At 45.6% G+C, this 133,524-nt stretch overlaps 2 protein-coding genes and 2 long non-coding RNA genes across 5 annotated transcripts; 2 read left to right on the top strand and 2 right to left on the bottom strand.

Moving 5' to 3' along the window:
• Positions 1-37,033: 37,033 nt before the first annotated feature.
• Positions 37,034-63,659, top strand: LOC123445266 (MADS-box transcription factor 51-like). The gene is made up of 5 exons (XM_045122231.1): positions 37,034-37,308; positions 61,091-61,172; positions 61,505-61,554; positions 61,638-61,734; positions 62,983-63,659. The coding sequence occupies exons 1-5, from the start codon at positions 37,124-37,126 to the stop codon at positions 63,070-63,072; spliced, it is 504 nt and encodes a 167-aa protein (XP_044978166.1). The 5' UTR covers positions 37,034-37,123; the 3' UTR covers positions 63,073-63,659.
• On the bottom strand, positions 60,466-66,450 carry LOC123445267. 2 transcript variants are annotated; one of them, XR_006631068.1, is made up of 4 exons: positions 66,219-66,450; positions 63,818-63,956; positions 62,613-62,754; positions 60,466-60,815 (listed from the first exon to the last, which is right to left on the bottom strand). It is a non-coding gene; the product is annotated as an uncharacterized LOC123445267 (long non-coding RNA). The 2 variants fall into 2 exon arrangements; XR_006631067.1 differs by having other exon boundaries at positions 63,813-63,956; positions 66,219-66,441.
• A 14,849-nt stretch (positions 66,451-81,299) lies between these two features.
• Positions 81,300-125,150, bottom strand: LOC123445264 (MADS-box transcription factor 51-like). Its single transcript, XM_045122229.1, has 5 exons — positions 124,596-125,150; positions 83,254-83,335; positions 82,827-82,876; positions 82,647-82,743; positions 81,300-81,758 (listed from the first exon to the last, which is right to left on the bottom strand). Exons 1-5 carry the CDS (start codon positions 124,778-124,780, stop codon positions 81,669-81,671), a joined length of 504 nt encoding a protein of 167 aa, XP_044978164.1. The 5' UTR covers positions 124,781-125,150; the 3' UTR covers positions 81,300-81,668.
• Positions 81,697-82,322, top strand: LOC123445265. The gene is made up of 2 exons (XR_006631066.1): positions 81,697-81,788; positions 82,001-82,322. It is a non-coding gene; the product is annotated as an uncharacterized LOC123445265 (long non-coding RNA).
• Positions 125,151-133,524: the final 8,374 nt, after the last annotated feature.

The following is a 133,524-nucleotide window of genomic DNA, read 5'->3' as shown; positions in this document are numbered from 1 at the left end:
CCATGGCGGCAAAATGGAAACGATGCCACGGCAACGTTCCTATTCGGGTAATCTCGTCGAGATATCGTGTCAACGTATACGATGCGTGTGCCGAAACGTTAAATAAAGGTGGGGTGATCCCGATTACCGGGTTCCCATGTGTCGGGGGCACGACGAAAAGAAGACAACGTGCAACGGGCATACAAACGGTGCAAACACACGATACAACTCATACAACACATGCATGCGGTTCTCGGCCACATCTCATCGTTATACCTTCGACGCGTGTGAATCAGAGGGGATCGGGTCGTAGCGGACCAACGGTCGTCGTGGAAGTCGTGGTCGTCGTGGAAGTAGTCGTACACGCGCCGGTAGTTGAAGTAGTGGTACACGGTCTCGTCGACGGTAGTCGTACTCTTGGTGTCGGTAGGAGGGTCTTCGGTGACGGTAATCGTACACGTTACCGAAGATGTCCGGGTCGTCGAGGACGTCGGGGTACTCGTGAACTTGTCGATTCCACGGCGGTGGTGAAGGTCTAAGCGGCGACGGCAAGCGGCAGCACAAGCAAGCAACATCTGCTAGCATGCAAGCTTAGCAGGAACAGCAGCCAACAGCTACAGCAACTAGCACGCAGCAAGCTTCCTAGCAGCAACTAGCACTAGCATGCATCGGCAGCTACTAGCTGGCAGCAAGCAACTATCAGCAATAGCATCAGTGCAAGCATGCAACTAGCAATAGCAACCTAGCAGCAGCATCAGCGGCTAGCGGCAAACAACGACAGCAGCAACATGACAACAGCATCAGGCAACGGCAGCAGCAAGGCACATCAGCAACAACTAACTAGCAACATCACTACGCAACGGCCGGCAACAGAAATCGACAGCAGCAGCATGCAGGCAAACAACAAGCATGGCACGGCAGCGGCTAGCGCAAGCAGCGGCGACAGGAGGCACAACACCCGGCAGCATCAGGCAAGCAGCAGCTATCGGCAACAGGCTGGCGACCATGACGGAGGAAGAGGGAGGCCAGGGCAACGCGGGGTCGCTGTCGGCGGGCATGGCGGCGAGCACAACGGGGCGAGGGAGAACGACGAGGTGGCCGGCGGGGCGCAGCGCGGGGAGCTGCTGCGGCTCAGGGCTGGCGGCGACCTGGGAACGGCGAGGACGAGGTCACAGCGGCGCGGCGGCGCCGGCGAGCAGCGAGGCGAGGCCAGGGGCTGGCGCGCGGGGAAGAGGGCGGCAACCCACGACGGCAGGCGCGCGGGAGACCAGGGGTGATGGTTGCGCGGGGAGAGGGGCTCCGGCAGGCTAGCGGCATGGCGAGGCTGCTGAGCGCGAGCGAGGCAGCGAGGCCAGGGCGCGGCGGCATGTGGAGGAAGGAGGCGCACGGGGAGAGGAGAGGGATCGGGCTGGAGGCGACCATGGGAGCGCACATGGGAGGAACGGGGGAGGCACGGGACGAGGGGAGAACGCAGAGGGGAAGACGGCGCTGCGGGAGGAAAGGGAGCTGCGGGTTGGGCTAGGTCACGGAGGCTTGGGCCTGGGCCTCTCTCTTTTCTCTCTCTCTTAACCTTGTAATTTTATTTCTGTTACAACAACTTGCAAAGAAATAAAACAATGGTTGCAGTTCGAATTCCAACAAGAGATATATTTTCCCGGAGCCAGAAAAATAGGGAGGATTTAATAAAATTGGTTTGGGGATTTTTACAGAATATAATTCGGACGAGTTTGAATATATTTCAAGCTTGCCTAAGTTATAAACCATAACCAAACCAACCCCAAAAGGACTGAGATTTTTTATGGTGACCCTATACAATAGATATTATTTATGGGCTCAACCGAATCATTTATTTGACCACTTAAATCTGCAACTCCAATAAATGAAAGCAGAGGGAAAAGGAAAGGATCAAGGAGTGGCTAGGAGAAGAGGGAAAAACAAATGAACACAACAAGGGAAGCAATCACACCACAGATGATGGAGATGATGCATGATGCGTGATGAATGCAACAAACAAAATAAAACACACTACAACAACGAATTAAAAGGGGAATCTTCTGTAGCGTCGACATCGGGCTGTCACAGTCTCCATCCACAAGGGATCCATGAAGAAGCAACCTTGTCTATTTCATCATGGTTTACATCCGGTCGACTAGACGTTAGCACAATCCTTTACACTATTCTCCTCATATTTTTCCCACAAGGTTTTTGGATGAGACTTTAAAGATCATACAAGGTTTTCTCAAGATGAAGATGGTGAACATTTCTCAAAGGCAAATAAATACAAAGAGTATTATCTATCCAGATGATGCATATTCACAAAGACGGACATTGATTAGCGGGTATTAGGATTATTATTATTTTGAAACACGGTCCCTTAGGGCCCGATTCAATAAAAAAGTTGAAAAGAGTTGTTTGGTTTATTAACGAAAACCCGGGCAAAAACCGTTACAACATGCCAAAAGAGAAGGCACAGACCGACCTAACACCCACAAGACCCGAGTAAATTGCCAAAAACTACCACATTTCGCGCAACTGTGTCCACTAGCTACCACTTTATGATTTTGTGTGGAAAACTATCAAAATTTTCCTAATATGTGGCAAAAAACTACCAAACATTTTAACTTCCCGATTTAGCTCTTTTAACCGTTTTTCTCGCAATGCTGGCCCACATGTCAGGTGCCAGGCTGGTCAGCGTTGCCGCCCCCGCACAGACGGCTGTTAACGGCGCCCGCTCGCCGTCTCCGTCCTCACCCTTCACTCTCTCCCTCCAGATCTGATCCAGTACCCTGTCGCTCCACTCTCTCCCTCCTCTCTCTGTCTCTGACCTAGGTGGCGGCCGCCATGGCGTCGGTGATTCCGGATGTGGGCGGCGGCGACATTGTTGGCGGCGACGGCAGCAGCGACGGTGTATGGTCTTTCCATGAAGTGGATAACTGGTTGGGGAGCAGCAGCTACGCGACGCAGGATGGCTCGCAACAGCCGGAGGCACCGCTGATCAAGTCATCGCCGCCGCCTGGATGCTCTATGGGTTGTAGGTATGGCAAATTAGTAGAGTAGATGTGTTTGTAGGAGTTTTTTTCTGCAATCTTAAATGTGTAGTTGTAGTTGTAGTTCAGCTATTAGAGTTCCACCTCTCTTAGGTATTTCATCTTATTTATGCAGTTTGGCTAATGAGAATTACATGAACACTCAAGAGAGTTGCATTGTGAAGGATTCTGAGGTTCAGATAAAGATAAATTATAGAAAGGCTCAGCTTGAGAGGAGCAGGATTCAAAGAGAGTCAGATTTGAACCATTTTGAAGGAGACACTCAAGTGTCTGAATTATGTTGTGATAATTCAGTTCATTCTGATGGGAGTGCTGATGAAGCTGTTCAAATGGAAATAGATTCTGCCTCTGAAGAGGATAGACCATTGGAATTAACCGCTTTAGTGAAATATGTGAAGAATCCTGGTCCAACTAGCACATGTCACAATGATGTAGAGCATAAAGAAAAACCAGATTGGTTTCCTGAACCAGATGAGTTTTGTTTTGGTGGTGATTTAGGCATAAGTGTTGAGGAAGAAGAAGATAAAGTTGACCTACCATACCTCCTGAAGAAGGCAAAGAGTAATAAGAAAAAGATGAAGGATAGGGTATGGTTTGACCCCTCAATTCCCAATTCACATTTATTGTTGTGCAAGAGCTTGTGTTTTGAAAGTGTTTACCAGTTTAGAGAAGCATTAAGGGATTTTCATAAAAGGACTTTGAGGTCTTTTCACTACCACATGAACTCCCCAACAAGAATTATTGTTTGGTGCTCACAGAGAGAGCATGGGTGTGAATTTTACATGTGTGCCTCCAGGATAGCTCATGAAAGAAATTTTTGCATTAAGAAGTGTAACATGGAGCACACTTGTCCATCATCAGAAGATAACACAAAGCTTACTACTAAGTGGCTTGCCAAAGCAGTTGAGCCTTCTCTTAGAGCAGATCCAAGAGCACCTATGGATGCACTTATTAAAAACAGCAAAGTCAATTTTTCAGTTGATGTATCAAGGAGTGTGGCATATAGGGCAAGGAGGAAGGCTATTAAGGTTGTGCAAGGTGACCAGAAGGAGCAATATTATAGACTGAGGGACTACCTACAAGCAGTTATTGATACAAACCTTGGTAGCAGGTGTATAGTTACAACATTTGAGGACCCAGAAAACCCTGCACCAAGTCCTAGATTTAAGTACATGTTCTACTGCTTGCATGCATCAAAGCAAGGATTTCTTAATGGATGCAGGCCCTTTATAGGTATATTTACAACTGTATTTTCTTGAAAATATCTTTTTAGAGAAAAATCATGGTATCTAATTTGGTTATGGATGCAGGGCTTGATGGTTGCTTCATCAAGCTAACCACTGGACAACAAATTCTTGCAGTCACAGGAAGAGATGGCAACAACAACATCTACCCCATAGCCTTTGGTGTTGTTGATAAGGAAGATGGTGCTAGTTGGACATGGTTCCTAACCCAGCTAAGATGCTGCATTGGAAGTGGAAGCAAATTTGGAACCTACACCATTATTTATGACAGGCAAAAGGTATGCACCTATCTCTTGTAGTAGTTCAGAAAATATTGCTAGTAGTGGTTGACAAGGAAGATTCTGATAGTTACTAATTTATTAATAGGGTCTTCTTAAGGCTATAAATGAAGTGTTCCCTGATTCCCCTCAGAGATACTGCCTTAGGCACATATATGCAAATTTTCAGTCTGCTGGCTTCAGAGCAGCAGAACTAAAGAAGCTAGTAGATAAGGCTAGCTACTCATTCACCAAACATGGCCATGAATTAGGAATGACATGGCTGAAAGCAGAGTGTGAGGGTGCTTGGAAGTGGCTTGAGAAAAATCCAAAGGAGACTTGGTGTAGGTATGCAATGGATTACAATTGTAAAATTGATCTTGTTGTGAACAACCTTAGTGAGGTTTTCAACAAAATGATCCTTGATGTTAGGTCCAAACCAATTAGGACAATGTTTGAAGGAATTAGGACTAAGCAGATGATCAAAAGGCAAAAGACTAGGAAAAAGACAGAGTATAGCAGGTGGATGATCACACCCAACTATTCAAAGAAACTGGAGGAGAATAAGAAGTATGCCAAATATTGTGAGGCACATAAGGCTGGTCCTGACATTTGGCAAGTGTCTAGTGGTGAGAAACAGTACTCTGTGAACCTTGCTACTAAATCATGTGACTGCAGGAGGTGGGACATGACAGGTGTGACATGCAGTCATGCAATAGCAGCAATGAGCAAGGTTCATATGCATCCAGAGGACTTTGTGCATGAGTTTTTTTTTCAAAAAACCACTTTATATTGAAGCATAGAAAGACATTGTGTACCCTATCCCTTGTCCTGAATTCTGGCCTAACACCCAAACCCAGGATATTGAGCCCCTAGTGTTCAAAGAAAAATTAGGCAGGAAACAGACAGCTAGGAGGAAGGGACAGTTTGAGGTGCGTGCACCAAAGGACACAAGTAGGATGGGACCAATTACATGCAGCAATTGTGGTCTACAAGGCCATAGATTTACAAACTCTGGGAAAGCTCTGAAACCAAGTCTGCAGATGAGAAAGAACTTACACCAGGTCATTTAACATTTTGCATTATATGTTTCCTGAATTTAGGTTAGGTGTGGTCTAATCAATAACTGTTTTTATTTTGCCATGCATGAGAATAGAGCAATTTTCAATGGTTCCTCTAGTGCTACACAAGTACCTCCAGAAAGAGCACATCAAGACCAAAGTTCACACATCCCAGCCTCATCTGATCCACCACTTGGTCCTAACACAATGAGAAAGAAAAAAACAGCAGCTCCAAGAGCATCAACATCAACAGTTTCAACAGCAGCTCCAACAGCACCAGCATCAACAGTTTCAACAGCAGCTCCAAGAGCATCTTCAAGGGCATCAAGAAGGGGATTCAATGCACCTAGAACATCTACTGGACAAGCTGTGATATTATCAGGCAAGAGGAAGAGGAAACTAATACGTCCATTTTGCATCATGCTTTCATGTTGATATTTATCGCTTTATGGGCTGTTATATTACCTTGTGGTACCATACTTATGCCTTTTCTCTCTTATTTTGCAAGGTTTATTTGAAGAGGGAGAATACCGGCAGCTGGAATTCTGGACTCGAAAAGGAGCAAGTCTGAGTCCTCTATTCTGCGCAACTCCAAATGCCTTGAAAATTAACGTGGAATTTTTTGGGAATATATAAAAAATACTGGGCGAAAGAAGTACCAGAGGGGAGCTACCACGACCCCACAATCCTGGTAGTCGCCGCCCCCTGGTGGCGGTTACAGGGCTTGTGGGCACCCTGATGGCCCACTGGCCCCCCTATTTTGCTATATGAAGGGTTTCGTCTAGCAAAAAAATCAGGGTGGAGCTTTCTCGTGGATTCTCCACCCCCACGAGGCGGAACTTGAGCAGAACCAATCTAGAGCTCTGGCAAAACGATCCTGTCGGAGAAACTTCCCTCCCGGAGGGGGAAATCGTCGCCATCGTCATCACCAACACTCCTCTCGTCGGAGGGGAGTCATCTCCATCAACATCTTCATCAGCACCATCTCCTCTCCAAACGCTAGTTCATCTCTTGTAACCAATCTCCGTCTCGCGACTCCGATTGGTACTTGTAAGGTTGCTAGTAGTGTTGATTACTCTTTGTAGTTGATGCTAGTTGGATTACTTGGTGGAAGAGTTTATGTTCAGATCCTTGATGCTACTCATCACACCTCTGATCATGATTATGATTATGCTTTGTGAGTAGTTACTTTTGTTCCTGAGGACATGGGATAAGTCATGCTGATAATAGTCATATGAATTTGGTTTTCGTTCGGTATTTTGATATGTTGTATGTTGTCTTTTTCTCTAGTGGTGTTATGTGAACGTCGACTACATAACACTTCACCATCTTCGGGCCTAGAGGACGGCATTGGGGAGTAGTCATTAGATGATGGGTTGCTAGAGTGACAGAAGCTTAAACCCCAGTCTATGCGTTGCTTCGTAAGGGGTTGATTTGGATCCACTAGTTTAATGCTATGGTTAGACGTTGTCTTAATTCTTCTTTCGTAGTTGCGAATGCTTGCGAGAGGGGTTAATCATAAGTGGGATGCTTGTCCAAGTAAGGGCAGTACCCAAGCGCCGGTCCACCCACATATCAAACTATCAGAGTAACGAACGCGAATCACATGAATATGATGAAACTAGCATGACAGAAATTCCTGTGTGTCCTCGGGAGCGCTTTTCCTCCTATAAGACTTTGTTCAGGCTTGTCCCTTGCTACAAAAGGGATTGGGCCACTTTGATGCACCGTTGCTACTACTTGTTACTTGTTACTTTTCACTTGCTACATTTCACCTCACTACACCATCACTTGTTACCGCTACTTTCAGTGCTTGCAGTTATTACCTTGCTGAAAACTGTTTATCAGAGCCTTCTGCTCCTCGTTGGGTTCGACACTCTTACTTATCGAAAGGACTACGATTGATCCCCTATACTTGTGGGTCATCAAGACTCTTTTCTGGCGCCGTTGCCGGGGAGTGAAGCGCCTTTGGTAAGTGGAATTTGGTAAGGAAACATTTATATACTGTGCTGAAATTTATTGTCACTTGTCACTATGGAAACTGTTCCTTTGAGGAGTTTGTTCGGGGTATCTTCACCATGAACGGAAGCACGAGGAGTTTCTCCTCAACTTGAGGTACCTACTGAAAATATCTTTTATGAAATTCCTTCGAGTGTGCTTGAGAAATTGTTGGCTAATCCTTTTACAGGAGATGGATCTTCACATCCAGACTTGCATCTAATCTATGTAGATGAAGTTTGTGGTTTGTTTAAGCTTGCAGGTTTGCCCGACGATGAGGTAAAGAAGAAAGTCTTTCCTTTATCTTTGAAGGATAAGGTGTTGACATGGTATAGGCTATGTGATGATACTGGATCATGGGACTACAATCGGTTGAAATTGGAATTTCATCAAAAGTTTTATCCTATGCATTTAGTACATCGTGATCGGAATTTTATTTATAACTTTTGGCCTCGTAACAGAGATAGCATAGCTCAAGCTTGGGGGAGGCTTAAATCAATGCTATATTCATGCCCCAATCATGAGCTCTCGAGAGAAATTATCACTCAAAACTTTTATGCTCGGCTTTCTCTTGAAGATCGTACCATGCTTGACACTTCTTGTACCGGTTCTTTTATGAAGAAGGATATTGACCACAAGTGGAATTTATTGGAAAGAATCAAACGTAACTCTAAAGATTGGGAGCTTGAAGAAGGTAAGGAGTCAGGTATGAATTTCCAGTTTGATTGCGTTAAATCTTTTGTTGAAACAAACACTTCTAGAGATTTTAGCGCTAAGTATGGACTTGACTCTGAGATGGTAGCTTCTCTATGTGAATCTTTTGCTGCTCATGTTGATCTTCCCAAATAAAAGTGGTTTAAGTATCATCCTCCTGTAGAAGTCAACATAGTTAAACCCAATCTAGTTGAAGAGAAAGTCATTGCCTTTAGTGATCCTATTGTTCCTTGCGCCTATGCTGAGAAACCACCTTACCCTGCTAGGAAAAAGGATTATTCTAAAGCTCCCACTATGATACGTAGGGGTTATATTAGACCACTTACACCCCCTGAGGAAATTAGAGTTGAACCTAGTGTTCCTATTATCAAAGATCTCTTAGCCGAAGTCATAGACGGGCATGTTATCAAATTCTGTGAGGACTCCGCTAGAATTGCTAAACCTCACGCGAAAGACAAATACGGACTTGTAGTTGGCCTGCCCATTGTTTCTGTCAAGATAGGAGATCACTGTTATCATGGTCTATGTGATATGGGTGCTAGTGTTAGTGCAATACCCCGGTCCCTCTATGATGAAACCAAAGATGAGATTGCACCTGCTGAGTTAGAACCCATTGATGTCACTATTACACTAGCTAATAGAGACACTATCTGCCCTCTGGGAATTGTGAGAGATGTAGAAGTCCTGTGTGGTAAGACGAAGTATCCTACTGATTTCCTCGTCCTTGCTACTGCACAAGATATCTTTTGTCCCATCATATTTGGTAGACCCTTTATCAGCACTGTCAATGCTCATATTGATTGCATTAAACAGACCGTCACTGTTAGTTTCGAGGGTGTGTCTCATGAATTCAACTTCTCCAAGTTTGGAAGACAACCCCATGAAAAGGAGTCGTCTGGTAGAGATGAAATCATCGCTCTTGCCTCTATTGTCGTACCTCCTACGGATCCTTTAGAGCAATATCTGCTTGAGCATGAAAATGATATGCATATGGATGAAAGAGATGAGATAGATAAAATTATCTTAGAACAATATCCTATTATCAAGAATAATCTTCCTGTTGAACTGCTTGGGGATCCTCCCCCACCAAAGGGTGATCCTGTATTCGAGCTAAAACAGTTACCAGATACTCTTAAGTATGCCTACCTTGATGAGAAGGAGATATATCATGTTATTATTAGTGCTCACCTCTCGAATCACGAAGAGAAGAAGTTATTAAAAACTTTGAGGAAGCACCGTGAGGCTATTGGATATACTCTTGATGATCTTAAGGGTATTAGTCCCACTCTATGCCAGCACAAGATCAAAACTGATCCTGAATTCAAACGAGTTGGTGATCATCAAAGGAGATTAAATCCTAAGATGAAAGAGGTTGTGAGAAAAGAAATATTAAAGCTTCTGGAAGCAGGAATCATTTATCCTGGTGCTCATAGTGATTTGCAAGTCCAGTACATTGCGTACCTAAGAAGGGAGGTATCACCGTTGTCCCTAATGATAAGGATGAACTAATCCCATAGAGGATTATTACTGGCTATAGGATGGTGATAGACTTCCGGAAACTGAACATGGCAACCAGGAAAGACCATTATCCTTTGTCGTTTATCGACAAAATCCTAGAAAGGCTATCTAAACACACACGCTTCTGCTTTCTAGAAGGTTATTCAAGTTTCTCGCAAATACCTGTTGCACAATCTGATCAGGAGAAAACCACTTTCACCCGCCCCTTCGGTACCTTTGCTTATAGACGTATGCCTTTTGGCTTATGCAACGCACCTGCCACCTTTCAAAGATGCATGATGGCTATATTCTCTAACTTTTGTGAAAAGATTGTTGAGGTTTTAATGGATGATTTCTCCGTTTACGGTTCTTCCTTTGACGATTGCCTCAACAATCTTGATCGAGTCTTACAGAGATGTAAAGACACCAACCTTGTCTTCAACTGGGAGAAGTGCCACTTCATGGTTAATGAAGGCATCGTCTTAGGACACAAAATCTCTGAGAAAGGCATTGAAGTTGACAAGGCCAAGGTTGATGCAATTGAGAAAATGCCTTGCCCCACAGATATCAGAGGTATACGAAGTTTCCTAGGTCATGCTGGTTTCTATAGAAGGTTCATTAAAGACTTCTCTAAGATTTCTAGGCCTCTTACCAACCTCTTGCGGAAGGATGTTCCTTTTGTTTTTGATGAGGATTGTGAGGAAGCTTTCGAAATTCTTAAGAAGGCCTTGATAACCGCACCTATTGTTCAACCACCTGATTGGAACTTGCCCTTTGAAATCATGTGCGATGCTAGTGATTATGTTGTTGGTGCTGTTCTAGGACAAAGAGTTGACAAGAAGTTGAATGTCATTCACTACACTAGTAAAACTCTAGACAGTGCCCAAAGAAACTATGCCACTACGGAGAAGGAGTTTTTAGCAGTCGTGTTCGCATGTGAAAAGTTCAGATCTTATATAGTTGACTCCAAAGTCACTATTCACTCTGATCATGCTGCTATTAAGTACCTTATGGAGAAGAAGGACGCTAAGCCTAGGCTAATCAGATTGGTTCTCCTGCTACAGGAATTTGATTTGCACGTTGTTGACCGAAAGGGTGCTGATAACCCTGTAGCAGATAACTTGTCCAGGCTAGAGAATGTCCTTGATGACCCACGACCTATTGATGATAGCTTTCCTGATGAGCAATTAAATGTCATTTGCACTTCACATAGTGCACCGTGGTATGCTGATTACGCAAACTATATCGTAGCCAAATACATACCACCCAGTTTCACCTACCAGCAAAAGAAGAAATTCTTCTTTGATTTGAGACACTACTTTTGGGATGATCCTCACCTTTATAAGGAAGGAGTAGATGGTGTTATTAGACGTTGTGTGCCTGAACATGAACAGGGGCAGATCGTGCAGAAGTGTCATTCTAAAGCTTACGCGGGACACCATGCTGGAGATAGAACTGCTCATAAGGTATTGCAATCAGGTTTCTATTGGCCCACTCTCTTCAAGGATGCCCATAAGTTTGTCTTGTCTTATGACGAATGCCAAAGAATAGGGAATATCAGTAAACGTCGGGAAATGCCTATGAACTATTCACTTGTCATTGAACCATTTGATGTCTGGGGCTTTGATTATATGGGACCCTTCCCGAGTTCCAATGGGTACACTCACATCTTAGTCGCTGTTGATTATGTCACTAAGTGGGTAGAAGCTATCCCCACTAGAAATGTTGATCATCACACCTCTATTAAGATGCTTAGAGAAGTCATTTTCCCAAGATTTGGAGTCCCTAGATATCTGATGACTGATGGCGGTTCACACTTCATTCATGGTGTTTTTCGCAAGATGCTTGATGAGTATGATGTCAACCATAGTGTTGCATCTCCTTATCATCCTCAGTTTAGTGGTCAAGTGGAGTTGAGTAATAGGGAGATCAAATTGATCTTACAAAAGACTGTTAATAGATCTTGAAAGAATTTGTCTAGTAAACTTGACGATGCACTATGGGCTTATAGGACTGCTTATAAGAATCCCATGGGCATGTCGCTGTATAAAATGGTTTACGGTAAGGCCTGTCATTTACCTCTTGAGCTAGAACACAAGGCTTATTGGGCAATCAAAGAGCTTAACTTCGATTTCAAACTTGCCGGTGAGAAGCGGTTGTTTGATATGAGGTCATTAGATGAATGGAGGGGCCAGGCATATGAGAATGGCAAGTTGTTCAAGGAAAAGGTTAAGAGATGGCACGATAAAAGAATACAAAAACGAGAGTTCAATGTAGGAGATTATGTCCTGCTATACAATTCTCGCTTAAGATTCTTCGCAGGCAAGCTTCTCTCTAAATGGGAAGGTCCTTACGTTGTCGAGGAAGTATATCGTTCCGGTGCCATCAAAATCAATAACACGGAAGGTAATTTTCCTAGAGTCGTAAATGGGAAAAGAATCAAGCATTATATCTCTGGTACTCCCATAAATGGTGAGACCAATATCATCAATATCATAACTCCAGAGGAGTACATAAGGAATGTTTATCAGCCTGTTTCAGACCCTGCAAACGAAGAGGTATGTGTTTCGGTAAGTAATTGGACTCCGAAACTTTTCCAATAGGAAATTTCCTCCGTTTTGGAATTTTTGGAAAATTAGAAAAATAAAAAGCAATCCGGAGAGTGCACGAGGCGGCCACAAGCTTGGTAGCCGCCACCTACCCCCTGGCGGCAGCTACAGGGCTTGTGGGCACCTCGTGTGCCTCCCGGACTCCATTTTCTTGCGGAGCACTCCTTCTGGCCCAGAAAAAAATCATTATATATACGCCCGAGGGTTTTGATCTCCGTATCGTGCAGTTTTCCCTGTTTTCGTTTCGAGCCTGTTTCTGTCGTAGATCTAGATCGTCATGACTTCCCCAAAAGCTCCTAAGGACAAGATCTTCGAGAAGGTCATTAATACCTACCTCACGGAAGTGCTGAAACACCCTCAACCTATCAAGATGAGTGAGGGGATGATGCACATCCGTGATGTTGAGGGGCCTAAGAAGACTGGAAGCGTAGAGACGAGGCTCGAAGCAATGGAGCAACAAGTCTTCAAGTGCCAAGGGATGGTGGAGCGTGGACTCAACGCCAACCACATGATGATCACGAAGTTCACCAGCAAACACAAGATGGATGCCATTGACATTGGGAAGCATCTCTCCAGGCTCTATGACAGGGTTGATCAACTTTAGGGCCAGATCTATGACCTGCAGAACCAAAACTGTGAGTATGAGTATAGATTTAAATCAATACGGTTGGCTGTAGATTTGAGGATTCCGGCGACTCGTTCATCCTGCCATGATGGGACATCTATGCCTTGGAAGACGGAAGATCAGACTACTTCAACAACTCCACCACCATCGACACCAAAGGAAGACAACTAAGCATTGGTACGGGCAATCCCCTTGGCTTTTACCAAGCTTGGGGGAGTTGCCCTGGTATCGTATCACCTTTATATCTTTTGCTTTTACCTTTTTTTTAGTTCTTTCCTTTTCAGTTTTTATTTCTTCTCTTAGTGGAATAAGTCTTTAATGTTTAGTTTGAGTCTTTTGCTTTGTGTCTCCCCCGATGTATTCGAGCTTGCGAGCTATATAATAAAGAGTATCTTAGTCAAGGGCTTTGTTTTGTGTCGTGATCAAAAGTTTTAAAAGAGCGATAGCATGAAAGATCATGAGATAATCTTATGGAGAGTGATAGCTTCACATATGACAAGTATGATGATTGAAACTTGTTGAGAATAGAACAACATAGACCCCAGTCATTGTTGCAATTAATAAGAAGTAATAAGGAAAGAGAGGTTCACATATAAATATATCATCTTAGACACTTTTTACAATTGTGAGTACTCACCAAACTATTACATGCTTAGAAGTAGATGTTGGACAAGGAAGACAACATATGAATTGTGTTTGCTTAGTTCCAAACAATGTTATATGCCTAGAGATCCCTTAGCATGTGACAATTGCTTCCACCTCATATTAGCCAAAACTCCCGCACCAAGTAGAGATACTACCTGTGCATCCATAAACCTTCAACCCAGTTTTGCCATGAGTGTCCATCATACCTACCTATGGATTGAATAAGATCCCTCAAGTAAGTTGTCATCGGTGCAAGCAATAAAAATTGCTCTCTAATATGTATGATCTATTAGTGTGTGGAAAATAAGCTTTGTACGAACCTGTGATGAGGAAGACATAAAAGCGACAGACTGCATAGTAAAGTTCTTTATCACAGGAGGCAATATAAAGTGATGTTCCTCCGCACTAAGAGGACACACATCCTAACCTCAAAAGCGCATGACAACCTCTGCTTCCCTCTGCGAAGGGCCTATCTTGTACCTTTATTTTTTTGCCCTTGAAAGAGTCATGGTGATCTTCACCAATTCCTTATTTTGCCTTTGTCTTGGCTACCGTCACAAGCTAGGGAAAGATCTATATTCATATATCAACTTGGAGATGAGTACTTATGCTTTATTATTGTTGACTTTACCCTTGAGGTAAATAGTTGGGAGGCAAAACTATAAGCCCCTATCTTTCTCTGTGTCGAGCTGAAACTTTGATACCATGAGTACCACGTGAGTTGTAACAATTGTGGAAAACAAAAGAGATGATTGAGTATGTGGGTTTGCTTTACAAGCTCTTATTCGACTCTTTCTGATGTTATAATAAATTGCAATTGCTTCAATGACTTTGGACTGTTGTTGGCTACTTCTTGGTAAGGTTTTTGTTTCATACTTTGCTTTGTGAAGGAATTGTTACTCTCCCATAAGAATCTTTCTGATGTATTGTTGTTCTATGTGTGATCATGATGCCCTCATGTCCGTATTTTGTTTTATCGACACCTTCATCCCTAAACATGTGGACATGTTTATGGAACTTGGTTTTCACTTAAGGACAAGCGAGGTCTAAGCTTGGGGGAGTTGATACGTCCATTTTGCATCATGCTTTCATGTTGATATTTATCGCTTTATGGGCTGTTATATTACATTGTGATACCATACTTATGCCTTTTCTCTCTTATTTTGCAAGGTTTATTTGAAGAGGGAGAATACCGGCAGCTGGAATTCTGGACTGGAAAAGGAGCAAGTATGAGCCCTCTATTCTGCGCAACTCCAAATGCCCTGAAAATCAACGTGGAATTTTTTGGGAATATATAAAAAATACTGGGCGAAAGAAGTACCAGAGGGGAGCTACCAGGGCCCCACAAGCCTGGTAGCCGCCGCCCCCTGGTGGCGGCTACAGGGCTTGTGGGCACCCTGATAGCCCACTAGCCCCCCTCTTTTGCTATATGAAGGGTTTCGTCCAGGAAAAAATCAGGGTGGAGCTTTTTCGTGGATTCTCCGCCGGCACGAGGCGGAACTTGAGCAGAACCAATCTAGAGCTCCGGAAGGACGATCCTGTCGGGGAAACTTCCCTCCAGGAGGGGGAAATCGTCACCATCGTCATCACCAACACTCCTCTCGTCGGAGGGGAGTCATCTCCATCAACATCTTCATCAGCACCATCTCCTCTCCAAATGCTAGTTCATGTCTTGTAACCAATCTCCGTCTCGCGACTCCGATTGGTACTTGTAAGGTTGCTAGTAGTGTTGATTACTCTTTGTAGTTGATGCTAGTTGGATTACTTGGTGGAAGATTTTATGTTCAGATCCTTGATGCTACTCATCACACCTCTGATCATGATTATGATTATTCTTTGTGAGTAGTTACTTTTGTTCCTGAGGACATGGGATAAGTCATGCTGACAATAGTCACGTGAATTTGGTTTTCGTTCGATATTTTGATATGTTGTATGTTGTCTTTTCCTCTAGTGGTGTTGTGTGAACGTCGACTACATAACACTTCACCATCTTTGGGCCTAGAGGAAGGCATTGGGGTGTAGTAAGCAGATGATGGTTTGCTAGAGTGACAGAAGCTTAAACCCCAGTCTATGCGTTGCTTCGTAAGGGGCTGATTTGGATCCACTAGTTCAATGTTATGGTTAGACGTTGTCTTAATTCTTCTTTCGTAGTTGCGGATGCTGGCAAGAGGGGTTAATCATAAGTGGGATGCTTGTCCAAGTAAGGGCAGTACCCAAGCGTCGGTCCACCCACATATCAAATTATCAAAGTAACGAACGCGAATCACATGAACATGATGAAACTAGCATGACAGAAATTCCCGTGTGTCCTCGGGAGCGCTTTTCCTCCTATAAGACTTTGTTCAGGCTTGTCCCTTGCTACAAAAGGGATTGGGCCACTTTGATGCACCGTTGCTACTACTTGTTACTTGTTACTTTTCACTTGCTACATTTCACCTCACTACACCATCACTTGTTACCGCTACTTTCAGTGCTTGCAGTTATTACCTTGCTGAAAACTGTTTATCAGAGCCTTCTGCTCCTCGTTGGGTTCGACACTCTTACTTATTGAAAGGACTACGATTGATCCCCTATACTTGTGGGTCATCAGAATCCTACTAGCAGGTTTGAAGCATATTTCAATGCAAGTGGAAACCATTGAAACTATGTTTTGTTGTGAATTGTACTAAGATTGTGTGTTGCTACTAAGATTGTGTGTTTGTACTCAGATTGTGTGTTTGATGTAGGCTAAATTATATTTGATGCTACTAAGATTGTGTGTTTGTACTCAGACTGTGTGTTTAGTGGTAGCGTGTGTGCGTGTGGCCGTGCTGTTTGCCAGCGGTGGCCGTGTCGGTTTCCGAGGCTGGCTGGTGTAAATGATGACATGACCACACACCCACCCACCGTCTCTTCGCACTACTCCCCCATCTCCTCCTACACAAAAACCGCCGCCCACCATCTCTTCGCTCTCCCAAAGTCCTCACACACGATGCAACCGTCGGCGCCATGGAGAATAGCATTGGCTGGCAGAAGGCCGTGCAAGATCTCGTCGGCGACAACGCAGAGATCCGCGAGCAGCTTCGTGAAATCACGGGCTGGTTCCCAAGCATCGAGATGATGCGCAACCACGCCCTTGGCCTGATCAAGGTCATGCGAGAGGATGAGAAGCTCTGTGCCTTCCCCCCGGCTACTGCGTCCCACCTTCCGTCGTCATCCTTTGGGCGATGAGGGAGGTGCAGCGTACCACCGACCCGACGCAACGCCCAAGGTGGTGGATGTACCGCTCATCGAGGATGACGACGCCGCAACCGGATCCTACCCATCTTGCCTCGAGGACGGAGAGGGTGACCGATGTTGTTCTCGCGCTGCCGGCGGTCGTCCTCGACCGTGAAGTGCAGATCATTCCGCCAATCTTCACTCGCAACAACAACAACAAGAAGAGGGAGCCAAAGAAGTCGGTGCTGGGTGTGGTGCGCCGCTCAGAGCGCCTCAAGAACCTGAAGAACAACTGAAGTACTGCGAGAGGCTGTTAGGTATGCTAATAGATTACAACATATAAGTTAGAAGTAATTTAATCTGTAATCTGGTTAGGTATGCTGCTATATTTCAGCATATAAGTTAGAAGTACTTTTGGTATGAACTGTTGCTGGTTGGATGGGAAGTACTCTATATTGCAGTGTGATATGTTGCTATATTTCTAATCTGTTGCAGTGTGCATGTTGTATGATGGTACTCACTGTTGCTATATTTCTCTCTGTTTTAGTTGTTGTGTGTTTTAGGTCTCAAATTCAGTTAACAGTGTCTGAATTTTAGTTAATATGTATTGTCAGTTAATATCTATTGTCATTTAATATCTACTGTCAGTTACATAGGAAAGTAAAAGCTAATGTCAGTTTCCTACACAGAATTTAGGAAACTATAAGCTACTATATTTCCTAAACATTCTTACTTACTTAACTTACCATATAGTAGGTCTTAACATAAAAGTCATCACATCATAGATAAAACCAACAAGTTCTTAAACCATAACAGTAGCTAGCTCATACCATCTTGATTCAGGTTCTGAAACCACATGACACTTACCCAAAATATACACCTAACATGTAGGACATTCCAAGGCCAGCTATATATATAGACCTATTACTTAACTGACCATAGTAGGTCTTCACTCATCCACTATTACCTTGATCCTCTCCAGCTTCTCTTTGGTGCAATGCCCAGCTTTTAGCAGATCAGCAATAAGATACTCCATCTTCTTCTTATCTTCCTTAAGTAGGTCCCTGTCCACCTTCACTTCCTTCATGGCCTTCCGCATGTTCTGAATGATATCTGCTTGGCTTTGAAGAATGCACCTCTGCTCCTTGGCAAACTTCAGCTTTTCCATACTTATCTCAATCCTTGCCTGATCCTAAAGTTCTTTCTTCTTTTTATTTATTGCCTGACTGGTATAGTCCATGTCATGAGACATCTTGCCATCTTGATAGTCAAAAATCTTGGATACATCTTCCACCAACTGGCTGTAGCTGTTTGACAGGAAGTCAATTTCCTTCTTTAGCTTCACCACCTCTTTGTCATGAGCTTGTTGATCCTTCACCCTACCAAAGTTCTGCTCCTGGTACATTTCCCAAAGCCTTCCTAGGCACCTTTGTAAAATCTCTGGCCAAGGAGCATCCACCCACTCCACCACCCCACAGTTCACACCTTCATCCTACAGAACAGAACAAAATTCAGTTAACAGCTACATTCTGAATTTAGCTGCAGTTAACTGATCCACCAGCAAGATGTAATACCTGCTGCACAGTTAACTGTTAACTTGTCTGAATTCAGTTCACTGTTAAATTTAGCTGACAGAATCTAAAATTGTGCAATAAGGACCTAATCTAGCAGCAGAGATAAATTCAGTTAACAGTTAAACACAGTTAACTGGATATATTAGCTTGTTAGCTAACTCATTCTCTCTCAAAACTAAGAAAATAACAACTTATTTAGCAGTTAACATCTCCCACCAGCAAGATTTAATACGTGCTGCACATGACAACCTAGGAATCGTCTCCCAGTCAAAGAACCTTCGAAAGCTACCATCTTCTTCGGCCTGTGATGATGCATCATGCATGTAGGCTAAGATTCAGGGAAAGAACCACAGAAAGATGGATCCACCACAGTGTCAGGGGTTTCCTGCAAATGAAGCTTGGAATCAAACCAAAATAAACTTCGAATCCACATTTTGGATGACCTAACCCTAAACCTAACTCTGTTCCACCGTGATGTACTTACAAAGAGCTGTTAATCCATGGGAACCATGCAGATGTCCTCGTCCGAGCTCTCCTCCTCTTTCCAGGACGGCATCCTCAACTTCAAGCGGCAACAATGGCGCTAGCGGCGATGGTGAGAGGGTAAGAGCAGGAGGAAGAGGGAGAGGGAGAGGATATGTGAGTGAGGAGGGAGTAGAGGTGACCTATTTGACCGCCAGCTTCGACGGAGACGACGAGCGGGCGCCGTTAACAGCCGTCTGCGCGGGGGCGGCAACGCTGGCCAACCTGGCACCTGACATGTGGGCCAGCATTACCAGAAAAACGATTAAAAGAGCTAAATCGGGCAGTTAAGAAGTTTGGTAGTTTTTTGCCACAGATTAGGAAAATTTTGGTAGTTTTCCGCACAAAATCGTAAAGTGGTAGCTACTGGACACGGTTGCGCGAAATGTGGTAGTTTTTGTCAATTTACACTCCACAAGACCCACACACCTCCAAGGAAAAGACACCGTCAAGGTTGCGTGCAAAGTCATCGTCATCACCTCTCCCCGAGCAAGTGACTCCGACTTATCGCTGGCGACCCATCAAGACCCCTCCGACAAATAGTACACGGGAACCCTGCCGTCCATGGTCAAACAATCGACCCCACGCATCGAGGACGAGGCAATTCCGACTTTGATGATAAGTCTCGCACGAGAAAAGGAGCATGCCTTGCACCAACATAGTCCGATTGCCCATCGCCTGGTATCATTGTTGCAGTATTGCACCGCAACGCCATAACTCCGACTTCAAGCTGAAGAACATGCCACACGGTCGACGACGGAGGCCAATCATGACCCACCTCATCTTTCAACCATCATCGTTGCCACACAAGTCAGAAAGCCACCTTCGCACTGCCAGTCGGTCACCTGCCGACCACGATGTTGTACACGTCCATCCTTAAGGAAGAGAGGATGGATCACAGTCTGCAAGATGGCACCCTAAAGGGGAGAGCGACGTTGGAGACGACGTCGCCATCCCATTCTACAAAAGGATCTTGGATTTCACCCGAAGAGCTCGATCTGGAAGAAGAGGATGCACGGGCCTCCTCGACGACACCTCTAAGAAGGATGAAGCCGCCCACATGCATCTTTTCCGCCAACCGACAAGCACTAGTCAAACTTTTGCCCGGAGCAGCACACCCTACTCCAATGCGGTTGGTTGATATCTACATGCACCTCCATCACCCTAACCTCCACTGATCTGCCCACCCCTCCATAGTGAACGCACCATCGCCAAACAGGGACCACCACCACACCTCGCTACCGTCGAAGCTGACCAGCAGCACCGGCGATGAGTCGGTTATGGCCGCCTGACAGACCCAACAACCCTCCTCCGCGGGGAAGCCACAAGAGGCGCAAACCCCTGGTCAACGACCTGCACACAAGCAGCGCCACGCGTGTGAGCAGTGGTGGGAGGGCCGCCACCCCAACCCAACCATGTTGGTCGTATCTGAGACACAAAGCAAAGCGCCACCTCAAACGCAGGGAGCTAGATGCGTCATCCTGCGAGCCGCAATTGGAGTTCGAGGACCATGAGAAGAGCCACCCTCTCGATCCACGGTGCTAGCCACCAGTGCACCGCAAATCGTCGGACCGCTAACCAGGACGAGGGAGCGAAACGCCCCGCCACCACCGTCCATGGTGCGGGATTTGCCCGGCCGCATCCTCCAACAATGGCAGAGGGGGAGAAGGAGGATCGCGCTGGCCGAGGACAGGGGTTTCCCTAGACGCATGGGAGGCGACGCGAGGGTCGAGCTCTGTGAAAGATGGAATTTGGTGTTAGGATTTAATTAATTAATCCAGTTAAGGATTAATCCTCGCATTCCGTGTTTCTATATATGGGCAACCACTCCTTGTAACCGCATGTTCTTACTGTCTTTCTACCACATGTTCTTACCGTCTTTCTACCAGGTATATATACCCCTGTGTTGGGGAACGTCGCATGGGAAACAAAAATTTTCCTACGCGCACGAAGACCTATCATGGTGATGTCCATCTACGAGAGGGGATGAGTGATCTACGTACCCTTGTAGATCGTACAGCAGAAGCGATTAGAGATCGCGGTTGATGTAGTGGAACGTCCTCACGTCCCTCGATCCGCCTCGCGAACAATCCCGCGATCAGTCCCACGATCTAGTACCGAACGGACGGCACCTCCACGTTCAGCACACGTACAGCTCGACGATGATCTCGGCCTTCTTGATCCAGCAAGAGAGACGGAGAGGTAGAAGAGTTCTCCGGCAGCGTGACGGCGCTCCGGAGGTTGGTGATGATCTTGTCTCAGCAGGGCTCCGCCCGAGCTCCGCAGAAACACGATCTAGAGGAAAAACTATGGAGGTATGTGGTCGGGCAGCCGTGAGAAAGTCGTCTCAAATCTGCCCTAAAAGCCCCATATATATAGGAGGAGGGAGGGGGACCTTGCCTTGGGGTCCAAGGGAACCCCAAGGGGTCGGCCGAGCCAGGGGGGAGGACTCTCCCCCCCCAAACCGAGTCCTACTTGGTTTGGTGGGAGGGAGTCCTTCCCCCTTCCCACTTCCCCTTTTTTTTTTCTTTCCTTTTGATTTTTTCTTCCTTGGCGCATAGGGGTTTGGTGGGCTGTCCCACCAGCCCACTAAGGGCTGGTGTGACCCCACAAATACCTATGGGCTTCCCCGGAGTGGGTTGCCCCCCTCCGGTGAACCCCCGGAACCCATTCGTCATTCCCGGTACATTCCCGGTAACTCCGAAAAACCTTCCGGTAATCAAATGAGGTCATCCTATATATCAATCTTCGTTTCCGGACCATTCCGGAAACCCTCGTGACGTCCGTGATCTCATCCGGGACTCCGAACAACATTCGGTAACCAACCATATAACTCAAATACGCATAAAACAACGTCGAACCTTAAGTGTGCAGACCCTGCGGGTTCGAGAACTATGTAGACATGACCCGAGAGACTCCTCGGTCAATATCCAATAGCGGGACCTGGATGCCCATATTGGATCCTACATATTCTACGAAGATCTTATCGTTTGAACCTCAGTGCCAAGGATTCGTATAATCCCGTATGTCATTCCCTTTGTCCTTCGGTATGTTACTTACCCGAGATTCGATCGTCAGTATCCGCATACCTATTTCAATCTCGTTTACCGGCAAGTCTCTTTACTCGTTCCGTAATACAAGATCCCGCAACTTACACTAAGTTACATTGCTTGCAAGGCTTGTGTGTGATGTTGTATTACCGAGTGGGCCCTGAGATACCTCTCCGTCACACGGAGTGACAAATCCCAGTCTTGATCCATACTAACTCAACTACCACCTTCGGAGATACCTGTAGAGCATCTTTATAGTCACCCAGTTACGTTGCGACGTTTGATACACACAAAGCATTCCTCCGGTGTCAGTGAGTCATATGATCTCATGGTCATAGGAATAAATACTTGACACGCAGAAAACAGTAGCAACAAAATGACACGATCAACATGCTACGTCTATTAGTTTGGGTCTAGTCCATCACGTGATTCTCCCAATGACGTGATCCAGTTATCAAGCAACAACACTTTGTTCATAATCAGAAGACACTGACTATCATCGATCAACTGGCTAGCCAACTAGAGGCATGCTAGGGACGGTGTTTTGTCTATGTATCCACACATGTAAATGAGTCTTCATTCAATACAATTATAGCATGGATAATAAACTATTATCTTGATACAGGAATTATAATAATAACTATACATTTATTATTGCCTCTAGGGCATAATTCCAACAGTCTCCCACTTGCACTAGAGTCAATAATCTAGCCCTCACATCACCATGTGAATTACATTGTAATAAATCTAACACCCATACAGTTCTGGTGTCGATCATGTTTTGGCCGTGGAAGAGGTTTAGTCAGCGGGTCTGCTACATTCAGATCCGTGTGCACTTTGCATATATTTACGTCCTCCTCCTCGACGTAGTCGCGGATGAGGTTGAAGCGTCGTTTGATGTGTCTGGTCTTCTTGTGAAACCTTGGTTCCTTTGCCAGGGCAATGGCACCAGTGTTGTCACAGAACAAGGTTATTGGATCCAGTGCACTTGGCACCACTCCAAGATCCGTCATGAACTGCTTCATCCAGACACCCTCCTTAGCCGCCTCCGAGGCAGCCATGTACTCTGCTTCACATGTAGAATCTGCTACGACGCTTTGCTTGGAACTGCACCAGCTTACTGCACCCCCATTAAGAATAAATACGTATCCGGTTTGCGACTTAGAGTCGTCCGGATCTGTGTCAAAGCTTGCATCGACGTAACCTTTTACGGCGAGCTCTTCGTCACCTCCATACACGAGAAACATCTCCTTAGTCCTTTTCAGGTACTTCAGGATATTCTTGACCGCCGTCCAGTGATCCACTCCTGGATTACTCTGGAACCTACCTGCCATACTTATAGCCAGACTAACATCCGGTCTAGTGCACAGCATCACATACATGATAGAACCTATGGCTGAAGCATAGGGGACGGAGCGCATATGCTCTCTATCTTCATCAGTTGCTGGGCACTGAGTCTTACTCAATCTCGTACCTTGTAACACTGGCAAGAACCCTTTCTTGGACTGTTCCATTTTGAACCTCTTCAAAACTTTATCAAGGTATGTGCTTTGTGAAAGTCCTATCAGGCGTTTTGATCTATCCCTATAGATCTTAATGCCTAGAATGTAAGCAGCTTCTCCTAGGTCCTTCATAGAGAAACTTTTATTCAAGTAACCTTTTATGCTCTCCAAAAGCTCTACGTTGTTTCCAATCAGTAATATGTCATCCACATATAATATTAGAAACGCCACAGAGCTCCCACTCACTTTCTTGTAAATACAAGATTCTCCAACCACTTGTATAAACCCAAATGCTTTGATCACCTCATCAAAGCGTTTGTTCCAACTCCGAGATGCTTGCACCAGTCCATAAATGGATCGCTGGAGCTTACATACTTTGTCAGCATTTTTAGGATCGACAAAACCTTCGGGTTGCATCATATACAACTCTTCCTTAAGGAAACCGTTAAGGAACGCCGTTTTGACATCCATCTGCCAGATTTCATAATCAAAAAATGCAGCTATTGCTAACATGATTCTGACGGACTTAAGCATCGCTACGGGAGAGAAAGTCTCATCGTAGTCAATTCCTGGAACTTGTGAAAAACCCTTTGCCACAAGTCGAGCTTTATAAACGGTCACATTACCGTCAGCGTCCGTCTTCTTCTTAAAGATCCATTTGTTCTGAATAGCCTTGCGGCCCTCAGGCAGTATCTCCAAAGTCCACACTTTGTTCTCATACATGGATCCTATCTCGGATTTCATGGCTTCTAGCCATTTGTTGGAATCTGGGCCCACCATTGCTTCTTCATAATTTGCAGGTTCATTGTTGTCTAACAACATGATTGATAAGACGGGATTACCGTACCACTCTGGAGCAGCGCGTGATCTCGTCGACCTGCGTGGTTCAACAGAAACTTGAACTGGAGTTTCATGATCATCATCATTAACTTCCTCCTCAACCGGCGTCGCAATGACAGAGGTTTCCCCTTGCCCTGCGCCACCATCCAGAGGGATGAGAGGTTCGACAACCTCGTCAAGTTCTATCTTCCTCCCACTCAATTCTCTCGAGAGAAACTCCTTCTCGAGAAAAGTTCCGTTCTTAGCAACAAACACTTTGCCCTCGGATTTGAGATAGAAGGTGTACCCAACTGTCTCTTTTGGGTAACCTATGAAGACGCATTTTTCCGCTTTGGGTTCCAGCTTTTCAGGCTGAAGCTTTTTGACATAAGCATCACATCCCCAAACTTTAAGAAACGACAACTTTGGCCTTTTGCCACACCACAGTTCGTATGGTGTCGTCTCAACGGATTTCGATGGTGCCCTATTTAAAGTGAATGCAGCTGTTTCTAATGCATAACCCCAAAACGATAACGGCAAATCAGTAAGAGACATCATAGATCGCACCATTTCTAATAAAGTACGATTACGACGTTCGGACACACCATTACGCTATGGTGTTCCAGGCGGTGTTAACTGCGAAACAATTCCACATTGTCTTAAGTGAGTACCAAACTCGAAACTCAGATACTCACCCCCACGATCAGACCGTAGGAACTTGATCTTCTTGTTACGATGATTTTCCACTTCACTCTGAAATTGCTTGAACTTTTCAAATGTTTCAGACTTGTTCTTCATCAAGTAGACATAACCATATCTACTTAGATCGTCAGTGAAGGTGAGAAAATAACGATATCCGCCGCGTGCCTCCACGCTCATTGGACCACACACATCGGTATGTATGATTTCCAACAAGTCACTTGCACGCTCCATTTTTCCGGAGAACGGAGTCTTAGTCATCTTGCCCATGAGGCATGGTTCGCACGTGTCAAGTGAATCAAAGTCAAGTGACTCCAAAAGTCCATCAGCAAGGAGTTTCTTCATGCGCTTTACACCAATATGACCCAAGCGGCAGTGCCACAAAAATATGGTGCTATCATTGTTTACTCTAACTCTTTTGGTCTCAATGTTATGTATATGCGTATCTCTATCAAGATTCAATATGAACAATCCTCTCACATTCGGTGCATGACCATAAAAGATGTTACTCATAGAAATAGAACAACCATTATTCTCAGACTTAAAAGAGTAACCGTCTCGCAATAAACAAGATCCAGATATAATGTTCATGCTCAACGCAGGCACTAAATAACAATGATTTAAGTTCATCACTAATCCCGATGGTAGTTGAAGTGACACGGTGCCGACGGCGATTGCATCAACCTTGGAACCGTTTCCTACGCGCATCGTCACTTCGTCTTTTGCCAGCCTTCGTCTATTCCGCAGTTCCTGTTTCGAGTTGCAAATGTGAGCAACAGAACCGGTATCGAATACCCAGGCACTACTACGAGAGCCGGTTAAGTACACATCAATAACATGTATATCAAATATACCTGATTTTTCTTTGCCCGCCTTCTTATCTGCCAGATACTTGGGGCAATTGCGCTTCAAGTGACCCATACCCTTGCAATAGAAGCACTCTGTTTCAGGCTTAGGTCCAGCCTTGGGTTTCTTCGGCGGATTGGCAACAGGCTTGCCGCTCTTCTTCGAATTGCCCTTCTTGCCTTTGCCGTTTCTCTTGAAACTAGTGGTCTTGCTCACCATCAACACTTGATGCTCTTTACGGAGTTCAGACTCTGCGACTTTCAGCATCGCAAACAACTCGCCGGGAGACTTGTTCATCCCTTGCATGTTGTAGTTCAACACAAAGCCTTTATAGCTTGGCGGCAGTGATTGGAGGATTCTGTCAGTGATAGCTTCTTGCGGGAGTTCAATCCCTAGTTCAGCTAGACGGTTTGAGTACCCAGACATCTTGAGCACATGTTCACTGACAGACGAGCTTTCCTCCATCTTGCAAGCATAGAATTTATCGGAGGTCTCATACCTCTCGATCCGGGCGTTCTTCTGAAAGATAAACTTCAACTCCTGGAACATCTCAAATGCTCCATGACGCTCAAAGCGACGTTGAAGTCCCAGCTCTAAGCCATACAAGACTGCACATTGAACTATTGAGTAGTCCTCCTTACGTGCTAGCCAAGCGTTCTTAACATCCTGATCAGCCGTAGCGGGTGGTTCATCTCCTAGCGCAGCATTAAGGACATAATCCTTCTTTCCAGCTTGTAAGATTAGCTTAAGATTACGAGCCCAGTCTACAAAGTTGCTTCCATCATCTTTCAAATTAGCTTTCTCTAGGAACGTATTAAAATTGAGGATGACACTTGCGTGAGCCATGATCTACAACAAAAATATATATAAAGTGGACTTAGACTATGTTCAAGATAATTAGAGTTCAACTTAATCAAATTATATGCTAAACTCCCACTCAAAAAGTACATCTCTCTAGTCATTTGAGTGGTTCATGATCCACTTACACTATCCCAAGTCCGATCATCACGTGAGTCGAGAGTAGTTTCAGTGGTAAGCATCCCTATGCTAATCATATCAACTATATGATTCATGATCGACCTTTCGGTCTCATGTGTTCCGAGGCCATGTCTGCACATGCTAGGCTCGTCAAGCTTAACCCGAGTGTTCCGCGTGCGCAACTGTTTTGCACCCGTTGTATGTGAACGTTGAGTCTATCACACCCGATCATCACGTGGTGTCTCGAAACGACGAACTGTAGCAACGGTGCACAGTCGGGGAGAACACAATTTCGTCTTGAAATTTTAGTGAGAGATCACCTCATAATGCTACCGTCGTTCTAAGCAAAATAAGGTGCATAAAAGGATTAACATCACATGCAATTCATAAGTGACATGATATGGCCATCATCACGTGCTTCTTGATCTCCATCACCAAAGCACCGGCACGATCTTCTTGTCACCGGCGCCACACCATGATCTCCATCATCATGATCTCCATCAACGTGTCGCCATCGGGGCTGTCGTGCTACTTATGCTATCACTACTAAAGCTACATCCTAGCAAAATAGTAAACGCATCTGCAAGCACATATGTTAGTTTAAAGACAACCCTATGGCTCCTGCCGGTTGTCGTACCATCGACGTGCAAGTCGATATTTCTATTACAACATGATCATCTCATACATCCAATATATCACATCACATCATTGGCCATATCACATCACAATCATACCCTGCAAAAACAAGTTAGACGTCCTCTAATTTTGTTGTTGCGTGTTTTACGTGGTGACCAAGGGTATCTAGTAGGATCGCATCTTACTTACGCAAACACCACAACGGAGATATATGAGTTGCTATTTAACCTCATCCAACGACCTCCTCGGTCAAATCCGATTCAACTAAGTTTGGAGAAACCGTCACTTGCTAGTCATCTTTGAGCAAAGGGGGTTACTCGTAACGATGAAACCAGTCTCTCGTAAGCGTACGAGTAATGTCGGTCCAAGCCGCTTCAATCCAACAATACCGCGGAATCAAGAAAAGACTAAGGAGGGCAGCAAAACGCACATCACCGCCCACAAAACCTTTTGTGTTCTACTCGAGAAGACATCTACGCATGAACCTAGCTCATGATGCCACTGATGGGAACGTCGCATGGGAAACAAAAATTTTCCTACGCGCACGAAGACCTATCATGGTGATGTCCATCTACGAGAGGGGATGAGTGATCTACGTACCCTTGTAGATCGTACAGCAGAAGCGATTAGAGATCGCGGTTGATGTAGTGGAACGTCCTCACGTCCCTCGATCCGCCCCGCGAACAATCCCGCGATCAGTCCCACGATCTAGTACCGAACGGACGGCACCTCCGCGTTCAGCACACGTACAGCTCGACGATGATCTCGGCCTTCTTGATCCAGCAAGAGAGACGGAGAGGTAGAAGAGTTCTCCGGCAGCGTGACGGCGCTCCGGAGGTTGGTGATGATCTTGTCTCAGCAGGGCTCCGCCCGAGCTCCGCAGAAACACGATCTAGAGGAAAAACTATGGAGGTATGTGGTCGGGCAGCCGTGAGAAAGTCGTCTCAAATCTGCCCTAAAAGCCCCATATATATAGGAGGAGGGAGGGGGACCTTGCCTTGGGGTCCAAGGGAACCCCAAGGGGTCGGCCGAGCCAGGGGGGAGGACTGTCCCCCCCCAAACCGAGTCCTACTTGGTTTGGTGGGAGGGAGTCCTTCCCCCTTCCCACTTCCCTTTTTTTTTATTTCCTTTTGATTTTTTCTTCCTTGGCGCATAGGGGTTTGGTGGGCTGTCCCACCAGCCCACTAAGGGCTGGTGTGACCCCCCAAATACCTATGGGCTTCCCCGGAGTGGGTTGCCCCCCTCCGGTGAACCCCCGGAACCCATTCGTCATTCCCGGTACATTCCCGGTAACTCCGAAAAACCTTCCGGTAATCAAATGAGGTCATCCTATATATCAATCTTCGTTTCCGGACCATTCCGGAAACCCTCGTGACATTCGTGATCTCATCCGGGACTCCGAACAACATTCGGTAACCAACCATATAACTCAAATACGCATAAAACAACGTCGAACCTTAAGTGTGCAGACCCTGCGGGTTCGAGAACTATGTAGACATGACCCGAGAGACTCCTCGGTCAATATCCAATAGCGGGACCTGGATGCCCATATTGGATCCTACATATTCTACGAAGATCTTATCGTTTGAACCTCAGTGCCAAGGATTCGTATAATCCCGTATGTCATTCCCTTTGTCCTTCGGTATGTTACTTACCCGAGATTCGATCGTCAGTATCCGCATACCTATTTCAATCTCGTTTACCGGCAAGTCTCTTTACTCGTTCCGTAATACAAGATCCCGCAACTTACACTAAGTTACATTGCTTGCAAGGCTTGTGTGTGATGTTGTATTACCGAGTGGGCCCTGAGATACCTCTCCGTCACACGGAGTGACAAATCCCAGTCTTGATCCATACTAACTCAACTACCACCTTCGGAGATACCTGTAGAGCATCTTTATAGTCACCCAGTTACGTTGCGACGTTTGATACACACAAAGCATTCCTCCGGTGTCAGTGAGTCATATGATCTCATGGTCATAGGAATAAATACTTGACACGCAGAAAACAGTAGCAACAAAATAACACGATCAACATGCTACGTCTATTAGTTTGGGTCTAGTCCATCACGTGATTCTCCCAATGACGTGATCCAGTTATCAAGCAACAACACTTTGTTCATAATCAGAAGACACTGACTATCATCGATCAACTGGCTAGCCAACTAGAGGCATGCTAGGGACGGTGTTTTGTCTATGTATCCACACATGTAAATGAGTCTTCATTCAATACAATTATAGCATGGATAATAAACTATTATCTTGATACAGGAATTATAATAATAACTATACATTTATTATTGCCTCTAGGGCATAATTCCAACACCCTGATCTTCAATCAATGCGAAAACTTTTATCCCATCATTGGCTTCTTTCTCACTTGTTTTCCCTCTTTACATTATCAACACCGCACAAGAAAAGCAAATTCTTCGTTGTTGAGTAACGTGATTGTTTAGGAAAGTATAGATAGACTAGGATTTGTTTCTGCCTTGACTTGTACTCCAAGATGATCATGTACTCCTATATATATGCTCATGAGGCTCAAGCAATACAACAACTATTCCACCAATCCCTATTCTCCCGTTCAACATGGTATCTGCCGCAAGTTTCTAGACCTAGCCGCCGCCCGCTGCTTCCGCACCGCGCGCCGCCCCCGGGGCGGTTGGCCTCCATGAACGCTGTCGGGGGCCGCGCCGCCCATACCTAGGGTTCGTCCGCCGGTCGTGTTGACCGGCTGCCCTAGTGAGTCTTTTCCTGATCTATTGATCCAGGGTTTTCTCTCTTCCGCCGATCACTTTGATCGGTGTTTTTCTTTTTGGTTTTCCGATCTTAGATCGGTTTGCGTCGCCCGCCGCCGCCATCGATCACTGCGCCTCTACTCCTACATCGGCGCGACCCAACTTCTCCTTCGACCCAGTGGCCTCGCACAAACCCGGCAGCCCATCCTCGCTGCTGTTCGCACGCCGGCACGCCCGTCGATCTCTGCTGGCCGTCATCGCCCTGCTACGATCGGGACTCTTGCATCGCCCCGACCCGACGGCCTCGCGCCATGCGGCGGCCCATCACAGCCGCCGTTCGCGTGCCGCATATCCGTTGATCTCCACCGTCGCCTCGTCCGGTTGCGCACCGCCTGCCTCAGGCCAGTTGCGTAGTGCCGGCTCCGGCTCCGTCCTTGTCGGCTGCCTCGTGCCGGCGCCTCGGGCCGACTGTTGCGCCGCCTACGTCACGCCGGCTGCATCGGGCCGCCTGCATCGCGCCAGCTACCGGAACTGGCCGCCACCCTACCTCCATCGAGCGACGTCGATGACCTCGCGTACGATCAGATTGATCACCCTCACGCCCGCGATCCGCCTCATCTATGTCGTGCGACCGACCTGGCCCGTTGGTTGCGCGCGCCTCCGCACGCCCCGTGGAGACTGTCCTGAGTACAACACGCCCCTCCATCGATCGAGCATCAGGCTGCCGCTGGGTCGCCCCATGGGGCCGCAGCGCCACCGCCGAGTGGTTCTCCCCGCGGTTGCCCCAATCCGCGCGCTACCGCTCCATCACTCCTTTGGGCCGCAGTGTCGCAGCCCGCGGTCTACTGCCGCCTCGAGGCCGTCCTCTGCAGGTTGTCCCCGTGCCCGCACTGACCCTCGCGCTGCCGCTGCATCGCCTCATCGTGCCATAGCGAGCGTGGCACGCGGTCTGTGCCGCCGCCCGAGGTCGTCCCCATGGCTGCACCGACCTGCGCACCGCCGCTCCGTCGCCCCTTCAGGCCGTAGTGTTGCGGCACGCGGTCTACGCCGCCACCCCAAGGTCTTCCGTCGTCGCCTCCGCCGTCCCCGCGCGTCGACTTCCTGTGGTATGTGCTGCGCCGTCTCCTTCGATGCCGGAATGCCATCGTCCGCGCCGGTCTTCGTCATGCTGTCGGGCTCTTCCTCGCCTACTTCGAGCATTGTCGCCGCGCTCCTAACCAGCCGCCGTCGCCACCATCAGGCCGCCGCCGCCGCTCTTCTTTGGCGCTGCTGCAGCTCGCTCACCTGAGTCACACCGCCTGTCCACCTCCTTCATCTTCGTCCAGCACCAGCTCATCGCTAGCGTCGTCGTCGTCTCCCCCAACCGCTTCATGTACTCCGATCACCGCGGGCAACATCGGCCCCCGCCGATTTGCGCCGCAACCGTCATCGAGTCCTTCTCTGCTAGCCTCCTCGACATGGCGTACAGGTTGTGTGCAGGTCCACGTCTCCGCATGCCCGGTGCTGGCAACACCGACGTGTGCCTTCGTCCTGGTGTGTTCCTAGGCCTGGCAAACCTGGAGCAACGCATCGTCAACATCGATTTCGTCCGTCTACGCATGCACGATGCTGGCAACACCGATGCGTGCCTTCGTCCATGATGTGTCCCCGGGCTTGGCAAACTCGACGCGACGCGTCTCAACTACGTCTTCTTCCTGGCGCACCACTACTTCAACACCACTGCACCCATGACTAACTCAGCGCCTCCTTGCGCCCGCGTCTCCACGGCGACTTCCTCGACACCGGCTACCCTGACTCGACATCGAGCACTGCGTTCTTTGCACGGCTACCTCGACCACGGCTACCCCACCCTACGCTCTCGGCTACCTCGACCAACGCACAAAGGGCTACCGACTTGCTTGAGCAACCTCGTCGGTTCCACTCCAGCCACAACTTCCACGATGCATCGACCGCTCCGACTGTGGGGTGATGACCGTCGGCTTACCTTCGGATTCTTCTCTAGTCTCACCGTCTGCGTCGTTACCGTTGTAACTGCGGGGGATGTTGAGTAACGTGATTGTTTAGAGCATCTCTAGTGGATGGTGTAAATTTGGACGTGTATATCTCCATATACACGTTGCTAAATTATACACGTCCCAGTTTTTTAGTGGAACATGTAAATTAGGACGTGTATATTCCAACGGCTATATTTTCAAACGGCTATATTTCCAACGGCTATATTTTCAAATGGCTATATTTCCAACGGCCATATTTCTGATCTATATAAACCACCCCTATCACCTTTCTTCCAACACACTTCTACCTGTGACTTCTTTTCTCACATAGATTTCTTTACCGTCTCTCACGCAACACAATGAACACATCCACTTGGGACATGAGTTCTTCGTCATCTTCATCTGGCGACGATGAACTCATACTTGCAGCATTCGTCGAGCGCGAGGAGGAAGAGAGGAAGAACGCTCGACGCCATGGCAGTTCCAAGCATGGACGTCAGTCAATCGATCGAGGAAGAGATGTCGGATTTCTTCTTCTATGGAACGACTACTTCAAAGAAGTTCCTCGCTTTCCCGAACATTTGTTTCGACGAAGGTTCGTAATTAGTACACTTCTCTGCTTTGGTCCTTTTTTTCATTTCCCTGTCTCATTTACTTTTTATGCATAGATTTAGGATGTCGTGTACTTTGTTCAACCGCATAGCTGATGGTATACTTGAGCATGACTATGCTGGTTATTTTACGCAAAAAGAAGTGCTTCTGGAGCTCTTGGGTTACATCCTCTACAAAAGATGACCGCGGCAATGCGGATCCTCACATATGGAATAGCAGCTGATGGTGTTGATGAATACGCCCGGTCCGCTAAGGCTACTAATTTAGAGTCTTGCAAGAAATTTGTGATCAAAGTTTGTGAAGTTTTTGGGGAAAAGTACCTGAGATCTCCAAATGAAGAAGACATTGCTAGGTTACTTGCAATAGGGAAGGAAAGAGGATTTCCCGGTACGTTAGGGAGCATAAATTGCATGCACTGGGGGTGGAAAAATTGCCCCAAAAAATGGCATGACATGTTTAGAGGCCATGTGAACAAGCCCACTATGATCTTGGAAGCAGTTGCTTCATAAGATCTTTGGATTTGGCATGCTTATTTTTGTTTACCAGGGTCTCTGAATGATATAAATGTTCTTCAACGTTCACTTGTTTTTACAAAGCTAGCCGAAGTCCACACTCCTCCAGTGAATTATAGCATAAATGGTCATGAGTACACAATGGGGTATTACCTTGCAGATGGTATCTATCCACGGTGGACAACATTTGTGAAGAGCATACCAGCTCCAACTAGCAGAAAGCATAAAACTTTTGCCAAGAAGCAAGAGGGGGCTAGGAAAGATGTGGAACGAGCCTTTGGAGTTCTGCAATCCCGTTTTTCCATTGTTCGTGGACCTGCTAAAGGATGGAAACGTAAAGAAATCAGTGATGTAATGAAAGCTTGTGTCATAATGCACAATATGATAGTTGAAGAGGAGCGACAAACTGGTCGACAAAGATGCACTTTTGACGCAATGGGAGAAAGAGTCACAGTCTCTCGTACTCATGCAGAAGAACTGAGCTCGTTTATTCAGATGACTCAACGGATTAGAAATTTCGATGATCATGATCAGCTTAAACTTGATCTAATTGACCATGTGTGGCAAAAGTTTGGAAACGAGTGATGTCCTAATTATAAGTTTGTAATCCATGTCTTTGTAATGCAGCTATCAATAAAAATGAGTGATGTAATCCGTGTCCTCAACTAGCAGAAAGCATCAAATTGTTCTTACAACAACTAGCAGAAAGCATCAAATTGTTCTTACAACAACTAGCAGAAAGCAGTAAATTGTTCTTACAACAACAACATATAGCTCACATTACTCTAGGCCGCGAGCAAGGATCTCCTTCTTCTTAGCTTGGTAGAACTGCTTTTGCACATCAGTCATACCACTAGTGTCGATGAGCATGACCCTCTCATCTAATTCAAACTGTCTCCGTGCATCCTCCCTCTCGTTTCGTGCATCCTCCTTCTTTTTTACTGCAATCTCCTCTTTTCGCAATTCAAGTTGCTGCGCGTAGCGAGCATTTCTTGCCGCCTCTTTGATCTCATCCTTCTCTTGCTTTGCTGCCCACACAGTTTCTAATGAAAGCTTGCAAGCAATGTCATCAGCCTTACCTCTCTTGTCCTTCTTCACACCATGAGGTCTTTTCTCATGTTCAAGAGCATCAGTGCGTATCGAGGTAGCATCAGTACGTACCGAGGATGCATCAGCCGGATCATTGCTGGCTGTGCCCGGACTTGCATCAATGGTCTTCTTTTGTTTCTTCACAGAAGTTTCAAGTTCTCTTGTCTGCCACTTTGGATACTTCAAAAACTCTATGTAGCAATGCATAAATTTGAAAGGCTTCTTTTTTTAGGATCCATTTTCTTGAACAAAATGCGTGCATCGTTTGTCTGCACATATAAATATATGGTTAAAATATGCACAACACATATAGAATATTGCACATCACATATTGGCGCATACCTTTTCTTCTATAGTCCTTTCACTTTCTTGCCTATTTTAAATCCGCTGAAGGCAACCACAAAATTTAGAGGTCTCTCTGTTAATCAATGTGTAACGGCAATTGATTGCATTATCATTTCGCTCCGGCCATGATGATTCCTTGTGTTTGTTGTAGTACTCTGAAATTCTAGCCCAATAAGCATCTCGGTTTTGATTTGTTCCAACAATATCCAAACTTGTATTTGTCCATGCTGCTATGAGAACCTTGTCCTCATCACTAGACCAATTTTTTCCTTTGTTGGATTTTCCTTTCTCTGTTATTGCAGAAAGATGCTGAGTTGATGGAGTTGTGTGCTCTCCAATTGGACTATTTGGTTGTGTTTGTGTGTAACCAAAATCAATGGTGTCTAAGAAGGCTTGATCATCATCCATCTGCAAGCAATCCATCCATACACAACTATTTTAGACCACAATCTGAATCAAGTTGACAGCAATAGACAGCTATGTTAGTTTCAGTCCCCTGCTTCCTACCCCTCCCGTCGCTGCATCTGCTCCCCTCCCGTCGCTGCATCTCCCCCTCCTCCCGTCGTTGCATCCCCTCCCCTTCCCGTCCCTGCATCCCCTCCCCCTCCCGTCGCTGCCCCTCCCCTCCCCCTCCCGTCGTTGCTCCTCTCCCTCCCCTCCCTACCTCTGCCCAGGCAGCCACCCTTCCTCTCCCTCTCCCGTCGCTGCCCCTTCCCCTCCCCCTCCTGTCGCCAGATCTGGTGCAGGGCCCCTTCCTCTCCCCCTCCCGTCGCTGCCCAAGGAGCTCGGACGGAGAGGATCTTACCTTGGGCGGTGGCCCAAGAACAAACGCGATGGCGATCTGGGGCAAGCTCCTCCGACCCTTCCTCCGGCGGGCACGGGACGAAGCAGCCTCTGCTTTTCACGAGCCTGGCTTCGTCGTGTTTACTTCCACGCCTGGTACCGTCGTGGACTGGGCGTGGATATTTTACACGCCCTTTTACACGAGTCACTCGAGGTAAAAAACTGCTGGCATGGTATATATTTGGCATACACGTCCATATACACCTTCCACTAGAGATGCTCTTAAGAAAGCATAGATAAACTAGGATTTGTTCATGCCTTGACTTGTACTCCCAGATGATCATGTACTCCTATATACTCCATCCGTTCCTAAATATAAGTCTTTGTAGATATTTCACTAGTGGACTACATACGGATGTATATAGACATACTTTAGAGTGTACATTCAATTATTTTGCTCCGTATGTAGACACATAGTGAAATCGCTTAAAAGACTTATATTTAGAAACGGAGGGAGTATATATGTTCATGAGGTTCAAGCAATACAACAACTATTTCATCCATCCATATTCTCCCGTTCAACATTCGTGCTTTCATGTGTCACTATGAGAGCTGCACCCAGCAACGGCTCCGGGCAGTTTCGAATCGCATCTCCAACCTTTTTCTAAGCGAAACAAAAGGACATCAGCTGCTGCCGAGGACCACGCGATGCACAGCGACCCTTGCCTTCCACGGTATCCTTATCCTCGCAAAATTTAACTACTTCCGGCTAAGTAGCCGCAGATATTTTGGCAGCCCAGCGCGCAGATATTTCGGGCCAGCCAGTCCTAGCTGGAGCCCTCCGCGTCCACACATTCCAACCTGGCTTCACCTGTTCTTTTTCTTTTACAGCGTGTAGCCGTGTGGATAAGGATTGGCAAGAGGCTAGTGGCCAGGTTCATCCCCGCATTCCTAATGTGGAATTTACTAAGAGTGCGGTCCCGCTTTCCATTTCTTTTTTAGATTCGCTTTCCATTTGTTTATTTAAAGCAAAGCTGGGTCTCTTCGATTCCTCTGTTGGACACCATCACACCAACATGAGTGGAGCGTTTGCGTGGATTAAGGAATAACAGTATATCTTGCCAATTTTTAAAGTGAGAAAATCTACATAAATTACGGTCAGCCAAAAAATATGCATATCCGTCAGTCATGTCATTGCCGAAAAATAAGCAGCCACTTGGCTGTGTGCGCGCAGTAGAAAGCCCCACGGAAGTACTACCAACGTTGTCGATTCCATTTGGAGGGCAGGCAGCTGCTTGGGGGCCCAAAACAAGGGGCCACGAGAGCGCCCCGTCTGAGGTGTACAAGAATCGTCAACAACATGGACCCCACGACCCGTCCCTCTCACCCCTCCCCTTCCCCACGGTGCCCCCGAGTCGGAGTTCCCCTCCCGCCTCTCCCCGCCCCGCCCCGGCCACACTCCCCGACCCCTACCAACCAGGAAGCGAGAAAAGAGAGAGACGAGCGACGGCCGGAGGAGGAGGAGGAGGAGGCTAGGTTTCCCGGTGGGCGATGGCGCGGCGCGGGCGTGTGGAGCTGCGGCGGATCGAGGACCGGACGAGCCGGCAGGTGCGTTTCTCCAAGCGCCGCTCGGGGCTCTTCAAGAAGGCCTTCGAGCTCTCGCTCCTCTGCGACGCCGAGGTCGCGCTGCTCGTCTTCTCCCCCGCCGGAAAGCTCTACGAGTACTCCTCCTCCAGGTGCACGCTCGCCGCTCGCCGCCACGCACTCTTTTTTTACTCTGCTCCAGTTACTTTATTCCTATGCAATGCAAGCTGCTGCTACTGCTGCTGTGAAATGAATTCGCCTGATAGAATCCGCGTCGCGTGCTCGGTCGATTTGTGACGATTTGAATCCGTTTCCCCCCTTGGCTTCGCGTAACGGTACCAGACGGCCGCTCTGCGCGCGCACGCCATATGCTCGAGACAATCTCACGCAGGCTCTCCACCTTGCACGAACCTGCTTACCGTCTTGGTTTCTTTTGTCCGTGCGCTGCTAGTATTTGTACCACCACCTTGCATGAGCACCTGCATGGCCGGGGACAGGTGCTCTGCTTTCGAGATGGCGTTTTGCTTCCTTGGAAAGAAAAGTGTGGTCTTCTAATGCGCCGGGGCGCTCTCGTGGCCCCTTTTGCTGCCTTTTGTTGGCTCCTGCATGGTCAACCAAACGCATGCTGCCCGCATGGTGATTACGATTTTTGTTTGTGCGTCCTTCTTAACAGGAGACGAATTTCCCGGTCGCGAGATGCCGACAGTGAAAGCACCGGCAGTTAACGTCAGGCCTATACTGTCGAGTTTAACGTGAAAATCATCTTTTTTAGCAAAGTACAATCGAAGTCGTTTACATACACGAGCGTATGCTCATTCCTATGAATACACGTACGCACACCCTATTTATATAAGAAACATCATCTTGAGATTGACGAAGTCGACGCCTTCGTTGTCGACGGGAACATCTCCTCCCACTGAAAGCACATCGACGGAAGACCTGAAATAAATCCAGAAAAATACAAGCACCAACGTCAAGTCTAGTCCTTGAACTCTGGTGGGTAGGGGATACCACAGTCCTCCTAACCATCCAACCACGGGTTGGTCTGCTAACATGTAAATCATTGCTGGAAGGATACACGCAACTTTTTTATTCTTTATTTAGAAACACCGAGGATAAGTGGATAACATAGAAGCAAAGAGAGACTTGTCTCGGTGGTTGAGCATGCGGTTGTGCAGCCTAATGAGCCAAGTTCAATTCTTAGAATTAATAGGTGATGCATTATTGATAGCCGCATACAACGATATATATTAGAGGTTACAAGCCAACTAGACCTATTACAATACGACTAGGACTAGATAATTTGATAACCAAGCAATAGTCTAATACTTGATACTCGTTTAAAAAACTTTTGAGGACCATGTTTATCTTGGTACTCATACCAAAATGACCGTATGCATCCCTATTTGGTGCAGAGGCTGAAAAGTGAAAATCTCTCCCATTTTTCAAAGATAAAGAAGCGTCCCCCTGACCCCCGCGTTGCCTCCCAGACGGCTCGGGGGAACCCTAACCAGCCACGCCGCCACCCCCTCCCCCCGGCTCCACCTGTCGCGCCGCCGTCGGAGGAAATCGTCGGGTGAAGCCCGCGCGGCGAACAACGGCGGCGGGGCTTCACATCTCGCGCGTGCGGCGTCAATCTCGACGACGCGGGCTCCAGGCGGGGGAGGCTCGACCTCCGTCGCGGTGCTCTTGGCGGTACTCTGCTCCATCCCGCGCTCTCTGCCGCCAGCCCCTGCAGTGCCTCTTTGGCTGGCGGCTTCTTCGGCCATTCGCCCGATATGGCGATGTCGGCGAGTCTCCCTTGCTCGGCGCGTTGGGATGGGGTGGCAACCCCCCTCCTGCTCCTGGTGGGGTGTATGGCGCAACTTGGAGCCTGGCCGGCCGCGGCTGCGTCGTCGGCGTGTTGGTTGGGCGCCCAATCTGGCCCGTCGGCTTGTGTTGGCGGCGAGGTAGGTGGCGCCGCCATCACGTTGGAGGTGTTTGGGCGATCGGGTTTGCAGGTCGACGACGTTGCTGTTGGATTGCATGGGGTGCGGAGTCTGGGTTGCTCCGGGCGAAAGCCTGATGACGCGGCGTCCGTGGACGTCGCTTACCCTCTTGTGGTCGTCGTGGAGCTCTCCTCTCTCCGCTGTCTCGGATGTCATCTTCGGGTGACCTTGGCCCTACGGTGCATGGTCGGACACCGGTGTCGATCCACGTCGCTTCCCCTCCTGAGGGCGTCGTCTTAAAGATGGTGATTCTCTGCTTGCTTTTCCAGGGATGGACAAACACAACATCGTCTTTCAGATCGAATGATGGCGGGGAAGCCCTAAGATCTGGTGGGCACTGCTTCGGGGGAAGCCCTAAGATCTGGTCTTTCAGATCGAATGATGGCGGTACTGTGGTGTCGTTTCTCTCTTGGGAGCATCGTTTGTGGAGCAGCGCTGGATGACAGAGGCAGGAGGTGGAGCGGCTTCGTCTTGCACGGAGCTTTGGTGGAGCTGTCAAGTCATGCCTGGCCGACAGGTGCTACGTTGAGTCATGCCTGGTTGGTAGGTGCTACGCACGATAGTTTTTACAACATCTTTGCGTCTGGATGGATGAGCGTAGGGCGGTGGCGCTGTCAGACGTCGTGGTGGCGTCGACGGATGTTCGGACTGGCAAGGATGATGCGGATCTCTCTCCTGGAGATTGGTCAGTGGGTCGATGATGATGGCGACTTCTAATGTGTGCATGTGGTGTGCGCTTTAGGTCTGCTGCATCGGCTGTTGGTCCTGATACGTTATGTGGATGGATTGGCGACAACACCGTTTTTAGATATGGGAGTGAGAGCACTCCACATTATCGAGTTTGTATGTGTGTGTGGTGGCTTTGGGTGGTTTGATGTATGTTTTTGTTAGACCTTTGTGGAATAGTTAATAAAGATGGTTGCATGCATCGATTGATGCAGAGGCCGAGGGATTAACCTCCTTTTCCAAAAAAAGTGGATAACATAGATTTTTTAAATGAAAGGGGTTTCCCCCTTCTCCACTTTATTAATGAAGCAACGAACACCTAGGTTCAACACGCCAACATCAAATTAAGCATCTAACACCCTGCCACTAACCAGAACACCACGGGAAAAAGTCTAAGCCGTCTTGCTACATTTTATTACATCGACCAACATATCTAGGAACAAAGCTACGAGGGAAAACATCCTCAATCTTCAGTTAACAGGGCATCCCTCCAGGCGATGCAGAGCAGTTCCCCACGATGTCAGTCCAGCAAAAGGATGAACTGACGAAGAAGCCCCGCCTGTGCATCGTCGCAGAGCGCCACCCATTGTAGGAGAAAACCACACAGTTTCATGAGAACGTAATTCAAACTTTTCCAACTTCGACCCTAGAAACAAAATTCATTCTTTAGTCGCCAAATACTCCATAAGGAGGCAAAGATCACCATATTAAGCACATGTTTTTTCTTATGAAATTGCCATAAGGCACAAACGTCCTCGAAGCAAGAAATCTGGTTAGCTTTAAAACCCTTAGCAACCAAATTCCACACGGTCTTCGCAACCACACAATCAAAGAAGAGGTGTTGAATAGACTCCATCTTGTTGCAGAAAAGGCAAGTAGGGTCATCTACAATTCTACGTTTAACTAAATTATCCCTAGTCAATGCTTTGTTATAAGCACACAACCAGAGAAGTACATGAATGTTACGAGGACACATCACTTTCCAAAGATTCTCACCTGTGGCAGAAACCACACCGCCAAAATTTATCACTTTATAAAAGGATTTAAATGAATAAACCCCCACCAACCTCCAACATCCATATGGGGGAATCAGGAAGGTCAGATAAGGGGAACTGTTTGATGGTTTCAATTAAATGGAACCACCTATCCATCCCTAACCTATCCACACATCTTCTAAAAGATAGTTTCAAAGTCTCACCATCCCAAACCTGAGCCACCGAGCAATCTGTTTGATTGCAAATATCAAATAGATCCCAGAACTGTGTTTTGAGGGAACATTCCCCTGCCCAAATATCATCCACACATGTTCTAAAAGATAGTTTCAAAGTCTCACCATCCCAAACCTGAGCCACAGAGTAATCTGTTTGATTGCAAATATCAAACAGATCCCAAAACTGTGTTTTGAGGGAACATTCTCCTGCCCAAATATCATGCGAGAATTTGATATTCATCCCATTCCCAATTTTCCAATGATAAAAGGTTCTAGAAGCGTTCATAGCCCAGGTAACTCCCTTCCAAAAGGGAGAACCATCATCAGCTCTAGCCCATAGAATATTTGGTGAGCTAGTATTATACTTGAAATCAATAATCTTCTTCCAATCTTTATCAGTTTGATCAAAGTATCTTTTACCCCAAGAAGCTAGTAAAGCCATATTAAATTCCCTAAGATTGGGAACACCTAAACCTCAAAAACATTTCTTCTGGGAGACAAGCCCCCAATTAGCCAGATGGTACTTATGTTGATCATCCATAACCCCCCCCCCCCCCCCAGAGAAAATGAGCCATCTTGGAATTTATGGCATTGATAGCCCATTTAGGAAATTTGATAACAACCATCAAATAAGCAGGAATACTAACAATACAAGCACACAACATAATTAATTTCCCTCTATAAGATGAGGTCTCCCTAGCCACCCAAAAAATCTTTAATTATTCTGTCTATAATAGGTTGAAGATCCTCTCATTTTAAGTTCTCATAATGAAGGGGAACCACTAAATATTTAATTGGGAAGGAACCAAGTTCACATCAAAAGATTTGAGCAAATGTTTTAGCCACTTCCTCATCAACATTGATGGACAATAGATCACTTTTGTGAAAATTAATACGCATGCCCCATAAATTTTTAAAGCATGAAAGAATGCACTTAAAGTTTCTAGCTTTCTCATAGGAATTCTCAAGGAACAAGAGGGTGTCATCCGCATATTGTAAGCTACTGACCCCTCCTGGAATTATATGAGACAGAAGCCCCGAAATCAATCCCTGTCGAGACGCTTTAATGAGCATTTTAGAAAAAACATCCGCAATCGAATTAAACAAGGGGGAGCTTGGATCCCCTTGCTTAAGGCCTTTTCCACGCAGGAAATATGGCCCAATAGTATCATTGATCTTCACACTAAAGGTACTCTCTTCAAGAATATTCGTAATCCAAGATATCCACTTGTTTCCAAAACCCCTGGATGCTAACATTTCAAATAGGAATTCCCAACTAACTCTATCATAAGTTTTTTCGTAATCCATCTTAAGAATAAGCCCCTGGGTATTGGACTTCTTAATTTCATGGACAATGTCATGGGCTAGAACCACACTCTCAAGGATAAATCTACCTTTAATAAAAGCTATCTGGTTAGGAGAAATCATTCTGTTCCCAATAGGGGACACCCTTTTAGTCATAGCTTTAAACATGATCTTAACTGCACAATTACTGAGAGTAATCGGCCTGAATTTTTCCATATCTTTAGCATCGACCTCCTTAGGAATCAGAACAATTAGCGCAAAGTTAAGTCTATGGATGTCTAATTTACCTACTTCAAAATCCCTCACCATAGCCATAAAATCCTTTTTAATCAATTCCCAAAATACTTGATAAAATAGGAAGGAAAGACCATCCGGTCTAGGTGCCCCATAAGCATATGATCCAAAAATGGCTTCCTTAGTTTCCTCTCCCTAGAAATTTTTCTGGAGCATCTCGTTCTCCTCTGGTGTGACCATCTCGTCCGAACTCCAAAAGGAGGGTCCTAGCTGAATATTATGTCTGGGCTCATAACTAAAAAGACTCTTATAAACGATATTGGCTATCTCTAGCATCTCTTTTGTAGTGTGAACAGGACCATTATCCCCATTAAGCACAAACAAATGATTCTTCCTATGTCTATAACTAGCTAATGCATGGAAGTATGCATTATTTTTATCTCCATCGTTAATTCTGCGATCTCTAGATCTTTGCCACAAGGCAATTTCCTTCTTATGCCAAATAGCATCAAGCTCACATTTAATCTCATTCATACGAGATCTACCATTACAATCAATGCGGTTAGTTTCAGAAAAAACATCCAAGATATCAAACTCCTGCATAAGATCTATTTTCTTCCTCTTAAGCTCAGCCTCTCTATTAATGCTCCAACCCTTAATTTTTTATGCAAGTTCCTAATTTTAGCAAGCCATGTATTAATGCTAGACCCCGCAGATGGAATGGCATTCCAAGCCTCACAAACCATCTCTCTAAATCCTGGTTGATCAAGCCACCATTTTTCAAAGCAAAAAGATTTCACGGAGGTAACCCACCTAGCTTTTGTGTCCAAGATCAGGGGAGTATGATCACTACCCACCCTTGGGAGGGCCGACAAAATAGATAAAGGAAAGTGTAAATCCCATGATGTGGACACAAACACCCGATCAATGGTTGTAAAAATGGGATTGTCTTGATTACTACTCTTGGTGTAACACCTATTAGCTATCTTAATCTCCATCATGCCCCACTTATTAATCCAATCATTAAATAGAAAAGCAAAATGGCTATTAATCACCCCATTGTTCTTATCATTAACAGATTTTACTAGATTAAAATCACCTCCCAAAATGACAGGATAAGATAGGGAACTCATAACTTCATGTAATTTAACAATTAATTCAGTTTTTAACTCATTATAAGTAGTCCCATAGACAGCCAGAAGGTGCAATAAAAAACTTTCATCTTTATTCTTAAAAGTAACCACCACATATAATTTTTTGTTGCTGAATCCAACAACCTCAAATAGATCATTCTTAAGACCCACCAGGATACCACCACCAGTATTAATAGGAGGCAAAAATGCCAACAAAAATCATTACCATCAGCAATAGTATTAAGCATATTTATACCAAAACTGTCTCTCTTGGTTTCAAAGAAACCAACAAAGTCTACATGATTATTATTGAGGAAATCCCCAAGGCACTATAATTTAAAATGTTGACCCATCCTCTAATGTTCCAAAAGGCTCCTATCATTTAACTTGAATGGATGGGATAGGCCACAAGGCACATTTTTAGTATGAAAGAACTAGGTTATCTTCCCCAGAGCGAGCAGTGCCCCTGGCCTGGGAGGAGAAGCGTTGTTCACACAGGAAGGACTAGGATGAATATCCACATCCAAATTGTCAGGAAGGACAGTCTCAGGGTTATTATCAGCAAATTGTAAACATCTTCAATGCTCAGACTTAATCATATCCAGAAGGATATCATTCTTCTCTTTCTCATTACTTCCAATGCAGATATCAATTTTATCAGATTGAGAAACCAAATCAGGAATATCTAAACAAGCAAAAGATTTACCTTTGAAAGATTTAGGAATCTCCAAGTTCTTATTTTGCAGATATGCCTTAGCTTTATCCATAATGTTAATGTTCCCATGCTTCTTGTTGTAGGTCTGCTTGACAAGGTAGACCCAGTCAACTACTGACTTTTTGACTAAGTCCATGGGCCCACTTGTCATACACTATGGCTATTCTTTCTTATTTTCTTAGAGGTAGATCCCACATGTAAGTGACATATGAAAACAAGGGCAAAAATGTCCAGCAAACGTCCATCTGGCGGTCAAAGGCATTTGACCGCACGGAAACGACACGGGAGGGTACTACCATAAGGGCATCACACAAAAGAGGGGCAAAGTTGAGCATTGTTTTTTATTACGGGTAAAGATGAGGTCGTGCCAAAGTTAAGGGGGAAATGGAAATGTCCCAACAAAGAAACATGACCCTTCATCCACTCATGGAAAGCTAAGAAGTGGGAGTGTACCACTGCCATGAGGTTGATCACTTCACTCCTGATCCAGCACACGCGGGAGCTCGAGTGCGTCCCGTAGACTCCCTCATGGATATTCGTTTGTGTGTGGGGGGGTGGGGGGTCTCGCTTCAAGTATGTCCCGTCTGCAGGCCATAACTCCACCGACCTAGGGACAAGTTAAACAATCGAACATGGTGCCGGTAGTCATCATCCTTTCATCGATCCAAAGGGCGCTCCGACGGTTTAGACTCCTCCAGGATGGGCCTATGGCCATGGTGGCAAATTCAGGGATGCGTGGCCTGGACGGAAGAGCTTCGGGATGCCCCATGGTCGAATGGTTTTCACGTCTACTTTGTGGAGCAATTCAGTGGAACTACCAACCTTAGAAGAATTTCTCAAGACTTACACCATGACCATCGAAGCTGCTAGTGGAAATAATATGGCGATGGCCAAATACCTTGCTTCGATCCACAAGGGGATGCATCTGCCATGTTCATCAATCCACTCCCGGGGCAAACTATGTCACATGTTCGTCTCCAACTTTCAAGGGAATAGGCTTGACCTGACATCAAACAAGACATGCAGTGCATCCAACATGGAGATGAGGAGACATTGTGGGACATCATTCAACGATATTTCCAACCCATAATACTATCATGTTGACTCTTGATTACTCGGTCATCCATGCGTTCAATGGAGGGTTAGCTTCCACCTCCTCCAATGCCAACCTAACCAAGGCTTGGTCAGGGTCGATGAAACCTCCTCAAATAGGCATGGAAGGTTGTAGATGACGAAGAGGCCACGAAGGACATCCTCAACAAGCACTCGGGCTCATCAAGGTCAAGATCGCACCACAATGACCACTTGATCGACAAAAAGAAGTTCCTGGGAACCACCTCTCTGTACAAGGGGAAGTGTAGGCCAAGAACCCCTATTGTAGTATTCCAACTCCCACCATGGGGCAAGGCCAACTTTGACAAGTGTTGCCTCGTGCATCAAACACACAAGCATAATCTCAAGAATTTCTAATTTCTACACCTACATCGAGGTATTTAGAATTGAGTGGAAGTGTTAGCAAAAAGAGGCCATCTGGTGGTGATCGCTAATGTGAACACATAGTTAGACGACAACACCGACCCTTTTTTGGATCATATATTCAGGGACTCGGCGTCCTACATGTCTAGGAAGCAATACTAGGTCGTTCAAAGGCAGTTTTTGGTCATCATTGACTTCCCAAAAGCAGCTACCAAATGATCGATCATGTCATAACCTTCGATCAAGAGGACAACCCCAAAAACTTTTCCATTCCGGTTGTTTCCCTTTAGTGCTCACCCATGTGCTCATTGATGGAAGAAGTTCACTTAGCGTCACTTTCACTTACACATTGGATGTCTATAAATGCCAAGGTCGTCAATCAAGCTGGGTAGGCTGTTCTTCCAATGAAGTGTGTGGATCTTCTGTCGAACCTATTAGACATGTTACCTTGTTTGTTTCTTTCACCATCGTGCACTATTTCCTCATCGAGAAGGCCCTCTTCAATGTCGTTGACTTCAAGACAACATTCAACCACATACTTGGACAACTGACACTCTCAAATTCATGGTTATGCCCAACTATTCATAATCCTGCCTCAAGATACCTGTGCCGAATGGGGTCATCATGGTTCGAGGATGCATGAAGGTCGTCGTCGGCTGTGATAAGAAGAGCCTCGATGTGGAAGCCAAGGATGTTGATAGACTCGAAGATTGAGTGATGCGGCTCTAGGTCGACTCAGGTGGACCTAGGAGAATCAAACCTAGTCGTGAGTGAACATGAATGAAAAAGAAGACTTGAAGGCCTTGGGACAAAGTTAACAAAATCAAGCACGCCCTTAGCATAACTAAGGCACCACCTTCATACACACGTTGACCCAAGCCTATTTTTCCTATCGAACTCTAGCACACACTTTATTGTGTGTTGAATAATAGTGAAGCTTGCTTGAACAATGGCTGATGAACAATATAAACACTTTAACTTTTGTCCCTTCAGGAAAAAATACAGGTGGGGAGTTGGATATGATTGTTGAATGTTTTGCCAAATTCTAAAATATGCTAGTGGAGTTGGGAGTTGGGAACTTAGAGGAGTGGAGGGTTGCGAAACATGTTCTTAATTGGGAGGGCATCAATTTTACTTAGTATTATTGATGGGCATTCTACTTCTACCATATAACATGCATATGAATACAGTAGTAGGAATAAATCCACCACACATGATTGTGATATAGTATAATGCACTTATAGTAGTTTTCATCGCAATGGTTCCTTTTCTCCATGATGATCTCCATCTGCATGCTCCATGTACAATGTGCCTCCAAGTACTAATACGAGTTGTCGTCCTAACAATTAGTAATATATTACATGGCAAAAATGGATTTATCACAATTTGACACGTAGGTTGATAATACAATTAATGATAGCTCATTGGCTCCAACTGGGTGATGTACTCATGACCCGCAGGTCAATGAAAATACACACACGTATCACATACATAATGGATCATACCATACACATTAATCCTGCAAAAACAAATTATGCATTGAATCACCTTATACCGTATTATGTGAATCCACAACTCTTCACGGTGTTCTATGATCTAAAGGAGCTCCAAAAGTGGTACAAAGGGGGCATCAACCCTTGCGAGGGTCAAAAGGCTAGCGCCCTCCCTTGTGGTGTTCGGACGGTCGATCCCGGTTCACAAGGTTTAACAAGGCAAAGCACCTCATGGATTTGGACAACAGTCGAAACCTTGACGAAAAATGCATATCCAATTTATTGATAAATCATGGATATAGAAATATAATCATCTCTATGATTATCTATATGGCATAATTCTAGCATACTGTCCACATAACCTTGGGTTGCCACGAAAATATGTCATGTATGTTAAGCTTCAGGCACTAGCCAACGCAACCCAAAATGTGAACTGATGGAAAGGGCTAGACATTCCACATCTACACTTCAACAACCCCTCTCACGTGTGATGCAGGAAGTCAACACATGAATAGACTCAAAGGTATAGCTCAATATGCCTATACATGGACACGGAGGGGTAACAACAATTTTTGGATAAATTGTGTAAGTCGGGACTTCAACTCAAGACATTAGGCTCTGATACCATGTTAAGCTTCATACACTAGTCAACGCAACCAAAAGTTGAACTTATGAAAAGGGTTAGGCAATCCACATATACAGTTCAACAATGTAATGCTACAAATTATACAAAAAATCATAATAAAAATGTCATGCATGTGAGGTTAGTAGATACAAGTTCTAACATCAATACCACAAAGTCAACACCCATTGTTGTTTGATACAATCATGCCAACTAGCATACCCTTATACATACAACATTTGCAACAAACAACATGTAGTATGAATTGGTTAACATCATTAATCAAGCACTTCATGTAATTAATTAGTGCCTGTTCGTGTACCCCATCTTGTTAAAAATACAACAATCTATTATATGATTTCCCAAGAAGCTAACCCATTATGTAGGTTAATTTTGTTAGGAAATATGCAACTTGTATTCCGATGAGGCCATAGGCCGGTATATATACATGTACAAGTGTAGGGTATGCAGGAAACCCTAATACAATAGGGTAAATATGAAAAGGTTACATTATAACACCCCGGACACACCCGCCGGCGGTCGTTACTCCTGGCAGGATCTAGACTGGCCCCACATATCAATACTAGTCTTTTCTGCGCACTTTGTCCTCGCTCATGCGCACCCGGGATCAACTTCCCGGTCGGTCACCCATCCTAGAACTACTCCAAGCTGAGCACGCTTAACCTGGAAGTTCTGTTCGAATGGGCCCCTGGAAAAGAAGGAATTCCTTATTGATATGAGTAGCCTATCATCCCTAATAAGCCAGACCATCACACTAACACCCCCCTCAAACTCATGGTGGATGAACAACACCGAGTTTGGAGAGATAGAAGCCATGTTAAGCTCAAGTCTGGGCCTTCATCAGAAAATCTGCTAACTGTAACTCGAAAGGCACATACTGAAGAGCAATAACCTAATCCTGCACACCAGCGCGCACATAAAAAGCATCAACACCAATATGCTTACTGAGCTCATGCTTCACAGGATCAAGCGCAATGCTAATAGCACATATACTATCAGATAATAGCAGAGTAGGTGTAGTGATAGAAACACCAAAAACCTGAAGTAACCACCATAACCAAGTCACCTCAGCCGTCAAAAGAGCCATAGCTCGCAACTCAGCCTCTACACTCGAACGGGAAACTGTAGTCTGTTTCTTCGTCTTCCGGCAATGAGAGAACCACCAAGAAAAACACAGTAAGCAGAAAGTGAACGACGATCCGAGGGATCACTAGCCCACGTAGCATTCGAATAAGCCTGAAGCTGTAAAGAACTAGAGCGACGAAAGAATAGACGGTGAGAGATCGTGCCCCGAAGATATCGTAGAACACGAAGAAGGTGACTATAGTGGACCGAAGTGGGAGTGGAGACAAACTGACTAAGAATATGAACCATATAAGAGATATCCGAACGAGTGACAACTAGGTAGACAAGACTACCAACAAGATGATGATAACGCGTCAGATCAGGCAAGGGATCACCAAGCATACGCATGGGCGAGACGGAATCAGGGTAGGAAAACCCCTCAAACGCCACGGATGGACAAGCCAAAGTCATCATTTTTTATATTTTTTAACAATCACCACGCAAACAACAGTATAGGCTCCCGATGTTAACCGTAGTCAGCCGTCGCAACAAGCGGATCGGACGAGAGGCAGCTGCAGCAGCAGAACAGACAACGGGGCGACCCGATCTTGTGGCTCGGGACGACATATCCTCGCAACTGGCGGCAAGGAGCGCGGGATCCGGCGGCCGACGGCGAGGAGCGCGGGATCCGGCGGCCGGCGGCGAGTGCAGGATCCGGCGACGAGCGTGGGATCCGGCGCGGGGCTGGAGAGGGCGGTGACCTGCAACAACGAGGGGTAGCGGGAGACCGGCGGCCGGCAGCGTCAATCCTGGGCAGGATCGATGGAGACCGGTGGCTTCGATTCCCGATGGATTCGATGGAGACCGACGGCTTCGATCGAGAAGTAGCAGGGAGGACGTGGAGAACCAGCGGCTACGAGAGAGAAAAGCGGCGACGGTGGCCATGGAGGATCAATCGCACGAGTTGCAACGTGCAAAAAATTGACCTAGCTCTAATACCATGTTAGAAAATATGCAACTTGTATTCACATGAGGCCATAGGCCGGCATATATACATGTACATGTGTAGGATATGCAGGAAATCCCTTATACAATAGGGTAAATATGAAAAGGTTACATGGCTATATATATGTACTCTAACAATTTTGAACTTGTTTGAAGAACTCAACTATTCCTCAAGAATGTTACACATATGCATTAAGATATGACATGATAATATGGCCACTTTTCTGGAGACTCCAACCAATAGAGTTACATCCACCATCTAAAAACATAGGCATATCCTCTTGGCTTAAAATACTCCATGCGCCAATTCCATATGTTGATAATAATAAAATACAATATATCTACCGAACACAATTATAACAATTACTCATGGTAATAAAATCCAGCAAATAAATTATCTAAAATCACCCATCATCCATGAAAAGACCCCATAGTGAACATTCATGTGGAATATTTATCATTGGAAAAGTCTTGGGCTAGCGAGTGTCAAAAATAAGGCCTTTCCTGATGCTCCGCCTTTGGGGCCATGGCTTAGCCTTCCACATCATTTTTTTTGTCTACATGGGCATAACCAGTGAGGACACAGGATGATGTTTCACCTTTGGCGTCTTTTCTTATCCTCCATATCGAAGTTGTCTATGTAAAGAGTAACTAAAAAGGAGAGGGTGATATCGCATATCATCTTAGATATTGTCTAGACATCCAAAATGTCCTACATAGATCATTACTATCATCCATTTAGATTCTTGTAAGCTCAATAAAAGGGTGTTTACCCATAAGATATCTAGATGATGTTTGTACTTGATTAATTTTGCCTAAATATGACTTTAGTTATTCTTTATACACTAATATATATTGCAAAATGTTTTGGTGCATGTCTAATGTACATGAATATTTTTAAAATAAAATTATACATCCAAATACATATACGTGTAGAATAGATCTGTTAGAAATTTGGAAGTAAGAGTTGTACATTTAGTACATAGTTTGTATCAAGTAAACGTTACATTATGAATTGAAAACAAGCAAATGCATCAAAAATCATTTGACCTTGATACTACTTCTATTATAGAATGGATGTCCCTTTGTAGTCGCTTTCAAAACCTTTTATGTATTTTTTCAAAAGGAAAATTTTGCACGAAGATGTATTATAATAGCATGTTATGATCCGATTGCCAGTTGGTGATTTCTATGGTACTTGTGATTTCTCAAGTTTGATGGTTCATTTGCATTTCTCATTCTGACTTGGTTTTAAAAGGTTCCATAGGAAATTCCATGCGATAAATATTCTCTCAAGTGGGAATTGCTACAACAGCCGGATTTACAGGAACTTTGCTTCGTATGGTGGTGATGGTGCCTACAATGATACTCCCTTTGTTCTTAAATATAAGTCTTTTTAGGAATTTCACTAGGAAACTAAATACAGAGCAAAATGAGTGAATCTACACTCTAAAGTATGTCTATATGCATCCGTATGCATTCTTTTAGTGAAACCTCTAAAAAGAGGTATATTTAGGAATGGAGGGAGTATAAAATTATCATGTTTTACCAATATTCTGTGTTCACACAATTCTTTCATAGACTAGTTGAATTTGTTCAACCATTGTTCTTTTGTAAACTAGCATTTCACTTGAATATTGCTATTTTTAGTACTTCACTACGAACTCCTTTCGTATTAGAAGTTCAATTCATAAGATTTTGTTTTTACTTGGTTGAAATACCTTTAGTGACACATACGAAAATTTCATATATTCTACACCCTGTCTAAACAAATATACGACCTTTTAGATGACTAAACTAAAAGGTCTTATATTTGTTTATAGAGGGTGTATTCTTATAAAGAGTCACCACAGTGTATATATGCTTTTCAATGTTGTCCATAAAGTATTTTTAATAATATATGAAACAATAGTGGTCATATATAAGTTAATATATTGCATTGCGCTAATTTTCACTCCCTTGACCAAATCTCGTTTTAATATAATTAACTGTTAATTTTCATGTATTCATATGCATTCGTAAAAATACTAGAATCTATTGATTAGGAAAGATAAAACTTGTATTGGATTTTGTTTTTTCGCCAAGCTTGCATATTTAATGCTAAACTTTAGTTTTATATATGGAGAAATTTCATTGTTAGGATATATTGTTTTGGTGAAATGCTATGGTTTTCCTTAGAAGTTCTAGTCTATATATTCCTATAATCTAATGTAGACTTCCATCCAAAGTTCATTCGGCAATTTGATGAGACATTGTGATGTTTAAATAGGTGTACTTTTGGTCATTTAACTCATGTTTTGATTTAGGTTGTTAGTTTGACTTGTATCTTGTGGCTAACTTCATTCTTACACCAAGCCCCTCCACCAAATGATTCTATGTCGTGGTAGACCCCTTCGTCACATCTCATATTTTGTGTTCTTACTCCTTTCCTCTTGAATACTCCCATGTCTTTGACACTACAACCTTTTTGTTGATGATTGTGGCATACAAAGTATATATGTTGAAATCAAAGCCCTTGAGTTGTAGTCACCCATGTCATCATGGTGCCCCTCTTCATCTCTAGTCATCTAGTTTTGCCATAATACTTGTTTTGTCCTAGTTCTTATGCTTTGATGTCCTCTCCTTCAATTCTCAAAGGATTCTAGTGCATACATTCACCGCACACCTCCAAGTGACAATCAAAGGAGATAATGGGCAACCTGAGTCCATAGGTTATAAGTGCCTTGGGGAGTGAGATGTTTTTTGGGTGTAATACTACTTCATTTATATGTTTTTCAGGAACTTGGCATATTCTCGTGGAAATAGCCTAGTTTATGAGGCTAAACCCAAGTCAAGTCCTAATGGGTATGGATTGGCACAATGCTTGCTTTCCAAAACAAATTTTACCTGTTAGCCTTCATTCTTACAATGAAACAAATGCTTGGAGGTATATAAAAAGGAATATAATTTCGGCAAGATCTAGACACTACTACCTTGGCTCATAAGGGGATGTTCAGGGCTATCTTACAAGATGTTCCCGCTTGCCACTATTTGTGTGTATCAACCTCCACGCCCATTGGCGATTTCTTTAGGCGTGTTTGTTCTTAGTTCCCATAGTTCTATTATGCCATCATGTACAAAACTCGATGGAGGAAGTTTTGCTTGTCATATTGGTAGATGAACATTTTCTCAACTTGAACCTAGTTCTACTCACGCGACACGAGCTATAACATTTGGGGTGTATGTTGGGTCGTTTATGTATGGAAGAAAGTAATGCGAAAGCGAAACTTGCAATAGGTAAAGGGGCAAGAGACATGGCTTCCAAACACAAAGATGTATCCTGAGGTTTGGACAGTTGGTGCAACCATAAGTCCTTGTTAATGGAGGATCAAATCGTAAGATCACAAGGATATCGACTTTCAAACCACCAAGGTCCAATCTCACATATTGCCATGACCATGGACACCCAATCCAAGCCTAATTTGGGGTAGATCTCCGCATGGAGTAGGTGATCTTTGGCCTTGTACAAACTCTTGGTTCCTCCACAACTTGAAGGCTTCGAATTGACCTAACCGTATCCAAGAGTAACAAGCAAAGCACTATATCACTGGATGAACTCGTCAACAATACTAACAAGCTAATTTCAACAACACATAGGACCTCTTTAGTCTTTGTGAATGATCAAACGAGTAGATTTGGGGAAAGAGCGGTTAAGCACAATACCTCTTAAGAAGGGGTTTGGCCTTTATTATTTTCATCATCCAACTCTAGGGCCACGGGGTTATATTTAGCGAAACTCCATAAATTTGACCGTTGAACCCAAAAAGCAATTGGCCTCGAAGTTCTTAACATCACACCGAAAGTACCAAATAAGTGCAAAATATGAACACTCAGGTGGGAAAAAAATACCCCAAAAGTGTGCATAGCGCTCGTAGGTACGAGGTGGTCCAAAATCACCTTTGGCAGCAAACTAGCGGAAGGTATGAGATGAAGGTCACTCACAGGTACCACTGGTTCAAAACAACATGGTCTTGCCATAAAGGAGGAGGCACTCGGAAATACCGAACAATTGTTGCTCAACGGTATTAGGTCTAACAAAGCACCCTCTGACAACATCTTGGTGGAAGGCTGAATCCCAACTTGGAGGTTCCAAAACACATCGCTCAAATGTGCCAAAGCTATATCGTGGTTAGATCAAACTTACTAGCTCTGAAGTACCAGACATGGAAAATCTCATCCGAGGAGGGGGGGGGATAGCCTAGTAGTTATGGATAAGACCAAGTAGTTCCGAAAAGAAATTTCGAGAACAACTAATTTGGTCAACAACTCTCACAAATCACTAGGATAGGTGGGTTTGACCAAATAGTCTGAAGGTAGCAGGAAAGTGTAAAATGTTTGCAATGAGATATTAAGTGTGGAAACCATGACGAATTACTTGAAGATTTCGAAGTGTTCATTCTATTTCTAGTGTGCGTACCTCTCTTGGTTGTATGGTAGTCCTTAGATTCAATGTGGAATATAAGATCCACTAAAATCCTAGAAAATTACAAACTATGTGAGCTCTTGGCAAACTTCATTTTGAGGGGTCACCAATTTTTGTTTCCACTTAGCATAGTTACCTAATATGAAATAATTAGTACCCTTGGTTGCCTCACCATTAATCACCAAAACTCCTTAGCTAGCTTGGATGATATTTTAGTGTATTTTCTCATCTACTAGAATTTATCTTTTAGGATAAAGTTTCTTCGTCCTTTTTCTCTTGCATGTGTCCAATTATAGACAAGCATGTGCCAGATCCCTGATGGGGCCATGAATGAAGAGCGACAAGGATTGGTATGCCGCCAATAAGGAGGCCTTGCTATAGAAATTCATGGAGAAAAGATGATTCTTTATCGCACAATTAGTTATAGGAATTGCATTTATCTAGTTGGCCCCTAAGGTGAAGCACTAAGTTTGTGCGACACCTGAATCCGACACAGCATTAGCGTCTTCCTCTACCTAAGTGACATGAGGTACCGACCCAAGTATGACATCACATGTCTAAATACATACCATTTTCCATTAGTAGCCTTGATATTTGCAATGCACAGCCATGTCACTCCTTGATAAATGTCACTAAAGGACGGTTTTAAATTTTGTATTGTGAGGTGTTTCTGAGCCGAAAGGCTCTAAAAGACGCGCCAAGAGGCTAAAAAGGCACTTATATTGAGCCGCTCACGCCTAGTATGGATAAGGAGCATGAAAATTGCACCATTCCATTCAGGGGGTTCACATTAAGCATCCCTTCAATTTATCACACATCACACTCTTTTATGGATGGATATGTAGGAGACCAACACGAATGGTGGCCATTTGAAAAATAGTGGACCACCACGTTGCTTGCTACATGGGATCCCTTGATAGGACAAGGTCAATTGATACATCACCGCATTTGCGGAAGCACTCCTCACAACCATGCCTTAAAAAAGGTTCCACAGTGGCATGTCTTGTTTCCATATAGCAAGTAATCAAATGGTCCTATTGTTTTATCGGAGGTTTTAAAGGCACCGTAGATCTTGTCCATTGATTCATGGTATGACCGTACGGGAATCGAGGCTTATCGGATCACATAACCATTTTGCATTGGAGAGCTATGTAAGGCATGGATTCATTTTTCTAGCATGGTTTGTTATTGTTCTTCTACCATCCTTAAGATACTGTACTGATCTAGGCAGAAGAGGAAGTGATGGTGGTATGTGTACCAAAATGTCAAAGGGAAGAGCAATAGATCGATCTTAGTGCATACGTGCAAAGGTTGTTCCCATGCTTCCTTTGTATGTTAATAACCCAAGGATGAATGTTTATACTTGATCCAAATGCTTTAATAAGGCGAATCTTTTAGCTCATTTTGATAGCTTTTCCAACTCGGATACAAATAGGAGGTTACCCTCCATTTTAGGTTCATATCGATTTCAAACATAGAGAAACATTTACGACATACTCATAAACTTTGGGGGCAAACCCTACTTGGTTGCTTCCCATTTATTACAAAAGTCAAAATCTTTAAATAACATGAATAGTGTATAGGACGGTCCTTTGATAGGTATTCCCTTGGAGGATATTCAACTTTATGACAAGTGGAGAAATATATGACATGGCTTCTTACCTCCCTCCAATCTTAGAAGTGCTTTGAATGAAACGTTTTTTTCAATCAACTCTTGATGATGACTTGGCCTGAAACATACTCCAATGAATTGTTCTACAGTTCACCTACCTTCTTCCAGTATGATTAAGCTAGCCTGCATGCATAGGAACTATGTGTAACTTGATGGACTCTTCAAGATTCATTTAGTGTCACAAGTGACCTCTTAAGTGTGGAATACGCCACATAGCTTGTCCCCTTGTAGCTCTTTTGGGGTGTTCTCAAAGACTCTCCCTTGATAAAATGCTTCACGGGCCATGATGGCGCCAATACTTCCCTTGCGGGGCGATACACTCACGAGCCCTTCCTCAAGTGGTTAAAGTGTCTCTGCATTGGTTTCTTTATTTTGGCTCATATTCATCCAGGATTTGAACAAATTACTGATATAGAGGAATATCACGAGCCAACCAGATCCAATCCAATGCAGTGCTATGCAACAATTTTCTTGTGTTGTGTTGTACACATCTGAGGACGAGCTCTTGCATCAACACTTTTACACATTTGCAGCAGTTTTGCTCCGGTTTCTGGAGTGGAAAGTGATTCCTCTTAAGGCGAGGCTCAAAACCTAGAGAAGATTCCATATTCATTGTGAACACAAGTTATGCACGCATCTAAAAAGTTGAATCATTTCACCTCATTTTGAGAGCTTGTCCAACCCATGAGGTACTGGTAAGGGATAGAAAGGGGAGACTACCCAACATCAATCTCATGACAAAGAAACTCTTGTGGCATGCTTATAAATTTTTGAGTAAACCCAATTTGGTTGCTTCCCATTTAATGAAATTTCTCTATAACTATTCAATGGAAGAGGAGCCTTGGGGCAGCGGTAAAGCTATTGCCTTATGACCATGAGGTCATGGTTCGAGTCCATGATACAACCTCTTGCATAAATGTAGTGAAAGGTTGTGTACAAAAGACCCAAAGTGGTCAAAGCCTTCCCTAGACCCTGCTCAAGCAGGAGCTACGTGCATTGGGCCTCCATTTTTTCTCTATATCTTTCAAGTGCATCAATAGTTTAGGGGATGATCCTTGAGGCTCCCCCTTGGAGGATCTTCAACTTTATGACGGGTGCCGAGGTAGTTCCCATGGCTTGTTCCCTCACACAAATCTTTGAAAATATCTCAAATGAAATGTTTCTTTCAGTTAGCTCTTGATGGTTGTTTGATGTAAAACATATTCTAATGCAATTGTTCCCACAAGTTCACCTACCCTCTTCAATATGATTAAGTTAGTCTTGCATGTATAGGAACTGATGTAACTTGATAGTCGCTTCAAGATTCATATAGTGTCACTAGTGACCTCTCAAGTGTGGAATCACCACTTCCATAGCATGTCCCTTTACAACTCCTTTTGGTGTGTTCTCGAAGACTCCCTTGATAGGATGCTTCATGGGCCATCACGACGACGATGCTCCCTTTCGGGGCAGTACACTCATGAGTCCTTTGTCAAGTGGTTAAAGTGTCTTAACATGGATTTGGTTTTCTTCTCGATCACATTCATCTAGGATTTGCACAAATGATGATGCAGGTCATTCTCATGAGCTAACCACATCTCACATTACGCTACCCAATAGTTTGCTTTCGTGGTGCACGAACACATCCAAGAACAAGCTCTTGCATCAACCCTTTTACACCTTTGAAGCACTCTTGTTTAGGCTTTAGGAGTGCAAAGTGATTTCCATTAAGGCGAGGCTCGAGACCTAGGGAATCTTCCATGTTCATTGTCAACACAAAACATGTGCACATTTGAAAGCACGACAACGAGGCATTCAATTTGCTAGGAAGGTGTACAATGCACAACCGTCGTGTTATAGCTCGTATTCTTCTATACAAGAAAGTACGAGTAACCCCTCTTGATCCAAATATGTTATGGTCAAAGAGATATAGCTCCTTACACATAGACCATTGCTTAGACATGGTTCTTTAAACATGTGATGGGGTTGGCATCTATATACATAAGTTATGTTGTACCCATTTATCTTCTTGATGATAAAGTGCCGCCCCTCCCGTTTGGACTTGGGATTTCCACTTTGCTTGAACTAAGGGCGTGATTTGGGATCCACCAGGGCATGTGATATTTTCCTAAGGAAAGGTAAAATTATACCAACATGTCTTGGTGGTATTTGTGAATGATCTTTATAGAATCTCTGGTACATGCGTATCTACAAGGATGCCAACGTGCTCCGTAGCGCAAGACCAACCTAAGATGTCAAGCTTACTTGTCCTAATTTTGTGATATCATTTTCCAACCTAAGATTAAGATAAGAACATGTCTTGGAGTGGAAGACTCTCATTGGATATTTCATCGTCGTATCCATGGATAATAGCCATGTTTATGATGTGATGCACCTTGAGTTGTACCAGCCATTTAGACATACAATGGTCATCATGTAGGCTTATTTGTCGAGTTATGTAGAGTCTTTCCTAGAGGTCTAAGCTATTTTTGGATCCTGATCCACCCCGCAGTATAGAGACCCCTCCTACTACAAAGATAGATGTCTCCCTTCAGCTCGAATCGCCTATCACCATCTATGAGCTCATCACATTGAACCAACGATGAATTGGGTTGGTAGATCGATAACCTATATTTGCTCTTTTTCATGGCACAAACATATGTGTCACAACTTTGTTAAAGTGGCTCTCCAGATAGTGAACACACCGAATGCCCTATATTACGGATTATCTTAGGCAAAGTGGCCTTATTCTTGGTCTACACGAAATTATTGGTCTCTTCTTTCAAGAATGGAAATAAGGGCATCTTTACCTTCTTAGCTCTCCAGAACAACTATCTCTTAGGTGGCTAAGAGGTCGGTCTTGTTGAGGGTCCTGGGTTTTTTCTACTTGTTCTAGCCATTTTGGAAGAATGATGCAAATGTTATGGAACGAAAGAAAAATATCGAGTGAGGCTTGTGAAGATGAAACACTTAGAAGTCTAAAAGGAAGATGTAATATTGTTCGAAAGGAATGTATAGTGGTTCATAGCTACAAACTCAATGAAAATTTTAGCTAATGGGAGCAAGTAGTGCCATATTGGCTAGGTATTGTACCCTACGTCAAACACCTTGTGACATCTTGGTTTAATAGCAATGGTAGACTACTCATATCAACAAGGTGCACCTCCTTTTCCAGAATCTCATCTCCAAAAAACCTTTAGACTAAGCGATCTAGATTGACTAGCCAGGAAGTTCTTCTTGGGTGAGCACAAGTGAGGACAAAGTACACAGGGAAGACCAACGTTGGTCTATGGGGCCAATCTAGGTCCCACCTGGTGTAATGGCCGGGACTGGTGACTGTTGCCGGGGTGTTACAAATGGTATCAGAGCCGACACTTGCGGTTACACGGGCATGTGTGATGCAGTAGCACAGGCATGTGGCCACATGTGGCGCATGGCATGTGTGTACGGTAATGGCACACAATATGGTACATGTGCCGACAGGAAACACATGGACTGTGCCAAGACGGAACGTCCCTGCTAGGCCAATGAGGACGTCCATTCATTTGAGTGGGGGTGTATGTCACATCCGGGCTTAATAGGAATGATAGATTACACACACCAATAGTGTGCACCTTCTTTTTTCGAAAGCTCGTCTCCGAAGAACTCCACATTAAGCGTGCTTTTCCTAGGGTAATATGAGGATAGATGACTGACCGGGATGTTCTCCCAGGTGTGCACGAGTGAAGACAAAGTTCGCGGGAAAGATTAGTGTTGGTTTATGGGACCAGTCTAGATCCAACCAGGCATAACGACCAAGAACCAGTGGTTGTGGCCGGAGCGTTACACACCTTCCCCAAAGTCCCAAATTCTTGAGATAAGACTTTGGAGAACCCCGAGGAGGCACCGTCTTGGGCTAGGCAAAGAGCCCTCCGGCCCAAGAAGAGGTGATTCTGTCATAGGAGTGAATTCTCCACCAGTGTCTAAACCCTACTACTACAACATTTCGTACCACTTAAAAAAAAACTTAAGAGAATTGTCATGTCAAAATATTGAATTGGCTAATTCCTCAAATATAAACCGCAGGAAATAGTTATTTTTTTAGTTACATAATCAATTTTTTATATTTGGGAAAGAACAAAAAATCTAATAGAACTACATTTCTTTTCATATGACTCAAAAACATATAATAAAAACTCTTATATATGTAATAATCTAGACAAATACCCTAAAACTGAATGTTCATTCGCAAATATTCATGATCCCTTTACACAGTATACTTTGAGTCGTCTAGAAAAACACTAACATTACTTTGAGTCGTCTGAAACGTGACTAACTAAACATTTAGTTATTCCTCACAAATAAAGATGAAGGTTGTTTAGCATTCAGTCCTTTCTACTATGTCACTTCAATGAATTTAACATGCCTAACCACCACAAACATGCCCAAAATCATCAAAATCCATCATCTCAATGGTACATATAATTGTGGCTTTACTCGTCTCTAGAATTGGTGTCTTCATTCCGACAGCATTGCACTTGAAACTGTTGCAATATGTGAAACTCGGGAGTTTCCTGAAAAAAGCACAAGTGTCCAAAAGCTGCTGGTTTTATAAGAAGAGAAACGTAACACAAAATTTTCTGAATTTTAACTATGTAGCTATTGTTTGCACAGGTAAAGATATGGTGAATCTACATGCAGGTCTTCACAAAATTATAAAAGAGAAAGAGATTAATTATATTTTACTGTTTCTCCTCAACTTAGAATTTTTGTTTGCAATTGCCAGTCAAGAGTCTTTCAATTTATTACAGCGACTTTCCAAACGTTAATGTGCTACATTTGTTTTCAGCATAGAAGGTACATATGATCGCTATCAGAGATTTGCCGGAGCCGGAACTAGCGTGAATGGAGGCAATTTAAGTAGCAACAATGTAAAATGATCTATAGTTTTTCTTATTGCATTTGTTAGAGCTTGTTTAGGTTAGAATATATAACTGCCAAGCATCATACTGTGGATTCAATCAGTCTGTATTCCTGAAGTTTAAATGGAAATATGCTGAGCATGATGAAGTGTTCAAGGATTATATCGCCTATGCACAGGACCAGCAAAATGAATAGAAATATGGATTATTTTTGGTTGCTACTAGTTTATCCAAATAAGCCATCTATGTTCTATAACCTAAGACTAGGTTGTACTTACACCATTTTGTCCATTGTTTATATACCTACGTATCTCTGACATGATATTTTGGTTCTGAACCAGGATGGTGATCCTTCAAACATACAGTCAAGGCTTGAAGAGATCGCTTCCTGGTAGCCCTCGATACCTTTCATAATCTCTCCTGGCATGTAATTTACTGTGTTTTTTCCTAATCTGGTTATGTGCAATTCTGCAGGTCTCTTCAAAACAATGCTGATGACTCTGATGCCAATAAGCTAGAGAAACTGGAGAAACTCCTGACAGATGCTTTGAGGAATACAAAATCCAAGAAGGTACACTTCAGTGGCTCTGTAGGCACCTGTAATCAACTTTTGTGTTATGCATCAGAAAAATGGCTCTGCTTTAAGCTATTTTTACTAAGGGTCCTTTTTCACTAATTCAGCAGCTTACTGCTTTATCATTATCTTGGTTTCCAGAGCCTTGCTCTTGATGCCCTAACTAGACATAATTAATTAATCTCGGTTTCTTAAAAGGAATATTTTTATCCTACTGAGTATATATTGTTACTATCTACTGATGTAGGGTAAGTACTTCCCATTGTGATAATCAATTCTATTATAGAAAAGTTCAATCAAGTACTTGCATCTTTAGATAATGGGCTAAATGTGTGTTATATTAGTTCCGATGTGTTGGTAAATGATAGGTAGAGCAAAAAGAGCTCACTGGATACTTTACTATGCATGTGACTGCCTATGATAGTTTCATCATAACTAAGTGCTACTCCCTCCGATTTGAACTAAAACCACGACACTTATATGGATCGGTGTGAGTAGTTGATTTTCTAAATTCAGCAGAAGGACCTGTTTGGAATGGATGTATGTGTGGGCATCGGTATTGTTAGGATCCCAAATTATGCAGGTCTGAATCAAAGAGCCAGGTTACAGAAAGTTCAGTCTGGAAACAGGGGAGAAGACGTAAAGTCTAGGAGAAGACGTATTCTTTGACTTCCCAAAGAATTATGTTAATCGGACAGCTAGGAACGTTTAGATCCAACGGCCAGAAGCCATCTGGTGCCCACACAAAAGTTATATCCATTCCAAACAGGGCATAAAGGTTTGAGTTCTACTGTGCTACAGCCCTTGATTGTGCAGAACTGTACTTGTGGATATGATCCAAGCAACGGACACACGTATGCATAGAGAAATCTGACCTTGTGCCAACGATAATGAAATCCTTGTGAGGAATTTTGTTTTAGTAGGCCAGTGGCAAGTGGGTTCCTTTTCCATTTTTCTGAGAACTGTCCAACTTATTCCGTAGCATTAGTATGCCGGTTTGTATTGCAAGCTAGCTGCCTGAAATGACAGATAAAATGAAGACGTCAGTATAGATCGCCTGTCAGTTACCTGCAAACAGGAAATTAAGTGTTGAAGCAGAATCTGGTTGGAGGGTTAGATCAATACAAAGGCTATTTACAAAGCAATTTAGTCTCTAAATTAAAACGAGACAAAATGTAGGCATCTAAATAGATCCTCTGAATCCATGTGCAAAGATTATTTACAAACTCTGCTTTGTTTCTGCAGATGTTGGCGCAACAAAATAGCGGTGCAAGCACGGGTGCGAGCGGCGAGCACTCCAATGGCCTTAGGGGTCAGGAGGGAGGAAGGACTTGAGCATTCATGTGTTGTGCCTGCATCCTGTACAAGGGAAGAAGCTCTGCTGCAGATTCAACACTTAATGGAAGAGTTGTCAGGGCTGCTGCTTGTATGGTGTAATGCAGGAGGGTGCAAATTCAATAAAAGGGTGGTGGGTTAATACTGAGAGGTTCTTTTTTTACCTTGTGCCTTTCGGATTGTGTGTGATATTCATATGCAACTGAATGTTCGCTCTCTCGAAACAAAACAAAAAACATGCAACTGAATGGGCAATCAGTTTACGTGGACGCACTTTACATAATACAGTACAAATCAGTTTGGGAGGGTCATATTCATCGTATCTGCATTAATCAAAGTGTCAGGCTGGTTCGTGATTCCAAACTGCCTATGTGAGAAGAAATAAGTAGTTTGTGGTGTGAAACAAACTGTTTATTTGGCCCTCATTTGCTGTTACAGAATTTGCAGTGTTTCCCCTTGGGTGTAGCAGATGTGGACTTTGGTCTGGGCCTTGTTAGTGTTTGTGGAACCAATGTATATGTTGTGGAGAAACCATGTAATAATGTACAGTTGTCCGCAGAAAAAAACATGTTTCGTTTAGTGCGTTATATACTTATATGCATATATTCCTAAAGAAAACTACAGTACTGGTATTAGTGATTAAAGCTGTCAAGTGTTTATTTCATTTTCCTTTGGAAAGAAGGTTTTAATTGTGCCGGTTTTAACATGATGGAATGGAAGAAAAGGAGGGAGCAACGGACCTGACCTGCGTGCATCGCAGATGAAGGTTCAGGCGCCCACGTACGCCCCATCCTGCCGGCCTCTAACTAGTGTCGGTCACCGCCGGCGCCGGCAGCGGGGTGCGCTCGCGGCCATGCCTTGCCGGCCTTGCACGCACGTCGGCTCTACATTGGAATAGATAATACATTAATCAGTGTTATACGGAGTATAAATGAATCAGCCAAAAGCGGCAAGGTCTTGAGCGCACGCATTGAGCCATGCAGCCTAGGACGCGCGCCGTGAAACCTCTGCCGCACATCTCGTCCAAAACAGGGGCGAGAAACTCCAAAAGAAGCAACCGCAATGGAATGGCGGGAGAGAGAGAGAGGAAGGAAGCACTAGCAGAGCAGCGGCCGAAGAGAAAGAACCTACCTGCATGCTGCTTCTGCATGGCCGCGGACGAACAGGACCAAGCCACGCACGGCACCGGCAACCGGCGCGAGAGGGCGAGTGCTTCGGGCAGCAGACACCCGCGCTCTCCTCTCCTCTTGGGTGGTTCCTTCGCCGGGCGCGTAAATAAGCAGGCAGCTTCGGGGCTCGCGCCGTCTGCTGCCCACGCGCGCCGGGTCTACGCGATCGAAACGTCAGGCGCTGCGCTGGTAGGGGTCCCGTGATGCGAGAGGCATACGTTTCGAGCGGGCAGAGGGTCACGCGGCGCCGCGTGCGGGAGGCAGCTGCGTCATGTCATGCCTCGCGTCCAAGGTCTACCCAGATTCGGCATGTCCTCGGGTCAATCAACCACAGGCCTTTCACCAAAGAGGCAAACCACCTCTGTCTGCTTGCTTTTTTGCTTTTGGGCCAAGGCGGCGGCTGCCCCTTGGGCTGTGCCGGGGGTCAAGCAGCTGGCTCGTTCGTCTCGACTGACTGGACAGGCATTGAATGCACGGACAGAAGCAAAGGGTGAACCGCGGCAATATCAGAGCATCTCCAACCCGCACTAAACTAGCGCCGCGCCGTAAATAAGGCCGTTTTAGCGTTCGCCCAACCCGGCGGGTGGCTCAAGCGGTCACGCAAAAACGACGCACGCGGCATATGCATTTCAACGCGCTGGCCGAAACGTAACCGCGCGCCGCTTATTTGCTGCGCTCGCTCCCGCACGCTGGACTCTCGCGCGCTCGTTCTCGCACTTCCACCCCCATCCGGCCGCGCCGCCCACGCCCTCCGGCGACCGTTCAGGCGCTTCCCCGGCCTATCCCCGCGCTTCCGCACCACCCCCTCCTAGTCCCGCCGGCCCTCGCACGCCTCCGTCGTCCGAGGAACAGCGCTCGTTTACCGGACGACAAAGAACATGATTTCTGCATTCGACATTGTATTGTTCATGAACTATTGATTGTGCTTATTGCATTATTTGTTGTAATGAACGATAAATTATTTGTTTGAGTTGTAATGACTATTTATTGTTGATTTATTTTGTTTGTTTGATCATTTTTTTTCTTTTTTGAAATGTATATATGGTTTGTGCGTGCTGCGCGTGCTGTATTTTTGCGCGTTGCTAAAGCGGCGCGCGTGCGCTGCATTATAGCGCGGCCGTTGAAGCCAGCGATGGTAATCGCGCTAAACCAACCGAAACGCGCGCGACAAATATATTTTTTACGCGCGGCGCGAAGCGCGGCTGTTAGAAATGCTCTTAGCATGTACTTTGCCAAAAACAATAGTACTAGCAGTACTCCAAATATTTAGCAGTGCGCGAGCGAGAAGGCGACGGCCGGCAACACACCTGATCAGATCTGCCTGCTGCATACGTTGCGTCCCCCGACCTGCGTAGCGCGGACGAACGGAATGCCGGCGCCCATGGCGCGGACGTGCTCTGCATCCTAGGCAGCGTCCCAGCGACGCGGTCGCACTGGATCGCCGGCACTACTTCAAAGCTTGCTTCGCCGTCTAGCGGGCACCGACGATGGCGGCGGCCACAACGCACTGCGCCTCTCTCCCCTCCCTCCCGGCGGCGCCTCCCCAGTCACCCACGGACGCGCACGCGCCGTCCTCTCTCGGTCCCTCCTCTTACCGCGCACGTCGAACCAACCTCAACCAGCGGCTCGGCATTGAATCCCGATCGGATCGAGCCCATCGCCCTCCACGAACGCGCGCGCACACACATGCTCTACGTTATGAGATCTGCCCCAACTTTTTTGTTTTGTGTTTTTGCAATTGATTGTAATCCCGGTCTGCATCTAGATAGATAGACCAGCAAGTTCACGAAGAAATGGGGGCAAACGATGTTACAAGACCACGTTCTCGATGGATCTCCGAGAAATCAACGCACAGACCGAGGCAAAACGAAAGTAGGCAAGAGCAAACGGAAATGGGAGGAAGAAGGTGGCATAAAGCAAGGCGGCAAGAAAACCATCAACAACAGGATTACAGGAAGGAGAAGATATTCTGCTTACCACTGGGCTGGCGACGTCTGGAGGCATGCGGTGTGCGCGCAGGTAGGACGAACGGAGTGGCCGGCGCGCGTCGCCATTTGGCTGGCTCCCGGCCGCTGCCTCTGACTGGAGAGAGGGAGGCCTCGCCTCGGCGTTTCGCCGCATTTTAGGAGTACCTCGGAGGGCAACGCGCGCCGTCGTGTCGACGCACCATTGGCCAGCGGGCTCCCTAAAGTCCAAGCATGAGGAGTCATCATGGCGCCGTGTGCAGGTTCGCGAGGTGTCCAAGTATGAGGAGTCACCATGGCGCCGTGTGCAGGCTCGCCGGGGCGCATACGTGGGGCGCTCCGTGCAATGCATCCAGACGTGTACTAGTACCCCCGAAGCTAACTACCTACACGCAGCGAGCCGATTGATTGTAGCCGAAAGATACACACACGCAAAAGCAATTGGATGGCCATGGGAGCGTGTCGCTCCCGTTTTAATTTGTATTGACTTCACAAATCTGGGCTTTACAAGGGCAGGTACACACATATTTATTTATATGCTAAAGATTGCTAATACCTAACCGACTAGGAGAACTGTTAAACCTACTCGGTTTACAATACTAACCTTGATCTGCTAGGTGGCTGTACACGCACATGCCCAAGTGTTTAACTTCAACAATCACCTCCTAAACACGACGTCACGTCACCGCTCAGACGTCAAACCTTCTTTGCATCTTCAAGAACTTCTTTCGATCCGAAGTCTTCGTCAGAATGTCCGCGAGCTGATCATCGGTTCAATCGTAGTTAATCTTTATCTTCCCTTCTTCCATACAGTCTTTTATGTAGTGATATATCGTATCAATGTGTTTGCACCTATCATGTCACATTGAATTCTCACGTAGAAAATTTGTAGACTCATTGTTAATATTGAGCATCACTCGTTTCGGATCTCGATTCTCGTCTATGCCAATCCCACCATCTCGGTATAACCAACATTTCTATCGATGCCATCGAGATTGGATGACCAACATTCGATAATTTCAAGTTTCGGAATTTCTGAGTTTGAAGTCGGTCTCACCGAGTTTGGGAACCAGCCTAGGTCATCGTATCGGTACCACCTAGATTCCTATATCAGTCTCATCGAGAATTCAAAGTTGCCACATTTAGTGCAACTCGATACCACCGCAGCTTCCCCGACCCCAATCCGCCGTCGCCGGTCAACTTCGTCGTTCACGCCCGCAAGTTGTTCGACAGTTTGCCTCAAGGTACAGATGGGCTGCACCGACGAGTTTTTTTTTCATAATGTTCTGTGTGACTTCGACGATTCCTCATCCGACGATGAGGAGATGCTGCTTGCCGTGTTGGTCCATGACCACCTTAATAGGCAGCGACCGTTGTTTCGGGGCTCGATTCGGGGACATGTTCCGGCGTTGAATCGCAACCGAGAGAGTGGCAATTTCCTTCTATTGAAGGACTACTTTGACACAAGCAATCTGTTGTTCAAACATCAGAAATTCTGGCGTCATTTCCGTATGGCTAGGCATGTTTTCAACCGGATTCGAGAGGGGGTGGTCGGATACGATGACTACTTCAAGTGCAAAGAGGATGCCATTGGAAAGATTGGCTTCTTATCTTAGTAGAAATGCACTGCAGCTATCCGGATGCTTGCTTACAGAGTACCCGATGATCTTATCGATGAGTACGTTCGTATGAGTGAGTCTACGTGCCAGAGTCGTTGTACAGATTCTACAAGGTTGTGGTTGCAGTGTTTGGTCCTAAGTACTTGAGAGAGCCGACTGCTGCAGAGACAACCCGCTTGTTGGCGATCATTGTCAGCCGGGGCTTCTCAGGGATGCTTGGCAACATAGACTGCATGCACTGGAAATGGAAGAATTGCCCTTCTGCTTGGCAAGGCCAATACAAGGTGTTGGGGAACGTAGCAAAAATTTAAAATTTTCCTACGCCATACATAGATCTTCATATGGAGAAACCAGCAACGAGAGAGGGGTGAGAGCATCTTCATACCTTTGAAGATCGCTAAGCAGAAGCGTTGCTAGAAAGCGGTTGATGGAGTCGTACTCGTTGCGATTCAGATTGTGGTGTGATTCCGATCTAGTGTCGAACCACGACACCTCCGCGTTCAACACACGTGCAGCCCGGTGACGTCTCCCACACCTTGATCCACCAAGGAGGAGGGAGAGGTTGGGGAAGAGCTCCGGCAGCACGACGGCGTGGTGGCGATAGAGCTACGAGGTCTCCCAGCAGGGCTTCGTCAAGCACCGTGGGAGAGGAGGGAGAGAAGAAGCAGGGTTGCGCCGAGAGAGAGATAATTGTGTGTCTCCAATGGCCAAAACCTCCACTATATATAGGGGGAAGGGGAGGGGCGCACCCTTTAGGGTTCCCACCCCGAAAGGGTGCGACAGCCCTAAATGGGAGGTGCAGGGCGGCGGTGAGGGGAGGAGAGGGAGTGGCACACCCCTAGGTGGGCCTTAGGCCCACCAACGCCTAGGGTTTTCCCCTTCCCTCTCTAGTGCACCTTGGGCTGGGTGTGGGGGGCGCACCAGCCCACCCAGGGGCTGGTTCCCTCTCACACTTGGCCCATGTAGCCCGGCGGGGTTGATGGCCCCTCCCGGTGGGCCCCCGGAACCTTCCAGTGGTCCCGGTACATAGCTGGTGGTGTCCGAAACATTTTCGGCGTCCAAACCCATCCATCCTATATATCAATCTTTACCTCCGGACCATTCCGGAGGTTCTCGTGACGTCCGGGATCTCATCCGGGATTCCGAACAACCTTCGGTGACCTCGTACAATAATTTCCTATAACCCTAACGTCATCGAACCTTAAGTGTGTAGAACCTACGGGTTCGGGAGGCATGCACACATGACCGAGACACCTCTCCGACCAATAACCATCAGCACGGCCTGGATACCCATGGTGGGTCCCACATTATCCATGATGATCTCATCAGATGAACCACGATGTTAAGGATTCAATCAATCCTGTATACAATTCCCTTTGTCTATCGGTATAGAACTGATGGGGAACGTCGCATGGGAAACAAAAAATTTCCTACGCGCACGAAGACCTATCATGGTGATGTCCATCTACGAGAGGGGATGAGTGATCTACGTACCCTTGTAGACCGTACAACAGAAGCGTTAGAGAACGCGGTTGATGTAGTGGAACGTCCTCACGTCCCTCGATCCGCCCCGCGAACAATCCCGCGATCAGTCCCACGATCTAGTACCGAACGGACGGCACCTCCGCGTTCAGCACACGTACAGCTCGACGATGATCTCGGCCTTCTTGATCCAGCAAGAGAGACGGAGAGGTAGAAGAGTTCTCCGGCAGCGTGACGGCGCTCCGGAGGTTGGTGATGATCTTGTCTCAGCAGGGCTCCGCCCGAGCTCCGCAGAAACGCAATCTAGAGGAAAAACTATGGAGGTATGTGGTCGGGCTGCTGTGGGAAAGTCGTCTCAAATCAGCCCTAATTGCTCCATATATATAGGAGGAGGGAGGGGAGGCTTGCCTTGGGGCTCAAGGAGCCCCATGGGCTGCGCCACCAAGGGGGGAGGAGTCCTCCTCCAATCCTAGTCCAACTAGGATTGAAAAGTGGAGTCCTTCTCTCCTTTCCCACCTTCCCTTTTTTTTTCCTTTGATTTCTTATCCTTGGCGCATAGGGCCCTTTTCGGCTGCCCCACCAACCCACTAAGGGCTGGTGCGCCACCCTCATGGCCTATGGGCTTCCCCGAGGTGGGTTGCCCCCCCCCCCCCCCCCGGTGAACTCCCGGAACCCATTCGTCATTCCCGGTACATTCCCGGTAACTCCGAAAACCTTCCGGTAATCAAATGAGGTCATCCTATATATCAATCTTCGTTTTCGGACCATTCCGGAAACCCTCGTGACGTCCGTGATCTCATCCGGGACTCCGAACAACATTCGGTAACCAACCATATAACTCAAATACACATAAAACAACGTCGAACCTTAAGTGTGCAGACCCTGCGGGTTCGAGAACTATGTAGACATGACCCGAGTGACTCCTCGGTCAATATCCAATAGCGGGACCTGGATGCCCATATTGGATCCTACATATTCTATGAAGATCTTATCGTTTGAACCTCAGTGCCAAGGATTCGTATAACCCCGTATGTCATTCCCTTTGTCCTTCGGTATGTTACTTGCCCGAGATTCGATCGTCAGTATCCGCATACCTATTTCAATCTCGTTTACCGGCAAGTCTCTTTACTCGTTCCGTAATACAAGATCCCGCAACTTACACTAAGTTACATTGCTTGCAAGGCTTGTGTGTGATGTTGTATTACCGAGTGGGCCCCGAGATACCTCTCCGTCACACGGAGTGACAAATCCCAGTCTTGATCCATACTAACCCAACGAACACCTTGGGAGATACCTGTAGAGCATCTTTATAGTCACCCAGTTACGTTGCGACGTTTGATACACACAAAGCATTCCTCCGGTGTCCGTGAGTTATATGATCTCATGGTCATAGGAACAAATACTTGACACGCAGAAAACAGTAGCAACAAAATGACACGATCAACATGCTACGTCTATTAGTTTGGGTCTAGTCCATCACGTGATTCTCCCAATGACGTGATTCAGTTATCAAGTAACAACACCTTGTTCATAATCAGAAGACACTGACTATCATCGATCAACTGGCTAGCCAACTAGAGGCATGCTAGGGACGGTGTTTTGTCTATGTATCCACACATGTAAATGAGTCTTCATTCAATACAATTATAGCATGGATAATAAACTATTATCTTGATACAGGAATTATAATAATAACTATATTTATTATTGCCTCTAGGGCATAATTCCAACAGTCTCCCACTTGCACTAGAGTCAATAATCTAGCCCTCACATCACCATGTGAATTACATTGTAATAAATCTAACACCCATACAGTTCTGGTGTCGATCATGTTTTGGCCGTGGAAGAGGTTTAGTCAGCGGGTCTGCTACATTCAGATCCGTGTGCACTTTGCATATATTTACGTCCTCTTCCTCGACGTAGTCGCGGATGAGGTTGAAGCGTCGTTTGATGTGTCTGGTCTTCTTGTGAAACCGTGGTTCCTTTGCTAAGGCAATGGCACCAGTGTTGTCACAGAACAAGGTTATTGGATTCAGTGCGCTTGGCACCACTCCAAGATCCGTCATGAACTGCTTCATCCAGACACCCTCCTTAGCCGCCTCCGAGGCAGCCATGTACTCCGCTTCACATGTAGAATCTGCTACGACGCTTTGCTTGGAACTGCACCAGCTTACTGCACCCCCATTAAGAATAAATACGTATCCGGTTTGCGACTTAGAGTCGTCCGGATCTGTGTCAAAGCTTGCATCGACGTAACCTTTTACGGCGAGCTCTTCGTCACCTCCATATACGAGAAACATCTCCTTAGTCCTTTTCAGGTACTTCAGGATATTCTTGACCGCTGTCCAGTGATCCACTCCTGGATTACTCTCGAACCTACCTGCCATACTTATGGTCAGGCTAACATCCGGTCTAGTGCACAACATCGCATACATGATAGAACCTATGGCTGAAGCATAGGGGACGGAGCGCACATGCTCTCTATCTTCATCAGTTGCTGGGCACTGAGTCTTACTCAATCTCGTACCTTGTAAAACTGGCAAGAACCCTTTCTTGGACTGTTCCATTTTGAACCTCTTCAAAACTTTATCAAGGTATGTGCTTTGTGAAAGTCCTATCAGGCGTTTTAATCTATCCCTACAGATCTTAATGCCTAGAATGTAAGCAGCTTCTCCTAGGTCCTTCATAGAGAAACTTTTATTCAAGTAACCTTTTATGCTCTCCAAAAGCTCTACGTTGTTTCCAATCAGTAATATGTCATCCACATATAATATTAGAAACGCCACAGAGCTCCCACTCACTTCTTGTAAATATAAGATTCTCCAACCACTTGTATAAACCCAAATGCCTTGATCACCTCATCAAAGCGTTTGTTCCAACTCCGAGATGCTTGCACCAGTCCATAAATGGATCGCTGGAGTTTGCACACCTTGTTAGCATTCTTAGGATCGACAAAACCTTCGGGTTGCATCATATACAACTCTTCCTTAAGGAAATCGTTAAGGAACGCCGTTTTGACATCCATCTGCCAGATTTCATAATCGAAAAATGCAGCTATTGCTAACATGATTCTGACGGACTTAAGCATCGCCACGGGGGAGAAAGTCTCATCGTAGTCAACTCCTGGAACTTGTGAAAAACCCTTTTCCACAAGTCGAGCTTTATAAACGGTCACATTGCCGTCAGCGTCCGTCTTCTTCTTAAAGATCCATTTGTTCTGAATAGCCTTGCGGCCCTCAGGTAGTATCTCCAAAGTCCACACTTTGTTCTCATACATGGATCCTATCTCGGATTTCATGGCTTCTAGCCATTTGTTGGAATCTGGGCCCACCATTGCTTCTTCATAACTTGCAGGTTCATTGTTGTCTAACAACATGATTGACAAGACGGGATTACCGTACCACTCTGGAGCAGCGCGTGATCTCGTCGACCTGCGTGGTTCAACAGAAACTTGAACTGGAGTTTCATGATCATCATCATTAACTTCCTCCTCAACCGGCGTCGCAACGACAGAGGTTTCCCCTTGCCCCGCGCCACCATCCAGAGGGATGAGAGGTTCGACAACCTCGTCAAGTTCTATCTTCCTCCCACTCAATTCTCTCGAGAGAAACTCCTTCTCGAGAAAAGCTCCGTTCTTAGAAACAAACACTTTGCCCTCGGATTTGAGATAGGGTGTACCCAACTGTCTCTTTTGGGTAACCTATGAAGACGCACTTTTCCTCTTTGGGTTCCAGCTTTTCAGGCTGAAGCTTTTTGACATAAGCATCACATCCCCAAACTTTAAGAAACGACAACTTTGGCCTCTTGCCATACCACAGTTCGTATGGTGTCGTCTCAACGGATTTTGATGGTGCCCTATTTAAAGTGAATGCAGCTGTTTCTAATGCATAACCCCAAAATGATAACGGCAAATCAGTAAGAGACATCATAGATCGCACTATCTCTAATAGAGTACGATTTCGACGTTCGGACACACCATTACGCTGTGGTGTTCCAGGTGGTGTTAACTGTGAAACAATTCCACATTGTCTTAAGTGAGTACCAAACTCGAAACTCAGATATTCACCCCCACGATCAGACCGTAGGAACTTGATCTTCTTGCTACGATGATTTTCCACTTCACTCTGAAATTGCTTGAACTTTTCAAATGTTTCAGACTTGTGCTTCATTAAGTAGACATAACCATATCTACTTAAATCGTCAGTGAAGGTGAGAAAATAACGATATCCGCCGCGTGCCTCCACGCTCATCGGACCACACACATCGGTATGTATGATTTCCAATAAGTCACTTGCACGCTCCATTGTTCCGGAGAACGGAGTCTTAGTCATCTTGCCCATGAGGCATGGTTCCCATGTGTCAAGTGAATCAAAGTCAAGTGACTCCAAAAGTCCATCAGCATGGAGTTTCTTCATGCGCTTTACACCAATATGACCCAAACGGCAGTGCCACAAAAATATGGCGCTATCATTGTTTACTCTAACTCTTTTGGTCTCAATGTTATGTATATGCGTATCGCTATCAAGATTCAATATGAACAATCCTCTCACATTCGGTGCATGATCATAAAAGATGTTACTCATAGAAATAGAACAACCATTATTCTCTGACTTAAAAGAGTAACCGTCTCGCAATAAACAAGATCCAGATATAATGTTCATGCTCAACGCAGGCACTAAATAACAATGATTTAAGTTCATCACTAATCCCGACGGTAGCTGAAGTGACACTGTGCCGACGGCGATTGCATCAACCTTGGAACCATTTCCTACGCGCATCGTCACTTCATCTTTTCGCCAGCCTTCGTCTATTCCGCAGTTCCTGTTTCGAGTTGCAAATATGAGCAACAGAACCGGTATCGAATACCCAGGCACTACTACGAGAGCCGGTTAAGTACACATCAATAACATGTATATCAAATATACCTGATTTTTCTTTGCCCGCCTTCTTATCTGCCAGATACTTGGGGCAATTGCGCTTCCAGTGACCCATACCCTTGCAATAGTAACACTCCGTTTCAGGCTTTGGTCCAGCTTTGGGTTTCTTCGGCGGATTGGCAACAGGCTTGCCGCTCTTCTTCGATTTGCCCTTCTTGCCTTTGCCGTTTCTCTTGAAACTAGTGGTCTTATTCACCATCAACACTTGATGCTCTTTACGGAGTTCAGACTCTGCGACTTTCAACATCACAAACAACTCGCCGGGAGACTTGTTCATCCCTTGCATGTTGTAGTTCAACACAAAGCCTTTATAGCTTGGCGGCAGTGATTGAAGGATTCTGTCAGTGATAGCTTCTTGCGGGAGTTCAATCCCCAGCTCAGCTAGACGGTTTGAGTACCCAGACATTTTGAGCACATGTTCACTGACGGACGAGTTTTCCTCCATCTTGCAAGCATAGAATTTATCGGAGGTCTCATACCTCTCGATCCGGGCGTTCTTCTGAAAGATAAACTCCAACTCCTGGAACATCTCAAATGCTCCATGACGCTCAAAGCGACGTTGAAGTCCCGGTTCTAAGCCATACAAGACTGCACATTGAACTATTGAGTAGTCCTCCTTACGTGCTAACCAAGCGTTCTTAACATCCTGATCAGCCGTAGCGGTTGGTTCATCTCCTAACGCAGCATTAAGGACATAATCCTTCTTCCCAACTTGTAAGATTAGCTTAAGATTACGAGCCCAGTCTACAAAGTTGCTTCCATCATCTTTCAACTTAGCTTTCTCTAGGAACGTATTAAAATTCAGGATGACTGTCGCGTGAGACATGATCTACAACACAAATATATTCAAAGTGGACTTAGACTATGTTCAAGATAATTAGAGTTCAACTTAATCAAATTATATGCTAAACTCCCACTCAAAAAGTACATCTCTCTAGTCATTTGAGTGGTTCATGATCCACTTACACTATCCCAAGTCCGATCATCTCGTGAGTTGAGTATAGTTTCAGTGGTAAGCATCCCTATGCTAATCATATCATCTATATGATTCATGATCGACCTTTAGGTCTCATGTGTTCCGAGGCCATGTCTGCACATGCTAGGCTCGTCAAGCTAAACCCGAGTGTTCCGCGTGCGCAACTGTTTTGCACCCGTTGTATGTGAACGTTGAGTCTATCACACCCGATCATCACGTGGTGTCTCGAAACGACGAACTGTAGCAACGGTGCACAGTCGGGGAGAACACAATTTCGTCTTGAAATTTTAGTGAGAGATCACCGCATAATGCTACCGTCGTTCTAAGCAAAATAAGGTGCATAAAGGATTAACATCACATGCAATTCATAAGTGACATGATATGGCCATCATCACGTGCTTCTTGATCTCCATCACCAAAGCACCGGCACGATCTTCTTGTCACCGGCGCCACGCCATGATCATCCATCAACGTGTTGCCATCGGGGTTGTCGTGCTACTCATGCTATTACTACTAAAGCTACATCCTAGGAAAATAGTAAACGCATCTGCAAGCACATATGTTAGTATAAAGACAACCCTATGGCTCCTGCCGGTTGCCGTACCATCGACGTGCAAGTCGATATTTCTATTACAACATGATCATCTCATACATCCAATATATCACATCACATCGTTTGGCCATATCACATCACAATCATACCCTGCAAAAACAAGTTAGACGTCCTCTAATTTTGTTGTTGCATGTTTTACGTGGTGACCAAGGGTATCTAGTAGGATCGCATCTTACTTATGCAAACACCACAACGGAGATATATGAGTTGCTATTTAACCTCATCCAAGGACCTCCTCGGTCAAATCCGATTCAACTAAAGTTGGAGAAACCGACACTTGCAAGTCATCTTTGAGCAACGGAGTTACTCGTAACGATGAAACCAGTCTCTCGTAAGCGTACGAGTAATGTCGGTCCAAGCCGCTTCAATCCAACAATACCGCGGAATCAAGAAAAGACTAAGGAGGGCAGCAAAACGCACATCACCGCCCACAAAAACTTTTGTGATCTACTCGAGAAGACATCTACGCATGAAGCTAGCTCATGATGCCACTGATGGGGAACGTCGCATGGGAAACAAAAATTTTCCTACGCGCACGAAGACCTATCATGGTGATGTCCATCTACGAGAGGGGATGAGTGATCTACGTACCCTTGTAGACCGTACAGCAGAAGCGTTAGAGAACGCGGTTGATGTAGTGGAACGTCCTCACGTCCCTCGATCCGCCCCGCGAACAATCCCGCGATCAGTCCCACGATCTAGTACCGAACGGACGGCACCTCCGCGTTCAGCACACGTACAGCTCGACGATGATCTCGGCCTTCTTGATCCAGCAAGAGAGACGGAGAGGTAGAAGAGTTCTCCGGCAGCGTGACAGCGCTCCGGAGGTTGGTGATGATCTTGTCTCAGCAGGGCTCCGCCCGAGCTCCGCAGAAACGCGATCTAGAGGAAAAACTATGGAGGTATGTGGTCGGGCTGCTGTGGGAAAGTCGTCTCAAATCAGCCCTAATTGCTCCATATATATAGGAGGAGGGAGGGGAGGCTTGCCTTGGGGCTCAAGGAGCCCCAAGGGCTGCGCCACCAAGGGGGGAGGAGTCCTCCTCCAATCCTAGTCCAACTAGGATTGGAAAGTGGAGTCCTTCTCTCCTTTCCCACCTCCCCCTTTTTTTTCTTTTCCTTTGATTTCTTATCCTTGGCGCATAGGGCCCTTTTGGGCTGCCCCACCAGCCCACTAAGGGCTGGTGCGCCACCCTCATGGCCTATGGGCTTCCCCGGGGTGGGTTGCCCCCCCCGGTGAACTCCCGGAACCCATTCGTCATTCCCGGTACATTTCCGGTAACTCCGAAAACCTTCCGGTAATCAAATGAGGTCATCCTATATATCAATCTTCGTTTCCGGACCATTCCGGAAACCCTCGTGACGTCCGTGATCTCATCCGGGACTCCGAACAACATTCGGTAACCAACCATATAACTCAAATACACATAAAACAACGTCGAACCTTAAGTGTGCAGACCCTGCGGGTTCGAGAACTATGTAGACATGACCCGAGTGACTCCTCGGTCAATATCCAATAGCGGGACCTGGATGCCCATATTGGATCCTACATATTCTACGAAGACCTTATCGTTTCAACCTCAGTGCCAAGGATTCGTATAACCCCGTATGTCATTCCCTTTGTCCTTCGGTATGTTACTTGCCCGAGATTCGATCGTCAGTATCCGCATACCTATTTCAATCTCGTTTACCGGCAAGTCTCTTTACTCGTTCCGTAATACAAGATCCCGCAACTTACACTAAGTTACATTGCTTGCAAGGCTTGTGTGTGATGTTGTATTACCGAGTGGGCCCCGAGATACCTCTCCGTCACACGGAGTGACAAATCCCAGTCTTGATCCATACTAACCCAACGAACACCTTGGGAGATACCTGTAGAGCATCTTTATAGTCACCCAGTTACGTTGCGACGTTTGATACACACAAAGCATTCCTTCGGTGTCCGTGAGTTATATGATCTCATGGTCATAGGAACAAATACTTGACACGCAGAAAACAGTAGCAACAAAATGACACGATCAACATGCTACGTCTATTAGTTTGGGTCTAGTCCATCACGTGATTCTCCCAATGACGTGATCCAGTTATCAAGTAACAACACCTTGTTCATAATCAGAAGACACTGACTATCATCGATCAACTGGCTAGCCAACTAGAGGCATGCTAGGGACGGTGTTTTGTCTATGTATCCACACATGTAAATGAGTCTTCATTCAATACAATTATAGCATGGATAATAAACCATTATCTTGATACAGGAATTATAATAATAACTATATTTATTATTGCCTCTAGGGCATAATTCCAACAAGAACTTGCCCGAGATTCGATCGTCGGTATCCCCATACCTTGTTCAATCTCGTGTTGGCAAGTCTCTTTACACGTTCCGTAGTACATCATCCCATGACTAACTCCTTAGTCACATTGAGCTCATTAAGATGATGTTCTACCGAGTGGGCCTAGAGATACCTCTCTGTCACACGGAGTGACAAATCCCGATCTCGATTCGTACCAACCCAACAGATACTTTCAGAGATACCCGTAGTGCACCTTTATAGTCACCCAGTTACGTTGTGACGTTTGATACACCCAAAGCACTCCTATGGTATCCGAGAGTTGCACAATCTCATGGTCGAAGGAAAAGATACTTGACATTAGAAAAGCTTTAGCTACGAATAACATGATCTAGTGCTAAGCTTAGGATTGGGTCTTGTCCATCACATCATTCTCCCAATGCTGTGATCCCGTTATCAATGACATCCAATGTCCATGACCAGGAAACCATGATCATCTATTGATCAACGAGCTAGCCAACTAGAGGCCTGCTAGGGACACATTGTGATCTATTTATTCACACATGTATTACTGTTTCCTATTAATACAATTATAGCAAGAACAATAGACGATTATCATGAACAAGGAAATATGATAATAACCATTTTATTATTGCCTCTAGGGCATATTTCCAACACAAAGGTCATGTCAAGGCTTGCACTATCATACTTGAAGCCGTGGCCTCTCAAGATCTCTGGATCTTACACTCTTTCTTTGGCATGACCGGATCACACAATGATATCAACGTGCTTCAACGATCGTCGGTGTTTGCAAGGATTGCCGAAGGCAATAACCCGCCGATCAATGTTAACATCAACGGTCACAACTACAACAAAGGATACTGTCTAGCTGACGGAATCTATCCACGGTGACCACCATTGTGAAGACAATCTCCAACCCTGTCGAAGAGAAGAGGAAAAGATTTGCCCATTAGCAAGAGAGTGCTAGGAAGGATGTCAAGCGTACCTTTGGTGTTCTGCAATCTCGATGGGGCATAGTTCGATATCCTGCTAGAATTCGGAGCACCAAGAAGTTATGGGAAATGATGACTGTTTGTGTAATCATGCATAATATGATCGGAGAGAATGAGCGCCCGGAACATCTCCACGATCAAGGGTTTGAGTTTCAGGGTGATAATGTGGTGCCTCAGCATGGCGGAGAAGCGGCATCGTTTGCACAGTTCATCCAATTTCATCATGAAATGCGTGATTGGAAAACTCATATTCGGTTGTAAGATGATTTGGTTGTGTATATGTAGAATCATGTTGGCAACCAATAAGTGTATCTTTTAGACAATCTAATTTTTATTGGGCTTGTAAAACTTTGTTAGATTTTATTTCGGTTGTGAAACTATGCTATTTCATTTGCTTTTAAAAAATACAAAATTGACCACACAAACAAATATGGGTCAGCGCATCTAACGCGTTGCCGATCCCAATCATAGACGGGACGGACATAAAATCAATAAACGATCCAAATGAACGAAAACAGGTAAAATTATTGTCTCCTTCGGTCGGTTGATTGGAGTTGGCGTGACGGTTCGGGCGCGACCGGCCGAACCCCTGGCTGGTCCGCCCTTTCTTCCAGCCTAACTTTTTGAGCCCGCTTTATCCCCAACACATCCCCAAGGGTGGACAATTATTTTTGACCTTTTACCCTAACAAATTCCAGAATTGACCTTACATTTGAAAAAGTTTGAATCTGACCACTTTTGGTGATGCCAACATCCGTGACGTCTGGGTTGCATGGGAGACGCCAAGGTCTCTGGCGTCTGGTACGGGCTGGCATGACCGGCTGACCCGCTGAGTCTGTGACGTGGCTTTGTACCAGACGCCAGAGACCCTGACGTCTGGTCCTCGACCAAACGCCAAGAACCTCGGCGTGTGCTGGGACGAGACGCCAAGGTCCTTGGCGTTTGGTACGAGATGACAGGGTCCTTGGCGTCTGGTCCAGGACCAGACGTCAGGGTCCGTGGCGTCTCGTATCAAACCATGTCAGAGACTCAACGGGTCAGCCGGTTAAGCCAGCCCGTACCAGACTCCAGGGGTCTTGCCGTCTCCCAACGAGACGCGAGGGATGTTGGCCTCACCAAAAAAATCAGATTTGATTTTTTTTAAATAAGGTCAGTTTCGAAATTTCTTAGAACAAAAGGTCAAAACAAAAAAATCGGCCCAAGGGCCGCCTGCCCGCCGGCCGCCATCGCTCTGCAAAGGAACTGACCGTAAAGGCGAGTCATTGACTGACCCTGAGGAGAGGACATGCCCGATATGGGGCGTAGCACAGTGACCGCTGGTGATATGACGCAGGCAGCGTGACGTTTCGGTGCGCGAGGCCCGCCACGTGGCCAGGCGCGCGTGGCCGTTTGAACGGCGCCACGCCCCAGTCTGCTTTAAGCTTTAGCTTTAGCTTTACGCGGCGAGAGCGGAACCACCGGAGTCCGGAGAGGGTAGAAGCAGGGGACGACGCCTTCCCCCTTCCTTATGTACGCCGCCGCTCCGGCGAGCGCCGGCCAATGGCGGATCGATCGATTTATTCAGCTGATTCAGGCAAATGACATTCATCGCAGATTCGCAGGCGTGATGTAGAGCCGGCATGCACGCGACCAACTTGGGGGTCGATGGCTGGGGAAAGAGGAGAGCCGGAAGCTATAGGCGCATCCGCGGTTGGTGACCGCCATTGCCGGAGGCCGGCCGGATGGGCGCTCGCGTCGTGCGCGCCGGTGTCTGCAGGCTTTACATCTTCTCAGGTGTGTGTGTGTGTGTTTTCTCTTCTCGCTGTCGCTGTCGTACCAAATTTTCTTGAGGCTCTCGCGTCGGTACTGTTTCCATCGCAGGGAAGCCGCTTGCTAAAATGCCCGCATGCCAAGATTCCTGCGCGGTTCCAAACATGACGGAACTGATTGGTGAGATTACTGCAAGGATGGATGGATTAGCAAACTCTGCCTACCGAATGCCTGCCTGGTTCAACTCTTTGCTTGCTGTTTTCTAATTCTGTCTCCACTTGCAACTCATCCAACTTAAAAGATCACAATATATTTCAGTTTTTCACTCGGGATTTTTATTTGGGGATACAAAATGAAAAATTATACTACTCTTGATATATTACTATTATTATTTGAAAAATCAGCAATATGGGATGGAACGGAAAACCAGCTTGAGAGGTAGTAGCATCTGCGTCAGGCTATATAAGGTGCATCCACATAAACTGATTTCTCACTCAGCAGTGTATAACCTGTGTTGTGAAGACTAGCAACAGACTGATAGGTTAACATCAACGTCACACAGTTCTACGAAAGCACAATGTACAGAATAAGCAACAAGCAACTTAGCAATGACACACACACTGCTGGTATTAACCCAGCACCCTTTTATTGAATATGCCACTTCTGCCCTGCTGCACCTTAGAGCAGCAGCCTTCACAACTCTTTCCTGCCTAATAACTGGGGAAGAGTGTGGCATCAGCAACAGAGCTTTGCTCGTACCAAATGTGTGCACAGCATGACTGCTCAAGTCCTTCCTTCCTCGTGTCCCCTAGGACGATTGGAGGTCTCGCCGCTCGCACTCGTGCCTGCACCGCTATTTCGTTGCGCCAACATCTGCACTCCAGCGACAACAAAGCAAAGCTTGTGAGTAAAGTCTTTGTACATGGATTCAGAGGATACAGTAATATCGTGTTTTGATATATACATATATATATGTATTGCTTAAACTCTCGTGCCACGTAAATAGCCTTTGTATTGATTTAACTCTCCAACCAGATTTTGTTCCAAAACTTAATTTCCTGTTTGCAGGTAACTGACATGATCTATTCTGATCTCCATTTTGTCTGGCATTTCAGGCAGCCTGCAATGTAGACAGGTTTACTAATGCTATGGAATAAGCTACACAATTCTCAGAAAAATGACAACAGAACCCACTTGTCCCAGTGTTACGGTAAACATCAATGGTAGCCTGTTTTTGTATAGCCAGAACATCTGTTGTCTTCTGCTATCTTCACATTACATGACACTTCTATTCAATCAAGGTCTATAGCACATCTACCTTTATGCTGATTTAACAAAATGTACTAGCAGTTAAACTTCTTCTGAGCTATGCTGAAACTATCAAGGACAGCCACATGCATTGTGAAATAGCTAATGAGTTTGCTTTTCTTTCTATTACCTATCATTTGCCAAGATATAGGGACTAAGACATTCAGGACCATTGTCTCAAGAGTCAAGATGCAACTACATTGAACTATCTGTAATGCTTGACAATAGTCAATCGAAATGAAAAATACATACCCTGCACAATTAGGTAGGAGAAACGAAATTCGTTAAGGAACCATGGATTGTATATGTCTAGTTAGAGCGTCCAGAGCGAAACTGCAGAAAATGGCCGAAAACAGAGCCATTTTTCTGATACCGCAAGGGTGCAACAGCAACCAGAAACTTGATTCCTTGCTGCAAAAGTTGTAACAAATATCAACAGTCATATAGGTGTACCTTCTTGGATTTTGTATTCTTCAAAGCATCTGTCAGTAGTTTCTCTAGTTTCTCTAGCTCATTAGCATCTGAGTCATCAGCATTGTTTCGAAGAGACCTTCAGGATTGCACATAATCATCATTGGGCTAAGCACAATTAATAACACACTAGGAGGTATTGTGAAAGGCCTCAAGGGCTACCAGGAAGCAATGTCTTTAAGCTTTGACTGTATATTTGAAGGATCTCCATCCTGGTTCAGAACCAACATATCATGTCAGAGACGTGTAAAGATAATCTTGCTTAAAAAGAGTATATAAAATATTATACAGTTTGGCTATTCTGTATACAAAATGCTGTAATTACAACCTAGACTTACATTATAGAATATATAAATGGCTTGTTCAGATAAACTAGTAGCGACATTAAAAGTAATAATCATATTTGCATTCATTTGCTTGTCCCGTGCATAGGCAACATAATCCTTGATTACAAGCACTTCATCATGCATAGTGCATTTCCATACATACTCACTTATTAAATCCACAATAGGATGCTTGGCAGGTAAATGGTCCACACCTAAACTAGCTCTAGGCTATGCAATAAGAAAAGCTATAGAAATTAATTTACATTGTTGCTACTTGCACCACGTTCATTCAGGTCCTTTCCAGCTCCTGCAAATCCCTGATAGCGGTCATATGTACCTTCTATGCTGAAAACAAATGGATAACATTAACGTTTGGAAACTGTACTTTCAAATGTTTATGCCCTGACTGGCAATTCAAACACAGTTCTAAGTACTATGAGAAAACAGTAAAATAGAACTCATGTCTTTCTGTCTTACCTGTATATAGGTTATGTCTCTACCTTCAGAAACAATACCTACCTAGTGTAATTTCAGAAGCTTTTGTAATGTCTATTTTCTTAAGAACTTGTAATGACAATAATTTTGGAGAGCACATGCAAATAGACATTTTATGGAGATGGGAATTTTAGTAAGCTTGGAAATACAAAATCATGGTATAACTTTGTCAAGCTGACAGAACCTACAAATTATATATTACCGAGTTCAAATTTATGCGCTTCACTATATAGCTTACACATGAATATCTTAACAAGAAATGCAATGCAAAAGATAGTATATGCCATAAACTTTGCTGAAAGAAGGACAAACTAAGTTAAATCTCTAATATTCATAAGTTACAAAACAGGTCGACCTTGCAAATGTGAAGCTTAATAAGTCAACTTAGAGAGTCAAGTCATGATTTGGTGATACTAAAGGACATCAAAGATATTTAGAGCATATCTCGTAAACACATGTCTTCGTTTGATAATAAGAGTGAAACCGAAAAATAAACTATTCAAGTTGTACATGTTCTATATACCTTTTAAGATCGTTATACTTATGAGCTATTTCATGTTAACTTGGTATACAAGCTCTTAGTACTATCTTTAATCAATCTTCTACTTATAAACAAGTCCCCTATGCAAGAAGAGCACATATTTGGTAAGAAGATAAAAACTTAAAAAGATCTAAATGAATCTCATCTTATCCATCACATAGTTTACAAATATTTAGTTTCTCAAGTTATTGAGTTTCAAAAACATGTAAATCACTTTGTATCGTACATCTTCGGCACAATACATATATATCACCAGTTGTACCACCTCGTATGCGAAATGGACATGATATACAAAATAACGATATGTACCATTGTGGCTAACTGACGAATATGGGCATGGTTGTGGAGGTTAGGGAACCTCCAATGCGGGTCACCAAACCTCCCGCAAGTGTCCACACCGTACCATCCACCGGAGGTCATCAAAATTGTCCGGACTGGTTCGGATGTCCAAAGTCCCGCAAACCGGCACCAAACCGAGGGGAGGTTTGGGGGGGGGGGGGTTCGGATGTTCGCCACGGTTTACTCTCATAGCCTGCCTCGCCCAAAAAACCACTCGGAGCCCTCGTTTTTTCCACTTGGTCCAACATTATGCTTTGTAGCCACGCTCCCCAACTCCGATGACACAGTTGTAGCATCCCAGGGGCCTCCCAAGCCTTGGCAGCCCTTTGTTGCTCCACCCAGGCGCTCACCCAGCTTTGCCTAAGCCACCGTTCCATCCCCAATCCAGTCGCCGCCAAGGTACCCTTCGCCCTTGCCGACATTGTCCATCGCTGACACCATGCCCGACAAGTATTGGCAAAATATCATAACCAAATTTTGACGTTCTCATTGTTACTTTGAAGCAAACACGATGGTTTCAGACAAGGAGAAAACACGATGTTTCAGACGAGGAGCACACGAATTGTCTTTGCTGGATGAGGATATGATGAAACGGCGATGATGAGGGCGATTGTTAAAGACGCGAAGAGTGCGGCGGAGCATTTTCTCAACTTCAAGGGTTCAATGAAGGGACATCGAGTGTTGAATTGGCAAAGGGCATGAGGGCACATTATGATGTATGAGAACTACTTTGCCCGTGATGCGTTATTAGAACCTTATTCCTATTGTCAGTTTTGGATGCAGCAACATGTGTTCGAATGCTTCTACCGAGGTGGCGGGGGCCTATCATGATTACTTCAAGCTAAAGAAGAATGCCCTTGGAAACATTGGTTTTTTTGGTTACGAGCAGTGCACGACTATTATGAGGATGTTTCCTATGGCATGGTCGTAGATTCATGGAACGAGTACCTCTAGATGTCTGAAAGTACATGCCTCAAAGCCATGGTTAGATTTCCTACTATAGTGTTCAAGGTGTTTGGACAAGAGTACTTGAGTGTTGAAGTGTACATGGATTTCCTAGCTCGACTTGAGTGTTGAAGTGTATATATGGATTGCCTAATGCATGAAGTTTAACATGGTATCAGAGCCTAAGGTCTTGAGTTCAAGTCCTAGCTTTCGTATCTTATAAAAAAATGTTGATGCCCCTCCGTGTCCATCTATAGGCCTTTTGAGCCATACCTCTGAGTCTATTTACGTGTTGACTTTCTGCATCACACGTGAAAGGGGGTGTTGAAGTGTATATGTACATTGCCTAGGCATCCTCTGTCCACATATAGGCCTCTTGAACCATACCTTTGAGTCTATCCACATGTTGAGTTTCTACATCACATGAGAGGGGGTGTTGAATGGTATATTGCCTAGCCCTTTCCATCAGTTCAGACTTTTGGTTACACTAGTTAGTGGATGAAGCCTAACATGGTATAAGAGACCAAGGTCTTGAGTTCAAGTCCTGGCTTTCGCAATTTATCCAAAAATTGTTTGTTGCCCCCTTTGTCCACGTATTGACCTATTGAGCCATACATTTGAGTCTATCCACATGTTGACTTTTCCGCATCACACGTGAGAGGTGATGTTGAAGTGTATATGTGAATTATCTGGCCCTTTCCATTCTTTCTGACTTTTGGTTGTGTTGGCTAGTGCATGAAGCCTAATAGAGGGAACCAAATGACGCAGACACATCAAGGCTCAGGGCACTTGGAGAATCAAAGAGTGTTTTCAGGTATGCTGAATCCCTGGATTGCATGCATTGGAAATGGAAGAACCACTCAGATGCTCGAAAGGGGCAATACTAGGGCCATTGTAGAAAACCCACCATAATTATTCCACCTTCGGCATATGAAGGTTCTCACTATAAAGAACTTTGACAAGTAGCACCATGGTTGGTTAGTATAATACGACCTAGGACAATAACACATACCTTGGTAGAGCATGAAGCATGTCCTCACTTGGAGCATAAAGGGAACCTCGGGTGAAAATTGGAAGATCCTACTTGATCATCAAGCGGATAAAGGCATACAATATCAACTCATGTATATAGTCCCGTCCCATCACTCTGTTAAAAGGCAAGATCAAAGTTTGACTTGCAGACATGAGATTAGAGTGTGATGGAATATATCTCTTGGAGCACAACCTAATAGGATCTTCAAGAGGTGATGCACCCTATTTGCTCACAAAATATGTATGGCATGCATGTGTTTTGCCCTATGCTTCTTCTTACCAAGCGAATGCCTTATTGGTGTGCTTTCAATGTTCGAATGTCTTATGTCACCAATAAAGCTTACTTAATTTTGGAGCCTTGGCTTATGGAAATCACTTTGTACACCCAAAGGCTAAGCAAGACTTTTGAGAAAGGAGCGTGCGAGATATTGTCCTTGGGTGTTTACACTCCACCACACAAGCAACTACAACTATAGGGCACCAAATGCATTAGATGAGGCCGCGTCCGAGATCACTCTATATTATCCAATTGTGCAACATTCGTATGAATGTGAGCAAGAATAATAGGCCTACATGAAGACGCTTTAACAATGGGAGGAAAGGCTCCTAGGTCTATTACCTCACAAGGCAAGCATCATCACTGTGATGGTACACACTACAAAGAGCTTCCAATCGAAGGAGCCTTCGAGAATAATCCAAAGGAACTGTATAACGACAGGTTATGTTGGTGGTGACTCCATACTTAGAAGAGGTCACTTGTGACACTTGATTCTAGGTAGGACCGATGAAGAAAACTTTGAAAGCCTTTGCCTAGGCATTAGAACTCTTCGACTGCTTTCTCAATGGCATGAAGAGGCTCCTTCTTCGTCCCTTTTTCAAGGCATAATTTTGGGAGTGCTTGCATGAACGCGATGATGTGTTAGGCTATACCTGTCATATCAAGGTGTCCCATTATCAAGCATCATAGTGGCCAATTATTTGACAAGTAGCAACCATTCATATTAGTAATATAGTTTGTGGACTTTACTGTCCCACGTATCTATCCACAAAAGAGTGTCATCTCTGATAACTTTAAATGTTTCAAATGTGAACCCGCTTGAATGCAATGGTGCAATTCACCTTCTTATCCACGCTAAAGGGTAAGTGACAAAACATACTTGCCTTTTAGCCTCTTGCCATGGAATTTGGAGCAGTGCGGTTTGTAGACACTTGAAATACACATATTAGAAAATTTCCATTCCTTCGGTAACACGTATCAAGGAGTGGAACCTAGGTGTGATTGCAGTCCCAATGGAATATTATTGGATAGGGGATGCAATTCATGTATTTTTCATTGAATCTTACATTGATGTATGACATGCCATACCTTGATTGGATCCATATGCCCTTTATGTAGACGACGAGCTTAATGTTCAACTTGGTGACACCGACCCCCCAACGGAACTCAGGAAAATACCCTTGCAAACTTGGGTGTTCTGCTTGAGCTATGGTATTTTGTTGTCCTACAACCTTAGGACTTTGCCCAAGAGGTCATAATCAATGCAATTCCCATATCTAATTATGAGATGGAGATTTGTTATGTTTAGCCCCAGAACTAGGATTCACCGTGTTTTTCTAGGTGAGGGGCGTATTACGAGTTGACAAGTCCTAATTCTCCTCCACTCGTGTCCCAATAGAGACACCCAACGTTCTTTTCTATAGTTGAACACATACAAGAAAATAAATGTCATAATTTGTTTACAAAGATAAATCATACATACTCCAAATGGTAATACTAGCACTCCAAGAGCTAGAGTGTAACCAGGTTCAAGTTGAGAAAATGCTCCTCTACTCACATGGTGAGGAAAATCGCCCTCCAATGAGTTTGTACTTAATGGAACCATGGAAGAACTATAGGCCTCGAGAATCAAGGACCACCACACATAAGCAACCAGAATGGACATGTTAGTTGATACACACACACAATGATAAAGACAATATCATGTAAAATGGCATTAAATTCTAATTGAAGAACCAAGGTAGTGTTTACATATAGCAGAAAAAAACTGAACAAGTTTGATGCACACCTGCATGCATATTTGTTTGTTTGGAAGTCGAGATCGTAATAGGTAAACTTTGCTTTGGGAAGATTCAAAGGAGAATTGTCCTAATCCATATCCATTAGGAATGGATTTGGGTGTAAACCTCATAAAGCGGGACCTGCGATGGCATGCTACTGTAGGTTAAACCGCAGGTCCCTTAAAAAAGATATATGATTCTCCAAGGCCCTCATGGCCTATGAATTTTATCACTAAGACATCTGCTCAACCAAAAGGTCAATCACCTAGGCAGTGTCATGAACTGTCCATTGATGAATGCTAAACCACATTGTGTTGAATCTTCCAGGGGGACGAGAGCTACATCAATTTGACAGAGAGTGCAATGTTGAAATTGTATCTATTATGTTCCTACCATATATTCTACTTCCTTCGTCCCAAAATAAGTGTCGTGGATTTTGTACTAAGTTGGTACAAATTTTGTATTAGATCAACGACACTTATTTTGGGACAGAGGGAGTAGAAAGCAGAAATGAGCAGTCATCTATAGCGACTCCACAAGTCCTTGACATTGGCCGATGAGAGAAGATCCCATGAAACATCCATAGAGATGACACTCGGTCTATGGTTGGCAAGATGGATGACGTTCCAACTCTTCACTAACAAAAATACTTCATGGCTAAAGGGGCAACCTATTCAAAGGACATGAATAGTCTCGAGCTCAAACCAAAAGGCACAAAAAGTGGCCATAGGACCAACCACACCTTTCAAGGTTATGAAAAGTAAGGACATGATTATGAAGAGCTAACCATGGAAAGATATGACATTTTGGTTCAGTCTTAGCCTTTCAAATCTTACTCGCAAGGAGAAACCCCATATGAGAAATGAACCCGTCGATAGAGTATACTCGGTCCAGGTAAATGACTACATCTTGCGGCACCCCCAAATATGAGTAAACTCTTGTCAACTGAGCCACTGAAGTAATCTTGGCAGCAGGATGGATCCAATTATTATTATTGAGTCCAATTCAAGGATTTTCTTCAAAGCCTGTTGGCAAACCTAAATAATCCATGGGAACAATTCTTCGAAGGGTCACCGGGTAATCCATCCTCATGCAAAAAAGTGTCTTACGACCATTGCCAATCATTACTACTGTGCGTGTGTGAAAATACACCAATATGTGTCATCACACCGGAGGTGAGAACCAACCCAAAGCCAACCTGCTAATATCCTACAACTATAACCTAGGCAAATGCGAAATGGAGGACTCTCCCAAACCTACACTAATGCTAGTGATTTGCCAAGTGGCAACACAATCGTTACAATAAAATCGACTTTTAGCTTCCAAATTATTTGTTGCGATGTGCTTTATAATCTTCACTCCAAGACCAATTATTTTGCACCCAAACCTATGCTTGGTACCTCAACTCTTCCCTTTAATTTAGTTTGCAACCCCAACCTCAACATCATATTTGCATAACTCGCTAAGTAACTTGGTCATTTTTGGACATTGATAATACCTTTGGTTTTGGCCTATATGGCATTTGAGGAACATACTATGCAATAAACCCTTGATTTCATAGTATTCCCATCAATTAGTGGCATCTTCCCTCTGCTTCTCCTTTTTCTCTTCCATCCCCTTTATACTTTTTGACTCCTTCCCTCTCTCAAGTAAAGCCTCTACTCATAGCCCCATCACCACTCATGTTCACATCGCCATTTTCACAAGGTAGACGAGAAGGAGATTGATAGGCAGGAGAACGATGAGATGCAAATAGTTGTAAAGCTAGAACTTCGAGACGAGGTAGAAAAATGAGTACAAGGATGGAAAACCCTATAATATGACATATTGTTATTTGAAATATAAAGGGTTATTGAGCATGTATACATGCACTTGTGACGACATGGGGTGGGAGCTTCGACTCGTGCCAGCCCCCTATTACATGTGAAGGAAGCACAACATAGGGTTGGAACATAAGTGTTTAAATGTGTCATTATATAAACTAAATTAATTTAGTCACACTTTGTACACAACATGATTGTGTATCACTTAGTTTGAACACGAGGAGATGAATGCATAACAACATGGACAATAGTTGCACTAGACGACTTAAGAAGAGGTGGGACACCACCACGTGAATGGTGGTTATGACTCATGTGACTTTCATAGTTTTTCAATATAGATATTATCAAAATCAAAATCATTGACTAAAAGAGGTTGTGGTATCAAATACAAGAAAGTAGACAGGAGGAAATGAGCAAGGCCAAAGTTGCAATGTGACAATGGGTCCTTGACGGGGGAATGACGGATAGACCGGACTACTAGGATGAGTATGCCACACACATGAAGAAGACTATCACGGTCTGCTTCGGGAGGGCCTAATATGGGCCAGGAGGCACGCTTCCATGCTAGGGACTAGCCTCGAGGAGCAGGATATTGATTCTTGGGTCGGGTGGCCAAGGGATGGGGACCTCCTTTCGGCTACATTGCGTCAGACCCGAAGTCATGCAACCCTGGCTCAATGGAGAGCCTATAAGGCAAACTAGGGACCCTTACAAAAATGATAGAGAATATAGAGAACCCCACAACTAGATTTTCATAACTACCACCATCTCCAAGCTCTACGCATATAGATAGAGAGCTTGTAGTCCAAGCAACACTTCTCCATGGATGTTCTCCTTGATCGTTCACAAGCACCAAATCAATGCAACACCAGAGGCAGAGTAGGGTGTTCAATCGTCTCGGGGGGGGGGGGAGGGCAAGCTTAGGTAAATCCCATGTTCTTTGCCTTACCACCCAAATGCCCTGTGCACATGTCCCTTTAATCAAATCAGTTGCCAATTGACGAAACTTTCGGCATGGAGCACTAACAGTTGGCACGCTTGGTAGGGGCGACACGCGCAAATCCGGATCAGGATGGCCTCCTCAACTCAGATCGGCGACCTCAGGCAAAGTCAGGACCTCTTCCTTGCCCCCTCCACCTCATCTCCAAAACGGTGGGAAGTTAGATATGTCTTGACCTCTTTCCCAAGGGTCAGTTCTTCCCATTCGAATGGATTTGGATGCCTCCTCCCCAGTGAAAGGTTCCTTGGTCATGCCTCGAGTCCCACACATCTTGCCCCATGGAGTCTAGTCCTGATGGTTGCAAGAATGCTCGACAGAGGTCAGCTCGATGCACTCCCCCAAAATAAGAGGGGTCATGATCTTAGCTCGGCGAACTCACTTCCGACAAGCCAGCGGTCAAGATGCGCCCCCTCCATGGACCATGGTCCCGACATCGAGCAACACCGTGCGGTCTCATATGCCAACATGCTACAAGACGCACCACCATCGTGATGGTCTAGACCCCCCACACACTGGTATCTCTCGACAAATTGGTCGTCTCTCGGAGGCATTGCGAGTATGAAACACCGACAACCCTACTTATGGACAAAATCATTTCATAAAAGGGCTATGTATAATATGCAAGTGACACCATGAGATACGGGTCAAACATAATAACCTAAATCAATATGGTTTAGTGACCAAAAGTTCACCTTTTCAAACATTACAATGTCACATCAAATTATAAAGTAGCGCGTTGATATGAGACTTTGCATGTAGATTATAAAAAATACATTCACTAGAACTTCTCAGGAAAACCTTAACATGCCACCACAAAAACACATCACAGAAGTATTTTTTTTTCTCCATATAAAAGACTACAGTTGCTTTGAAGTTGTGGATTTCGTGCAAAAACCAAACAAAGAAGCTTTCATTTCTCTATCAATGGATTCTACTACTTTCTTGACTAGATTTTTCTTAAGTCTACAACACGTTTGGCGGAAATTCACATTTAAGTTTATTGAAGGGGAAGTAAATTAGGTGAACATAGTAGAAATTAGTGCATTTAATCAAATTTTGGTAACATAATTCTTGCAAAGGCATGACAATTTACTTTATGATCAATATTATCTATATGTTTAGATTACTCTTTATAAGAGGAATAATATACAGTGTTTTTATATTTTATTGCTAAAAATACATTCAAATTTGTAAAAACTAAATAAATCTCATGACATAAACACGTCAAATAGGGAAGGAGTTCCACACCAAAGTATCGAAACAATATTGAAGAGATATACGAGTTTACAGAAATATGAACATTAATGTTGCCTAAACTAATAATTGTCATATCATTGTAGGCACCATGAAGACCATGCGAAGCAAAATTGTTGTAAATCCTGTTGTTGCAGCAATACCCATTTGAGAGCACATTATTCGAAGTAGAACTTCCTATGCACATCTTTTGAAACCAAGTTAGACCGAGAATTGCAAACGAATAATTGAACTATAGAAATCGCAACTACCATAGTAAACACACACATGTGTATCCAAAATTATACTTACTAATTAGCATATCCCTAGATTTCATATCAGAACACAATATTATAGAAAACCATTGTGTGCACGACATGGTCAAATTAATTTAAGTAAGTTAATATTATTATTTTGTATATTTTCTCATTCCAAATCCACAATGCATTTTGTTGACCCAAATTTGTATCAAATGAAGCTCTCTTCTAAATATTCACATAAATATTCCATATTTTGTGTGCACCTATGTGACATATCTTTTCTAGGTTGGTGTCTAAAAGAACACCGCGTATGATTTTTTAGGAATAACATATCCCAAATCGCATGTAAAGGAGGTTGTGGTAGTGTTGTTAAATGAGCAAGGGTTGAGCCATCGTTCCATAAATGGTGAGGCATATCATCGCACATGAGTAATGATGAGTGAGAAAGGGTCTTCGTGTTTTCGTCAATGAATGTGAAGGACAAGGAAGCTAGCCAAAGCAAACATAATTTGGGAAGGTATTTAGAACCTAGGATCCTAAACAAGGATATACAACAATTAATCGATGTTGTGCTTAGGAGGTATCTAATTATTATTTGCGTCCAAGAGACTAAATCGGCAGGTCAAAAGGTGAGGGAAGTAGAGAATACTGGCTTCAAGCTTTGGTATTTAGGGTTAGTTGGAAATAGGAATGCCATATGCATTCTAGCTAGTAGACAAGAGAATCAAGTATGCACTAGTGGATGTTAGGAGATAGGGGATATGATTATCCTAATCAAGTTATTTGTTGGGGTTCTTGTCCTGACAAAAGTGCTTGTGCCCCACAAGGTCTACTTGGTGCAAGCATCAAGAGGTGATTCTAGGAAAACTTGGAGGACATGGTTAGAAGTGTACCTAAACTCTTCATAGGAGGAGAATTCAGTAGACACATGGGTACATTTATGATGGGGTTTAAGGGAGTGCATGGGGCTTTAGCTACAACGTTAGCAACCAAGTGGATAAGGACATCTTAGACTTCACATTAGCCTATGACATGCTAGTAGTTAACACCTTCTTTAGGAAGAGGTTTTCCCATCTAGTTACCTTCAGTAGTACCCAATGTTCTAGCTAGATCATTTTTTTGTTACTAGGATGGTGGATAGGTGGGTTGCTTTGGATTGTAAGGTGATAGTTGGAGAGTGTGTTCTAGTGCAACATAAGGTAGTGGTGGTTGATTTTCACTTTCATGCATGTGTATTGTAGGACAAAGTTGCCCAAATCACAAGAATAAGTTGGTGGAAGTTCAAAGGGGGAGCACATCGAATCATCAAGGAGAGAATAATTGCACAAAGATCATGTGATGAAGAAAGAGCAGCTGCTAATATGTTGTTGAAGATAACCTTTTTAAATTCGTGAGGTAGCTAGTCCGATACTTGGGATGACGAAAGGAAAGAGACAAGAACCTAAATAAATGTGGTGGTGGAATGAAATGTCCACAACTCTATCAAGGATAAGTGGTTCTACAAGAGTTGGGACCACAATAGAAACGATAACAACATGGAGAATACAAGGATACTAAGAAGAGAGCCAAGCAAGTTGTGAGTGAAGTAAGGGGACATGCATGTGAAGGGACCTCAACTAGGTTAAATGCATCAAGGAGGAGGCAAATTAATTCGTAGTGAAAGATGAGGTGATCGATAAGAGATCGAGAGAATACTCTAACATGTTATTCAATGGTGGTAATGATAACACTTTGCTTGAGCTAGAGAACTCTTGTAATGACACCAATGGGAGGTTCGTGTGGATAATATAAGAGCTCCATGTTAAGGAGGCCCTAAAAAGGATGAAAGCAGGAAAGGTATTGGGACAATATGGTATTCCTATTGAGATGTGGAGGTGCGCTGGAAATGTGGCAATAGTATACTTTCGGTCAAACAAGATGCGTGAAGAATGGAGGAAGAGTACTATAGTATATATCTTGAAGGATAAAGGTGATATTCAAAGTTGCACTGATAACCAAGGAATTAAGCTTATGAGTCAATACAGTGAAACATTGGGGGAGAGTGATTGTGCATCGCTTGAGAAGAGAGATGAGCATTACAAAAAACAATTTGGTTTAACGCATGGGATGTCAACCATTAAGGCAATTTTCCTGCTGCATCACCTTACAAAAAGATATATGAGCAGAAGAAGGATCCGCATATGTTTTTTATTAACTTGGAGGAGGGTTATGAGAAGATACCAAGGAACGTAATGTGGTAGAAGGTAGATAAACTAAAGTGCCATCAAAGTAGTACCCTATGATATGATATGTATGATATTATTGTGATAAGTTTTCAGGCATGTGACAATGAGACTTATACCGTGTCATTTATGATAGGACTACATCAAGGACCAGCCTTGAATCCATATATTTTTTGTCTTAGTGATGGACGAGGTCACACAAAATGCAGAAGGAGATATACCTTTGTGTATGTTGTTTATTGATGATGTTGTCCTAGGTGAACAAACTAGGATGGGCGTCACTAGGAAATTAGAGTTGTGGATGTTGAAGTACATATGTGAATTACCTCTTTCCATTAGTTTGGACTTTTGGATGCGTTGCCTAGTGCATGAAGCTTAACATGGTATCAGAGCCTAAGGTCTTGACTAAAAGTCTTGGCTTTCGTAATTTATTCAAAAATTGTTGCTACCCCCTTTGTGTCCACATATAAGCCTTTTAATACATATCTCTGAGTCTATCCGCGTGTTGTCTTCCCGTGTCGCATATGAGAGGGGATGTTGAAGTGTATATGTGGTGTTGTCTAGCGTATGAAGCTTAACACTAGAGACCAAATTTAGAGTTCAGAGGTTTAGGCTAAGTAAGTCCAAGACCGAATATATGATGTGTGGATTCAGTGGTGTTACGTGCGAGGAAGGATATGTCTGTTTAGAGGGACATATAAGACATAAGAAGGACACATATCAATACTTGGGATCATGTTGCAACTGTGGTATCAATGAGGATGAAGTGGCCAAAGAATTTGGCATCCCCCAAAGCTAAATGATAAGATATATAGGCAATGATTAGAGTTGTGATGCCCCATGGAGTAGAGTGTTGACCCACTAAGAGTCAACACATCCAACAAATGAATGCATCGAGATGCGTGCGTTAAGGTGGATGTGTATCCACAATAAAGGAGCGAATTAGGAATGAGGAAGTATGCTATAAGGTAGGGGTGGCACCAAACGATATAAATACATGAGTAAAGTGGCATAAGCATGACGAACATGAATGTGAAAGAGGACAAAGTGTAACAAAATAAACAAATAGATGTGGTATGGTCTGGGATCAACATTGTTCTAAATCGAGATGGCTCAATCACTAGGGCTTCAATCAACTCCTGCAATCATCTTACCAACGATATTCAAGCTCTGTGATCACGTATTGATCGCAATGGCCGTCTCTTAAACATGTTTCTCATTATCAACCCAAAGATATGGCAAGTACATAATTCATATGTGCATGGTGTAGTTATGGATGTAATAGTACAAGAGAAGGGGTGTAGAAGTGTCCTAAGGCTCTAACGTCGGTATTGGAGTGCCGATAGTGCATTGGTGCCATAATGCACGACTTCTACACCCCCACCTCATGTGTGGCTCCCTTATACCTAAACATGGAATATAAGTGGATTGCGTCAACCTGTTCTTAAAATCAAGATCTATTGGCTTTGATACCATGTAAAATTCCATGAACCAAACCAATTCTCCCAAAATCTCAAGCCTATAGGGAAAGCCGAGCTATGTATTTATACTTCAACAACCACATCATACCATGTACATACCAAGAACACTTCTATTTGATTAGATTTTAACTCTGTAAAGCTTATACAGTTCAGCCGCATGATGAAGATCCGTGATGCCATGGCAATTCGCCGACTGCCGAAACACGATACTCAATAAGACCATCCAGATGCACTCAACACTCTAACCACCCTACCCGTGTAACCAACAAGGTTGTTGTCTAGAAGGAATTTAGCACTAAGAGGAGTCAACAACACGGTTGTCCTTGATGAAGGCGCCTTTAAGCCCCAATCATTCACATAACCCTATCGAACTAAATGATTTCCCGTTGATAAGACAACATGCTAATAGGCTTTAGCTAGCTCGAGGAGTAACGTGATGAGAACTACAAATGACTTAATGGACTAGAACTCTTCCATAAATAGTCGTGTGGGTGCACACGGTGAGCATACAGGTGACACCATGACTCGACCGTCCCGATGAAAGGAATACCATAACCCAATGGGCTTCCCAAGGGCATTCGTCCATTGGGAGAATAAAAGGTGACCACCCCTAGATGCAGTAAGTACTAATGAAGCAATTATGGTAAAAATGTGATGTGAAGGTAACCATGGCATTGGTACAATCATGACATCAAGTCTCATAGCATTTGATGCAAGGAAGTACAATGCAATGCAAAACATAGTGCCACTCTAAAATAAACCGGTGTAACGGTAAACTAGTACTAAATGGGTGGGAATGAACGACTCCATGTGGCATCCATGTTCTAAGATCATCTTATTTGTGTGGTCTTGCCACCTGAATGGAGGCTGTTATGAATCACCTTCTCTTGCGGGAGAAGGGGTTCCAAAAAGTGTGTTTATAACATATACAAGGAGCGATATAAATAAGGGTGTGTGTGTGTTAACTATCAGAATATTCATAAGGAGGGCACCGTCGGAATGGGCTCCCCAAAATATGAGTTTTGGAATTTTAACCAACTCAACCTAAGTTAGTATGCAAAAGTTATGGGCATGCATTGTTTAGGTTATTTAATGCTCACATGCAAAATAGGGTATCTAGAAAACAATTATCCTTGTTGGGGATTTTTATTCCCATGCCCTTGGTTCCTTAGTCGTACTTAGTTTTCCCCATTTTCTTAGTTTTTGCTCACTTTTTCCTATGTGAATACATTTTTTCTTCTCGGAGAACATTTTGTGCACATCCACCTTCCACTAGTTTGCTAAGAAGACCCATATTTGCTGCGAGGTGGGTCCCACCGATTTAGTTAAAAAGACCTAGCCAGGACGGTCCACCCGACATCAAAACAAGTGGTGTCGGTGGTGCTTCACCGCCATTAAGCTATGGGCCTGGCCCCGAAGGGTGTTGTCGTGCACCCGGGGTAGAACGACATGGGTATATCCAACACCAGGGTAGATCTGATCGTCCCCAGGAATTCAGTGTTGTTGGAGTCGAACGAAGATGAACGTCGCGCAAATTTGATATTCTTTAATATTGCGCGTGCTCCTGGGTCCTTGCGGACAAGTGGGAGTTGTGTAACATCGGGAGGCACTTGGCAATGGCATCAAAGATTCCAATGGTTGAGGGTGACGGTCAACCTCGATTCCTCTCTACACACACTCTCTCTAGTGGGCGTGCGTGATGACTCTACGATGGTTGTGTGGTGCTCCTTGAGTGATGAATTGGATGAGTTAGCTCATATCTATCAACACTATTAAGTATCGATGGTGGTCTACTCTCTCCAAAGGTGCGAAGAAGGGCCCGACGGTCGATTCTTTCAATAAGAAGGGGCAATGGGGAAGCTAGTGAGAAGTAAAGGAGAGTTGGGTGGTTATATCCATGGCACCGCGACCATGGCTTCAATGCACAAGCGGTGCTTGTGACAGACGCCGAGGTGATGGGCGGTGCTGTGACAAAAACTCAAATGAGTTCCAAGGCTCGTTGTCGAGCTCCTAGAGGTCGTGGAGCAGAGCGGCCGCCATGGGAAGGGTGCGTTGTTTATGGCAGAGCGGCGTGACTTGGTGCGCATGCATGGTGATGGTAAAGACTCATCACTCTAGTCATTGGTGTTAGACCTTTCAGCCTGAGCATTGATAGTTGTGGATGACACTAGGAGAGTTGGGACAGTTTTCGTTGGTTTATTTCTCACACAATGCCATGCCAAGCTGAGGGGTTGGGGATACATATTTATAGGCTGCTAGCCAGGCAAGCGTATGCTAAGATGCTAGTCTAAGATGCTGCTAAGATGCTAGTCTAAGATGGTATCCTAACTGCCAGTCCTTGATGGTCAAACTATCCTAACATCCACAAGGACCATGTGCTGCAGCCCCACAAAGACCCTAGTACATAGAATTATCCATCATTCTCCCCCTAAGTCTTGTACGTCGTCTTGTGGGAGAGTCGAATCATCCCGATCTTGGAGCAGAGTTCGAGGAACTTGATCCTCCCAAGAGGCTTGTTGAGCAGGTCTGCGAGCTGGTCCGTGGTGTTGATGTAGCTCGCCTCGATGCTCCCTTCTTCCAAACAGCTTCAGATGAAGTGATACGTCAGTCGGATGTGCTTGCTCCATTCGTGGAAAACGGGGTTCTTTGCTAGGGCCAGGGCAGACTTGCTGTCCACCAGGAGCTGCACCGTTCTGGTGTCTCGGACAAGGAGATCACCAAGCAGTCAAGCGAGCCAGAGCGCTTGAGTGCAGGCGGTGGAGGCCACTATGTACTCGGCCTCATAGCTGTACAGGGCCACCACCTGCTGCTTGACCGACTGCCAGCTCACGAGAAACTTGTCGAGGAAGAAGAGGATCCCGCTCGTGCTCTTGCTGGTGTCGATGTCTCCGACGTGGTCGCTGTCGTTGTACCCGACGAAGTGTGTCGCCCCTGGACACCTAGGATAATGGAGGTCGCGGTCGAGGGTCCCCTCCACGTAGCGGATCATCCTCTTCACTGCCTGCTGGTGCTCCGTTGTCGGTTGCTCCATGAACCGACTAACGTAGCCGACGGAGAATGCTAAGTCCGCCCGTGTGTGGGCGAGGTAGCGAAGGCCCCCACAAGGCGCCGGTACTGTGTAGCGTCCACTTCCTCCATTGTGCTATCGCGGCTCAGTTTCAGCCTCTCCTCCATCGGAGTGAGGGTTGGGTGGCAGTTGGTGAGCCCAGCTAGCTCAATGATGCGCTTGGCATAGGTGGACTGTCGAAGCGCGATCCCGGAGTGATCCTGGTGCACCTCGATCCCTAGATAGCACGAGAGGAGCCCAGATCACTCATCTGGAAGGTGGCCTTCATTTCTTCCTTGAACGCCGCCACCTCCGCATCCTTGATGCCGGTGATCACCAAGTCGTCAACATAGACGCCCACCAGCAGTGCATTTCCTCCACTGCCCCGTCGGTAGACGGCCGCCTCATGCGGGCTTTGCTCGAAGCCCATCTTCTTTAGCGTGGAGTCCAGCTTGGCGTTCCACGCCCTAGGTGCCTGACGTAGGCCATAGAGAGCCTTACGCAGGCGGAGTACCTTGCCCTCCTAGCCGGGGATCGCAAATCCCGACGGCTGATGCACGTAGACTTCCTCCTTCAAGTAGCCGTTGAGGAATGCCGACTTGACATCCATGTGATGGACACGCCAGCCCTACTGGGTAGCTAGCGCAAGGAGAAGTCGCACGGACTCCATCCGTGCCACGGGAGCGAAAGCGTCGTCGAAGTCGACTCCTTCCTGATGCAACAAGCCTCGGGCCACCAAGCGAGCCTTGTGCTTGATGATGGCGCCGGCTCCATCCCTCTTCAGCTTGAACACCCACTTAAGGGTGATTGCACGGTGACCACGAGGGAGGTGAGCGAGCTCCCAGGTGCGGTTCTGCTCGACTGCATCCATCTCCAACTGCATCGCGGCGCACCATGCCGCGTCTCTCTCGGCCTCTGCAAAGGACCGAGGTTCGCCGTCCTCACACGCGAGTTGTAGCTGCGCCTCCAGGTCGCATGGCACCAATCCCGGCACTGGCTGATCGCCGAGTAGATTATCCATCGTACGATACCGCAGCGGTTCATCGCCATGATACGTGTCGATGCACTCCTCGTCGTGAGTGAGCGGGGAAGTGAACTTCATCGGGTTGTGCTCGGCGTGAGCTGATGCTGATGAAGACGAGCCTGGAGTGGTGACTGCCGGGGCTGGAGTATGCGGCGTCGCCGGTTGTGGTGCCATCGCCGTAGCAGGCACCGAGGTCGATGTAGTTTTGGGGGCTGGGGTAGACGTGCTTGGCGAAGAGGAGCTGCTTGGTCCACTGGCTTCCTTGAAGTGGACGTACTCGACAATGAAGTCATCATACATCGGTGTCGAGCCGTCGTCCACCGCCTTGTCCCATTTCCACCCTCACCCTTTGTAGAACACGACGTCTCGCGCTGTGCGCACACGCTGTGTCTTTGGGTCGAGGATGCGGCAGGCCTTTGAGCCCTCCGCGTAGCCGATGAAAACTCCTGGAGTACTCGTGTCGTCGAGCTTGCCGATGTGGCCGAGCTCCTTGGCAGACGCAAGGCAGCCAAAGACCCGCAAGTGGGAGACCGCCGGCTTCCGCCCATGCCAGGCCTTGTACGACGTCTTGTCGTCGAGTGCCTTAGTAGGCGAGCGTTTGAGGATGTAGACAGTCGTCAGCATCGCCACTCCCCAGAAAACAGCCGGCATCCGTCTCAGCTTGAGGAGAGCCCGAGCCAACCCCACAACCGTCTGGTTGTGCCGCTCGACGACGCCGTTCTGCTGCGGGCTGTACGGCGCGGAGTAGTGGCGCTGGATGCCCTCATCAACGCAGTACGATGCGAATTCAGCCATCGTGAATTCGCCGCCATTGTCAGTGCGCAGCACGCGAAGTTTTGCGGTCGCTCTTCGCCTCTGCAGCAACCTGCACGCGCCTGATGGCGTCCGCCGCCTCTCCCTTGCTGCCGAGGACCATCACCCACATGTAGCGAGAGAGGTCGTCGATGAGCAGCAAGAAGTAGCGTCGACCTCCTGGTGTGGCTGGCATCACCGGGCCGCACAGATCTGCGTGCACGAGCTCCAGCCTCTCCTTGGCCCAGAAAATTGCCTGCTGGGAAAGGGGAGTCGTCTCTGCTTCGTGAACACGCATATGTCGCAGAACTTCTCCACATGGTCACGGCATGGCAGGCCTCGCACTATATCCTTGGCACTTAGACGCTTTAGGGCCTCGAAATGAAGGTGCCCAAAGCGCTCATGCCATTGCCACGCCTCGTCGTCCCGACGGACAGCGAGACAGACCGGTTGTGCCACATGCACATCAAGGACGTAGAGTCGGTTTTCATCTCTGGGTGCCTTGGCGAGAAGGCGACGCTGGCGATCCCAGATGCGTAGGACGCCATGCTCAATCAGCATGTGTGAGTCGTTCTCATCCAGCTGTCCCACGCTGATGATGGAGTTCCTTAGTGCGGGGATGTAGTAGACACCGGTGAGCAACCGGTGCTCTCCCGTCTAGGTGGCGAAGATGACGGAGCCGACGCACTTAATTTCCACAACAGAGGCATCCCCAAACTTGTGGGAGCCTCGCGCGTCGGAGTCGAGCTCGGCGAAGAATTCCCTTCGACCGGTCATACGGTGAGTGGCGCCGATATCGAGGCACCACCCCACAGTCTTGTCCTTCCTGGAGCCATCGCCGAGAAGAGTGTGCGCTTTTGGCTCGTCGAGGTTGAGGAGAGCCTTTGCGGCTGGTGTCGCTGAAGGTAGCTCGATGCTTGCATGGGCCATGAACAGAGCCGTCTCCTCCTCCTTCGCCTGTGTGGCGTGAGCCTGGTCGTGTCGTGGCTGTCGACACTCGTTGGCCCAATGGCCAAGCCGGCCACAGTTGTGGCAACTGTTGTCCTGTGCCGGCTTGGGCTTGCCAGCGGAGCCGTCCTTGGTGCCTCCGCGGCCGTCACCTTCAGCACGTCCTTGTGCCTAGCCCCGGGGGCCTCTTCGCGCCTTGCGCTGCTTGCCGCTCCTGCGGCCGCCCGTCGTGGAAGAAGGCTCCCCCTTCTTCCTGTCACCGAGGTCGGCATCCCACTGCTCCCGAGATAGGAGCAGCTTCCCGCCGGTGGTGATGGGCCCCGAGAGAGGTTGTGTCTCATCGGTGTCGACGACCTTGAGGCGGCCTATCGCCTCCTCGATCGTCATCGTGGAGAGGTCCAGCAAAGACTCGATCGAGCGAGCCATCTGCTTGTACTTCTCAGCGATGCACCGAAAAAGCTTGTCGACAACTCTCTCCTCGGTGTAGGTGGCATCGCCGAATTTCACCATCTTCTGCAGCAGAGTGTTGAGACGGAGAGCAAAGTCATCAACGTCCTCACCTGGCTTGAAGGACACGCTCTTCCACTCCTTACGAAGTGCGTGCAGTGTGGACTTGCGAGCACGATCGCTGCCGATGCGTGCCGCGACGATGGCGTCCCAAGCCTCCTTGGTAGTCCGCTTGTTGGAAAGCGAGAACTGCATCTCGGGAGGGATTGCGGCGACGAGGGCGTCCTCTTGGTGGTCGAAGTTGCTGTCCTGGACCGCCTCCCACATGTATCGCACCTAAAGCCTGATCTTCATGATCGAGGCCCACTCGACGTAGTTGGTTTTAGTGAGGGTAGGCCACCCAACACTGGGACCAACATTCGTGACCATAGTCCGGACCTCGTAGAGGCCGCGGTCCTGGTCGTCGTAGCCGCCATCGCGCACACCTCCACTTGGAGCGCCATCGCGAGGTGCGCGGGCATGCTTGGCTGCCGACTCCCCGTCCGCTCTCGCGCCACATTGGCACGGTCTACGTCGGCGCCGTCGACCGCAAGCGCGGAGCCGTTGGAGCTGCCGGAGCCGCCGCAGAGGGCCTTGGCATCCGACGTAGCCTCACGTGCTGCGTCCGATGCTGCAGCTGCTTTTACCTCTGCCCAGGCTGCTTCTACCTCCGCTCGGGCTGCTGCCAGCTCTGCCGCAGCCAGCCTCGACGCCCTTGGTGCCGCAGCAGCGACTGCTGTAGCTGCTCGTTCACGCTCCTCTGCCACGGTGCGCTTGGCCTCCTACCGGCGCCGCATTCTCGAGGTAGCCGTGTGCTGAGAGCGACCTGCACACATGGCTTGTTGCAGGGGGGCTGTTGCGTGAAGAAGAGGCTGCTTCTGACAAGCTGCTGCTCCACAGTCCGGAAGGAGGGAGGTAACCAGGGGCAGTCGGAGCAACTGCTGCTACCAGCTTGGGTTGCTCAGCTCCCGGTGAGAGGTGAGCAGGAAATGCTCAAGGGTACAAGACAACGACGCTCTGATACCACTTGTTAGACCTTTCAGTCTGAGCATTGATAGTTGTGGATGATACTAGGAGAGTTGGGACAATTTTCATTGGTTTATTTCTCACACAATGCCATGCCAACCTGAGGGGTTGGGGATACATATTTATAGGCTGCTAGCCAGCCAAGCATATGCTAAGATGCTAGTCTAAGATGCTATAAGATGGTAGTCTAAGATGCTATCCTAACTGCGAGTCCTTGATGGTCAATGATTCTATCCTAACAGGTAACAGCCACAAGGACCATGTGCTGCAACCCCACAAAGACCCTAGTAAAGAGACTTATCCATCAATTAGAAGCGGTGTAGAGGGCAATGGGGCAGTGAGGCAACGAAAGGAGCGAGAGAAACAAAGTAGGATGATGATGATGTCTCGATGCAGGCCTAAATGGCCCACATGGATGTGCATGACATAGTGCTCTATCCGTGCCGTGACGTGCACTGGCCATGCCGTATAGTTACCATACTGTACTTCAATGTGTTAGGAAACTCGTGGTAGCAATTAGGTCATGTTCTTTTGCCATCTAGTTCATCATTGATGCCATAGAGAGATAGGGACAAAAGGAAGGGGAGAGGTCCTAGCCAAGTACAATCACCAAAAACACTATTTGGGAGCCAAGATGTTTGGTGTTGTGGCAAGATTCCGCTGATCATCTACAGATGATGTTTTAGTGTTTGTACATGTACTTCAGGGAGAGTCATGTGTCCGAGAGATCACGAGAGGTAGGAGTTGTTTCACAATGGTTTCCTTGGCAGAATTCAAGGGTTTAAAGGGGGTCAAAGGATTGCACTAAAGTTCTCCTTATTAAGCATATCTAGGACCATAGGGAGCCCTAGGACACTTTTCCAATATTTTTACGAGGCCACACAAATAGGATTAGCATTTTATGGCCTAGAGGGGTGGAATTGAAAGTATTTTTAGTTCTAATATTTGGCACTAGAGCAACCAATGTTTTTGTAGAATATAGGCATATGGGAGTAGTGCAGGCTCTAGGATATTTGGTGGAGTTTTCCATGCCACCTAAAATGGACTCCTTTGGAAGGGAAATATTTAGGGTTTTACCAAAATCGTTTTTCAAGAGGAAAAACAAAGGTGTTGGTTTCCTAGGGGAAATCATCCAACCAAGGGATATGGCTCAAACGGATGAATGAAAGAAATTTAAGGACCCGAACATCATTCACCAGGCTAAACAAAAAATAAAAATTCAAAAATAGTAATTTCCCCCATACCTCTTCCTTTGTTCTGTGCTTGATTTCTATCGGTTTGGGCTTTGTCACTTGGCCCTGGACATCGTGGTCTTCATATCCGCCTTCATGCACATGTGTGAAAGCTTCCATGAGATCCACCAAGATTTGGACCTATTCTAGTAATTTGACTTCTATTTCCTTCTAAAGATGAACTTGCACCTCATGGGCCCAATGAGGTCTCGTGCTCCTCTTAATTATCCTTGTGTATTGACAAAGATGCGGGCCCACAACTCTTGAAATTCACGAGAAGCCTAGCCTGGTGAAACGGTGGCTTGAGACTTGTTACACGACATGGGCGTCCAAGTTTGTTCATGTGTGCCGTGCCAAATTAGACATATGGGGCTCTCACCATCGCCTTTTGACTTCCTCACCATGATGGTGGTTCCCGTTTCGGAGCTAAGGGACAAGGGGTTGATGGTTTCCTAAGCTGCCGCCGAATCTCTCATTTAAGGAAAGAGATGAACCTCCACCTCGGTTCTCGACTTGGGCCTTGATCCTAACCAGGGCGGCGAAGGTGAGTCATCCCAAACTTCTTCCCATGTTCTATAATTCCAGTGTCTACTTTATGTTTCTTGTGATTTTTGCTAGACCAATTCGAGGAATTACCCCGGGGCATTCTTCGGTGCATTGGTGTGCGATATGGTGTGGTGAAAGTAGGGTTGGTGAGTGTGTTTTGTCACGGTGCGTGGGTTTTGTTGGAGATATGCCCTAGAGGCAATCATGTATGATGATATTTGCTATGCATTTATGAATAATGGTTTTCTTTGGACATTATTAATGATGTGTATTAACAAGTACGTGACTTGTTTGTGAGACTATGCATTGTATGATGACTGTTCTAAATAGTCCCTAGTTGAAAGGGTTGTGTGGACGCGCAACCAATTAGACTAGCATATGACTCGGTGGATGGTTCGATCTCTCTTACAATGTAGCATTGGATGCTAGCTGAATAATATGAACTCGAAAATATCTGGTCGGATTTGATGTAGAAGAATTCAAGTGGAGATAATGTCTGAGTTGGACAGACCCAACTGTGAGATGCACCGATAGGTCATCTACGACTATGAGTTTCTAGTACAACATATGTTCTATGTCCTAAGACCTGAGTTGGCGCATGTACTCCGGATGGTGATAGACCTGCTCTGGGTCGACCAAACGCTACTCCGTGACTGGACAATTACAAAGATCGGTTTCGGGCTTGTCCATACCCATGTTGCGAGACATGATCGAGCAAGATGAGATTTGCCCCTCAGATCAGGAGAGATATACTATGGGCCCCTCGGGTAATCCTACCTGGATAAGCATGGCTATACGATGAGGATTATGAGATAATCCAAAGTGTTGTCCGGATTCACCAGAATGAGAAAGAGGTCGTGCTGCTACAAGGATGACCATGTCGGCTTGAGCACGCCAGCATATATTGTGTGGCAAAGTGAACAGAACTGTGAAGTACAGTTTTGCCTAACCAGCTTCATCGGAAACTTAGAGTCGACACACTTTGCTATAGGCCGCTACCAACTAGTCGAGTCGGATGTGTCTAACTCATGGCCAAGTGAATGAGAACCTAAGGGGTCGCACACTTAAGGGAATAAACTACTTGTGGGCTTTAGGATCCGTGCGAGGCCCAAGAGTTGACCCGCGAAGGATACCTATAAATAGTGTAGGTGCGACACACTCATTCGGTTGATCGCTTCGGCGACATCATTAGGGATTTGCATGTGTTGCAACTAGCCACCTCCACTCGTCGCCGACTGTGTGATTGGACCTAGCAGTCCACCGCATGGTGTTCCTCCTGCATGCACGAATACCAATAGAGGCGGGGAACTTGCGCCGCTCCACGAACCTGTACGTTGGATCCAATGACCGATTGTTCGAGGGAGATTGGACGAGGAGGTGACAGACCTCCCGAACACACTGCCCCAACTCTACTTTCGCACACGACACTGCGCGTCTAGTGGTAACAAGGTGTGATTCATCTCTGTAGCATGTTCTTGGATGTTCTACGCGTAGGAAAACTTTATGTGGCATGCGATGCACCTACGGTAGAACACAACAGGTTTAGCTCAACCTTTTCATTTTCTGTCCAAGTTCATGCATTCTTATCATGAGTAGTTTGCATAAACGCTCCCGTCACTTCAAGGGATGCAACGAACGAGCTTCATGAGGTAATGGAAATGGAGACAAGGCCCCTAGACCCGAGGACTCGATGGTGGGAGGTCCTTCTCCGGGCACTCCTCAACCAGCCACATCCAAACCTAAGTCGATGAGGGAAACCTTCATTTTTCTTAAGGGTACTTTCGTGACTTTGCGAATTTGTCGGGTACGATCTTTTTCTCTTATTTGTAGGGGGTTGCATACACATGGCATTCAAGTCGATGCGCCCCGCGGATTTCGCGTCCTTGCAAATTCTCTCGACCGCGTGCAAACATCTCCCACAGAAGGACAATCACACCGCTTGTTTGTCGGAGGCCAAGCATTGGATGGTTTCTCCGCCCATGTGCTTCTTTATCTTACCCCATTTTGTGGATTTGCTTTCTCTTGTGGTTTTCTCTGACTCTCGTGAGTGTGCTCACAAGCTGTAAGTCATCTCTTCTGACCAACGGATTTCCAAAGTGTGTTCATGCGAAGAGAACCTCGGGCTGATGGCCAGGGTCGCCCGTGAAGTGATGATGTCACATGTGGGAGCTGCCAATGAGAGCGTAGCGGCGAGGAAAAAATCGACCGAGGCCGAGGTCCCGGACTCCCGGCTACATGTATGTCACCATTTGTCAAGCCCTGCATGGGGAAGTTATGCAACTATAACCAGTTTACTCTTTGTCCTCCTAGTTGTTGTTGAGTATTGTCTCCCTAGATGTATGATCACAACATCTCTTTATCCAGGGCACCAAGGACACCCACATCAAGTCGTTGAGCATCGCTACAGTGAAAAAGGCATATGTGTTTAAGGGCCTTTTGGAGGCATATGCTGAATGTCGCAAGGCTGCCAAGCTAGCTGAGGCAGCCACTATGGCTCAGAAGTCGAAGGAATTCATCCTCATGCCCCTATGGGGGAAGAAGAATTGAGTCTCTCCAATCCTCCTCTTGGAGGATTGAATAGGAGGCAGGTTAACTTCACATTGAAGTCGCTGATCTTCGGGAGTTGCTTCGTATGAAACAACGCTTAGGTGCAAAGGTCTTTCCCTACCCGTGGGAGTCATTGTCCACGAGTGTGATTGCTATTATCTTGCAGCTATGCTGGCGTCATCGCTGGAAGAGATAGTGGTCATCCCAAGGTGAGTTCATGGAATGGGGTTGCATGAAAACTCCTTCTGCCGCGACTTCAACCATAAGGAAGTGGTGACTCCAATCATCATTTCCGTGGGCATCCCAAGGAAGGTTGTGGTATTCAAAAAGAGAGGAAGGACCTAGTACTGGCTTGGGAGGACGACAAAGTCGTCTTCATCGAGGCACACCTTGGCGATGTCACCTTTGTTGAAGATTTGAAGATGTCACCTTGGCGCCAACGACTACTTTGTAATTTTTCGTGTAGTTGAGTCATATGGCAATATGAAGAACTTTTTGTGCTTGGCTTGAAAGTTATGTACCTACCATCTTATTTCATGATGTGCAAGCCTCGGTGGATCGCTATGACTGGCCCGCGGGGTTCCTTTTCTCGAGTGCATTGATTTTCTTTGGTTACTGGTTGCTCTGTCATTATAGGATTTGCTTTCTTTTCTCATGACGAATTACTAGTGTTTTGGTTGTTTTGAGCGATTAGCCCTGCCTATATAGACCTCCATCTGATGTAGAGAATTATTAGCGTTTTCTTAGTCGTTATTCGTACCAGTTGTTCAATACTAGTGCTACCTCAAATGTGTGTTAACACAACATCCAAGCCTCTCAAGCAACTTCCAGACCATCCTAGATCATCAATGGAGGCGCTCAGAAGTCCCATGACTTGTGAACCTAGATCCCACTACTCAGGTGTGGTCACTTGTTTCCTGATGATCCTTTTACTTGCAACACAGAGTACAGTTGCTCTCAAGTGTTGTAGACCATGTTGGATCCTTAGATGAGGAATGCAAGTCCTTAGGCGCTTCCAAATGCATCAAGCTCCAAGTGTTGACAATGATCTCATTGTCAACAAGTCGTATTCATGTTTAAAGTGTATTTTTGTTTTTGAACTCTTTGTCTCGGGGTTGGTTGTCCACAGTTGTGTGTGCGAGTTTGGTTGGAAACTTGGGTGGATAGTCTATAGGCATGAAAGAAAACTTATTCATACAATGAGTTCTAACAAAATATTACCGAGAACCCGATAGAAATGAGGGTACAAGGTGATAGGTTGGGTCAAGCCACCAGTCCATCATGTGGTTAGTCCTTTTTAACCATGAGTTGTATGGGTTGCGAACTTCGTTACCTTCCAAATAGAGCCTTACTAGACGGGCTGCATATAGGGGAGTTGTCCAAAGTTGTGACTTTTCTGTCGCTCGTAGCCATTTCCTTTATGGCCACTAAGGTTGTGGGCCATCTTGTGACATTAGGTGTTCTTAGGATGCATGCTAGAACGTCATGGAGATTAACTCTTAGATTGGAGACATGTGCATCGACGACCATATTGTAGTTTAGCTGATCACACTCAACTATTGCATGAGGGAGCCTCTAACTCTTATGGTATTGTTTGGTCCTGAGAATTTCATCATTCTGTAAGTGCAGTTGGTTACTATCATGAATCATGCAAGGTGAACTTGTCCTATCAAGGCGTTGTAGATCATATCTCGACCTCAAAAATACACATGTCTCTATGGAAATTATCCCCATCTTCTAAGATGACCGCGGGTGTGGCTTGCCACAATGGCATGTGTGACATTCTCAAGGTGAGTCCGTGGACTTGTATTTCTAAGCGAGGATGGTGTGTTGAATTTGGTCTAGCTTTCTCAAGGGGCATCATACTGAAAAAGCTTCCTCCCTCAATCAATACACGATCAACTTGCATGCTCCCTATATAGGTGACATGCTTGGCGGAAGCCTTCCTACACGCAACAGTCTTCTTTGTTTCCCCTGTGCTATAGGGGCTAACAAGCCAATCTAGGATTGTAGGTTGCTAGAACTTCCTTGGAAAGAAATTTAACCTTTACGCGCATATAAAATGCTGAACACCCCCCCCCCCCCCCCCCGCGTCCCCACACACAAACACACATATGATTAGTATGATGGGGACTGCCCCTTGTCGCGATACGATTCATGTCATGATCTCAACTTCCACTCTTCTTCCCTTTAACTAATGAGGTTTCTACATTAAGTTGTTCCATGGGATCTGGTTGTATGCAATCCGCACCAGCTATGACAAGTTTTTTGTCTTTCCGAACCTTAAACTTGGATTTTGGGTCCGGCTGGTGGCGTTTCTTGGGTCACATTTTTGTTGCTCTTGTCACTCGACTTGTTAGTCAGAGTCATCACTATTTATATCCAACCATAATGCTCGAATCATCCCTTCACTGCCTGGACTGGCGTTCCTTTGTTTGGCCCGGGTCACCTTACTCTAGCCATGTTTCGTTCCTTGGCATTTCATGTGATGTCATCCTCATTACCTCCCACCTTTCTAACGACCTTGAAGAGCTCACGACCTATGGTACGGTCCCATCGTAGATAGAAGTGATACAACAGTCACTGAGGACCACAATCACGAAGGTTTATATTGGTTTGTTGTATGGTTGGTAAGGGACCTTTTGTCACTCAAGTTGAAATCGATGAAGAAAATATTGGAGCTTTTCTCCTTATGCCATACAATTAAGCTTGACGTATTCCTTTGTTTCATGTCGTGTTGAGTCATGGAGAAGGTCTCGATGAAGACGTTTACGAATGTGTTCCAACAGTCGATGGACTGGGGGAGGGATAGTTTCCTAATCCAGGTGAGAACATTTCCCTATAACTAGGTGGGCAATATTGTTCACTATTGTCCTGAGTGTAACCTCCCATAACCCATACCGCTTGCAAGAAATCCATATGGAAGACAACGAAATTGATGAGTTTGTCTTAATTCTCATAGTTGAGGATTGACATGTGCGATGTACTTTCACATTGGTGGTGCGCTGGGGAGAAGGCCCCATACCAATTGAATTCAACATCGAATTTGAAGGTTTGCGATGATGATCGTGTGGTGATGATTAATATGCCACTAAAGCTTGGGTTGTCGCAAGATCCTTAGTGGCATTGGCAACTTATACTTTCTTGGTCGTCGCCACCGTCGCACAAAGAAGTTTAGGAGGGCATACCAGGGGTTGTCTCTTGCGTACTCTCCTGGTGTTTTGTTTTCTGCCTACTATGGTCACCCCTCTAATCCTTGTCGTCAGGTGGCGATGCATAATGAGCTTTTATTCCCTCGTAGATGCCATGTTTGTCAGGATTCCTATTGTTTCAACCTCCCATGGGTCCGTGTGTCCAATGTTTCGCCCCATTTCCCCACTGAGCCTTGTAGGCACTTTGTTGCCATGATTTTTTGAATCCAATGCAGCTTGAGGCAGGGTACAACTTGGTTGGAACATTTCTCTCGAATTGATGATCATGTCAGTGAGATTTTCCTTGTGAGTTCGGAGGCGTTGCAGAATAGTTTCTTCCATCTCGCAATTCTCGAGTATCTGGCATGGTGTTGCTTGATGGAGGTTGTCGTGGTCACTAGTTGCTTGACTTCTAGAAGTCATAGGGTTATAGCCCTTAGGACCTCAGATGTTGCTAGTTTGCCTGATCGTGATGTTGGGTTGGCCAACATGATCAAGTTCCTAGGAGACCCTCTCGTTGGCTTCGTCGGTCGTCATCACATGGAGCAAGTTATTGGAGACATTGCAACTAGAGCTTGCAATGGAATTTGAGTTGTAGGTGAGGAGGGAGGAAATTATACAAACCAACAACCATGGGCGCTGATTTTGCACTAAACACCTTCTCTATGGGTCTGGTGCATAGAACATTGTATATTGGTTTAATTCATTGTAGCTAAGCCTAATCCAGCATTTAGGTATGTTCATACGATTTTCGATGGGTATGCCACGTTTTTTTTACAAGCTACTGTAGGGAAACACCCCACAACTTTTCTTTTATTCCATTAAGAGATTATATGTACATGGGTATGTCACGTTTGCAAGTGTACATGTGGCAAAAAATGCGCCACATTAGCTAATAGGTCAAATCAAGAACTTCTGGTTGCACTTTTAACTGGCCCATTCAAATTTAACCCAAAAATCAACATTTTCCAAAACAATGCAAAAAACAAAAATTGAGTAAATCACACATGTATCCAGTACTATTGTGTCACAACTCATTTGGACTAATGGTTTCGTAGATATTGGAAGTTTAGTTGTTTTGTTTAAATTTTGGTTAAAAATCAACATTTTCAAAAATATGTGAGAGAAATCTTGGAAACCATAAATGTATCTAACACTATTATGGGAAGATCTCAACTTATTTGGATTGTAGATTTGGAAGATATTGGCAATTTTAGTTAGCTCGTTAAAATTTTTGGTTCAAAATTTAACTCTTTTTTGAGGAAATGCAAAAATAAAAAATCTTGTAAATTGTACTCAATACTTATGTAGAATTTTTTCGCTTAACTTGACCAAAGGTGTTGGAGATATTAATATTTTTGGTTCGTTAGTTAATTTGACCGGTTTTGTTTGCCACAAATGCACTTACAAGTGGGACCCATCCATGGAAAATCACATGAACATACCTAAATGTTGGTTGGACCTAGCTGCAAAAGATTACACGCATATGTGCCATTCTGTGCAACAAACTCGTAGAATATGTGTTCTATACATACTCAACACTAATTGTTCGTGGTTTGTGCAATTTCCTCGATTGTGAAGCCCGTGAGAGTCCTTCTAAGGAGGCTGTGGCAGTTCGACTATAATAGTCCTTGACACGTTATCCTACCACCAGGGTGGTAGAAGAGTACATAGCGAGTTATGATCCAGCTAACTCTAGTAGAGAAATGGATAGCCACACTTTTGTTGACACGTCATTTTGAATCAACACCACCACTATATTTTTCAAATAGTGGTGGCGTTGGCATATTTGATATGACATCACTAAGGCATAGTGGTAAAGTTGAAAAATTATTAAACGTCACTTGTATGTGGGACCCATAATTGATACAAGGCGTCATATAGTGGTGATGTGGCACAACATCAATCGCGAGCACTATTATGTTTACTTGTAGAGTGTCATGTGTCGCCACACCAACACTATATGACATGCGGTCTATTTTTTGGAATTACCTTTATTTGTAATTATTTATTGTATGTTGTGAACACTTTTATATTATATTGTAGTTTTCTATTAGTTTTAGAATATTGTAATTAGAAATGGCAAAAGTTTTACAATATATTTTGAGTCTTTTCAGTTTTTGTAAATGGTGCTGAACATTTTTACATTATAGTAGTCAAAAATATTATAGTAGTCAAAAAATGTTGTAGTTACTTTTATGAAAGTAAGAATATTTCAATTTGAAATGCTATTTTTTTGAAAATATAGTTAGTCTTTTAATTGTTTTATTAAAGTAAAAATATTGTTTTTTAATTTTATTAAAGTAGTAGTATTATTTTGAGTCTTTTAATAAATTATAAAAATTGTAATTACTAGCATTATTTGTACTATATTTTGAATCTTTTATTAGTTTTTAGTAAAGTAGACATATTGTATTACTTTTATTAAAGTAATACATTTATTTGTTTTTGCTAAATTTACTTTTTTGCTTATTGGACCAAGCCCAAAAGTGCGTCGGAGGCACTAGGTCAAAACGAATGCGGTAATGGTCCTCTCGCCCCACCTCACTCTTAGTCCCTCTCTGTGCCCGTGCTCCCTCTCTCTTCCCCGTGTTTTCTTTGGCTCTCTTGATCCCTTTCTATCGTCGCTCATTGTCGACCGATTCAGGGGCCATTTTCGACGGGCTCCGCTGCTAAGGTAACACTAAAGATTCCTTCCACATTACTTCTCCTCTCTAGGGTCTTGGTGAGTTCATCCCCTTCGATCCTTGTCTCTGTGCCCTAGGGTTTTGGCGACGACGATGATAGGGTTGCAGTTGGGCATGGCATCAAGTTCATCCCCTCGACCTTTAAACATATCGTTTAAGTGAGTTTATCCTCTCGAGATTTGATTCGCATCAGTACCATGTGTATGCCATGTGTTTGTAAAAATGCATTGTGTAGGGAATTGAGTAGAAAATGTTGATAGTGCTAGATAGGAGTTTGAATAGATGAAAACTGTCATGTGGGCAATTGAGTAGAAAATGCCATGGTATATGCATTTGTAAAAATGCCATGTGTAGGCAATTGAGTATTAAATGCCATGGGTTGGGAATGAAGTCAGTAGGCAACATATGCATTTAATTGAACTAGTTCCATTGTCTTTGGCGGTTCATTATCTTTGCAAAAGCTACGTAATTTAGGCAGATTTAGAGAGAGTATGAACTAGTGTTTTGTTGTTGTTTTAGCTATGCATACATGTTGTCATCACCTTTAAACAATTGTTTAAATATATGAACTAGAGTATGAAGATTTCATCCTCTAGTTCATACTCTAGTTCATTCATAACACTTGTTATTATTTTGTAGTTGCCGACGATTATCTGTGCCAAAGCTATGAATGAACTAGTGTTATTCTTTTCCGAAGCTAGCTATGAGTATATGCTATCATCATGTTTAAATAGAAATTGTTTAAGTATATGAAGTAGAGTATGAACATTTCATCATCTAGTTCAAACTCTAGTGGCATAAAGTTCATTTATAACACTTGTTATTGTTTTGTAGTTGTCGGCGATGAGTGGCTACGATATCCATTACCAGTCTTCTTGCAACTTCGCGGCATACGCTGACGTAGCCGAAGCAAGCACCAACCAGGTAAGATTACAAAAAAATGTATATATACATAGACCTAACCATTATTGATGATTGCAAAGTAACATGCATCTCTAACAATTTCAAACAGTTAACTTAAATGGCGCCCGTCGGGTATATGATGTGGATATGCTCAACTCCGAGCTGATATCGTTGTTGAAGATGGGGTTATCTCATCGACGATAAGGCTGGTCTCTTCGATAAGATACTTAAGGGAGCAGAAGGGTCAACTGGTCCATGAGAGGAATCAACTGAAGGAAAGAAAGCTCCTAAGGGCTGAGAAGAATGAGCCGAAGATGAAGAAAACTCATTTGAAGAAAGAGAGGGAGAGCAATAGGAACAAACTACACCAGATGATGTTAATCCTTGAACAAGAGATGTGATTTACATAGTTTGGTTGAAGATGCGCTTTTGTGAAGCTGAACTAGTATTGTTTTTAGAACTACTAACTTTTCTGAAGTTGGAACTAGTTAAGTTGATGAGTACGAGTTTGTGGAGCTTAGCTGGTTTAAACTGCTGCATATTTTTTTCTATTAGTCAAAAATCAAATTATTGACGTTGGCAAACATGTAACGACAGTTGTAACATAAACTTACTGCTGGGTTGGACACGTGGCACACCATCAGTTCCTGAAATACTGCTGACGTTTTCTTCAACACCAGAAGTAACCTTTTTCACTCGTGCCATATCGATGACATTGGAGCCCTACGCGAGCAAGGCCAATTTTGGCACGCCATAGGTAGCTTTTGTGCACTAGTGTAAGCCATACCATGTCATGGTGTATGGGTCATATGTAAGAGAATCACAAGTCACCCACGCGCCATAGTTGGTGTAGGTCATAGGAAAACTTTTGTTGGTGTTGGTGTAATATGTTGAGAATAGAGGATCATAGTGAACGACCAAGGACTAGTACCTTTGGTCGTTGAGGGCTCACTCGAACTTGCCATCGAGAGTATCGAGGTAGACATGGTTTGTGGATGTGAATTTAGTATGGCAAAGGTATCACCATGCAGGCTCTGGGTTCACATGAGCCTAGGTGATGAGGCACGAGATGCAACTGTTGCTAGACTTGTAGGTCTACATCAGATATAAAGAAGTGATGTAGTCAAAGCTGGAGTCGAGGGAGGCAAGACAAATGTCATTGAGCTTCTAAAGACGATAGAGTTTATGAAGATGAGGTTAATGTGGTTGATGTTATAAATCAAATTTGATAGGGTGAGAATCCCCATGGTTAGCGCCAATTGTCGAGGTGTTTTTCGTGAAGTATGCAACATTGGTGCAAGAATTGCTTGTTATTTGTATGATAGTTGGACGTCATCTCATGTTACGAGATGAACACTAAGCATGATTTCACCCAGGTTTGGCCCCTCGCGTGGCGAGTAAAAATTGGCGGGTAATAACCCCACTCAAGCTTATCCAGGAGTGTATGATGTTGATGTTACAATGATAGAGTACAATGATGTACGATGAGTTGGGGATCACTTGTCGAATTGTGGGTGGGCGGTCCAGATGGGATGTGTAGATTACATCTACTTCTCTCTCAAATCCAATAGATCCTTTACTTCTGTAGGTCTTCGCATCCAGAAAATATGTATGTTGCTTATTTGAGTGGACACCTATATCTTGGAGAGATAAGAGGTCATACACCGATTATCCAAATGACTGACTCTTATCGTGGTAGGGTTGAAATCAACTAGGTCTACAAGAATATGGGTTAAAGGGTCATATATTTCTACTCACATGAAGAACCCTACTTCAGTTTGGGAATTAATCTATAAAGTATGGTAATAACACGCCTAGGCTATGTAAGACACATTGTCATCAACAGTAGGTAAAGACAACAACATACACCACTTAGTTGGAAGCTAAAACATGATGTCATGTGTCAGAGTTGCAAGGGGGTTGTAAGGGCATCTCCTAGGAAGATCATAAATGGACATCAACAAATGTCTATGAACACATCTAAACATGTCCACGAACATTCTACCATGCGGAGGCCATCCAACTAGAGTCACCAAATGCATGACCTCGTCGAGCCTATGTTGTTTGTCAAATATTATCTAGATCAATAACAATTAGGACATGTAATTCAATAGTTGCAAGCAAATACAACTACTAGCAAATGCACCAGATGTTAAACAAGTTTCTTACATCACTCGAACTCAAAAGCAAAAGAACCGGTTATCCAAGCGAATTGCCTCACATTTGCGGCCTCTTTTACCCCCTCCTTGCATAGCGTGCGATAATGCTTATGCAAGGTGTGAAGAAACTTGCCAGATAGGGATACAACTCGTCGGTGTTCACCTACATGATATTTTTCTCCTCACACGCTTCCTTGATTTAGACCTTCTTCTCATTGACCGCTATCTTCTTCTTTTCGACTTCCATGAACAAGCCAAACCACCCTGCCTTCTTTTCCTCCTAGAGCTCATTGCACTTGGCACATGCCTCCTCCTTCGTCGTGATTTTCTCAAACTTGTTCGACATCTCGGTCGTTGTCCATTCTCGTTTCTCCTTATCGGTTTCCAATTCCCCCCCCCTCGACCTAGCGACACGCGTCGCCGGTGCAAGCCAATAACGGTTGTATCAACAACATCGTCATTGGCTTTGGCATTGGCGGTCTTTGTGGAATGGACAATGATTTCCCCACTTACTTTGTCCATTCAACTTGAACTAACAATGCATTAACGTGAATGGCTTGCCCTCAAGACAAAGGCTCGGTTGGCTAGCAAAGCAAGACAATGACATGATTAACAAGTTGTAACATACAGCAAGTCAATTCAATGACCAACACAAAGCAAAACATACGTGCTCGAGGGGTGACATGCCACTTGCCATCGGTTTGTGTATATATCTCGCAATACTTGTTGAACTCATGGTGAATGGTGTATCATTGATGGCCTACTACCTTGGATTGCGAGCATGGATCAATTTCTGTTGTAGGGAGTGTAGTGCTTTTGCTCAGAACAGAAATCATTCACACTTTGCCAAAAAGTCGTGCCCTTTTGCTCTGTTGCTTGAAACATGTCAACATTCGTGCCCAACTGCGCTTGGCAGCAAAAATAATCCTTTTTGTTTGGGTGCAAACAAACCTCTCTTCTTCTTTGCATCTGCATTAAGCCGTGTTCGACTTTGGCTGTTGTGTGTTCATTGGTGTCTCTTGGTCCGACTACGTTGAGTAGTCATCCCCAACTTCTCTATCCTCATGATCTCGCCATCGTGAACTATCATCGCCCCTCCAATCCACTCCGTTGAGAGAGGCATTCCCTGAACAATGACAGAGCATTGGCCGATGAGTGCTCCTCGAACGAAACTCATGACCTGATGAACATCGTCAACCCCGAGAACATGTTGTCAATGTTGAGATAGACGACATAAGGTGGATGGTGGTCGCAGGTGGACATGGCGGCCAGTGTCACAATGATTCCTGGATGTCAGGATGATCGTTTGAACAGACACCACAGTAGTACGGTGGCTTGTACTCAGGTGATGTTTCCAATTTTCTGGGTGACGCCACCACGACGATCCACTTTGAAAGTGGAGCTCCGGCCTGAGCGTCCACACCATCTTTTTTTTTCTCTCCTTCCCACACCGCTCTTCTTGTTCCGCGGTCGTGCCCATGGTATTTGGTAGGTCCGGAGGGACCTCAAACTTCTATATGGGTTGCGAAAAATCCATCATGGCGTTGCTGGGCAAAAATTGGGTCAGAATGGGCAAATGCGGTGGGAGCGTGGAGACCAACTGTGCAATTGCATGGGCTTCGGGTAAGGTTTTGGATGGGTATGAGGTGTCGGAGTTCAACAAGGCGGGGGTCCAGACTCTCCTAGAGCTCGTTCTGATTTGGAGTTGGTTTGTGAAATTTGGGACGTCCGGACCGTCCGGTCCAATTTTGTAGTTCGCATTGGAGGCCTATAAGTGTTCGGACCTTACGATCCAAGCGTTTGTGGATGATCTGAAGTTCCACACTAGATATGCCATCAGAGCATCTCTATCAGAGTCACTATATTGACGGCTTTGGGCTAAAATGACACTAGTAGAGTTGCCACTCGACCCTGGATTGCCATAATTAATGTAGAGTGCTCCATATAGAGCATGCAATCCTCCATGTTTGGTGGTTGGGGGCGTTGGCTTGGAGTGTGGTCCATCCACCAACCGCTCGGGTGGGAGGGAAGTTTCACCTCTCTCCCCAACCTTCCACTCAACCCATCTCATCTGCCTACCAATGACACAAATGGCGATATGACATGGCACTAAGAAGTGTGACAATTACTGACACCCGCTGTGTGCCAACTGACTTTGTCCACTCCCACCATATTTTGTCGGCGCTGCCGCCCGCCATGTTTTGCCAACGTGTTGCTGACCTAGCTTCACCTTAGTTGTTATGTGATCACAATAAACTTTCGGTAAATGTTCTATATTTGTCGGAGATGGGATATCATTTCTCTTTTGCACCTGGTGTCAGCCGCCGGCGGCTATAAAAATGCTATCGACATGGCCAAGTAACTCAACTACCACTTCCAATACCACTTCCCATAACGATTGTCTTCCCTCCTCCATCGCCATGCTGCTTCCCATACATCCAGACCAGGTGCCGCTCTTGGAGAAGAAGGGGCGGATGGTGAACGACGAGCAAGCGGAGGAGGATTCCTCCCTTATCATCGATGAGAAGGAGGAGGATCACTGTTATGCGTTGGAGGCTGCATATGAGGATCCTGTCCTCGATGAGTGCTCGCATTGAAGTCCTAGAGCACACTCCATTGTTTGGGATATCCAACTCGGATATGCGCATGTCCAGTATGAGCACAAGAGGGCTTGGCCGCACAACTCATATTAGGCACCATGTGCTCCCCTCGCGTGTTTGTTAAGTAGGCATGGGACGAGTGCTACGTCACCCACGCCTTGGCTATCCATCATGGAAAAATCTTCAAGCATAGCAACGTCAGGAAGGCGTTGCGAGCAAAGAGCAAGTGCGCCATTTGGCTTCATTACGAGAAGAAACAAGCGGACTTGGCATTGTGAGTGGAGAGCTATCACGCCATTTGGCTCTATTGCAAGGAGAAACATGTGGACTTGGGTGTAGATTGGGAGCGCATTAGATGGCGCCCATCTGACACGAAGATGGTGACATTGACCGAGACGAATCACGCCGTATTGTGTGTCCCCGCTCTTGAAATTTTCGTTTCGTTCCTCCACGACGTCTGGCATGAACTGGACGAAGACGAGGTGACTCGACTGTCTCACCGCCGCACGTAAATGATGAGGTGGCTCGTCAAATATGCATGTGCCCCGTGCATTGCATTCATAGTTGCGGTGGTGAGGAGCAACTAGTGCTTCTCCTAAGACATAGAAATTCATTGGATTAGTAAAAAGAGTCAATAAATGACTTTTCTACCCTGATGTAACCACTTTAATGCAATATTACCTCAAATCTGTGTTTAAATCACTCAAATGAGTGTGTGGATTTTTGAGTTGATGCAACAAAAAAAAAGATATGAAGGCCGCACAATGGCAACTCCGAGCTTGCGTAGAGCCGCCGCAGCGGGTGTACCATATTGAGCGTGATACGACGACCCACCTAGACTTACTCTATTAGAGCAACAACATTCCTTTTGACAAAGAACTAGTGTTGCATCATTTTTTATTGAATGGTAACAAAAGATTAACTGTTGTTGTAATAATGTTTTTAAAGTACTAGCAAAAGGGCCCATGTGTTGCAACGGGAGAAAAATAATTATAATCTTCAAGGATGCTGATCATATTACGTCCTTCAAATTTTAGGACATTTATTGAAATGCATCAACATTTTTTGAATTAGCAAACATTTTTTTCAATTGCACACAAAAAATAATACACAAACTTTTTTCTCAAAATCATGGACTTTTATTGTTTTCACCAACATTGTTCTCAAAATTATGAACATTTTTCTGAATATGGGAATACTTTTACTAATATCCTGAGCATTTTTTGAATTCACAAACATTTTATGTTTTCTTCAAAATTCTATTTCAAAATTCTCAGTTTTATAAGTTGCAAAAGTTTTTCAAAAGTTGATATTATTTAAATTTTTAAAAATGGACCAGAAAATGAAAATAAAAAATGAGACTAAAACAGAGGCACTTTTTTCATTTTATAGACATTTTCTAAAAATTTAAACATTTTATTGTATATGCAATTTTTTTCAAAACTCCTGAGTAGTTTTTGAATTCTAAAAAAAATGTTTTTTCAATATTTTATTTCAAAATTCTCAGTTTCTTAAATTTTTAAAAAGTTATTTGAAGTTCTAAATTATTTAAAGTAGAAAAAAATGGAACTGAAAAGTAAAATAAAAAAACTAAACTAAAAGAACCGGCGGCCACGCATGGGCCGGCCCAAATAGGTGTGTTGCATCCTTTTCCAATGCCCAGTGCGTAATATAGGAGGTGCCTACATGGGCCGGCCCAGTCCGTAGATTTGACTGTTTAAAACGTTTTCTATGACTTATAAGTGGCAATTGTGGGTAATTTTCATCAACTTTATGGACAAAGTTAATGACGGACGACAGAAACACTAATTCCTTTATTAGTACTAGTACAAATGCCCGTGCGTTGCACCGGGCTAGAAAAAAAATATAAAACCTACTTGAATTATTACAAAAGAATCTGTTATTACAAAATCTTCCAAATCGTATTATTTTTACCAGATTTAAATTGAATTTTGCTGATACAACTGATGAATTCAATGTCATAATGTCAATTGAAAATCTCAATTGAATGTTGGTTGTTCAATCCTAGAAAGATTAGTGTTATAGTACATTTCAACGATAAAAGCTAGACTGGAATAAATTAACGATTGTAGATATACTCCACTAAAAATTACACGACATCACAAAGAAAATTGTAGTATGAGGCCATGAAATGCTTAGAAATTCCCACTACCCACATAATTCCTTTATTGGAAGCACCCCTACAACGAAATTTGAAATGGCATTTGTACAAATCTTCAACATGGGTTGAAATCCTCCAATTTCTGATAGTTTATTACTCCTCTTTAAGAAAACGAAAATATCCCAGTTCTCATACACGGACGAGGATAACACATGCGCGGCCTTCATTATTTTCTCGTCTTCCCAGTCCCCACACACGGACGAACGGTCATAACCCACACTCACAAATGGCTATGTATAAACACATATATCCTAGCCTTATAAGCAATATTGAGCCAACATTACATATTAAGATCGACGAAGTCAACGTAGAAACTTCATACTCGATGAAAAGTTTTTCACTCATTAAACGAACATCAACAAAAAAACCTATAATTAATCAAGAAAAGTACTATCCCCAATGCCAAGTCTAAGACACAAATCTTATGGGTTGGTTCCAGCAAAAAGAACCTAAACATCTTAGTTATGCTCTCTACAACAAACATTGTAGAATGTTCTACATGTCTTCAATTTTTGTGAATAAAAATAATAATATTTATAATGCCTTGGACGAAAAAAAAACAAATTGATGTTGCTAAAACCTAATTTTAAAAGCACTTTGTAGCGCTGAATTTTCATTTTATTTTTTCCAGACCTTCACAAACGGGATTCATCACAGAAATTTGCAAAAAAAAGCAATATTTATTGTAAAAAGATAAAGTTATTTGTTTAGTTTTACTGTTTATAGAGGAGCATTTGAGCTTGAGATTAGAAGTGTACTTTCAGATGGAGCCGGCTTTCCCCTCTCCCCGGGCTTTAGAGTTTAGACCAGTACAATCTGATGGACTTGGGAATTTTTTTTCACGATCTGCAGCTGGGGAAGGGCCCCTGGGATGTTGGGGGCAGGACCGGCCCTGCTCCCACAGGCCACAACACTCCAAGCAGGCGGCCATGGAGCTGCTCCTTCTCCCTTCCCGTGCCACTGTGTCCCGCCGGCTCCTTCCCACCGCTCCAGTCCGCCGCGCCAGCGCGGCCACCTTCCGGCCGGCGGCCAGCCCCGGCAACGTCGAGGCCACCACCGATGCCACGGCGACGACGTCAGTAGCGAAGACCGGCCAAGAATGGGGCGCAGGCGGCCGCCACGGCCAGACGCCGTTCGGGCTTGGCCTGGACCTGTCCGAGGAGATGAGGCGCGGGATGATGTGGCGGATGCTGGCCTTCCCCGCGGCAGCCGTGGCAGCGGAGGCCGCGCTCCTGTGGGTGCTCGACAGCGACGTCGACGCGCCCACGTGGGCCGGCAAGGTGGGGTCGGCCATGCTGTTCGCGGCAGGGCTGCTCGGGTCCCAGTAGGGGTTCTTCAAGCAGCACGCGTCGGCGTCGTCGTTGTCTTCCTCCTCTTCCTCGATGGAGACCAAGCCGCTCCGCCGCCTCCTCCGCCGCGGGCCGAAGCCGCCGGAGCAGGAGCCGTCCCTCAGCCTCCCCCTCCTCCGCGACCCCAACGACGCCGACATGCCGCCCGCGTCGGCTCCAACTCCATCACCGACCCCGCCGCCTCCCGTGAGCACGTCGCAGCACCAGCTGCCGCCAAAGATCCGGCTCACGGCAGCGCAGGCGGCGGCGGCGGGCACCGTGAGCCCGCGACGGCGCCACCAGGAGCAGGAGCTGCCCACGACGCGGACCCGCGCGCGACGTCCCTCTCCTCTCCCTCACCGCACACGACTCCCCAGCGCAGACCCTCGCGAGGTGAGGCCGGAGGAGGCCGGGGCGAGGTGGATCCGGGTTGGGGTCAACAGATCCGAGCGGCTCCAGCTCGGATCTGGCCAGAGACGGGCGCGAGGTGGCCGACGGCGGAGCTTTGAGCTCGGGCTCCCATGGCGGCAGCCTCGCAGCAGGGAAGAGGGAGACCGAGTGAGGGAGAGAGGAAACGTTTTTTTTTCCAGATCCACATAGTGACTGTGGGTTGAATACCCAGAAATGGAGGGGGTTTTCTACAAAACTGCCGACGACGTACGACAGAAGCTATCCGTGCTTTATTAGTAGGTAAAGATTAGTAGGTAAAGATGCATGGGCCGCCCTCGTGCGTTGATCCATTGAGCACACGACATTGAGTGGTAACAAAAGTGATCATGCATATCTATCAATTAGACAGCCTCCTCTGACTTCGGGAGGGAAGCCATATAAACTACAGTACCTTAACTTCCCTTTGTTAGAATCTCTTCAACTGCAGTCTTACACAAGGATTTATAAACAGTGATCATCCACAGTGATTTATGAACAGTATGAACTCTCCAAAAATGGCATGTCCGCCAGTTCCGCCGGGACCTACGCGAAAACCAGCGGGCGAGGGCGCTCAAGTGTACTCGTACGATACACACGCAACAACAGGAATACGCGGTCCACGCCATTAGAGAAGCTTCCTGGACATGTAAAAAGTATTCCCTACGTTATCAATCAACTAGCCTATAAAAACGTCTTATATTCTTATATAGTGCTAATAATAAAAGAAAAACTCGACCGGAGGATTTACTAAACCACCCTTTCCTCTGGAACGAAGCAAAACATGCCATGTCAAAAAACAGAGCTAATGCATATGCATGCAAAGCTGTCAATGGTACCAGTACTAGCGGCGCAGACAGCGTCCTAAGCAGGTCCGTGCAACGGAACGGTGCAGGGTGGTCCGGATTCAAATTCGAAATCGGAGCAAATCGAGCCATCCTAATCATTGGGCGAATTCGAGCAATACTTGCAGAGGAGAGGAGAGGAGAGGAGGGCGAATTCGAGCAGGTAAGCAGAGTGCGTGGGGTCGGCGAGGGGAGAGCATGCACGTACCTGGAGGAGGCGTACTCGTAGAGCCTGCCGGCGGGGGAGAAGACGAGCAGCGCGACCTCGGCGTCGCAGAGGACGGCGAGCTCGAACGCCTTCTTGAAGAGCCCCGAGCGACGCTTGGAGAAGCGCACCTGCCGGCTCGTCCGGTCCTCGATCCGCCGCAGCTCAACCCGCCCGCGCCGCGCCATCGCACACCACCAGCCAGGGCCAGCCTCCTCCTCCTCCTCCGGCCGTCGCTCGTCTCTTTCTCCTTTTTTCGGTCGTTGGAAGGGATCAGGGAGTGCAGAAATGGGGGGCTCCTCCGGCTCAGGAGAGTGGGCGAGAGGGGCGGGTGGGCTGACGCAGGGCCCATCAGGCTGACGGATCACCGTACAGCTCAGACACGGCGCGCCCTTGGCCGCATTCTCTGCCGCTCCTTGGTCGGTTTCTTCCGCTGGGCAAGCTCTCTTCTTACTTGCTGCTAGTGGTACAGTGCTTTCTTCCTTGATCCACTCCCTCCACTCATGTATGTCTTGGCGTCCAGCAGCAGATAAAACGTTGAGTCGACGGCGACCGAGAGAATGCACGAGCCCACTGTTTTGCTTATAATAGAGGAGACTGGAGATCTCTGGGTTGGGAATGCGGGGGACGCGCAGGCGAGGCGCGCGGTACAGCTCCGCGCTGACTCCTCCCGTCCTTATCCACGCTGTGAAAAAACAACGTGTGGAACGTGTGTGTGGGAGCGGAGGGCTCCAGCTAGGACGTAGTACGGCACACGAAATATCAGCCTGTGGCGAGTGTGGGCACGGGTGAGGACCAATGAAATGAGCCGAAAGTGGTTAAATTTCGCAAGGATAAGGATACCGTGAAAGGCAAGGGCTGCTGTCTGTGTGGCCGCTTGCATGCCCGACAGCGCGATGGGCCCGCGCCCCTCCTCCTTGGCTGCATCTCCTGCTGTTGAGATGGTGAATGGTTGTGAAAGCAGGAGAATTTTGCTACCGACATTAACGGCTCTACCGCTAATCACACGACACATGGTGCCTGCCTCTTCCATTTGAAGATTGCAAAACGCACAAAGAGAAAAGCTGTAGGAGTATCGAAACGTGAACGAATGGATACGAGTACTATATTTTGGTCTAATGTGAATGTGAGTTGTAATTCTTGGCTGGGCAGTACCCCTCTATGTACGAAAATTGCTAGATTGTGTAATGTGAATGTAAGCTTTAACATTACTGTTGCAAAAAAAAAAAATCACGAGGGTAGGTGTTGGGGATATTATCCCGCCATGAGATCCGTCCTGGGGGCGGGTCAAGACGATGGTGGCTCAACATTCATACTCAAGACACGCCCTAACTTATAAAGCAGAAAGCACAAGGTGTTTACAAGAGAGCCGGCTGCGGCCCAAGACACGAAGAGGACGACTCACGGCCCATGCGGGAGAAGAGTCGTCAGGAGTTTCCTTGCTTAAGGGGCAAGGCGAGTTAGAGACATACCAGGTCACAAACCATAAGGTGACCCGGACTTTTGTAAACATAGAGCCTCGACCTGCATATAAAGACGAGTCTCTAGGGCTGGTAGATTTAAGTTAACATCCATCGGGAGCTAGGAAAGGCAAATTCGCAACCTTGTAATCGACTTCCATAGCAATATACACATAGAAGACGTAGACTTTTACGTCAAACTGAGGGGCCGAACCTGGGTAAACTCGTCTCTCGTTCCCGATCAACCCCTTTGAGTCGCCACATAGTTGTGATGGCTTCACCACTAAGTCCTTTCACGAGGACATCTATCGTGACAAAACCACGACAGTTGGCGTCCACCGTGGGGCTTGCGCACGGTGGAGTTGAGTTCTAGAAGGGAGCCCTTCCAGGGTTTGGGAGCTATGCGGTCGGCCTCATGACTAAGAGTCGCCGCGGACGGTACTACATCGACAATTCAAGTCGGGGTCCCGAGGCTAATTCAATCGAATCAGGATACCGGGTCCCCTTCGGCAAGATTCACGTCTTCATCGGGAAGATCGGAACGCCACTTCCCGAGCCAGACATCTACACCGACATCGTCGAGCTGGCTTGGCTCGCCCAACCCGCCACGTCTCGATTGGACGACGTCGAATCTTTGTCGGCTTCACATAGGGGCCAGCCTCCCGGATGAGCCAGAAGCTGGTGGAGATACCGCTGTCAATTCTGATGGCGAGTCATCAATCGGAGATACGGACTCGATCGACCTTCCCTCTCTACGAGGGAAGGCTGGGTGGTTTCCCTGAGACAACGATCTATGAAGGGCCATAGGAACCGCCACGCCAAGTCGCCATCTATATGACGAGGGTCACGATGGCTCAGAACCAGCCGAACGCGGCAACCGCCAATGGGGCCAACGGATCTGGGAAGTAGCCGGCCCAGGCCATGACAGATCTTATGGTTGAGATGTCAAAACTCATGGCAGTAGCCGTGACGGCTGATAACCAAGAGGAAGTTAATGCTGAATTGACCAAGCTTCGGGAAGAGATGGCTCAGATACATCGCGAGATCGATGCGGAGAAGACCCAGATGGCGGATTAGCAGGCTTAGATCGACGAAGAGGTGGAGCGCTTGAAGTTGGAGGCGTGGCGACTTGAACGCCACCGAGTCGCGTCACACGTTGTTCATCAAAGGAGGCACTAGAGTCGCGTCCCACCCAACCTTAACGCTACTCGCGTGTTCACTAGCCCGCATACGCCTGGCGCGGACCATAACCCGCCTCGCTAGAGCAATCCACGGGTTGAGATTGTCCAGCAACCAATGCAACCCCCGTTGAGAACCCGCAGACGGCTCAACACTTCCAAACGCCTCAAGGTCACTTCTCCAACTCGGTGGATAATATGTTGGCTGCGACCCGCCACTTGGAGTCTCTTCCTATTCGTGGGAATACCACGCTGGAGGTGGAGGCAATGAACGCCATCGAGATGTTAAAGACGGCGGTGGTCCGGCAGGCGTAGTTTTCATACAGTCGTGATCGTCTGCACTCCACGCCACAGGCAAGCCATACGAAGAGTCGCCTAGATGATCCTCTGGCGGTTTCCAGCGATAACCGTCGACACCAACCTCAAATCAACCCACCGAAGCCGCCGACATCAAATGCTCAGGCGCTTGTCAACGCTGCACGAGCCGCCCGACGGGAAGAGGCAGAGGTAGTGGCGACATTGGCGGGTGAGGGAGTTCCACCATATGCTCAGGTGGCTCCTAGATACGATGGGCAAGGAGGAAGGAATGTAGGTGTCCCCTACCTATCTTTTTCTCTGCACAATGAGCGCATGCCCAGAGACTTCAAGGGCCCCAATAAGGTACCCAACTATACACCCGATCTTGAGCCAGGGGCATGGGTTGAGAGCTATGAGATGGCTATGGACATGCTTGATGCTAACGACGCGGTCTGCGCCAAGTAATTCACCATGATGGTAGAAGGACCGACTCGCACGTGGTTGGAAAATCTACCACCCAACTCCATCAACATTTGGGCGAACTCAAGGAGCGCTTTGTCAAAAACTTTCGAGGGACCTGCAAGCGTCCGATGACCATTGTAGATCTACAACATTGTGTCCAACGGGCGGATGAATCGTCTCATCACTGGATGAGGTGGGTCCCAGAGATCCTTCACTCTTCGGATGACATTACGGCGGCTCAGGCCGTGCTGATCTTGGAGAAGAACTGTCATTTTCAGCCCCTGGTGTTGAAGCCTGGCCGCCTCAAGCGAAAGGTGCAAGACATGGGTGAGTTGATGGACACCCTCACCAGGTATGCTGAGTCGGACGACACGAAGGATGCCGGCTCTGATGACGAGAAGGCCAGTGAAGTTCAAAGGGGAGACGGAGCTAAGGGTCACTATCCAGACTCACGAGCGCAATAACAACCATGGATGTCAAGGAAAAAGAAGGCAGCGAGATGGCGTGTCTGATTTTGTTGCTAACACCAGCGCCGGGCCCCGGAACTAGTGTCGGAACATGATTGAGGGTGGTTTTCACGACCAAGGCTTTAGCGAAAGGAAGCCACACAATTATGAAGAGCTGCTTAAGGGGCCTTGCCCTAAGCATAGTACCCCAGGTGCCCCGTCTACTCACTCTTGGGAAAATTGTTTTGTGATGCAGGAATTCCGTGTTCATGCGTCCCGAGATCACCAAGGAGGTAACGAGGGTGCCCAGGAGGGTCAATTTGGCCCGGGCGGGTCACGAGGAGGCTTGTTCGGTGACTTTCCCAACCGAGGTCCTCAACGGCGCGAGGCGGCTCACTTAATAATGGTGGACAGTCATCTGGCCAAGGCAGCCGACAGTATAATGACCAGGGCAGGTTCCAGCAGCCAAACAACGAGGGCGGATTTCAGAGCAATCCTAAGCAATCGAATGGCGGGCAATACCATGTCTTCACCACTGGTACCTGTAAGAGGGATAAGAAAATAGTGTAGAGGGCCATCAATATGGCTGAGCCGGCGGTTCCGAGATACTTAAACTGGTCTGAACAACCTGTCACGTGGAGTAGAGGTGATCACCCGCCTCAGATTGATAACCCTGGCGACTTGGCGTTGGTGGTGGCGCCTCAGGTTGGGGGATACACGCTTTCTAAGGTCCTCATGGATGGAGGTAGAAGTATCAACATCCTATACTATGACACCTTTTGGTGGATGAACTTTGACGAGAAGGACTTGATGCCTTCAACCACGATTTTTCACGACATCGTTCCGGACAAGTCGACTTATCCTGTTGGGCAGATCAAGTAGAATGTGGCTTTTTGTGATGAGTCCAATTACAGGAGTGAGTCATTGATGTTTGAGGTGGTCAAAATTAAAAGTCCTTGTCATGTTTTGTTTGGGCGGCCGACTTATGCTCACTTCATGGCCTGACCTTGTTATGTGTACCTTAAGCTTAAAATGCAGGTCTCAAGGGCACCATCACAGTCAATGGGGACCGAAAGATAGCTCAGGAGTGCGAAGAAGGAGACACCGCATATGCTAAGTTGGCGTGCGCCGCCGAGGAGTTGAAGTTCCACAAGGCCAATGTGGACCGAGGTGACATGAGCCCGCTCAAAAAGCCAACGGTTGATTCTGAGCCACCCCTTAAGTTCAAGCCGGCAGATGATACCAAACAAGTTGATTTCATCTCTGGCGACTCCTCCAAGTAGTTAACTATTGGCCCGGCTTGGATCCCAAATAGGAAAGCACACTCATTGAATTCATCCGTGAGAATTGGGAAATCTTTGCATGGAAGCCTTCTGACATGCCAGGAGTACCGAGAGAATTCTCTGAGCATCATCTCAATGTAGATCCCAAGACGAAGCCGATTCATTAGTACCTTCGTCATTTTAATGATGAGAGGCATAAAGCAATTGGAGAAGAAGTCGCCCGGCTCTTGGCTGCCGGTTTCATCGTCGAAGGTTTTCATTCTGAGTGGTTGGCTAACCCGGTCTTACTTCTCAAGAAAAACGACACTTTTCGCATGCGCATTGACTATACAGACCTCAACAAAGCTTGTCCGAAGGATCCTTTCGCCCATCCCCGTATAGATCAAATCATTGACTCTACGGCGGGTTGTGAGCGTTTGTGCTTTCTGGATGCGTACTCTGGTTATCATCAGATCAAGATGGCCAAGGAGGACCAGGAGAAGACGACCTTTATCACTCCTTTTGGTGCTTTTTGCTATGTCTCAATGCCTTTTGGAGTCAAGAGCGCGGGGGCAACTTATCAGCGTTGCATTCAGAATTGTTTGCACAGCCAGATTGGACGTAACATCCATGCTTATGTTGATGACATCATGGTGAAGTCACAGAAGAAGGAGACGCTTCTAGGCGACCTCAAGGAGACATTTGACAACCTCCGGGTGTATGAAATGAAGCTTAACCCTACCAAGTGCATGTTTGGGGTTCTTGCGGTAAAATTACTGGAATTCCTGGTATCCGAGTGTGGCATAGAAGCTAACCCGGACAAGATTAAGGCGATAACTTCGCTCGGGAAGCCAGCTAACATTAATCAAGCCCAGCGTATGGCAGGTCGTATTGCGGCATTGAGTCGTTTCATAAGTCGCCTTGGTGAGAAGGCTATCCCTCTTTATCAGTTGCTCAGGAAAACAGATCACTTTGTCTGGACCGATGCGGATAATGAGGCTTGTGAGGCCCTTAAGAAGCAACTTGCTAAGCCGCCCGTGCTGGCAGGCCCGACTGACAAAGAGCCAATGCTCTTGTACATTGCTGCTAACTCTAAAGCGGTGAGTGTGGCGGTGGTTGTTAAGCGCAAGGAAGAAGGCAAGGAATATCCTGTTGAGCGGCCAGTGTACTTTGTCAGTGAAGTGTTGACTCTGTCCAAACAACGATATCCGCATTGGCAGAAACTGGTCTTTGGGATTTTCATGGCAAGCTAGAAGTTGAAGCACTACTTCCTGGAGCACCCGATCACTGTGGTCAGTTGTGCACCAATTGGAGACATTATACAAAACCGAGAAGCCACTGGGCGGATTGCTAAATGGGAAATAGAGCTTGGTCCTCATCATGTGAAGTATATGCCTCGCACAACCATCAAGTGTCAAGCTCTGGTAGACTTCATCAATGATTGGACCGAGTTGCAGATTCTGGAAGATAGGCCTGATAACACATATTGGACTATTCATTTTGATGGCTCTAGACAGTTGGAAGGCTCAGGAGCTGGAGTGGTGTTATCGTCCTCACAAGGTGACATGTTTTGCTATGTTCTGCGGCTCATGTTTCCTTGCACCAACAATGCGGCCGAGTATGAGGCGCTGCTCCATGGGCTCAGGATAGCTAATGATATGAACCTGAGCCAGGTCAGGTGCTTAGGCGAGTCAGATTTGGTGGCTCAACAACTATCAGGAACCTAGGATTCCAAAGATCCATTGATGGCGACTTATCGGCGTGCGGTAACCGAGGTGTCGGATTATTTCCATGGCTACCAGGTGGATCATATTGATCGCCGACAGAACGAGGCAGCCGATGCTCTATCCCGACTCAGATCACAACGTAAGCCCGTTCCCCCAAATGTGTTCTTGGATGTCTTACATAACCCTTCTGTGAAGTTGCTTTCCGAAGAAGACATAACGGTTCCTGACCGGGAATCACAGTTGGTGGTGGCTCTCCAGGCAATTCCTGACTGGACGGTACCTTACATGGATTATCTAGCTCGAGGCGAGTTGCCAGCTGATGAAGTTTTTGCTAGACAAATCAAGGGGTGCAAGTCCATGGTTATACATCGAGGTGAGTTACACAAACGAAGTACTTGTGGGGTTTTTCAGCGTTGTGTTTCGCCAGAAGAAGGGCGAGATATTCTCGACGAGATACACGCGGGCGACTGCGGACATCACGTCGGGTCACGATCTTTGGTGTCCAAAGCTTTTCTCCATGGTTTCTACTGGTTGACGGCTCATGCTGATGCAGAGATATAGTGCGCCGATGCGATGGATGTCAGAAGTTTGGATGTCAAGTACATGTGCCGGCTCAGGAGTTGCGCATGATCCCAATTACATGGCCTTTTGAAGTCTGGGGGCTTGATATGGTGGGCCCGTTTAAAATGTCTTCCGACAAAAAGACCCTTCTGTTGGTGGCGGCTGATAAATTTACCAAGTGGATTGAAGCAGAGCCAGTCAGTAATTGTGAGGTAGAGACGGCAGTCAAGTTCCTCAAGAAGCTGATTTTCCATTTTGGTTATCCTCACAACATCATTACTGTTAATGGTACTAATTTGTCTAAGGGATAAATGAAGGAGTTTTGTCAACGAGAGCACATCCGGCTTGATGTATCCGCCGTGGCTCATCCACAGTCCAATGGTCAAGCTGAGCGGGCTAACCAGGAAATCTTGCGTGGTATCAAGCCACGGCTCATGGTTCCCTTGCAGCACACACCAGGTTGTTGGGTCGAAGAGCTTCCTTCCGTGCTTTGGAGCATCAGAACAACACCAAACAGATCTACTGGTTACACTCCTTTTTTCCTCGTCTATGGAGCTGAGGCGGTTCTGCCAAGCGATATAAGGCATGATTGTCCGAGAGTCGCCCATACGTAGAAGCTGATAATGAACAAGCACGTCGGGATTCTTTGGATGCTCTGGAGGAGGAGCATGATTTGTCCGCAGCACGGTCGGCTATCTACCAACAAGACTTGCGTCGCTACCACAGTCGACGGGTTAAGAGACGGGTCTTCGAGGAGGGCGATTAGTGCTTCGATTGATTCAAGATCATACTGGCATGCACAAGATCTCGCCTCCGTGGGAAGGGCCTTTCATCTTCAGCAAAAACCTTCGCAACGGCTCTTATTATTTGATTGATATTCGCACTAACAAGTCAACCTCGGAGGAAGAAACAACCCGTCCGTGGAACATTGCTCATCTGCGGCCTTACTACACTTAGAGCCATTGGCTCCTTATCCAGTTACATAGTTCAGTATGTGTACTCTCTATATCACATCAATAAAGCCGAGGCCCACAAAATTCGGGGTCTCTGGCCTTTCAGCCCTTATCTTGAGCATGAGTCTTTATTGATTAAATAAGCCGCCCAAGAGGGCGAGTCGTCGCCAAGGAGGCCATTCAAACATGGATGCTATTAGTATCAAAGAGAGCGAGTCGTCCTATTGTGATCGTTCAAACATAGATACTAGTAAGCTAAAGAGGATGAAGTGCCATGATGCACGGTTCAAACATAGGCGCCAATGTATGGTCATGAACGATAAAAGTCGGCTTACTTGGGGGCTACTAGTTCTCAAGTCGTTTAGAAGTAATAGCATTGTCTTCTGCTATCCTATGCTCGTTTTCTCTTGATCATAGGTCACTTGGGGGCTTCTCACTCATTGAGTCCCGCCTTAATACCCTCTTGGCAAGTGATAAATTAACGCATTACAATGGTTATACTGGACTGTATGTTTTGCGACTCGCCCAAAAGCCCCATGTACTCTTGGCAAGTCAATCCAATCTTGAACCCTGAGCTTCCATAGTT

Source organism: Hordeum vulgare, chromosome 3H (assembly GCF_904849725.1).
Source record: "Hordeum vulgare subsp. vulgare chromosome 3H, MorexV3_pseudomolecules_assembly, whole genome shotgun sequence".
NCBI classification, from domain to species: Eukaryota; Viridiplantae; Streptophyta; class Magnoliopsida; order Poales; family Poaceae; genus Hordeum; species Hordeum vulgare.
Note: the sequence above shows the minus strand (reverse complement) of the source record. Positions and strands in the feature narration are given on the sequence as shown.

Bases quoted from the DNA above. Each gene is read 5' to 3' on its own strand.
- LOC123445266 (XM_045122231.1), top strand. From the start codon at position 37,124: ATGGCGCGGCGCGGGCGTGTGGAGCTGCGGCGGATCGAGGACCGGACG. The intron at 61,555-61,637 runs GTAGCCCTCGAT...GCAATTCTGCAG, and splicing joins CTTGAAGAGATCGCTTCCTG to GTCTCTTCAAAACAATGCTG. The intron at 61,735-62,982 runs GTACACTTCAGT...TTGTTTCTGCAG, and splicing joins GGAATACAAAATCCAAGAAG to ATGTTGGCGCAACAAAATAG.
- LOC123445264 (XM_045122229.1), bottom strand. From the start codon at position 124,780: ATGGCGCGGCGCGGGCGGGTTGAGCTGCGGCGGATCGAGGACCGGACG. The intron at 83,336-124,595 runs GTACGTGCATGC...ATTTGTTTTCAG, and splicing joins TACGAGTACGCCTCCTCCAG to CATAGAAGGTACATATGACC. The intron at 81,759-82,646 runs GTACACCTATAT...GCTGGAGTGCAG, and splicing joins AGAATACAAAATCCAAGAAG to ATGTTGGCGCAACGAAATAG.